This window comes from Leiobunum rupestre, chromosome 6, assembly GCF_980474605.1.
Source record: "Leiobunum rupestre chromosome 6, qqLeiRupe1.1.hap1, whole genome shotgun sequence".
NCBI classification, from domain to species: domain Eukaryota; kingdom Metazoa; phylum Arthropoda; class Arachnida; order Opiliones; family Sclerosomatidae; genus Leiobunum; species Leiobunum rupestre.
In genome coordinates this window covers 2,313,267-2,457,445 of record NC_143389.1, presented here as the reverse complement: position 1 = coordinate 2,457,445, position 144,179 = coordinate 2,313,267, and the positions used below count along the sequence as shown (strand labels likewise).

The following is a 144,179-nucleotide window of genomic DNA, read 5'->3' as shown; positions in this document are numbered from 1 at the left end:
TTGCCTTTATTACAAGCATTTAAATTTACTAGTGGAAAGTTTAACATTGGACAGCCTACCTTGAAGTCAATCACATGTCGATTGTATTCAATTTTAAACGAGGTAGGATTTAGTTTAAGGTCTTTCCTTGAAAGGAAACTTTAAAAACATGTATTCATATTCAAATTTCCCGGGAAATCAAACGGCTGACTGCGTACAGCTGTGAGGTTGGAGGTCAACGAAACACGTAGCTAGTTCCCTCTATGAGGCTGCCTCGCTTACATTGTTAGTGAAGGAGAGTTGAAAAAATATGGATGCCAATACAGGTATGTAGTGATTTATTTTCAAATGTTTTTCTTAAATAATACAGGGTGATATATTAAAAGATAGTTCTAGTAAATTATTTTTCATTATTTGTTTATATATACCAAAATTTAGAATTGCCATAGTATTATTAAGGAAAATAATTTAGGCCTTGTCACAATATTTGTTATAGAATGATACTTAATAATTTATACTGATGGATTTGATTTATCAAGCCAGGGTGATAGGGATAATGGTAAAGATGAACCTAAATTGAAAAGGCGTTATCGGAAATGGACAAAAGAAAGCTTGACTTGCAATGGGAGACGTGATTTGTTACACCCACATGACTTTGTATAAGATATTCCAAACATAACTAACTGTAGAGGGCGCCACCTAACCAGGAGTTGGGGCTACCCAACTTCCCACCAGGCCGGCCTCCGGCATTCTTGTTCCTGACTCCAACCGAACCCCTAGCATCTAAACTTTCCCTTTATCATTTTCCATGTAAATATTGTTCCAGTATTAAATAGTATCTTTCGTATAAAAGCATTATTATTAACGAACATAACAAATGGCGACGGAGATTGGATCTCAACACTAAAACGTAAATCCAGAAAACATCTGAATCTGTTTTTAGAAGAGATCCAGCGAACGAACGGCATAAGAAGGCACGGACGAGGCTTAACACGGCTACATCACCTTTGTTTGGCAACCACGCGGAACAAGAATCCGGACACACACATCCGCATCCATCGGGTAAATAAATGAACAATTATACAGAAATAACTACGTAATATTATCGAGTGAACAGTCGAGTGTGAAAACGATCCATTATGGCTTTATTTGGACACTTAAATGTTTTCGACAATAAAACTGAATCGTGGGACCAGTACGCGGAACGCCTCGACGCATATTTCACTGCGAACGATATCACAGCTGCCGCCAAAAAGAAGGCAATCTTACAAACCGCGCTCAGTCCGGGGACTTACACGTTATTGCGCAATCGCTTGCGTCCCGCGACGATGGATTCAAAAACGTACACCGAACTCGTGACGGCGTTATCCACACATTTTAATCCGGTACCTCTACGTTGCGTCGCAAGACTCCGGTTTTATCGCCGAAACCGAAACGACGGGGAATCGGTGGAGGCATACATTGCCGATCTCCAGGCTCTATCGATGAACTGCAAATTCACGAACAGGGACGAGATGATAGTGGATAAAATCATCTTTGGCATCAACGACCCGGCAAAGCAGCAGAAGTTGATAGCTGAGGAGGACGAAAAAAACGGCTGTCACGTTGGAAAGGGCTACGACAATCCTCCTAGCGATGGAAAACTCAAAGCTCTTGGCGAAATAAACAATAAAGAAGAAGGACAGGCACAAATAAATCGCATACGTCCGCAAACCAACGGCAGAAAACCTCATCGCCAAAGTAACAACAACGCCTCAAGTCGATCTGGTAATGGGTCATCACAACCTAACAACTCCAGAGGAAAAGAGGAAGGGAAAATCATTCCCGATTACAGTCGATGCCTGCGATGCAAAAGCGATCAACATAAAGCTCATGCATGTCCATTCAAGGACTCCAAATGCAATAAGTGTGACCGTAAAAGCCACATTGCGAAGGCGTGCCTCAACCCTCCTGACAGGGAAAAAGACCGAAAACAGGCACAACCAAAGCGGTATACTCAATCGAACAACATTGATGAGACAAAACAAAACCAATCATGCCACTACGACGAATACGAGGTCGACGTTTATCACATTGGTGACGCCGGACGAGACGTCAACACCGATAAGCCAAAATCGAATACGGTCCAAAACATTGATGCCAATGACGAAGAGGTTCCACCGCCCGACAAAATACAGCTCCGAGTGAACGGTAACACCGTGTCTTTTGAGATAGATAACGGCTCAGGCTACACAATGATTCGCAAAACGCGATTTTGACAGAATCGGCGAACATTCTGAGGTCTACCCTTTCTCACGTAACCTCCAATCCTACACCGGAGACCAAATAGACATCGTTGGCCAAGCCACGGTACATGTCAGATTTGGAGCTTGCGAGGCTAACCTTCCACTCATTGTCGTCAGACGAAATGGGCCAAATCTGTGTGGCCGAAAATGGCTATACTCGTCTCTCAACATCCTACCATCTGTCAACCAGCCAACAACAGCTTTACACACCATCAAGAACGGCGATCCTGAGGTAAATACGCTGTTAGAAAAACATTCCAATCTTTTCACCTCAGGCTTGGGAAAGCTAAAAGGGATACAGGCTCACTTGTACATGATGGACGATGCGCAACCCAAGTATTGCAAAGCACGGACCATACCTTACGCGCGCAAGGAGCGTGTGGAGGACGAACTCCGAAGAATGGAACGAGAAGGGATTATCGAAAAGGTGGATTATTCACACTACGCCTCACCTATTGTAACGGTACAGAAACCAAACGGCGGCATACGTACATGCGCCGACTACAAAACGACGATAAACCCTCAACTGAATATCGATCAGTACCCATTACCAAAACCGGAGGACACCTTTGCACGGTTGGCCGGATGCAAGTTTTTTTCCAAATTGGACCTTCGCGAAGCTTACAACCAAGTTGAGCTAGATAAGGAGTCACGGAAATACACAGTGATAAATACAACATTGGACCTCTTCGGTTTCAAACGCTTACCTTTTGGAGTGGCCTCCGCATCCGCCATATTTCAGAGGTTGATGGACATGGTCCTCTGCGATGTCAAAAATGTCACACCCTTCCAAGATGATACGCTCGAGGGAGGCAGCACAAAAGAGGAACATCTGAAGGTTTTGGACACAGTTTTACAAAAATTCAGTGCTTTCGGTTTAAAATTAAAACTGGAAAAGTGCAAGTTCCTCCAACCAGAAATTGAATTCCTGGGACACCGACTCGATGAGCGTGACATTCATCCGTTAGAGGACAAGATGGCAGCTATAATGAACGCACCAGCGCCTGACAACGTAGAAACACTGCGTTCTTTCCTAGGCATGCTCAATTATTATTCTCGCTTTCTCCCGAACAATTCGTCACGCCTTGCACCGCTCTATTCCCTTCTTCAACATGCTACACCCTGGGTGTGGGGTAAAGAACAAGAAGTTGCATTCTCAGAAGCCAAGAAAACACTGAAAACCTCAAATCTTTTGGTCCATTTTGACATCAACAAGGAAGTCACGGTTGCATGTGACGCCTCACCGGTGGGCATCGGCGCGGTAATATCTCATCTCATAAATGGTCAAGATCAACCGATCGCTTTCGCTTCTAGGAGCCTCACCTCCGCTGAAAAAAATTATTCACAGCTCGGCAAGGAGGGTCTCGCCCTCATATACGGCGTGATGAAGTTTAAGGACTACTTGTACGGCAAGAAGTTTACGCTCTACACAGACCAGCAACCCCTCGTATCACTTCTAGCTGCTCACAAAGCGATCCCAGCAATGGCAGCGGCCAGGATCCAGCGTTGGTCCCTTATGCTCGCTGCATACTCATATGAGATCAAGTTCCGGAAAGGGTCGCAAAATGGAAACGCCGATGCATTGAGTAGATCACCTTTACCGTGTACGACACTAAACACTCCGGTACCCGCTGAGTATGTATACCTAATAAAAAGCATAGCAGAGGCCGGTCCACTCACGCCGCGACAGCTTGACGATGCCACGCAAGCGGACCCCTTTCTACGGCAGCTGAGAAATTGTATGACGAAGGGGTGGCCAAGGAAAATTCATCCAGATTTGGCCGCATATCATCGTCGACGCGATGAACTGTCTTATTTCAACGGCATCCTACTCATGGGCAATCGAGTGATCGTTCCAGAAGCTAAACAACACGAACTTCTAATGGAACTCCACAGCTCCCACCAAGGTGTGTTTAACATGAAGGCAGTGGCCCGGTCTCGAATCAGGTGGCCCACGATTAACACGGATATTGAAGCAATGTCAAACACTTGCCAAACGTGCCGCGAACATGCAGCCTTGCCAGCAAAACAAACCAACCATGGCCAACCACAAAAACCCCTTGGGAAAGGGTGCACGCAGATTTTGCGGGTCCCATTGAAGGAAAATACCTTTTCGTGTCCACAACCACTAAACCTCGGTCTATCACCCCAACAAGTTTGGTCACGATCGGACAAGGTCGAACCGAGATATCGGCGGTAATATGTGACCCCACCAAATACTTATGTTAATTTACTTTTGGTGTCATTTTTTTTTTTCGTTTTTTAGAGGTTTAAAATGCTAATTAGTTAATTGCGAGATGGGGAAACGAATTCGCGACCTTCGCTTTATACCCTTGGCGTTTTTGGCCCCACCCAAAATACTTTAAATAATTAAACTAATATAAATAAGTTTTTCATTTTTCGCAAATATTTTATTATTTTAAAACAATGCTATTTTAAGTAATCAAAAAAACACAATTAGTTATTGTAATATTTAATAACTATGATATTTCAATATATTTTTTATACACTTAACAACATATGAAACACTAACAATAAAACTAAAATCTAACAAAATTAAATAATAAAGAATTAAAGAAGGTTGTATAAATAATTTGAAGGCTGAAAAATAAAAAAAACACAAATGTTAAAAATATTTTAAGTGTATAATTAAAAATAATTATAATTACATCAATTCGTAGAAGATATTTTGCCTCTTCGGTACAAAACGAGATGTCGGGTTGGAAATTCAGGCTAGAATTTATAAATATAAATAAATTAATCTATTAAAAATGAATATATCTAAAAAATATTTACCACAAGAATTCTTTTTGTTGCTCTATCATCGCACGAATAAAACACTGGTTTTGGTCTTAATCGCTTCGGAAGTATACAGTTCGAGAATGTCTGAATTAAAACAGATCGAATGTTGTTCAATGCCAACATGCTGAATTTGATCTAACATATGAAGTTCAGACTTTAAATTCTTGTGATTCCATCGCGAAATTTGACGAGTATTACAAAGAATAAACATTCTTACTACTCGAAGAGAAACAATTTTAAAGATCGCGGCAAAGAAAGTACAGGCTTTAGATGTAATTCACCAGACATCTTGAGTCTAGATTTCTCCTGGTAAAATCCTTTACATTGAGATTTTATAGTTTAAGCCCGACTTTTATTTAAAAATTTAAAAATATTGTCTTTGGGAATAATTATTAATTTTTAATACAACGAAGGTTAACTAATTATCACTATCCTTCTTAAACATGTTTTTATAAATTAATAAAAACAATTATATTCAATTTTTAAAAAACAACCTAGTACAAAATGTACTTATACATTTTTCAGTTAATATACTAATCAATTACAAAAACAAACATAAAACATTAAAGTTTAACAGATATTAGTATGAAAAAGAACCGAAAAAAAACCAGAAAGAATAATAAATAATCAATGGGTCGTTTGATATGAGCGGTAGGCTCAAGTGTATATAGCGAAAGAGATGAAGAAACAAAAAAGATAGCGCAAGAGATGAAGAAACAAAAAAGATTAGAATATCATTTCTTGAAAACTTATTGGATAAAAAGATGAAAGCAAAATTTAATATAGAGAAAAAAAGAACTTTACACCAATCCCAACATTAAATTAATAAAGCTAGTTAAAAAAGAAAAATTAGATTATGAAATATTAAAAACAACCTCCACCGCCTGAATTAAATTAATAAAGCTAGTTGATTTGGAAAACATATTTAAACACTTAAACTTTCTAAAATAAAAACATTTAAAATAAAAAATATAAAACATTTTAAAAATTAAAACCTTTCACCAAAATAAACAAATTAAAAAATAAAAACACAAAAAAGTCTTTAAATAAAAAAATTAAAATTTTATAAGGTTTGAGTCCTATTTCAAAAAATAAATAGTTTTAGTTTTTAAAAAAATGAATAAATTATTGTAAATACCTTGAGTCGCAGTTGGAAAAGTTGCCGACGATCGTTTAAATTCGAATTTGGTCGAGATAATTTGCAACTAAATAAAAATATTTATTTTAATTATTGTAATTATTTTTTTAAAATTAGTATTCCTTACTCTAAAGTTGTAACTATTTTAACTTCTTGTCGATCCAAATCATTAATAAAAAATAGAACGATCATGCCTAATTCTAAACGGATGTTATATCTCGTTAGGCGAAAGTCAGTGGTAATTGATAAATGTTTTTTTCGAAAAAAGGAAACTTGTTGTAATTGAAAGAGTAATAAAAGGTCACGTTGAAGGCTCCTACGATTTTTGTGTTGACGGAACCATGGGATCTTATTTAAATTTTTATATAGGCGCATATGTTTTCCAATTAGGCGTAAAATTTCGTAAGAAAACCAGCCTTCAAGAGAGGATTGAGTGTGGAACAATAAGCCGTCAAACTCAAAAGCCTCGTGGGGACAGACAAAATTAACAGAATGAACGTCAAATAGACAAGAATTGTTATTGATTCTTCTAGAAAAAACCGAAGCGAAAACAGCTGGCGATAATTTGAAAGAATTTTTTATAAAGGGACAGGCAAAAACAATTTTTTTAAAGGGCTCTATTAATGCTTTACACTCAAGAAAGACAGTTCTCATACAGTAATTTTCAACTCTAATTGAAATATCGTTAATTTTAAAAAGGTTATAATTCCTAACTTTACGTAAAGCTCAATATTTTAGTGAAAAAGGGTTAATAGCGAGATGATGAGTAATCTTACCAGAAACAGTCAAAACTTCGCGAGAGCCCATGGTTTATAAAAGGAATACGTTGAAAATCACGCTTTTATAAGAAAGATTTCAGAATATTTAATTTTTACATCCTGATTTTAACCTGTTTTAAAATCAAGTCAAAAGACAATTTTTTATCAAATACACCCTGCAGAAATATAATTTTATCCATTCGTTTAAATTTTATACCTCGCAGAAATATATTTCTTCCCATAGAATTTTAAAACATCTAACCCTGTAATTACCAAAATTCTTACATCCATAATCGATTTTTAAAGCAAAATAATATTAAAACTCTTAGGGCGTTGTCTTTTTTGTCACGAAAATTAAATATAAAGTCCTTCAAAAAAATAATTAATAATTTTATATTTTTTTACATGTCTACATATTTAAATTGTTATTCACAAACAATTTTAAATACCGTTGAAATACTGATAAATTATAACTAGGTTCTATCCTTGTAGTATTAATCACTTTAATATTCAAGGTTTTATATTTTGAAAAAAATTAATGAAAAATACATTTGGTATAAAAGGGCAACATTTTCTATTGAATCATAACAGGCTAAAATGGCTTCCACAAGTAATAGTCAAATCTCCGAGAGTCAGGTAGTTTCAGTTTTCGATAGTCCTGAACAGGAGATGTTAATAGAGTCGGACGAATCGGATGGGGACTATATTCAAGAGGTTCGTCGCATGTCAAACATCGAACAAGTTGGAATCGAACAATCAGTGAAAGTCAAGAAAGGGGGAAACTAAAACTCCGAGAAAAAAAGCGAGCGACAAGGGATTATATCTAGATATCCAGATATATTCATATAAAAACATCAAACATCTTCCCCAAGATGAACTCTGGAAGGGTGATTATAAGAGGGTGAAATTCTTAGCTAACACCCTATCCATGGATGTTATTCGAATCATAAACTCAACAAACAGGCTGAAAAAATTAATTGAGCAGACGGAAGGAAAAATTGTTGTTCCACCCACGAAGGCAAGTTAAACTCATTAATTAATTATTCGTAATAGTAATTAGAATAATATTTTAGACCTGGAAACGAAATTAGAACATGGAAGACTCCGACGAATACGATTCGGACTCTCAATTAGACTTTTCATCGTTAAACAGTTTTAATTATAAAAAGTTTTATAAAATTAAAAAATTAAGCCCTAGAAATTCAAAAAAGTGGAAATGTAAACAATTGGATATTGACCTAGAACTAATAGACTTAAACGAAATCCCCACACATTTATTTTTTACAGTATTTGAAAAGATTCTGTTTAAAATTATCAAATACGTAAGACAAGAAGCACCCGGTTTCGATTTCCTCAGATTTGCAATTCAATCGGAAAATTTAGAACATCCAATTAACATTAAATTTATTAAAATTGATCAGTTAACTGTTTCTCGAATATTTAACCATATAGCTCGCGTTGCTCAATCAAAAAAAGATTTCTTACTAGATGGAGAAATTAAATTTAGTATAATTCTTTTGAAATCCCCACAGAAAATGGGAAAAAAATTTTTAGCTTTAAAAAACAGAGATATTATCGATCTTGATGCTTTCTTGAAATCTAAAGCCAATTTTTACTATATCAACAATGTCGATAATTTATGCGTAGCAAGAGCCCTTACAGTAGGAATAAAGCTCTGTGAAATTGCCGAGTACAAAAAGAAAAAACTTCCATTAACAACCGTTCTTAAAGAATATAGAGCCTTAACATACTTTCGTAGTAAATTGCAAACTAAAGCCGCTAAGAAATTACACGATGATGTAGGAATTGCTCGAGGCGCTGTAGAAATTGGTGATATAGCCAAATATCAATCATATTTAGCCCCAAAGTATCAGATAATAATATTTAACGCCACGGAAAATTTTCAAATTTATTTCAAGGGTTTTCCCCCTGCCGAACACAAAATTCTACTTGTAAAAATTGGCACGCACGTTCATTTAGCTAAAAATCTACATTCCATTTGGGGCGGTGTAGCTTCATGTTTAGATTGCGAAAAAAATTTTTATTCAACCACACATAGAAACAAGCACCACTGTTTTGACACTAGAAATATTAAATGTAAAAGGTGTTTAGGTCGAGAATTTCACGAAATTTTAGAAATTCCTTTAATTCGATGTAAACTTTGCAATAGATATTTAAAACAAGGGGAATGTTATAGTTTTCACCTAAAAAATGAAACTTGCAAGCTTTTCCACAGATGCGAAAAATGCTGTGTTCAATTTGAAACTTCAAAAACTCACAAATGTGAAACAGCTTGCGAATCTTGTAAAATCGATCATCCTCCAAACCAACATTATGTTAAACAGTCGACATTTAAAAAGAATCCAAGATCCTATGTATATTTCGATATTGAAACCATAATTGAGAATAATGTGCATAAACCCATTCTCTTAGTGGCCCAAAGTGAAATTTTAAATCAGCCTGTGGAAACTACGGTTTTTGAAGGACAATATTGTGTAAATAACTTTCTCAATTTTTTGTTTCAACATGAAACTGTTTTACTTACGGATGGGAAACGAAAGCGAAAAACAATTAGGCCGAAATTTACCAACCTCATCGTAATGGCCCATAATCTAAGATCTTTCGACGGAATGTTTATTATTTCTAAATTAATTAATCATGTCATTCCCGAGGTTATTTACGATGGAGCCAAGATACTCACTATTTATATTAAAAGTGTAGACATTCGATTTGTAGATTCTTTGAACTATGTTAGTGCTCCGCTAAGACATTTTCCTAAAATGTTTTCTTTGCCTCAAGCTAAAGGATATTTTCCATATATTTTTTGGACGAAAGACACTTTGAACTATTCAGGTAAAATTCCGGACGAAAAATACTTTGAACCCCGTAAAATGAAAGAATTTGAATACCGAGAATTTAGAAAATAGTATTCACACAAACAGCTCGAACCGGTCTATTGTATTAAATCAGAATCCAGAGCGTATTGTCTTTTAGATTGTAATTTATTACGCTTAGCTATGCAGAAATTTCGCATCTTATATAAAGAACTAATTGAAATTGATATCAGTAATTATGGTGGTATTTCTCTTTCCGGGGCACTTTATAATGTATTTATCGACAAGTTTTTAGAACCATATACCTTATGTACTATACCGGCTATCGGTTTGGCACGTAGACAGAATCAAAGCGAGATTGCATTAAAATATTTATCTTGGTACGAGAAGGAAAATAATTTAATTTTGCAAACGGTCAGATCCGCGGCTGGGGAACAGGCTGTAGGTCCGTATTTTGTAGATGGCTACTGTGAAAATCCACCCATAGGAATTGATGTAATGGGTGATTTCTGGCACGGTTGTCCAAAACATTTTTCTGGCTCGAGCTTTAATTCAATTGTCGGAAAAACATTCAAAGAAATTAGAGAAAGAGAATTAGACCGAAAAGAATTTATTGAACAAAGTTTACCAAACCACACATATATTCAAATTTTTGAATGTGAGATATTAGAACTGTTGAGAAAGAATGTCGAGGCGAAAGCCTTTTTTAATACAATTAAAATTATTCCTAAAATTAATCCTAGAGATTCGCTAGTGGGTGGGCGTGTAGAAACAATCAAGCTGTATCATGAAGTAGAGCCCTTACTTGGAGAACAAATCAGATATTTTGACTTTTGTAGCCTGTATGCCTATTGTTTACAAAAAATGGAGTACGGTTGTAAAAATGTTAAAGTTATCACACACAATTTTGATTATGCCCCAGACGCGTATTTTGGAATAATTAGCTGTCGAATCCTCCCCCCCAGAGACCTCTACTTACCCGTTCTTCCATACCGATTTAACAAAAAACTTTATTATCCTTTATGCGGAAGTTGTGTAATAAAAAATGACAGCAAATGTACCCATAGTATTGACGAACGCGCTATAACGGTAGTCTTACCCTCGGTGGAAATCTACTACTCAATAAAAGAATGTAACTACAAACTGTTAGAAATTTTCGAAGTGTACCACTACAGTATTACAACAAATTTTTTCAAACCATATATAGACATTTTTTTTAAAGCAAAAGTTAAAAATTCAGGATTTCCACCCAATATTAAAACATATCAAGAGCAAAAAGAGTATTTAGACGCGATATACGAAGCTGATGGAGTACGGTTAGAGCCTGAGGAAATTGTTGATAACCCATCCTTAAGAACTTCCGCGAAATTGGCGCAAAATTCGTTATATGGCAGAATGGCGTTAAGAATGGACAAATCATCAACTAAAATTATACATATATACTCCCAATTAACCGAGATTATAGCAGACACATCGAATAAATTAACAGACTTTCATTTAATCAACAAAGATGTTGCCATGGTAAGCTATAAAAAAAAAGTGAGCTTGCCCCAACTTTTCGCAAAGGTAATGTTATTGTGGCTTCCTTTGTCACCAGTTACGGTCGTATTCATCTGCATAAGCTATTTAATAGGCTGGGGAAGCGTGTAATTTATTATGACACGGACGGAATAAAATTTACACATAAACCACACGAGTGGTTACCCCCCCCTCGGTGGTAATTTAGGTGAACTTACGTGCGAGACTCCGAATTCCTATATCACAAAATTCGTATCAACTGGACCAAAAAGCTACAGCTATAAACTTGAAAATAATCAGACAATTATAAAACTTAAAGGAATAACGCTTACCAGGGAAAATTCAGAAATCATACATTTCGATTCTTTTAAACAAATGATTTTTGTGCCAAATACCGAGTTTAAGGTTAAAATTCCCTTTAACGTAATAAAAGATAAGTACAAAATGCTTTTACGTGTTGGCAACTTAAGTAAAACTTTCAAAAAGACTTTTTGTAAACGTGTGCTACAAAATAATATTTCCAGTGTCCCCTATGGTTATTTAGAATGTGAAAATGGCGAATTGTAAAATAAAGTTGTCTTTTAATTATAAATCTAAAAAACATGTAACAAAAAAACTTGCAAAACAGGTGTCATTTAACCACATAGTTATCGTAAATGAAATCTCTTCCGAAAATCGAGTAAATACTTTATTTTTAAATAACCTAAGATTTAAACTTTTAACTTCCAAAATTGAATTTTTACTAAAAAACGGGAATTAATAGTTTTTTTGGTGAAGGAGATATTATGATTTTATTTTTTATTCAAAATGTTATTTTTGTATGTTATTTTGAAACTTTATATAACTGGTGAAGGGATGGTTTTGATAAGAAACATTAAACTTTAATAAAATAATTTTTTAAATTTAAAAATGTGTTTGTTTATTTTTTCATATATTCTATAAAACACTCCATGTTCTAACAAAATACGTAGTATGTTGTCTTTGTTTAAACAGTAATGTCTTATATAAAATTTCTTTCACCGTTTCAAATGATGGTGTCAGGCCCTACTATGTCGGGCAAGTCAGCATGGACGAACTCACTAATTAGATGGAGGAATGAATTAATTGATAAACCTCCTATTAAAATTATTTATTGTTATTCTGTTTGGCAATCAGGTTACCACGATTTATCTCAGTTTTTAACCGATATAGAGTTTATTCAAGGACTTCCTCCAATGGACAGCGAGTTCTGGAAATCAAATAGAAATTCTTTACTTATTATTGACGATTTAGCAGACGAACTTTACAAAAATGATCAAATTGCGAAATTAGTTACCGTAGACAGTCATCATTATGAAATTTCAGTTGTATTAATCTCACAAACCCTATTTCCTCGAGGCAAACAATCTCGTTTAATCTCTCTTAATATGTCATATCTAAATCTGTTTAAATCTCCTCGAGATCTAAGTCAAATCCAATATCTGGCCAATCAAATATCTCCAAATAACACAAAAATAATTAAATTAGCCTACGATATTGCTACTAGAGAACCTTACAATTCACTATTTATAGACACATCTGTAACCACTCCAGATAGCTTACGATTAAGATCGTACACATTTAATCAAAACGGACCACAAATGGTAGTTTTTTCCAATAATAAATAATTTACTATATTATTTTCAAGTTCATTAAAGAAAATGGCACCAAAAAAGACAGTACGTAAAAAAACGACTGCTATTGCAAATCCCTCTGACAGGTTTAAAACACACTATCCATATTTAAATTTATTGTATAAATCTAAAGGAGGGATACGTAAAAATTTATTAGCTAACAGTTCTCCAACACAATTAAAAGCCTTACAGACCGTTTGCAAAAACTTGAAAGGTGGTGGAATTATATTATCTAAAGCCAAAAAAAAACAACTTTCTAAATATAAAAAAAACAATACGCTTCTTAGCCAGTCCGAAAATTTCGCAAAAAAAGAAGCGTGCTCTAATAATTCAAAAAGGTACGGGATTCTTTATACCGGCATTATTAGGCTCTATTGTTCCTTTAATTGCCAATTTATTCAATAAAAGATAAAATGAAAAAAATTATTTTAGTTCCTGCCTCGAGTGTTGGACAAATATCTCAAGAAAATAAACAGCTTGTTTCTCCCCAGGAAACATATTATAACTTGTTAGATAATGAGTTGCAAAATATATTAACTTCTAATTTAAACAGCCGCTCTAAATTACGAGAATTTCTAAAAATACTGAGCGAGGCCCGGGAAATGAGAAAAGCGATTCCGGTACCTAAAGTTGAAATTACAAACTTTCAAGCCCCCGGACCTGTTGCTCCATTAAATTCCCCGTTCACCTCGCAAATTTATTCACCTTTCAAAACGCCCGAGGGAGTTAACACTGGCGACGCTGCGGAGGTGCGTTTAAATACTATAACAAGCAAAATGAAAGAATATCTCAGCGAGAGAGAAAACGAGCAGAGTAGAAAATTCCCGAGTCTCTTAAAAAATGTAGAATCTTGGAAGAGGAAAGCATCTACGCCGATTGTTAAGCAACAAAAGACAATTACCGATGATAGAATGCGTAAACGATTAAGTCGAGAAAATGAAATATTTGAAGAATACTTAGAAAATACCGATATTGGAAGTCAATTAAGCCAGGAAGATGATTGGGATCGAGAGCTGTCTTTGGAGGAGGGTGCTGTCGGTGGCGTTCCAATATCGCCGCAAAAAAAATTAAAATTACCATCCCCCCCAAAAAAATCGCCAAGGCCTAAAAGACAGACCCGCCCTCCTTCTCGTTGGCAAGAATAATAAAAATGTGTAAAAATAATTATGTGTGAAATAAATAAACATTTTTTTATTTTAAACAAATTGATTTATTTCGTTTCCACTCTTTCATCAAATGAATACATATATTCAACAACGCTAAACTATCGTTTCTTTTTAAATCGAAATTATACAATTCGTTAATTATTTTACTGTAAGAAATCCCCACACATCTCGAGGTTAGAAAATAAATCACATGTGGTCCGCAGTTTTGGCTTTTATTTGATTGAAATTTATGAGTATTGTGTCGAATACGCTTGCTATATCGCTCTAGCAAAAATCCATAGTCACGATGTGATCTTCCTAGAGAACAAAAAAAGTCCAGAGTGTCGCCCGATTTGTAAACAGCCGTCCAATGAGACCCTGGAAGCGTATCAGGATCGGTGTTGATTACGAAACAATATGATTTTTTTTTAATTGGAACTTTTGGTAATCTATTAGCGGGAAACACTCCGATGAATTTATCTCTCGAGCGGGGGTCACACTTAATTATAGCTTGGATTTGATTAGTATTCATCTTTCACGTCACTGTCAAAATGCATAATTTCTCATATTGATCTTTTGTTAAGTTGATTCCTCTGATAGATGGTTTTAAACTACCGTCTTCTTTTTTAAAATGTCGCACGTCAAAAGTTTCGTTACATTTTACAAGGTACGTGTCTCTTCCTAAATCGAAGGCTTTGTCGCAAATTCCAATATCTAAGCTGTATTCGGGACTTCTTTTTTTAAATTTCATCGCGGATGAAACTATTGTTGCGCTCACGCCAAATATTACAATCGCGAGACCTAGGAGAATGTGTACTTTACCCATGCTTAACAAAATGTTGAATAAAGACTGTAGCGCTCTACACTTGAATTTTAACTATTTCTTGAGCGTAAAAAGCTCCTTTAATTATATTGCCGGTCAAATCTTTCACAATATACATACAGGGATCTCTCGTAATTACTCTATGAATTTCAAATATTTCGGCTGTAAACGTTCCCTTGTATGCTTTATCAAATGTTGCTTTTGCAACGGCTAATCGAACTTTATCCCCAATTTTTAAACTTGCCTTTCCAATCATACTAAGATTGCCATAGTTTTTTCCCAAATTGCCGATTCATTGTTTTTATTGACATCTTTAGGGGCGATTCCCGTTGTTGAATGTTTTCGAGCGTTATAAGCTTTTGCAATTAATGGTAGTTTATTAAGATAGTGTAAATCGCCGGTCTTGGTAATTATTTTAAAAATTTTAGATTTTACCGTGCGAACGAGTCTCTCGACCATAGAAGCTTTTTTCTCGGAGTACGTGAGGTAATGGTGGATGTTATAACGCTTTAAGAGAGCGCGAAATGGGGCGTTTCGAAATTCTGTCCCTGCGTCGGTACATAAATTAAGGGGTACTCGTTTTTTGAAAATCTCTCTAAAGGCCTTCACAATCTCGTTCGAGGTTTTATTTTTAATTGGTAGAATAAAAGGGAATTTGCTTAATATATCCTGAACTAATAACGTGTAACGGTACTTTTTATTAAAAGTTTGTAAAATAGGGAGGTCTAATAAATCGGCCATAAATGTCTCATCAATCGTCGTTACATATAATTTGTTACGTTTAAAATTTAACCTCCTAGCTTTGTGTTGTGTGTAGGTTGGTTCTTTACTGAGAAAACTTTTAATTTCTTTTTCCGAAATTTTGGGAAATTTTTTTCTTAAAGTAACACTGTCAGAATAACTGTATGGGTTTTCAACATCGTAATAAACTTTACTTAATTGTTTGTCTGTTTTTGACAACACCATCTTTAAATGTGTGAATAGAAATAATAAAAACAGATTATAGTAAAAGTTTTTATTTTAATAAATTAAATCGCATTTTAAGTTTGAAACATTTTGTACAATATCAAAATATAATTGACTTTCTACTATTAAGGGATCAAGACCAAATTCCTTTTGGAATCTTACAACAATATGATCGTAGTTTAATTGGGGGATAGCTATTAATATCATATTTTCCACTCGGTCTTCAAAATTTGTGCTAAATCCTAGTTTACAAGAGACATCGTGAGCAATCGAAGATTTACAATGCGGATTCTCACAATTTTCGGTAATTTCAAACATTTTATCCGTGAGCTCATGTACAATTATGTCACGCATAATATTTTTTGCCGACAAAATTAAATTAATTTCCTGATCGATTGTATGTTTACAATGTTTTAATCTTTTCCACCCTGCTTGGTTGAGATTAAAACCATAATTTGTTGAATAAAAAAGATGATACAAATGGTTTTTTCCTCTGGCACAAGCGCGTACATCCACGAGTTTTTCCTTTTGTCCCTTGAAACAGTCGATTTTTATCTTTGAACCTTCAAGAGGAAGCCAGGTGTGAAAACTAGCAACTTGGTCTTCAAAAAAATCAGTTATTTCCTTTTCGAATGTGAATAGAGATTGCCAGGCTTCCAAATTCAGTTCAAATTCGGCGCAAGTGTCTAGTCGGTAAATTTTGATGGAAGGATTTACATAACCTAGCACCGTTACTTCTTGTTTGGGTGAGAGACTGTGAGTTCGAGACATCTTTACCACTACGATTTCGCGAAACAACTAACCAATCTTTGCCCTCGTTGATTGATTTTATTCCGTAATATACGTAACTTGACGCTCTTGGTTAATGACAAATCGGTTTTCGTATTCTCCAATAATAATTATGTTTTGAATATTAGTTAAGGGGGAAGAAAACTTCATTACCATACGTAAACTACCATTTCGTTGAATTGAGAGGTTGTTAGAGTTTGCCGAGGAATCGTAAGTTAAATCAAACGCGAATAATGTATTACCGTTTTTATAATTTTCGTAATCAATACAATTACCAGAGTTATTTCCAATTAAATCCATTGCCGAGAATAGTGAATAATACGACCTAGTGTAAAGGTTTTTATTAAAATCTGGAGTTAGAGCAGTTTCTGGTATATTCTGGTCGTCTAATGAAAGTTGTAAGAACGAGAGATTATTATGGTTAAATTGAAAGGGATTTTCTCTACTAGATCCATTGTAAGCTGAATTGTTTACCATTCCGATTATTACACGATTTGGAATTTTACCTAAAAAAATATTTGACTTCACGAAATCGCTCGCGCCTGCTGAAATTGTCAGAGTTTTAACAACAGTTTGTGTTAGATCGTACAAAGCCCTCTGTTTGTGCAATATCGCATTATGTGCCAGCTGGAGATCTGGATTTACGAGAATATGTTTAGCAGTAAGAACCGCTTCTTCGATAATCAATCTATATTTGATATTAACATCTTCTTGTGAAATAATTATAAATTCCTCGGAATTTTTCAAGAGTCGAATTCTTAAATTCACTTTGTTTAAAAGAAATTTGTCTATTTTACAAGAGTCTACATGAAGTCTTCCCATATATTCACAAAGTTTCGATCCAGCAATATCTTTACTTCTTTTTAAAATTCCATTGTTTTTTTATCTTTATGAACATCGTTAAACGCTAGCGTTGGGTCGCAAAACCCGTCTTCGTAATAGCCCTCGGCGGTTTTGTAAGATTGTTTGGCGCCTTTATCAAAATTTAAAACTGTTGCTAAATATGCTAAATATGGGTAGCAGTTGTTGCTAGATTGTACTAAAGTCTCATTCATAAACACGTCTATTTGGCTAAAAATAGAATGCAATGGAAGATTGCATAGTGATACTTTTTTTTCGGCTGCAGGTATATCTATTAAAACACCGTTTTGTTCTTTTTAACCCGAATTCGAATTTTAAGCATCAAGTTTGACATGTCAATATAATAATCTCCCCCGGGGATAGAAAAATCAATCTGTGTAGCATTAGACAAGGGAGCTATAGGGAAATAGTCTACAAATTTATTCCCCTCAATATTACCATTAATCAGGGGTTCGTTAAAAAGCTCCAACTCCGAACACATAGATTCAAATTGAGGCATAATGCTTTAGTCAAGAAAATCGGTTTTTGTTCTCTTGCGTTTTCTTTGATTATTGCGTAATTTTGATTTGCGCTTCTTTACTCTTCGAGCTCCAGAACCTTTCTGTGTATTTAATATGGTATCACCGAGACTATTTAAAAGATTTGTTCCAGCAATTTTACTATTTTTTTAACGACTCCTTAAAATTTTGACCTGCAACAACATCGTCCATAATTCTCTTCCCCATAACCAACCCTTGAATACCGAGTGATTTAGCTACGGGTCGAAAAAGAGGTGTTACGAATCTTGCTAAACTTTTAAAAATTGACCCAAATCCACGCCCAGTCTGATATTGGCTTCCTCGAAAGATGTTATATCCTCGTCCTGTTTGAACATAATGACGATAGTATCTTTCCATGATGAGCTTGTTTTAAGTGTACTTTAGACTAAGCATCCAGTCTTTTAAATATTAATTTAATAATAGTCTTGCCTGTTTTATATGGCAAGAGTTCACCGTAATCCGACCTTAAAGAAATTTCTATAGTTTGTATTTGATCGTAGAGAACTGGAAAATGGTCTAAAAAATGAAATCTTTCAACCTGTGCTCGATTTTTATTTTCGTTTAATTTGATAATTCTCAGCAGGGGGGTATTAGTGTGTCCTGTTATTATAGGTTGTATAATATTTGTATAGACATAAATTCCGGATATTCCGTGGTTGAGATCTGCGGGGTACATTGCTAATAAAATATCATCAATAGTGTGGTACACACCAGTTGGAATTCGACAATGGAATTTGTCTACAACATTTAGTTTATTATTTTTACCATGTTCGTAATTGTGGAAATCAATATCGCGTTTTTGTCGTCGACTATTCTCAACTCTGTTTAAATCGTTTCGAAAAATTATAAAATTAGCCGTATTATCTAATTCTAATCTAATTTGAAGAGGGTCTAATGGTTTGCTTTTATAAACTGAGGATATATAATCTACTTTGTACTCAATTTGTAAGAGGTCTGCTAGAGGACCGAATATTTTAATTTCCAACCCACTCATTAATTCAATTTGAAAATAATAATTTCCATTTTCTTTGAAAATAAAAAAAACCCGCCTTAAGTGAGATATGCGAATCAAAATATTTTTGAAGTTCATTCAAAATTTTGAAATGAAGAGATAACGGTATAAAATTCCCGCTTAAATCTTTATCAGACTCGTAATAGTTTCGTTCAAACGTATAACTGTCATTTTCCCAGTTAGGGTGTTCGATTGGAATATTTTTATTGTACCTAAAATCTATAACAGATTCTTCATCTGACATAAATTTTTCCTCATAAACTTTTAAAGGATTTTGACTGCTAATTACACCATTTTGAAATTCTGGCGCGTTTATATTAAAAATATTTGCTAATCTCCCAGTGAAGGCAATTTGTAGATCTTTAGGGAATGAAATTCTCAAGTAATGACCTCGATTTATTTCTTCTATTGCGTAACTAATTTCGTACCGATTTAAAGGGGGGAAGTTAGTCGCCTGTTGAATCTCGTTTTTTAATTGCCTATGCAAAGATAATGGGATAATATTTCCAAAATCATCTCTCTGACCTTCAAATAAAAAAGGTTGGATAATTGATACGGAATAGAAAGCCCAATCTTCCTGCTCAAATTGCGGTATTTTTGTTGTCTCAATACGTATGTCTATAAAATTGTTACGCGAATTAAAAGTAATATTATTTAAATTATTTAACGGTCCAAATTTTTGAATACCCGTAAAATAAGTGTCTGTTGGAATTTTAAAAAGATCTGCTAATGGATTTTGAAATTTTATTTCCATTCCTACCGGTATTTCTAAATTAAAATGTAAATTATCTTCATCATCGGAAGATATTGCGGTTTTTAATCCGTCAAACTGTCTTGGTTTACATCGTTCTAATAAATCACGTATAATTAAGTGTAATGTGAACGGTTGAATTTCATTATTATATTGTCTTTCTCCCTCATATCTGCCCGCTTCAAAAACAATCGCGTAATTATTCCATTGTATTTGTTTAATAACAGGCTGAGATGGTGGATTAATGGGTATTGGGAGAGAACTTGGTAGATTATTTTCTTCGGAAGGATTTAAAACTTTTGGTTGGTTGACGTCTTCATTAATATTTAGAATTAAAGGTTCTGTTGGTAAAATGTTGTTTATATTTTCTTCTAGTTTCAAATTTGGCTTTTCTTCTAAATTTGTTTTTGGTTCAAGTTTTGGTTTTTCCTCTTGTTTCACTTCTGGTTTTAGTTTCGGTTTCTTGTTAATTTTCTGTTTTTTTCTCCTGGGTTGTGATTGTATTTCTTCCACGGGAATTTGTCGTGGTAAATATTTTTGTTGATATTTATTCACAACTAACGCTTTTTTAATTCGTACTTCGATAAAATTTGTTGCGTAAGTTAAAGAAATAGTTTTAGCGTGATTCGAGAGAGGATAATTAGAAAGATAATCACTGTCGACAAAATCATTTTCTCGAAATTCCAGAACAGATGCTAGGGGCGATGCTTGAGGTATTCTTACTTGCACATCTTTTTGTAACTGTATTTTTAATTTTGAACTGTCTTCGTTTTCGTCAACTTTTACCGTATTCATATGTATTTTTCCTTTAAGTACTTGATTGGCCTCAATAGTTTTAGCAAACTCGTTGAGTATATTATTTTGAAGAGATGTTGGAATATTATTCTTATTTCGATCTAGATCACCCTCGTAACGTTTTGGTGGAATTTCAATTTTAATATAATCCCATTGATTTTCTTCGGGTGAAATAACATCTGACACGTGCCCTACTTGGAAATGCGAATACTCATTTGTTATATTCGAATAAGTTTCAGGAAGAATTATTTCTGCTAATGCGCAAGACCATTTTTCAATATTAAAATTTAAAGGTTTTGCTAATTGAACTTTAAAGCTAGAAGGTGTATTTTCCGGGTAAATATCGGGTGATGCGTTCGAAGGTAGAAATACTACGAAACTTGACATCTTTATAATGACAGTTTCAGTTGGGCGACATCTCGTTTTATACTAATAAAAGATTTAGCGTGATAGATCGAAAGGATTGTGATTTGAACTTGAGACTGTTTAAATAACGTCCTGCAACGCTACCGATCTACCACGCTAAACCTTAACATGAAAGAGTTAAAATATCTATTTTTACGTAGGAAAAATAAGTACAATATATTAGAAAAACATATTTATTTACATATTTTCAATCATTTGACAAGTTTGTTCAAGATTTTCCAAAACCTCAATGGGTGTTTCAACTTGATTAAGAGTTAAAATTTGATTATTTTTACAATATTCTTGAAAAAAAATAATAGCTTCCATCTGCTCATCAGATGGCATGACAAAGTCCGGTGGAAATACAATATTTGATTTCATTGTTGAATTTAAAGTTTCTTCGGACTTAATACCAGTTGTCTTTTTTTTACGTTGAATTTTCTTTGGAGTTCCAGTACCATTAACAAACTCGTTTAACCATTCTTGATGTTTTACGTTAAACTCGTTCAAATAATCAATAATTTGATCGTCTAATATTTCTTCTTTGGTTGTATATTTCGGTTGATTAGAATGAGGACAATCGCAAACATCAATATTAAGAAGTGTTTTATTAGAATAACTAGATGTCAAATGGTTCATCAGATGCATCTTAAAAACTCTTTGTTCCAGAATTAAAGCTTGACAAACCCAGCATTTAACACTAAATTTAAAACTATCTATAAAATCAAACGTGTGTTTGCGACATGACTCCTCGTAATAACAAGGGTTCTCGGTAGGAGATTTGCATTTAACTTCTGGTTTTCCCCTAAATAACTTCATTTTATAACCTTTAAAGAGCTCGAGTTTTGAGACGTCTTACGCTTACACATAGCCTTTGGTTTTTAAATGTCAAAAGAATTATCATTTATAGAAATAGTTTTATCGACAGTTTATACTCTTTTATTAGTTGTTTAAAGTATTTTGGGTGGGGCCAAAAGTTGCCAAGGCTATAAAACGAAGGTCGCGAATGCGTTTCCCCATCTCGCAATTAACTAATTAGCATTTTAAATGGCTAAAAAATGAAAAAAATAAAAACGCGATATCAAAAGTAAATAAGTTAAAGTATTTGGTGGGGTCAAATATTACCGCCGATATCTCGGTCCGAGCTTGTCCGATTGTGTCCAAACTTGTTGGGGTGATACACCGAGGCTTAGGGGTGGTGGACAGTGCTCGAGCATCGAGGTCAAAGATTATCTTCAGGGTGAAATTTGAGATTGAAAACAAAAATATTTTGTTGCCTTTTTCCAAGGTCAAAAATTGGTTTTGGAAAAAAATTTGGGGTTGTTTTTGGGGGGGGGTTATTTTTGGCGGCCATCTTGGAAAAAATTGTTCATATTTAGTTATCCTCTACTAAGACGGCGTTTGGGCTAGAAAGTTACAGTCGTCAGCGTGTGAGTTATATTTTTCCTGTTTATAGGCTTCCGTCCCTGGGCAATTAAGACCAGTAACATGTGGCGACTTGGAGACAGTAATAAGTAATAGCTCAGTGCGAGACAAAAAAGGTGAGGTGAGAGAGGGTATCCCTGGCGTACTCCACGGTGGACTGGAAATGAGGCGGTTATTTCGTTATTGATTAGTAGTTGACTTGTATTTTCGCAAAAACAGATTTAAGAAAGGAAATAAACTGGTCTCCGAAGCCAAAGTGTCCAAGACCTTTAAAAAGATACTCTTGGTCAATGGTGTCAAAGACCTTTTGGAAAACGATGGCGACAAGGTATATGGACTGTTGGTGGTTAGTGGTGTCTTGTTAAATGTCACGTAGCATTATAAGATTGTGGAACGGATTTATCCCCTTTACTTCACACGACAGATTGACTCCGATAATTTTGGAGACGACTTTGGATATCCGGATCTTCATTAAGAGTCGCCGGTGAAGGTTAAGTAGCGTGATTGGTCACCAGAATTGTCCTTGTTAGCGCTGTCCTTACAGAGCAGTGTGACTTGGCCTTCCCGGAAGGAACTGGGAAGCCTAGAGTCATACCTGATGGTATTAAACAAGTTGACGATGATAGGACAGATGCACTCCCATAGGAACCGGTACAGTTTGGCCCCTAAGCCATCAGGGCCAGGTGCTTTTCCAGATTTCATCTGTTTCAAGGCGATGGTAAGTTCTTGGCCGTTAACGGGCTGAGTCAGGGAATCTTGGTCTTCACTGGATATTTCAGGTAAGTTGGTTAGTATGTATGAGCCGTTTGTACTCACAGTATTTTTTCTGTACAGGTTCTGGTAGAATGTAAGGACCCCCTTCTGACCGTGGACCGGACCATCAGAGGTAAGTAGTGACGTTATCGCTACAGGTTTCTTCGGAGCGTTCGCTCGTCTGCATAAGCTTGCCGAAAAGGATTCTTCACCCTGGAGACAGTTGGATAACATGCGAGATTGGTTGTCAAAAGAACAGATACTTTTAATTATTTATTAAAAGTTTTCATTTTTAAAAATTTAAAGTTTTTCTTATATTGTTGTTCGCGTCTTTATATTAATTAATTTACCGCGAACATCGTGATATTTTATCGTTATTTTTTACATAATCAAAAATTAAAAAGTTATTAAAAGAGGAGTCTGACAGGCAGCGTCGATTACTGGTATTTGTGAGTTACACCAGTACTTTGGAAGTCGAATTTTATCGATTTGGTTTCATCGAAGGGGATTGAAACGTATTCTTCGTAATATTACGTCAGCCAAGGGCGTATTTAAGGGGGGGTTGGGGTTCAAACCCCCCCCCGAAATGCTGATGACCGGAGAAGGGGGGTGCCTAATAAAAATCAGTGAAACTTCCGTCAGCACCCCCCTCCCTTGAAATTTTATCTCAAAACCCCCCCTGAAATAAAATCCTGGATACGCCCTTGTGTCAGCGCAATCTTGGTGGTTTTCAAAAAGGAATGCGTTTCGAGACTTCCAGAGCTGGAGCTTTGTTTCTGAAAAATTATAGAGCATGTATAAAGGAGGTCGAATGGTAATGGCAGTGGTGCATGGTAAAACACCAGTCAAGGTTATAAATTTGGTTTGTAGAAACTTTCGGACGTGGTTCCACACAAGTTTACTAGTATCGCAGTTGTAGAGCCGATCCGTTTGAAAGCAACCGACAAATTTCAAACCTACGATGCGAGGACTGTTTGACGTCTGGAGAATGAAGCGGAGTTCATCAATTCTAGGGGCAAGTATTTGCTGATTATTTTTTAACGTTTTCTTTATTTTTAGGATAGAGTTACGGAATCCGGAGAAGTTTTGGTGGACTTCTGGTGCGTGCGGTCTGTTGGAATACCAGGGTAAGTGAAGAATGGTGTTACTCGTAGTAGAGAGATTATAGATGGCGGTGTGTTTGTCGTTAAGGAGAACACAATGTATTTTTTTAATTGACGCCTTGTCTAGGTTTATTTTCAAATATGGTAGGCTGATTCCTCCTGCATCGGCAGCACCATCGTTGTTCTTGCTATAGTTTCTTGTTTTTTCTGCCATAAAAACTCAAAAACTTTTCTAGACATCTCTGCTATAGATAATTTACTAAATGTTACCATTGGCACTGCGTATTAAAATTTTGGCACTGTGACTTGTTTTATGAGTTGCGACTTTCCAATAAAAGAGATTTGTCGGTCCTTCCAAGGACACAGAGAGTTGATGAATTTCTGTTTAAAATATTTTCGTTAGACTTATGGACAGCGGACTTACAGAAAAGAATTCCTAGAATCTTAATGGGTTCTTTGGTTGGACATATGGTAAATGTTTTTCCTATTTGCGAAGCTGGTCTTCCCATTCTCATGACTGTTTTTTTTTTGCTGATTAATTTTACTTCCAGAGACCGCATAGTATTCGTCAACGACCTTGACAGTTTCGTTGACTGACTATATATCCAACGTTAAGGAATTAACGTCGTCGGCGTATTTGAAACTTTCCGTCGCTGGAGATCCTGGCGGATTAATGCCCCTAATGGCGTCGTTATTTGCGATGGCGACCAGGAGCGTTTCAACGGTTAAACAAAAAAAGAAGTGGCGAGAGCGGACAGCCTTGGGAAAGGATTCGGACAGAAAGCCATTAATAAGAAGTGTGCTAGTATTATCCTGGTATATTATCTTTATAGCATTTATAAAACCAGTGCTCAATCCAAACTTTTCTAGCATCCGAAAAATGAACTTGTGGTTGAGCCGGTCAAAAGCTTTGTTGAAATCTAACGAAAGCACATAACCGCTGTCTTCCCGTTCGTAGCTTGATATTATGATGTCCCGTAGGAGAATGAGATTGCTTGAAGAATTCCTCCCTCGAACTCCACAAGTCTGCCGAGGCGCTATAAGATTTCCGGCAACGGTCGCTACTTGGATGTCATATACCTTTGCTAAAATACGACGATCGACGTCTAGTAGCGTAATAGCACGCCAGACCTCCATTTCGTCTTTCCGGCTCTCGTCTTTACACAGGAGGGTGATAACTCCCTCTGTCATTGACCTTTGTAACCTTCCTTCTTTAAGGGACTCGTTGTACACACACGTGAGAGGTGGATCAATGATTTCCCAGTACATTTTATAAAACGCAACTATAAGACCATCAAGACCCGGATCTTTATCCGATTTCATGGATTTCAGCGCTGTCTCCACTTCAGTAATTCTAATATGGTCTTTAAGTGCTGGACGTTGGTCTTCAGGGATAACCGGTAAACTGGACGGGAAGAATGATTCCGGATCTGCGACAGGTTCTTCATGGAAAAGGTCTCTATAAAAGGCTGTAAAAGCGTCAGTAATTTCCTTCGGGTCATTAGTAGTTACGTCGGGATGTCGGAAAGATATCGATTGGATTTATAGTGGCGATAAAATTCAGCAGAAAGGGTCTCTTCTCCGCTTATCTGAGCTGCCGAGATTTGGTCCTTACTGTTGGAATAGCGTTTCTGGAATTCAGCTAATTGGATCGCTCTAATTTCTTCCTCAATAGAAATGATATGTTTGTCTTTGACGACTGCTTTCGTGATTTTTTCCAGCGCCCAACTGTGAATAGCGGAGGTCAGTCTGGACTTGGTTGCTCGTCACTTACCCTCCGCTTGGAAGGCTTCTCGCACTCTATCCGTTCTAGCCGGCATTTAACGTTCGAAGATGTCCAAGTAAGATCCTTGCGTTGTGGATGTAGCTTATTGAGCTCCCTCACGAGGTTTTCCAAGTCGCTGATGGGGGCGTTGCTCATAGACACTGTCGATGCTGGGCCGTTGTTGCTCATTGTCTCAACTGGACTGACAACGTTATGAGGTGCTTCTCCATGGTAACTCGGTGATGGAGTATCCATGATTACATCGTCTTGGTTATTGGACGCTGACCGGATTTCTTTGGTCGAAGTTTCGGGCGGATGGGCGGTTTTCCTCTGTTTCCGCTCAGGGCATTAATTGAAAAAACAGCCTTTGTTCTTGCATTTAAAGCAAAGGAATTGGACTACAGGGTAGAACACTCTAACTCGATGTCCTTGTCCGACTTTCAAGATGTTTGGAACGCCATTTGGAACCAACATCTTGATTTGAATTTTACGACTTCCCGTCTTGACAACCGGAAAATAAGACCCTTCTTCTTCTTCATTTCTCAGGACTTGTCCATAGGGAGTGAATGTCGTTATGAAGGCTGCCCGGTCGATCCAAACTGGTACGTCCCAGACAACAACCATTTACTGATTTCCAAGCCAAAATGCTTTGAAAAATTGTGAGAAAAAAGCCCGGAAGTGTGAAATGCGAAATAAGACCGCTTTAGAAGCGAGCCCGCAAAGCCACCCCCCCCCCCGCTGAATAACAGTGGATTCCTCCAATAAAAACGGAAAGCTCCTTTCTCTCGGAACGCTTCCTGCAAACGGAGCGCTGCTGCCATCGGTCATCAAACCGAGGTAAATTTTACACTTTTATCCGAGCAGGCAGCGACCGGCGACGGCGAAACAGCAACAATCAAATAATGTCATAACCTATACACTCTTTTCGCGCCTTTATTTTACCCCCCTTACTTGCCTCCCGCTCGTTGGCTATTGCCTCTGCCCTTAGCGGGGAGTCTAGCATCCACTCCTTGGGTATCCATAATGGAGGATGGGACTGAAAGGGGGAAAACCAAGCATGGACACGCCCAAGAAAATACCGTGAAGAAGAGTGTATAGCCAGGTAAACGAAAAATAAAAATCTGGAGTTTAAGTTAATTATCGGATACGAAAATATTTGTCACAATATGTCTAAACGAAATCCATCCGAATCGTCAAAATTAACTATTCGCCAATAAGGATTTTACCACTTATGACGTCAGAGGGGCAATATATAATAATATAATAAATAAATATATAAAGCCAGCCGAATGACATTGCCCGGAAATACTGTGTTGCGCAGTGCGCCATTATAAGAGCGTTTGATTTTTTATTTAAAGAGATAAGTGGACCGATCCCGGATGTACTGCAATACCAGGCCGACCCGTGGCGGAGGTGGAGCAAGCTCCGGCCTCTCCGCCGCCGTCCAAAAATATGTTTAATATCTTGGGCCCCGATGGGACTCGTATCAGATATTAAGCTGATAAGAACAGATACTGAATTTGTTTATTATTTGGCAAATAAAATTACAAGCATTTTAACGAACCTTGACAGTACCCTAGTCAAATTTTTCTGCTTTTTTTAAATTAATTTAAGTTAGAGCAGATCCTTTTTTACACTAACATGGAGACGACCCGAGGTGTTACACACCGATTTTGTTCAAACTCGGGGGATTGGTAGAACTTCATGTAACTTGAAAAATCCCAAAGGGATTTTATTCAATGGGCAACGGTTTTGCCATGGCAACGAAAATTGTTTTTGACAACATAAAATGGAAATTTTCCTATTGAAAATAACATGGGATTTTGACCGATTCCTGGGGTCCCCCCTGTGAAAAATGTTAAAAAATTGAAAAAATGAAAAATACCAAAATTATAAAAGTTTTATAAAAATTGACGAAAAAAATCGAAATTGATCACATTTTGATCAATTTGCACCAAATGGGTGAAAATGAACCGATATGGCTAAATTTGGAGAAAAAATGAAAAAAATATAAATTTGAAAAAAAATTGATTAAAAACAGTAGTTTCGATCAAAATTCATAGGAATTGACGGAAATTTACAAGTTGTGTAAAATTGGATTAATGTAGAGATACATTGTGATTTTTTTTTTAAAAAGTATTTATTTTGGTCAATTTGATCAAACTTGACCAAAATTGGAAAATAATAGATCTAAATTAGCCCAATTTTAAAGTTTTGTAAAAATTATATAAAAATAAACTAAATTCGACCAGCTATCTCAAAATTGTTTGAAATATTTTTTTCAAAATTGAAAAATGTTAATAACACTAAACAAATTATCAAAATCAATAGTTTCGATCCAAAACGATCAAAATTGATAGGAATTGATCGAAATTTATTTATATACCCTAGTTACACGAAATTGCCGGGCCAACAGGTGTTGGGTTGCTGTTGGCCGCGTTTGCAGGGACGGCAACCATTTTGGAGTCTAAATGTCCTACTTGGCCAACACATGGTTTTATTGTTGGGCGGGAAGCGGCAGAAGCAATAAGCTGCGTAACGGCCACCATCAACCCATGCACCCCACCTACAGTATTTCGGTACTAATCCCGATACATGTTAGCCACATTACCAGCCCTTATCCAACATTTACCCAGCATTATATTGGCCACCTTACCGGCCCCTATCCAACATTTACCCAGCATTAAATTGGCCACCTTACCGGCCCTTATCCAACATTTACCCAGCATTATATTTGCCACCTTACCGGCCCTTATCCAACATTTACCCAGCATTATTTTTTCCACCTCACCAGCCCTTATCCGACATTTACCCAGCAATATATAAGCCACCTTACCAGGCATTATCCCACATTTACCCAGCAATGTATTACTCATCTTATGCAGATAACTACCCAGCTGTATACATGTACAGGGTGTCTCAATTTGCTCGATCAGGCCATTTTTCTCAAAATGTATATATCCTAGGGTTCTGAAATTTCCAGGGTTTATTTGTGAGGTATGGAAGACTCTGGTTATTAAATTTCAGAAAAATCGAACGACTTGGTGCCGTTTTGGAAAATTTATTTTTTCACCGGTAGGTGTCACGCAAAATGTTTCAATAGAAAAGTTGTAGGGCATAGTCGAAAGTGTAAAAATAATTTTGGTTCGGTTGAAAAAGACCAATTTTTCACTGAGTTTGGAGGTCGGGGGAAAAACAAGTTGTACTAGCAGGCAATAGCCTTTAACGTAAACAATCGTACATAATCACAACACACATGTACATTTATTTTAGGGAACTTATACTTTCAGCTATGTAGTTAATAATCAGATCTGCAAAACGTTATTGTTAAAGAAAATTATTACGTTCAACACCTAATTAGACAAAGTAGACAAAGACCGCGTCTTCCATTTCGACGTGGTTACGAGTAAGATCATCAAACAAAGATTTGTAGACCAAAACTTACGCTTATTTTTACCTCTCCGAGGGGACAAAGTCCCCTAGGAGGGGTTATACAACCAGCGTGTTCGTGGGTGGGAGTGTGTGTTTGTATGTATGTATGTATGTGTGTATGGCCTGCGAACGCGTTCGATTGATTTACGATTGGGTTTGGTTGGTCTTTTTTCGTCAACGCTCACCGGATATTTCGTTATTGTTATGTTGTAGGTCGTGAATGTTGAGTTCGTGTTGTGACTGTTGTGGGTGTTGAGGATGTTGTGGATGTTGTGTTCGTGTTATGACGGTTGTGAGTGTTGAGTCTGTTGTGTATGTATGGGCGTTTTACTCTCCAACTTCTTCTTAATGAGTTTGGGACGGACCGAGTGCTGAGTGTAATGCTACCTCTCAACGTTCAATGGCAGGGTTTCCACCAGTTGTCTTAGTATCAATTTGCAATTTATTAGCGCCGGCCGGGAATCGAACCCGGGTCTGCCTTGTGCAAGAGATTTACTCTAACCACTCAGCCACCAACGCTTGTTAAGTTACGGTGTTTTTCTAAAAAACAGCTTCGGCGAATGTCATTTACAAAGTTATAACGTTAGGTACTATAATTTATTCTACATCATTTTAAATATTTATAAATTATATTAATCTTATATTTAATTAAATATGTATAAATTATATTAATCTTATATTTAATTAAATATTTATAAATTATATTAATCTTATATTTAATTAAATATTTATAAATTATATTAATCTTATATTTAATTAAATATTTATAAATTATATTAATCTTATATTTAATTAAATATTTATAAATTATATTAATCTTATATTTAATTAAATATTTATAAATTATATTAATATTATATTTATAAATTATATTAATATTATAGTTATAAATTATATTAATATTATATTTATAGATTATATTAATATTATATTTAATTAAATATCTGAGTATTTTACTTTATTTGACCGTGTTCAGGAATTGAACTCGGGTCGCATAGTTACAATGCAGATAGTTTACCGCCAAGCCATTGGCTTCCTTTAGGCATATAAAAAGTAAAGATAAGGCGGGTTTTTTACCTTTTAATAACGCTTAGAAAAGGATAATTATTCAAAACTCCCGCGGAAACTATGTAAAAGTAATAATATAGCGCCACCGTGTGGAGAACTATCATTCAAACCGGGTAAAAAATATAATCTCTTCAAGTTTACGAACTTAAGTCAAATCTTGACGGGTCTAATAAACATGAAATGAACGTTTATAAAGCCGTTGCCGTCAATCTGGAAGATTAGTCTTTCTTAGTTCTTGGCGGTCAGACGAACTACTACAGGACGGGGTCCGGGTGTCGGTCAAAAGTTAAGAGGTAACTTTGCGGTTTTAATTAGTATGTTCGGTCTTAGAGTTAAATTGTGTTTCGCGTTTGGAACGTGAGCGAACGGACTTAAGTGTATGAACAGTGCGTGTTTAAAACTGAAAGTATTCAAGTAATTTTGAACTAAATCAAATCAGCTGTAAGATAAAATTGATTGTTTTGTTTTTTGAATTGGAATAACCTAATTATACCCTTGAAATTATCAACTCAACCTGTGAGGCTAATTAAGTAGATTGGAAGATATTAGTAGCTCTCAGCTCTCAGCCGTTAATTAAGACAAGAGTTTATAGTAAGGTAGTTTGAATTTAGTTAAAATTACTCAGTATAATTTATGATATTTACTTAAGTGTAAGTGTGTTTTGGTTTATTTTTCAATCACGATGCACTAAGACAAATCTAGTCTTGGACACTTGAGTACCAGTTCTGCACAATTACGTAGGAGGGATATATATTGTTGGGTTATTGATGAAAGTTAAATCTAGAACGTTCCATAGACTGTTCTAAATAAAAATTAACATTTATAATTTTGCATAATTCTTGTTGCCATTTTATTTCTAATCACTCTCCCACAACATTAAATTTCTGGCAATCCCGAAACAACTAAATTTGCGATATAACGGCGACGGGAAATTATTCTCGTAAATTAATCGCGCGGAATTAGGGAATATTCTTTTAACAAAATTTCGATAAACTATCGTTTAATTAAAATCGGCCCGATTCCGTTAAAATTATAAACCAAAAAGCGAACGGTCGTTATAATACCCTCTTTAGCTACTTCTTTCATTAAAATTTGCTTTGTATTATATTCAACTGACAAACTTGTACTGTAAAAAGGGTTAAATTCAATTGTGCATTGTCATCGTACATCTAACTCACTGTTGTAACTACTTAACTTATGATATTCTGAATAAATTAAAATTGGTCGTTTCGTCTCAATTATTCTAATTATAATTAAATTTTATACCGGGCGGGATAGAACTGGGATAACATTTTTAACAAATAACTCTTAATTGCGGAGATATATCTTCAAGGGTTATCTCGAGAAATTAATACCACTAGGGACAATTCTTCCGAGGAGAGGTATATTTTGGCATGCCAACTGGTCTTTTGTTGTTTTTTAACGTGAAATATCAATTGTCCGAGTAGTATTTAAAGTGTTTACATTTCAAACTTAAAACATTATCTCAGCTTGGCCGATTGTTGTCCAGTATGCCTCTTTACACTCGAGATCAGCGCGCTCATATGCTAGAATTATTTTACGGAGAAGGTCGTCGTAATGCTACTCTAGTAAGTCAGTTATTTAGACGAAGATTTCCCAATTGCAGACCAAGTCATACGACGGTTCTTAGAGTGGTCCGCGACTTCGACAACTGGGGTAATATCAATCAGAGGTTTCGTGGTCGTAGTCTCCAGGACATCGACATGGAAAACACCATACTTGCCTACTTAGTCGCCTAACCTCGAGCGAGCGTCAGGACTGCCAGCTTTGACTTAGGGTTGGATCGAAACCACGTTTGGAGAACACTCAAAAGACACCATTTTCATCCTTATCGAGCGACACTTCACCAAGGACTGCATGACGGTGATAGACAGCGCCGACTCGACTTCTGCAATTGGTTTTGCCTCATGGCTGACGCACAGCAGGATTTTCACGATCAACTACTGATATCCGACGAATGTTCATTCAGAAGAGATGGGCCTTTCAACCGTCAAAACCAACATATGTGGGACTACGATAATCCACACTGGGGATTTCTTCACCGCCACCAAGTGCAGTTTCGCTTAAATTTGTGGGTTGGTCTGTTAGGTGACAGAATTATTGGCCCGTTCTTCCTGCCAAATCGTCTGAACGGTCAAAACTACTTGGAGTTCCTTCAAAATGCAATATCCAACGTGTTGGACGACATTCCTCTGGCCGAGTACAGACGCATCTGGTTCCAGCAAGATGGGGCGCCACCTCACCAATATCGTGACGTAGTTGCATATCTAAACGACGAGTTTCCTGGAAGATGGATCGGAAGAACTGGTCCTGTTCGTCAGCCTGCAAGATCCCCTGATCTAACACCACTCGACTTTTTTCTTTGGGGATTCGTAAAGGACTACGTATACCAAACACCTGTGACGAGCGTTGAAGATTTACGGGTGACTCCAGAAATGGTTCGGGGAGCATTTCGCAATATGCAACATCGTGCATATTTGTGCATTGCATCAGAAGGTGGCATTTTTGAAAACATTTTGTAGAAGTCATTAAAAAACGTTTGTGCTAATTATTATTTGTTTATTTTTCGAAATCTTATAACTGAAATGCATGTTACCTACAATTCGTCAAAGGCTATTACGATAAGTTAAGTTAGAAGAAACCACTTATGGACAGTGAGAAGGATGATAAAATACGCGTATTTTTTCATCGTTAAAGGCTATTGCCTGCTAGTACAACTTGTTTTTCCCCCGACCTCCAAACTCAGTGAAAAATAGGCCTTTTTCAACCGAACCAAAATTATTTTTTCAATTTCAGAACCCTAGCATAAATACATTTTGAGAAAAATGGCCTTAAAGAGCAAATTGATACACCCTGTATATTAGCTATACTTAATACATATTTTCAACTAGAAAGGAATAATGAGCAACTAAAAATTTTAATCAAATACTTAAAAGATTAAAATTGGTTTATTCAGTAAGTTTGTTATAATTATTTATTAATTCAGTCAGATTCAGAGTCGGATGTTTGTTGAATGTTAAAATTTTTTCCCCGCTTTTACCTTCCGCCATTCCTATCTCCAGCGCCCCGAATCCAACTTTTCATGGTTTTTTTTTTCCAATTTCGTCTTCCGTGTTGGAAGAAAACTTCCTTTGTACTGCAGCTGGAATTATGTATTTCATATAATTAGCTACAATAGATAGTGCCATCTTAAGTAATGTAAGAAACATAAGGATGACAATTCCAATACTATTATTGCTTTTTAATGGTGATTAAGTCTGTTCCGCCAATAAAAACTTTTATCACTGCTACTGAAGACTTACTTTAAAATTGTTATTTGACAAAATTGTTTTTGGTTAGTATTTAATGCGTAATAAGTAAACCTATCACTTAATTTGTTAAGCCAAAAGGGTAAATTAAGTGATAAATGTTAGGGATCTTCAGATTACACATTCACTTCGCGACAAACCATCTTTAACAAAATCATTCAGTATTATACTTATCTCTTTTATGTTAATTAACATTTAGTTATAAAATTAATTTACAAAGTTCACCTATTATTGAGTCTTTTAATTTAAGCTTTCCAAATGCCTTTTTATCCAATTATAGTGAAGGATCAGATCATGGCTCAAGACTTTACTCAAAGTTTTTTACAGCAGCCTTTCATAGAGTTTTTAACCTGAGAAAGCAAAAATTGTTAAATTTATTATTTATGACGTTATACGTTCTCATGTACAGGTACAAAGAACTTTGATAATATTTCTATCCATGTAAAAAACAAGTAACAATTGTTATAACCTTTCCAAAGCACTTTCTAGTTGTAGGTGTCATAATTAATTTTAAAAATAAATAATACTATTATTTTCCTGATCCCTTTGCTTTGAAGTAGTTCTTCAACTATTTCCATATCCTCCATGGATGCTAATGGCAAATCGGGAAATCCCTCAACGTCCTCTATTTCCTGTGATTGAGATCCTGTTGAATTTTTCATCAACCAGTTAATTCACAAATTTAAATACCAAAAACCAGAGTATATTAAAAATGAACATTCATTATTGTATTTCAAATCGTTTTAAAATGGTCTACTCTCAGTTTGTGTTTTTAAATGGAATTTTACAAAAAGTGTCCATTCTTACCCTCACTCACCTATTTATTTTGGTCAATTTGATCAAACTTGACCAAAATTGGAAAATAATAGATCTAAATTAGCCCAATTTTAAAGTTTTGTAAAAATTATATAAAAATAAACTAAATTCGACCAATTATCTCAAAATTGTTTGTAATATTTTTTTTCAAAATTGATGTTAATAACCCTAAAAAAATTATCAAAATTAATAGTTTCGATCCAAAACGATCAAAATTGATAGGAATTGATCGAAATTTATTTATATAGATAAATCGCTTTTTTTTTAAATTATTTTCCAAATTTGGAAAATAATAGATCATAATTAGCATTATCTTAAAATTTTGTAAAAAAAATGATAAAAAATTTAAAAAATAGTTTGACTCTTTTATTTCTTAAATTTTCTTTCTTGCTTTGCTGTGCAGGGTTGCCGGCTTTAAAAAGAATATCTCGCCGAAGTCAAGCGTAAAAACCGCCGAAAATTTTGAAATTCCGCGATTTCATTTCAATAGTTTAGTCTTTTAAAAAATTAGAAAGTTATATTAACAAAATTAAGTTGAGATTATAAATTTATAAAAACACTTCGTAAAAACGACAACCCGTGAAGGAAAATTTTCACAATACAATTGTATACCGCGGAATTCCGAAATAATTGAACTAGCAAAAAGACAATGGGGCAAGACATATATCTATGACTCGATGATTTTGCAGAAAAATAATATATTTTTCTCAAATTAAAATTTTTATATTTATTTAAAAGGAATTAAGCGCACGTAAAAATATATTATTGTAAAGATTATAGTGTATTTCAAAACCTGAAAATTTTAAAGTTAAAGAAAAGTAAATAGTAAATTATAAACTGCCGGTTCATAGCAGTTATGTGACACTTTGCCGACCTACAAAAAATGTGACGCTGCCCCAGCACTAATCCAACAGTCATGTGTCGGCTTCGAGCCGGTATTCGACACTTTGCCAACTCTCGGCAGTTTGCCATATCTGCGCCTCTGACCCAGCTCCGAGCCAACAGGCCTGTGCTACTAGGGTAGATAAATTGCTTTTTTTTAATTATTTTCCAAATTTGGAAAGCAATTAGTTCGTCATTTCCGTTTTCTACCAACCAACATGATTTTTTATTAACAATTGTGAATTTAACGAAAAGTAACTTATTCGATGGTTTATTCAAGTATAATTGAAATATTTACGCGTTTACCCAATTTTATTTGAAATAATTAATAATTTTTCCCAATTTTACTTGAAATACCTAATTGGTTTTACCTAAATTTGTTCGCTTTCATCCGTATTTAATTGTAGGCATGCAAAATTACCTTTAAAAGCCCAAAATCGACAAAATCGCTGTCATTTGTCGACTTTTCTTTATTTCACCCAATTTAATGAATTTAATCCAATTTGATTTGATATAAATAATTTTTAATGAATTTCACCCAATTTTATTACAAATAACTTATTTTCAAAGGTTTAACCAATTTAATCTAAATATTTAATTTTTAAAAGGTTTTTACCCAATTTTATTTGATACAAATAATATTTAATGAATTTCATTTATTATTTATTTATTATTTATCAAGTAAATAATATTTTAGAAATTTTAGAACCAAAACAAGTACGGATATTGATTGGAAATTAATGCGGTTTTTGATCGAAACTACTGATTTTTTTAAATTTTTTATCGTTTTTTTTTACAAAATTTTAAGATAATGCTAATTTTGATCTATTATTTTCCAAATTTGGAAAATAATTTAAAAAAAAGCTATTTATCTATATAAATAAATTTCGATCAATTCCTATCAATTTTGATCGTTTTGGATCGAAACTATTAATTTTTATAATTTTTTTAGGGTTATTAACATCAATTTTGAAAAAAATATTACAAACAATTTTGAGATAGTTGGTCGAATTTAGTTTATTTTTATATAAGTTTTACAAAACTTTAAAATTGGGCTAATTTAGATCTATTATTTTCCAATTTTGATCAAGTTTGATCAAATTGACCAAAATAAATAGGTGAGTGAGGGTAAGATTGGACACTTTTTGTAAAATTCCATTTAAAAACACAAATTGAGAGTAGACCATTTTAAAACGATTTGAAATACAAATAATGAATGTTTATTTTTAATATACTCTGGTTTTTGGTATTTAAATTTGTGAATTTTTAAAACAATAATTATTTTAAGAAATGAAGTGAGTAAGTCAAACATTGGACAAAATAGTTTTGAATTAGACTGGGGGGTGCTAACTAAAGACAATAAGGTTTAAAATTAGACACCAATACGCTAACTTTGGACACTATTAGGAAAACTATGGACAAGAAGGTATATTTTTGGACAATTTCGTCTATCATTGGACATTTTAAAAAAACATATAACTTAGTGGAAAATTTTGAAGAAAGATTTTTTTAAGATAAAGCCTAATTTAACGGTAATTTTGGTTTTAAGAAGTAATTTAAGGCAAATAAATAATATGGAAACAAATATTTTATTAGGGTAGATATAATAATATTAATATATTACATATTATTCTTCTGGTGTGCAGTTATCACATAAATAGTTTGCGGTATCTTTGGAGATTTCTCCTTCGGTGTTTTTTTTCACGCCGTTATGAACATCCTAAACAGATCCAGCCGGCACAAGTCTGACAAGTCATCCAAAACATCCTTTTTCTTTCTCTTGCTCCAGAGTAAATAGCAAATTGTGCATCGTTTACCTCATTTGGGTAGAGAAACAGCTGCCTTTAAATTATTTTCTCTTTGCTTTTCCACTCTAGCTTGCTTTCTAATTTCTTTCTCCTTAGCAGCGTTTTCCTTTTGTTGTTTTTCTTCTTCAAAATATTTTAGACATTTCTCACTTGTTAAGTGTTGTGGAACTTTTTTCTTTCGTCCCTTGGACTGATCAAATTTTTTTGGTTCTGGATAAGTTAGAATGTTTTTAAAGGCCGATGTAAATAGTGAACCAATTCGATTTTCAACTCTACTTTTTTTTTGACGTTTGGCACGAATTTTGAAGTGCGGTTGACTCGCCTGGCGGTTGAAGTGCGGTTGAAGTGGGGTTAGTTTGCATGGCGGGTTATAAGCGGTTCGCTTACTTGGCTGAAAACGTGGTTCAGTGCACCAATGAGAACATCCAGGGACTTCAATATGGTCGTTTTTTTCCTTGTTACCGTCAGTACAAATATTTAGAACTATACTTTGAGGTATATTTTTCGCATTTGGTAAGGGCCTATCTGGGGAACACTGTTGAAGAGGAGTATTATTCACCAATTTATTTGGCAATTGTTCTGCAGCTGCACTGCAATGACGCTTTGAAGATGTCTCTTTAGAATTAGGTAAATGCCTTTTTGGCGGAAGGTTTAGAAATTCTGCATAATATGATTCGTCGGGCCATATACATATATTGTCTTCATAAATTTTTGTTTCCTCGTCCTCTAACTGTACTCCATCACAATCATCTTCTACGTGAACTTCATTACTTCTATCTATCAGGTGTTCGTTATTGTCTGTGCGATCTTGGTTCTTACCATTTTCATATTCCGAACCATGTTCTAAACTACGTTGTTCTTCAGCAGTAGCTTGATCTCCGCAAAGTTCTTTCAATCCTTTCCAGACTTCAAACATTGGATCGGGGAGATCATAACGTTCTTCCCGCATTACTTTAAATTCTTGAATTTTACTTTCCCCTAAAGATTTTTCTAGGTTGGTGAAAATTCTTTGAACATGTTGTAATATTGAAGTCTTACACATGTCCTTGTTTAAATTTTGACAGTCATTTGTTTCATTTTCAAGATCCACGGTTGACTGATTAAATATCAACGAAGGGAGAAGTTTTGATATGTCTATTGCGTTTCGGTTGACTGGATAGATACCACTGCTTCGAAAACCGTTAATTATTGTTTGAGGAGACATTGACATTTCCCAACAAGTTTTGAAAACTTCTGCAAAGTTTTTCTTGTCAATTGTATTGCCTGGGTTTTTGGTTAAGTACTGCTGAACTGCAATTTTCCAGTGGTTTTTAACAGCCTTAAAAAACGATACATCAAGTGGTTGCATTATGTGAGAGCTGTGAGGTGGTAAACAGTAAAGATTAATTTGATTTTCATCGCAAAGTCTATTAATTTCTAAGTCGATGTGGCTTTTGTGGCCCTCAAGCAATAAGACTACTGGCCGAGCTGGAGGAATTGATTTTAAAAAGTGGTTTGCCAGCCACCCAAAAAATATTTCAGTATTCATCCAGCCTGACTTAGATAATGCAAAACCTTGAACCATCAACACCTGCCTCCAGTGGGTTAAAGGTTAACCTTGTACCACTATATACTTGAAATGGGGGAATATGATTGCCAGATCCTGAAACAGCACATAGAACCGTGATTTGACTTTTAGAATACCCAGTTATTTGAAGAACGTTTCTTTGAGCCTTTGCGGCTAAAACTTTCCCAGTTTTCGGGCAGACAATTCCAGATTCTGCCACCGCAGTTGACAACATTCCCAGATTAGATATTAGGTTAAAATAGCGTGTAAACCAATCGTCTAGAATTTTAGGTGTGCAGGCCATAGCTCTAGCTAACTGAAGTGGTTCTGGAGTACGAAGCTTAACTTGAGGGTGTCTTTTTAGAAAACCATTCCACCAGTCTTGTCACGGAGAAGGTCGCTTTTCCGCAACTATCATTTTGTGAACCACATCGAGAACCTGCCTTTTTGTCTGACCATAGCCAATCTCTGACATCTTAGTAATCCATTTTATAAGATCGACCTCTTCCGCCTCACTCAAGACAGTTGGTTTTCCAATTCGTGGCATGAAGTCAGTTTTTCCAGTCAACTTGTTATGCAATGTTTGCCTTGGGATATTATAATATTTTGCAGCATTTCTCAAGGATCTTCTGTTTTCAATCATGTTATGTTCGTTAATAATAATGCTTTTATACGAAAGATACTATTTAATACTGGAACAATATTTACATGGAAAATGATAAGGGGAAAGTTTAGATGCTAGGGGTTCGGTTGGAGTCAGGAACAAGAATGCCGGAGGCCGGCCTGGTGGGAAGTTGGGTAGCCCCAACTCCTGGTTAGGTGGCGCCCTCTACAGTAAGTTAGGTTTGGAATATCTTATACAAAGTCATGTGGGTGTAACAATACCTCTTTTTTTTAAAAGTTAGATAAAACTATGAAGGTGTAATCATTTGAAGATTAATTTGATTTGTAACGGGCTGGTTTTCGTGTCTGACGTCTTGCCCTCGTGAGTGCCAAAGATGTGGTTTCTTGTGAATTTACGGGCGATGGTGTTGTTGCTGTTGAGCTTCTTTCAGTTTCATCCGAGTGTGGACTCTTTGTTAGTGTGTGGGTGAAGTCCAACCTTAGTTTGATTGTTGATGAAGGTTTACGACCAGGAGTCTGAACTGGAGCTCTATGTGGTGAGCGAGGAGCCGTAGCTGGGACTGTCGTCCTGACTGGTACTGTCTCTATAGTTGGTGTAATTGGAACAGTCACTAGGCATGGTGTCGCAATGGATGGAGTGGTCATAGCTGGAACTTCTCCTCTTGTGGATGCACAGGGAGTGCTTGGGAGTTGGTGTTGATTTGGTACAGGACCATCTGGTGTGACATCATATGATTTTTCAGAGGAGGTTTCCGTCCGCAAGCGTAGTTGATTTTGGTGGCGGCGTATCTCTCCTCTATTGGTTTGAATGGTATACATCATTTTGCCAAGGTGACTAGTGATCGTGCCTTTAAACCATTTGTCACGGACACCAAAATTGTAGGCGTAAACCGTGTAATTCAGTTTACATTTTTGTGTACGGTCAGTAGTGTCTACGTCTGCGATACCGATCGGGTACTGTGTATTACAGTTTTTTGGGTGACATAAGTCAAGCCGTGTTGTGATGTTACGTCCTAACATAAGTTCTGCAGGCGATTTGCTGCAGGAAGTAGGCGTCCGCCTGTGGTTGATGAGAATCCTGGCCATGCGTTCGTCTAAAGATCCAGTTTTGTGTACAGTGAGTCCGGTGTGTACTTTATCGAGGGCTTCAAAGTTGATACTGGATACTTTCTTGAGGTTGTCTTTGATGGTTCTTACATTACGCTCAGCAGCTCCGTTAGAAGCGGGGTGATGTGGTGCGGTGCGCAAGTGGTGTATGCCATTAAATTTCGTGAAGTCTTCAAAGTCATTACTTGTGAAGCATGTGCCGTTATCCGTGACAAGTGTGAGCATTATGCCGAAACGTGCAATGCATTGTCGGAGGCACTTCATGACGGCTTGTGACGATTGTGTTGTGGTTATAAATACCTCAAGCCACTTGCTGTAGCTATCGGGTGTCAGGCGTCGAGGTCAAAGATCATCTTCAAGGTGAAATTTGAGATTGAAAACAAAAATATGTTTTTCAATTTTTCCAAGGACAAAAATTTTTGTTTTTGAAAATATTTTGGGGGTGTTATGGGGGGGTTATGGCGGCCATCTTGGCGGCCATCTTGGAAATAAAAGCGCTAAGTTTTAGTCTTATACTACTACGGTAAACAAAGTACCTCCATCCGGATAACGGTGGAATGGGAATACCAAACGTAACCAACGAACTTCGAGCTTTCGAATTCACCCGATACCAATCAGGCCTTCAATCCGAACACCACGCTGTCAAAGATTCCGCCCCTTACCATCTCTCTACCAGAAGCAAAACGCTTTTCGACATTCCTTGGATACCGAACAAACATCACGCCAGTACCATCAGTATATCATACCTACCATCCCGAGCAACTGCAGTCCTCGTCAAGAAAGCCGATCCGACGTCCGTCCTCCTAGAAGAAAACAATAAATCAATAAAAACCAGACTTACCTTAACTACCGTTCCCCGAGTCGTTTCTCTACGGTCACACATCAACTGGGACATCGTCTCTCGTCGAGGCGCCAGTCGCTTCCTCAAGGGCTCACGCCAAGACTTCACCTTCAAGATCAACCAAAACGCCATTCCGACCAGAGACGCCTTATTCACCCACAAAATGTCTATCACCAGATCCTGTCGTTTCTGTACCAGCAATGAAACGCTACCTCACCTTCTTTATGACTGCCAGATTCTGAAACTCCTTCGCAACCATACAAGCAAATTATTCAGAACCCGCCATTTAACCTGGCCTTCTATCGCCTACTTCACGCCTCTTTCAGTTCCGAAACCTGCCTTTCACATTGCCATTACCGTAACAGCCTCATTTTTGAGACGTCGCCAAGTAGTCGTCAAGCGAGTCAGAATCAAACTTCTACCCCGACCAAGAGCCGACAGTCACCATCTGTCAGAAAATAAGTTTAAAGACAAATGGTGCAATGCCCACTTTCCGGTCATCGAGCGATTGAACAATAATTTTAATCTTCTATTTTAAAGAACCTTTTTTATTCACTTTTAACAAAACTCTTTTTGCACCCTTTAATTATTTTTACATCTACTAGGGGACTATGTCCTCTAGGAGGGGTTTAATAATCACCGTGTTTGTCTGTCTGTCTGTGTGTCTGTGTGCTGCGAACTTGTTACCGGGGCAAAGTCAAAAACCGTGTTTTAAGTTTAAAGGGAGGAAAAACCACCGTGTGAAGGTGAGCGTTAACGGACGATTTCGCGGTTGGGTTGGGTGCGGTTGTTTTTTTTCCGCTAACGCTCACCGTCGCGACGGTTTCAATTCAGTTTTATTGGAAAGTTTGTTCTTTTTTAATTTTTATGTGTAGCGTGGGAATGCTGAGTGTGTGTTATGGGGTTGTGGATGACGGGTTTGATGTGTATGCGTATAGTATGAATGGGTGTTTTATCTACAATTTCTTTTTATTGACTTTTGGGACGGACCGAGTGCTGAGGGTTACGATAAACGTCTCAACGTCCAAATTGCAGGGTTCCCACCAAGTGTTTACGGTATTCGTCTTAGTATCAATTTGCATTCGCATCGAGCGGGATTCGAACCCAACCCCTCCAGCATGACAGGCGAGTGTTCTACCACAAAACCACCGATACATGTTACGATTCAAAGAAAAATATAAGCTCGGCTTCAGCGGAAGAGTATATTAATAGTTTTTAAAGTCTTAATATTTTACGTATGAAAATTTAAAGGTCAAATCTTGTTTTAGCGCAGTCAGCAGATAAGATGGTTAAACGGTAGAACCTGTTAGTTTTTTGTTATTTATTTCGTTTTGTCATTAGTATATTTTTATCTATTGTGTGTTTAGCGTATTAGATTTTTAAGCGTAATAGTTCATTTATGAAGAAAATATCGAGTTGTATACATCGTGCTCTTACTCTTATGTTGGTCTGGTTTTTAACTGGGTCGTCATAACTTCGTAATTTATTTTAAACGTTTTCTCGACTGATTAAGATGTTTAATGCAGTTCATCAATTGGGTTCGTTCGTTTTTATTTACAAAGAGCCCTAACTAATCCGTCTACGGTCATTTATTGATATATGAGCTGTCGCTTAGTCAAATGGCTTTATGTGCTTTGTGAATGGTAAGTTTTTCGCTTCTTGTTAATACGTTTTTTTATTGGTGTGGATATTTGAACAGCTACGATTCCTAATGCAGTCATTGATTTCCTGGGTGTGCGAGTCATTAAATTATATTGGAAATTGGACGGTATTGGTATTTTTCACGCGGTATATGTCACAACGTCAACAGGAAGTCTACGAGTCTTCCACTACCAGATGTCGAATAAAGCTATTCTACGGTATCTTCATCAAGGGCGAGTGTTGAAATAAAATGAGCGTTAAAGATGCGGCAAGTATTTCGTAAGCGAAAAAATTACAAATACCCTCTGTAGATATTTCTTTCATTAAATTTTGTTTCGTATTTTATTTAACTAATAAACTTGTTCTGTAAATAGCGTTAAATCCAATTGTGCATTGTTGTAGTAAGTATAACTCGCGGTTGTAACTACTTAGTTTATATTATTCTGAATAAATTAAACTCGGTTGTTTCGTCTCAATTATTTTAATTAAAATTAAAATTTTATACCGGGCGAGATTGAATCGGGAATACGTTTTTAGTAAATAACTCTGAATTGCAGAGATATCTTTAACGGTCGTCTCGAGAAATTAATACCACTAGGGACAATTGTTCCGAGGAAAGGTATATTTTGGCTTGCCAACTAGTTATTTGTACATTCGGTTATATACTTTTAATCATACGTATTCACAAATTAGATCGTACCAATGTATTTCTTATTAAAAAATATTTATTTTTTAACAAATTTCTTTCAAGAAACTATAACAAAAACAATTATGTTGGAAATATACAACTAAATATCCTGCTCTAATTTAAAAATAAGCTTTAACAAGCAGGAAATGACTAGGGTAACCTTTTTTTATAATAAACAAATTCAGTACCTGTTGTTAACCTCGGTGGGAACAGACCCACAGTTTTTAAATATTTTTATATTTTTAAACGTATTTTAGCGCTTTCCGCCATATTCTTGGGGGCGTTTTTCGCTTAAGGCGTTAAGCCTAGTTTTATGTTTAGCCATTTTTAACTGAATTTTAATTTATATTCAGCCGTATTCTGCATGACCCCCTAGGCAAGAGAGGAACCGCCCTCTTCCTGAAAGGGATCCATCACTCACAACTGGGGGAGGCATAGGGATAACATAAAATCCAGACTTGCAGTGTGCTTGAAAACCAGTTTTTTGTGAACCCTATCATTTTGTTAAATTTTTTACTATGGCGCTTCCCGGGATGAACCTTTTACAACTGTCGGCCAGTACTTCAAGAGATGAAGCAGTCTTCTCCGAAGTATCAGCTACTCGAATCAAACTGTCCCCTATTTCTTGCTAAGTTTCCTTCAACTCCACAATTTCAGCTGCAAGCTTTTTTTCCTCCTATGCAAAACCGTCCAGGGCATAACCAATTCTCTCCTTGTACGGGAGAGAACGTTTCCGTGAAGACGGAACTATAAGAAGAATAGGGTTGAGCTTCAACTGAAAATATCCCTGCCTACGACTGATAACGGCCAAGCAGCTCGAAACTGATTTGAGGGAAGCGTTCTCAAATCAGTCTCGTAGTGGATATTATAAAACTATCGCCCCACAAGGTTTTGCCCTTTTTTGCAAATATTATTCATAATCATGTTATAAATTTTACCTGCAGATGTTTTTGATACCTCTACTGGCCGAGCACTCGGAACAGCTACAATTCGGGTGGTACTGGTATCATCGTAGTAGAGAATAACTAAATATGAACATGTAAATCCAAGATGGCCACCAAAACACCCCCAAAATATTTTCCAAAAACAAAAATTTTTGTACTTGGAAAAAATCAAAAAAATATTTTAATTTAAATCTCAAATTTCACCTTGAAGATGATCTTTGACCTCGACGCCTGACACCTGTCCACAACCACTAAGCCTCGGTCTATACTCCCAACAAGTTTGGTCACGATCGGACAAGGTCGAACCGAGATATCGGCGGTAATATGTAACCCCACCAAATACTTCCACTTATTTACTTTTGGTGTCATTTTTTTCGTTTTTTCGTTTTTTCGCCGTTTAAAATGCTAATTAGTTATTTGCGAGATGGGGAAACGAATTCGCGACCTTCGCTTTATATCCTTGGCGGTTTTGGCCCCACCCAAAAAACTTTAAACAGCTAATAAACGTGTCTAAACTTGCGATAATAACTATTTCTATAAATAATAATTGTTTTTACATTTAAAAGTCAAAGGATATGTGTAAGCGTAAGACGTCTCAAAAATCGAGCTCTTTAAAGGTTAAAAAAACGAAGTTATTTATGGGAAAACCAGATGTTATATGCAAATCTCCTACCGAGAATCCTTGTTATTACGAGGAAGCATGTCGCAAACACGCTTTTAATTTCTTTGATAATTTAAACTTTAGTGTTAAATGCTGGATTTGTCAAGCTTTATTTCTGGAACGAAGAGTTTTTAAGATGCATCTGATGAACCATTTGACATCTAGTTATTCTAATAAAACACTTCTTAATATTGATGTTTGCGATTGTCTTCATTCAAATCAACCGAAATACACAAGCGAAGAAGAAATATTAGACGACCAAATTATTGATTATTTGAACGAGTTTAACGTAAAAAATAAAGAATGGCTCCAAATCGTGTAATAATCGGAATGGTAAACAATTCAGCTTACAATGGATCTAGTCGAGAAAATCCCTTTCAATTTAACCATAATAATCTCTCGTTCTTACAACTTTCATTAGACGACCAGAATATACCAGAAACTGCTCTAACTCAAGATTTTAATAAAAATCTCTACACTAGGTCATATTATTCACTATTCTCGGCAATGGATTTAATCGGAAATAACTCTGGTAATTGTATTGATTACGAAAATTATAAAAACGGTAATACATTATTCGCGTTTGATTTAACTTACGATTCCTCGGCAAACTCTAACAATCTCTCAATTCAACGAAATGGTAGTTTACGGATGGTAATGAAGTTTTCTTCCCCCTTAACTAATATTCAAAACATAATTATTATTGGAGAATACGAAAACCGATTTGTCATTAACCAAGAGCGTCAAGTTACGTATATTACGGAATAAAATGAATCAACGAGGGCAAAGATTGTTTAGTTGCTTCGTGAAATCGTAGTTGTAAAGATGTCTCGAACTCACAGTCTCTCACCTAAACAAGAAGTAACGGTGCTAGGTTATGTAAATCCATCCATCAAAATTTACCGACTAGACACTTGCGCCGAATTCGAAAAGGAAATAACTGATTTTTTTGAAGACCAAGTTGCTAGTTTTCACACCTGGCTGCCTCTTGAAGGTTCAAAGATAAAAATCGACTGTTTCAAGGGACAAAAGGAAAAACTCGTGGATGTACGCGCTTGTGCCAGAGGAAAAAACCATTTGTATCATCTTTTTTATTCAACAAATTATGGTTTTAATCTCAACCAACATTAGAACGATGTAAACCAAGACAGTTTGATGGATTAAAAACCGCGATATCTTCCGATGATGAAGATAATTTATATTTTAATTTAGAAATACCGGTAGGGATGTAAATTAAATTTCAAAATCCATTAGCAGATCTTTTTAAAATTCCAACAGACACTTATTTTACGGGTATTCAAAAATTTGGCCCGTTAAATAATTTAAATAATATTACTTTTAATTCGCGCAACAATTTTATCGACATACGTATTGAAACTACAAAAATACCGCAATTTGAGCAGGAAGATTGGGCTTTCTATTCCGTATCAATTATCCAGCCTTTTTTATTTGAAGGTCAGAGAGATGATTTTCGAAATATTATTCCATTATCTTTGCATAGGCAATTAAAAAACGAGATTCAACAGGCGACTAACTTCCCCCTTTGAATCGGTACGAAATTAGTTACGCAATAGAAGAAATAAATCGAGGACATTACTTGAGAATTTCATTTCCTAAAGATCTAAAGATGGCCTTCACGGGGAGATTAGCAAATATTTTTAATATAAACGCGCCAGAATTTCAAAATGGTGTAATTAGCAGTCAAAATCCTTTAAAAGTGTATGAGGAAAAATTTATGTCAGATGAAGAATCTGTTATAGATTTTAGGTACAATAAAATTTTTCCAATTGAACCACCTAACTGGGAAAATGACAGTTATACGTTTGAACGCAACTATTACGAGTCTGATAAAGATTTAAGCGGGAATTTTATACCGTTATCTCTTCATTTCAAAATTTTAAATGAACTTCAAAAATGTTTTGATTCGCATATCTCACTTAAGGCGGGTTTTTTTATTTTCAAAGAAAATGGAAATTATTATTTTCAAATTGAGTTAATGAGTGGGTTGGAAATTAAAATATTCGGTCCTCTAGCAGACCTCTTACAAATTGAGTACAAAGTAGATTATATATCCTCAGTTTATAAAAGCAAAGCATTAGACCCACTTCAAATTAGATTAGAATTAGATAATACGGCTAATTATATAATTTTTCGAAACGATTTAAACAGAGTTGAGAATAGTCGACGACAAAAACGTGATATTGATTTCCACAATTACGAACATGGTAAAAATAATAAACTAAATGTTGTAGACAAATTCCATTGTCGAATTCCAACTGGTGTGTACCACACTATTGATGATATTTTATTAGCAATGAAACAAGCATTGCCACATAAGAGTCGGGCTAAATTCGAGTTTAATTTTAATTCAGATTCGACAGTTTCAGTTAAAGGTTTGGGTGGAAACAGTTTTTTAACCTTTCCAATAGATAACCCCAAACTAGGTCGAATGTTAGGTTTTTCAAACAATCAAATTGAAAGACCTCTTTTTAACGAAATAGGTATGTACCCCGCAGATCTCAACCACGGAATATCCGGAATTTATGTCTATACAAATATTATACAACCTATAATCACAGGACACACTAATACACCCCTGCTGAGAATTATCAAATTAAACGAAAATAAAAATCGAGCACAGGTTGAAAGATTTCATTTTTTAGACTATTTTCCAGTTCTCTACGATCAAATACAGACTATAGAAATTTCTTTAAGGTCGGATTACGGTGAACTCCTGCCATATAAAACAGGCAAGACTATTATTAAATTAATATTTAAAAGATTGGATGCTTAGTCTAAAGTACACTTAAAACAAGCTCATCATGGAAAGATATTATCATCATTATGTTCAAACAGGACGCGGATATAACATCTTTCGAGGAAGTCAATATCAGACTGGGCGTGGATTTGGGTCAATTTTTAAAAGTTTAGCAAGATTCGTAACACCTCTTTTTCGACCCGTAGCTAAATCACTCGGTATTCAAGGGTTGGTTATGGGGAAAAGGATAATAAACGATGTTGTTGCTGGTCAAAATTTTAAGGAGTCGTTAAAAAAAAATAGTAAAATTGCTGGAACAAATCTTTTAAATAGTCTCGGTGATACCATATTAAATACACAGAAAGGCTCTGGAGCTCGAAGAGTAAAGAAGCGCAAATCAAAATTACGCAATAAGCAAAGAAAACGCAAGAGAACAAAAACCGATTTTCTTGACTAAAGCATTATGCCTCAATTTGAATCTATGTGTTCGGAGTTGGAGCTTTTTAACGAACCCCTGATTAATGGTAATATTGAGGGAAATAAATTTGTAGACTATTTCCCTATAGCTCCCTTGTCTAATGCTACACAGATTGATTTTTCTATCCCCGGGGGAGATTATTATATTGACATGTCAAACTTGATGCTTAAAATTCGAATTCGGGTTAAAAAAGAACAAAACGGTGTTTTAATAGATATACCTGCAGCCGAAAAAAAAGTATCATTATGCAATCTTCCATTGCATTCTATTTTTAGCCAAATAGACGTGTTTATGAATGAGACTTTAGTACAATCTAGCAACAACTGCTACCCATATTTAGCATATTTAGCAACAGTTTTAAATTTTGATAAAGGCGCCAAACAATCTTACAAAACCGCCGAGGGCTATTACGAAGACGGGTTTTGCGACCCAACGCTAGCGTTTAACGATGTTCATAAAGATAAAAAAAATAATGGAATTTTAAAAAGAAGTAAAGATATTGCGGGATCGAAACTTTGTGAATATATGGGAAGACTTCATGTAGACTCTTGTAAAATAGACAAATTTCTTTTAAACAAAGTTAATTTAAGAATTCGACTCTTGAAAAATTCCGATGAATTTATAATTATATCACAAGAAGATGTTAATATCAAATATAGATTAATTATCGAAGAAGCTGTTCTTACTGCTAAACATATTATCGTAAATCCAGATCTACAGCTGGCACATAATGCTATATTGCACAAACAGAGGGCTTTGTACGATCTAACACAAACTGTTGTTAAAACTCTGACAATTTCAGCAGGCGCGAGCGATTTCGTGAAGTCAAATATTTTTTTAGGTAAAATTCCAAATCGGGTAATAATCGGAATGGTAAACAATTCTGCTTACAACGGGTCTAGTCGAGAAAATCCCTTTCAATTTAACCATAATAATCTCTCGTTCTTACAACTTTCATTAGACGACCAGAATATACCAGAAACTGCTCTAACTCCAGATTTTAATAAAAACCTCTATACTCGGTCGTATTATTCACTATTCTCGGCAATGGATTTAATTGGAAATAACTCTGGTAATTGTATTGATTACGAAAATTATAAAAACGGTAATACATTATTCGCGTTTGATTTAACTTACGATTCCTCGGCACACTCTAACAACCTCTCAATTCAACGAAATGGTAGTTTACGTATGGTAATGAAGTTTGCTTCCCCCTTAACTAATATTCAAAACATAATTATTATTGGAGAATACGAAAACCGATTTGTCATTAACCAAGAGCGTCAAGTTACGTATATTACGGAATAAAACCAATCAACGACGGCAAAGATTGATTAGTTGTTTCGCGAAATCGTAGTGGTAAAGATGTCTCGAACTCACAGTCTCTCACCCAAACAAGAAGTAACGGTGCTAGGATATGTAAATCCATCCATCAAAATTTACCGACTAGACACTTGCGCCGAATTTGAACTGAATTTAGAAGCCTGGCCATCTCTATTCACATTCGAAAAGGAAATAACTGATTTTTTTGAAGACCAAGTTGCTAGTTTTCACACCTGGCTTCCGCTTGAAGGTTCAAAGATAAAAATCGACTGTTTCAAGGGACAAAAGGAAAAACTCGTGGATGTACGCGCTTGTGCCAGAGGAAAAAACCATTTGTATCATCTTTTCTATTCTACAAATTATGGTTTTAATCTCAACCAAGCAGGGTGGAAAAGATTAAAACATTGTAAACATACAATTGATCAGGAGATTAATTTAATTTTGTCGGCAAAAAATATTATGCGTGACATAATTGTACATGAGCTCACGGATAAAATGTTTGAAATTACCGAAAATTGTGAGAATCCGCATTGTAAATCTTCGATTGCTCACGATGTCTCTTGTAAACTAGGATTTAGCACAAATTTTGAAGACCGAGTGGAAAATATGATATTAATAGCTATCCCCCAATTAAACTACGATCATATTGTTGTAAGATTCCAAAAGGAATTTGGTCTTGACCCCTTAATAGTAGAAAGTCAATTATATTTTGATATTGTACAAAATGTTTCAAACTTAAAATGCGATTTAATTTATTAAAATAAAAAACTTTTACTATAATCTGTTTTTATTATTTCTATTCACACATTTAAAGATGTTGTTGTCAAAAACAGACAAACAATTAAGTAAAGTTTATTACGATGTTGAAAACCCATACAGTTATTCTGACAGTGTTACTTTAAGAAAAAAATTTCCTAAAATTTCGGAAAAAGAAATTAAAAATTTTCTCAGTAAACAACCAACCTACACACAACACAGAGCTAGGAGATTAAATTTTAAACGTAACAAATTATATGTAACGACGATTGATGAGACATTTATGGCCGATTTATTAGACCTCCCTATTTTACAAACTTTTAATAAAAAGTACCGCTATACGTTATTAGTTCAGGACATTCTAAGCAAATTCGCGTTTATTCTGCCAATTAAAAATAAAACCTCGAGCGAGATTGTGAAGGCCTTTAGAGAGATTTTGAAAAAACGAGTACCCCTTAATTTATGTACCGACGCAGGGACAGAATTTCGAAACGCCCCATTTCGCGCTCTCTTAAAACGTTATAACATCCACCATTACCTCACGTACTCCGAGAAAAAAGCTTCTATGATCGAGAGACTCGTTCGCACGGTAAAATCTAAAATTTTTAAAATAATTACCAAGACCGGCGATTTACACTATCTTAATAAACTACCATTAATTGCAAAAGCTTATAACGCTCGAAAACATTCAACAACGGGAATCGCCCCTAAAGATGTCAATAAAAACAATGAATCGGCAATTTGGGAAAAAAACTATGGCAATCTTAGTATGATTGGAAAGGCAAATTTAAAAATTGGGGATAAAGTTCGATTAGCCGTTGCAAAAACAACATTTGATAAATCATACAAGGGAACGTTTACAGCCGAAATATTTGAAATTCATAGAGTAATTACGAGAGATCCCTGTTTGTATATTGTGAAAGATTTGACCGGCAATATAATTAAAGGAGCTTTTTACGCTCAAGAAATAGTTAAAATTCAAGTGTAGAGCGCTACAGTCTTTATTCAACATTTTGTTATCCATGGGTAAAGTACACATTCTCCTGGGTCTCGCGATTGTAATATTTGGAGTGAGCGCAACAATAGTTTCATCCGCGATGAAATTTAAAAAAAGAAGTCCCGAATACAGCTTAGATATTGGAATTTGCGACAAAGCCTTCGATTTAGGAAGAGACACGTACCTTGTAAAATGTAACGAAACTTTTGACGTGCGACATTTTAAAAAAGAAGACGGTAGTTTAAAACCATCTATCAGAGGAATCAACTTAACAAAAGATCAATATGAGAAATTATGCATTTTGACAGTGACGTGAAAGATGAATACTAATCAAATCCAAGCTATACTTAAGTGTGACCCCCGTTCGAGAGATAAATTTATCGGAGTGTTTCCCGCTAATAGATTACCAAAAGTTCCAATTAAAAAAAAATCATATTGTTTCGTAATCAACACCGATCCCGATACGCTTCCAGGGTCTCATTGGACGGCTGTTTACAAATCGGGCGACACTCTGGACTTTTTTTGTTCTCTAGGAAGATCACATCGTGACTATGGATTTTTGCTAGAGCGATATAGCAAGCGTATTCGACACAATACTCATAAATTTCAATCAAATAAAAGCCAAAACTGCGGACCACATGTGATTTATTTTCTAACCTCGAGATGTATGGGGATTTCTTACAGTAAAATAATTAACGAATTGTATAATTTCGATTTAAAAAGAAATGATAGTTTAGCGTTGTTGAATATATGTATTCATTTGATGAAAGAGTGGAAACGAAATAAATCAATTTGTTTAAAATAAAAAAAAATGTTTATTTATTTCACACATAATTATTTTTACACATTTTTTATTATTCTTGCCAACGAGAAGGAGGGCGGGTCTGTCTTTTAGGTCTCGGCGATTTTTTTGGGGGGGCTGTTAATTTTAATTTTTTTTGCGGCGATATTGGAACGCCACCGACAGCACCCTCCTCCTCCAAAGACAGCTCTCGATCCCAATCCTCTTCCTGGCTTAATTGACTTCCAATATCGGTATTTTCTAAGTATTCTTCAAATATTTCATTTTCTCGACTTAATCGTTTACGCATTCTATCATCGGTAATTGTCTTTTGTTGCTTAACAATCGGCGTAGATGCTTTCCTCTTCCAAGATTCTACATTTTTTAAGAGACTCGGGAATTTTCTACTCTGATCGTTTTCTCTCTCACTGAGATATTCTTTCATTTTGCGTGTCATAGTATTTAAACGAACCTCCGCAGCGTCGCCAGCGTTAACTCCCTCGGGCGTTTTGAAGGGTGAATAAATTTGCGAGGTGAACGGGGAATTTAATGGAGCAACAGGTCCGGGGGCTTGAAAGTTTGTAATTTCAACTTTAGGTACCGGTATCGCTTTTCTCATTTCCCGGGCCTCGCTCAGTATTTTTAGAAATTCTCGCAATTTAGAGCGGCTGTTTAAATTAGAAGTTAATATATTTGGCAACTCATTATCTAATAAGTTATAATACGTTTCCTGGGGAGAAACAAGCTGTTTATTTTCTTGAGATATTTGTCCGACACTCGAGGCGGGAACTAAAATCATTTTTTTCATTTTATCTTTTATTGAATAAATTGGCAATTAAAGGAACAATAGAGCCTAATAAAGCCGGTATGAAGAATCCCGTACCTTTCTGAATTATTAGAGCACGCTTCTTTTTTTGCGAAATTTTCGGACTGGCTAAGAAGCGTATTGTTTTTTTATATTTAGAAAGTTGTTTTTTTTGGCTTTAGATAATATAATTCCACCACCTTTCAAGTTTTTGCAAACGCTTTGTAAGGCTTTTAATTGCTTTGGAGAACTGTTAGCTAATAAATTTTTACGTACCCCTCCTTTAGATTTATACAATAAATTTAAATATGGATAGTGTGTTTTAAACCTGTCAGAGGGATTTGCAATAGGAGTAGTTTTTTTACGTACTGTCTTTTTTGGTGTCATTTTCTTTAATGAACTTGATAATAATATAGTAAATTATTTATTATTGGAAAAAACTACCATTTGTGGTCCGTTTTGATTAAATGTGTACGATCTTAATCGTAAGCTATCTGGAGTGGTTACAGATGTGTCTATAAATAGTGAATTGTAAGGTTCTCCAGTAGCCATATCGTAGGCTAATTTAATTATTTTTGTATTATTTGGAGATATTTGATTGGCCAGATATTGGATTTGACTTAGATCTCGAGGAGATTTAAACAGATTTAGATATGACATATTAAGAGAGATTAAACGAGATTGTTTGCCTCGAGGAAATAGGGTTTGTGAGATTAATACAACTGAAATTTCATAATGATGACTGTCTACGGTAACTAATTTCGCAATTTGATCATTTTTGTAAAGTTCGTCTGCAAAATCGTCAATAATAAGTAAAGAATTTCTATTTGATTCCCAGAACTCGCTGTCCATTGGCGGAAGTCCTTGAATAAACTCTATATCGGTTAAAAACTGAGATAAATCGTGGTAACCTGATTGCCAAACCGAATAACAATAAATAATTTTAATAGGAGGTTTATCAATTAATTCATTCCTCCATCTAATTAGTGAGTTCGCCCATGCTGACTTGCCCGACATTGTAGGGCCTGATACCATCATTCGAAACGGTGAAAGAAATTTTATATAAGACATTACTGTTTAAACAAAAACAACATACTACGTATTTTGTTAGTACATTGTCTGTTTTATAGAATATATGAAAAAATAAACACATTTTAAATTTAAAAAATTATTTTATTAAAGTTTAATGTTTCTTATCAAAACCATCCCTTCACCAGTTATATAAAGTTTCAAAATAACATACAAAAATAACATTTTGAATAAAAAATAAAATCATAATATCTCCTTCACCAAAAAATAATTAATTCCCGTTTTTTAGTAAAAATTCAATTTTGGAAGTTAAAAGTTTAAATCTTAGGTTATTTAAAAATAAAGTATTTACTCGATTTTCGGAAGAGATTTCATTTACTATAACTATGTGGTTAAATGACACCTGTTTTGCAAGTTTTTTTGTTACATTTTTTTTAGATTTATAATTAAAAGACAACTTTATTTTACAATTCGCCATTTTCACATTCTAAATATCCATAGGGAACACTGGAAATATTATCTTGTAGCACACGTTTACAAAAAGTCTTTTTGAAAGTTTTACTTAAGTTGCCAACACGTAAAAGCATTTTGTACTTATCTTTTATTACGTTAAAGGGAATTTTCACCTTAAACTCGGTATTTGGCACAAAAATCATTTGTTTGAAGGCGTCGAAATGTATGATGTCTGAGTTTTCCCTGGTAAGAGTTATTCCTTTAAGTTTTATAATTGTCCGATTATTTTCAAGTTTATAGCTGTAGCTTTTTGGTCCAGTTGATACGAATTTTGTGATATATGAATTCGGAGTCTCGCACGTAAGTTCACCTAAATTACCACCAAGGGGGGGTAGCCACTCGTGTGGTTTATGTGTAAATTTTATTCCGTCCGTGTCATAATAAATTACACGCTTCCCCAGACTATTAATTAGCTTATGCAGATGAATACGACCGTAACTGGTGACAAAGGAAGCCACTATAACGTTACCTTTGCGAAAAGTTGGTGCAAGCTCACTTTTTTTTTATAGCTTACCATGGCAACATCGTTGTTGATTAAATGAAAGTCTGTTAATTTATTCGATGTGTCTGCTATAATCTCGGTGAATTGGGAGTATCTATGAATAATTTTAGTTGATGATTTGTCCATTCTTAACGCCATTCTGCCATATAACGAATTTTGCGCCAATTTCGCGGAAGTTCTTAAGGATGGGTTATCAACAATTTCCTCAGGCTCTAACCTTACTCCATCAGCTTCGTATATCGCGTCTAAATACTCTTTTTGCTCTTGATATGTTTTAATATTGGGTGGAAATCCTGAATTTTTAACTTTTGCTCTAAAAAAAATGTCTATATATGGTTTGAAAAAATTTGTTGTAATACTATAGTGATATACTTCGAAAATTTCTAATAGTTTGTAGTTACATTCTTTTATTGAATAGTAGATTTCCACCGAGGGTAAGACTACCGTTATAGCTCGTTCGTCAATACTATGTGTACATTTGCTGTCATTTTTTATTACACAACTTCCGCATAAAGGATAATAAAGTTTTTTATTAAATCGGTATGGAAGCACGGGTAAGTAGAGGTCTCTGGGGGGGAGGATTCGACAACTAATTATTCCAAAATACGCGTCTGGGGCATAATCAAAATTGTGTGTGATAACTTTAACATTTTTACAACCGTATTCCATTTTTTGTAAACAATAGGCATACAGGCTACAAAAGTCAAAATATCTGATTTGTTCTCCAAGTAAGGGCTCTACTTCATGATACAGCTTGATTGTTTCTACACGGCCACCTACTAGCGAATCTCTAGGGTTAATTTTAGGAATGATTTTAATTGTATTAAAAAAGGCTTTCGCCTCGACATTTTTTCTCAACAGTTCTAATATCTCACATTCAAAAATTTGAATATATGTATGGTTTGGTAAACTTTGTTCAATAAATTCTTTTCGGTCTAATTCCCTTTCTCTAATTTCTTTGAATGTTTTTCCGACAATTGAATTAAAGCTCGAGCCAGAAAAATGTTTTGGACAACCGTGCCAGAAATCACCCATTACATCAATTACTATGGGTGGATTTTCACAGTAGCCATCTACAAAATACGGACCTACAGCCTGTTCCCCAGCCGCGGATCTTACCGTTTGCAAAATTAAATTATTTTCCTTTTCATACCAAGATAAATATTTTAATGCAATCTCGCTTTGATTCTGTCTACTTGCCAAACCGATAGCCGGTATAGTACATAGTGTATATGGTTCTAAAAACTTGTCGATAAATACATTATTAAGTGCCCCAGAAAGAGAGATACCCCCATAATTACTGATATCAATTTCAATTAGTTCTTTATATAAGATGCGAAATTTCTGCATAGCTAAGCGTAATAAATTACAATCTAAAAGACAATACGCTCTGGATTCTGATTTAATACAATAGACCGGTTCGAGCTGTTTGTGTGAATACCATTTTCTAAATTCTCGGTATTCAAATTCTTTCATTTTATGGGGTTCAAAGTATTTTTCGTCCGGAATTTTACCTGAATAGTTCAAAGTGTCTTTCGTCCAAAAAATATATGGAAAATATCCTTTAGATTGAGGCAAAGAAAACATTTTAGGAAAATGTCTTAAAGGAGCACTAACATAGTTCAAAGAATCTACAAAACGAATGTCTACCCCTTTAATATAAATAGTGAGTATCTTGGCTCCATCGTAAATAACCTCGGGAATGACATGATTAATTAATTTAGAAATAATAAACATTCCGTCGAAAGATCTTAGATTATGGGCCATTACGATGAGGTTGGTAAATTTTGGTCTAATAGTTTTTCGCTTTCGTTTCCCATCCATAAGTAAAACAGTTTCATGTTGAAACAAAAAATTGAGAAAGTTATTTACACAATATTGTCCTTCAAAAACCGTGGTTTCCACAGGCTGATTTAAAATTTCACTTTGGGCCACTAAGAGCATGGGTTTATGCACATTATTCTCAATTATGGTTTCAATATCGAAATATACATAGGATCTTGGATTCTTTTTAAATGTCGACTGTTTAACATAATGTTGGTTTGGAGGATGATCGATTTTACAAGATTCGCAAGCTGTTTCACATTTGTGAGTTTTTGAAGTTTCAAATTGAACACAGCATTTTTCGCATCTGTGGAAAAGCTTGCAAGTTTCATTTTTTAGGTGAAAACTATAACATTCCCCTTGTTTTAAATATCTATTGCAAAGTTTACAACGAATTAACGGAATTTCTAAAATTTCGTGAAATTCTCGACCTAAACATCTTTTACATTTAATATTTCTAGTGTCAAAACAGTGGTGCTTGTTTCTATGTGTGGTGGAATAAAAAAATTTTTCGCAATTTAAACATGAAGCTACACCGCCCCAAATGGAATGAAGATTTTTAGCTAAATGAACGTGCGTGCCAATTTTTACAAGTAGAATTTTGTGTTCGGCAGGAGGAAAACCCTTGAAATAAATTTGAAAATTTTCCGTTGCGTTAAATATTATTATCTGATACTTTGGGGCTAAATATGATTGAAATTTAGCTATATCACCAATTTCTACAGCGCCTCGAGCAATTCCTACATCATCGTGTAATTTCTTAGCGGCTTTAGTTTGTAATTTACTACGAAAGAATGTTAAGGTTCGATATTCTTTAAGAACGGTTGTTAATGGAAGTTTATTCTTTTTGTACTCGGCAATTTCACAGAGCTTTATTCCGACTGTAAGGGCTCTTGCTACGCACAAATTATCGATATTATTGATATAGTAAAAATTGGTTTTAGTTTTTAAAAAAGCATCAAGATCGATAATATCTCTATTTTTTAGAGATAAAAATTTTTTTCCCATTTTCTGTGGGGATTTCAAAAGAATTATACTAAATTTAATTTCTCCATCTAGTAAGAAATCTTTTTTTGATTGAGCAACGCGAGCTATATGGTTAAATATTCGCGAAACAGTTAACTGATCAATTTTAATAAATTTAATGTTAATTGGATGTTCTAAATTTTCCGATTGAATTGCAAATCTGAGGAAATCGAAACCGGGTGCTTCTTGTCTTACGTATTTGATAATTTTGGACAGAATCTTTTCAAATACTGTAAAAAATAAATGTGTGGGGATTTCGTTTAAGTATATTAGTTCTAGGTCAATGTCCAGTTGTTTACATTTCCACTTTTTTGAATTTCTAGGGCTTAATTTTTTAATTTTATAAAACTTTTTATAATTAAAACTGTTTAACGATGAAAAGTCTAATTGAGAGTCCGAATCGTATTCGTCGGAGTCTTCCATGTTCTAATTTCGTTTCCAGGTCTAAAATATTATTCTAATTACTATTACGAATAATTAATTAATGAGTTTAACTTGCCTTCGTGGGTGGAACAACAATTTTTCCTTCCGTCTGCTCAATTAATTTTTTCAGCCTGTTTGTTGAGTTTATTATTCGAATAACATCCATGGATAGGGTGTTAGCTAAGAATTTCACCCTCTTATAATCACCCTTCCAGAGTTCATCTTGGGGAAGATGTTTGATGTTTTTATATGAATATATCTGGATATCTAGATATAATCCCTTGTCGCTCGCTTTTTTTCTCGGAGTTTTAGTTTCGTAAGACACTCCCCCTTTCTTGACTTTCACTGATTGTTCGATTCCAACTTGTTCGATGTTTGACATGCGACGAACCTCTTGAATATAGTCCCCATCCGATTCGTCCGACTCTATTAACATCTCCTGTTCAGGACTATCGAAAACTGAAACTACCTGACTCTCGGAGATTTGACTATTACTTGTGGAAGCCATTTTAGCCTGTTATGATTCAATAGAAAATTTTGCCCTTTTATACCAAATGTATTTTTCATTAATTTTTTTCAAAATATAAAACCTTGAATATTAAAGTGATTAACACTACAAGGATAGAACCTAGTTATAATTTATCAGTATTTCAACGGTATTTAAAATTGTTTGTGAATAACAATTTAAATATGTAGACATGTATAAAAATATAAAATTATTAATTATTTTTTTTGAAGGACTTTATATTTAATTTTCGTGACAAAAAAGACAACGCCCTAAGAGTTTTAATATTATTTTGCTTTAAAAATCGATTATGGATGTAAGAATTTTGGTAATTACAGGGTTAGATGTTTTAAAATTCTATGGGAAGAAATATATTTCTGCGAGGTATAAAATTTAAACGAATGGATAAAATTATATTTCTGCAGGGTGTATTTGATAAAAAATTGTCTTTTGACTTGATTTTAAAACAGGTTAAAATCAGGATGTAAAAATTAAATATTCTGAAATCTTTCTTATAAAAGCATGATTTTCAACGTATTCCTTTTATAAACCATGGGCTCTCGCGAAGTTTTGACTGTTTCTGGTAAGATTACTCATCCTCTCGCTATTAACCCTTTTTCACTAAAATATTTAGCTTTACGTAAAGTTAGGAATTATAACCTTTTTAAAATTAACGATATTTCAATTAGAGTTGAAAATTACTGTATGAGAACTGTCTTTCTTGAGTGTAAAACATTAATAGAACCCTTTAAAAAAATTGTTTTTGCCTGTCCCTTTATAAAAAATTCTTTCAAATTATCGCCAGCTGTTTTCGCTTCGGTTTTTTCTAGAAGAATCAATAACAATTCTTGTCTATTTGACGTTCATTCTGTTAATTTTGTCTGTCCCCACGAGGCTTTTGAGTTTGACGGCTTATTGTTCCACACTCAATCCTCTCTTGAAGGCTGGTTTTCTTACGAAATTTTACGCCTAATTGGAAAACATATGCGCCTATATAAAAATTTAAATAAGATCCCATGGTTCCGTCAACATAAAAATCGTAGGAGCCTTCAACGTGACCTTTTAATACTCTTTCAATTACAACAAGTTTCCTTTTTCCGAAAAAAACATTTATCTATTACCACTGACTTTCGCCTAACACGGTATAACATCCGTTTGGAATTAGGCATGATCGTTCTATTTTTTATTAATGATTTGGATCGACAAGAAGTTAAAATAGTTACAACTTTAGAGTAAGGAATACTAATTTTAAAAAAATAATTACAATAATTAAAATAAATATTTTTATTTAGTTGCAAATTATCTCGACCGAATCAAAATTTAAACGATCGTCGGCAACTTTTCCAACTGCGACTCAAGGTAATTACAAAAATTTATTTATTTTTTAAAAAAACTAAAACTATTTATTTTTTTAAAATAGGACTCAAACCTTATAAAATTTTAATTTTTTTATTTAAAGACTTTTTTGTGTTTTTATTTTTTAATTTGTTTATTTTGGTGAAAGGTTTTAATTTTTAAAATGTTTTATATTTTTTATTTTAAATGTTTTTATTTTAAAAGATTAAGTGTTTAAATATGTTTTCCAAATCAACTAGCTTTATTAATTTAATTCAGGCGGTGGAGGTTGTTTTTAATATTTCATAATCTACTTTTTCTTTTTTAACTAGCTTTATTAATTTAATGTTGGGATTGGTGTAAAGTTCTTTTTTCTCTATATTAAAAAATCCTTTGTTTTCATCTTTTTTATCCAACGCATTTTCAAGCAATTTTATTAGTACATTTTGTACTAGATTTAATGTTTTTCTATTATTATTATTATCTTTTTTGTTTCTTCATCTCTTGCGCTATCTTTTTTGTTTCTTCATCTCTTTCGCTATATAACCTTGATCCTACCGCTCATAACAAACGACCCATTGATTATTTATTATTCTTTCTGGTTTTTTTCATGTGCTCTATGTACTTTTTTATACTAATATCGGTTAAACTTTAATGTTTTATGTTTTTTTTTTTGGTAATTGAATAGTTTATTAACTGAAAATTGTATAAGTACATTTTGTACTAGGTTGTTTTTAAAAATTGAATATAATTGTTTTTATTAATTTTTATAAAAACTTGTTTAAGAAGGATAGGGATAATTAGTTAACCTTAGTTGTATTAAAAAATTAATAATTATTCCCAAAGGCAATATTTTTAAATTTTAAAAATATATGTCAGGCTTAAACTATAAAATCTCAATGTAAAGGATTTTACCAGGAGAAATCTAGACTCAAGATGTCTGGTGAATTTCATCTAAAGCCTGTACTTTCTTTGCCGCGATCTTTAAAATTGTTTCTCTTCGAGTAGTAAGAATGTTTATTCTTTGTAATACTCGTCAAATTTCGCGATGGAATCACAAGAATTTAAAGTCTGAACTTCGTATGTTAGATCAAATTCAACATGTTGGCATTGAACAACATTCGATCTGTTTTAATTCAGACATTCTCGAACTGTATACTTCCGAAGCGATTAAGACCAAAACCAGTGTTTTATTCGTGCGATGATAGAGCAACAAAAAGAATTCTTGTGGTAAATATTTTTTAGATATATTCATTTTTAATAGGTTAATTTATTTATATTTATAAATTCTAGCCTGAATTTCCAACCCGACATCTCGTTTTGTACCGAAGAGGAAAAATACCTTCTACGAATTGATGTAATTATAATTATTTTTAATTATACACTTAAAATATTTTTTAACATTTGTGTTTTTATATTTTTCAGCCTTCAAATTATTTATACAACCTTCTTTAATTCTTTATTATTAATTTAATTTGTTAGCTTTTAGTTTTATTGTTAGTGTTTCATATGTTGTTAAGTGTTTAAAAAATATATTGAAAATATTAGTTATTAAATATTACAATAACTAATTGTGTTTTTTTGATTACTTAAACTAGCATTGATTTTAAAATAATAAAATATTTGCGAAAAATGAAAACTTATTTATATTAGTTTAATTATTTAAAGTGTTTTTTGGGTGGGGCCAAAACCGCCAAGGTTATAAAGCGAAGGTCTCGAATTCGTTTCCCCATCTCGTAAATAACTAATTAGCATTTTAAACGGTGAAAAAACGAAAAAAACGAAAAAACGATATCAAAAGTAAATAAGTGGAAGTATTTGGTGGGGTTACATATTACCGCCGATATCTCGGTTCGACCTTGTCCGATCGTGACCAAACTTGTTGGGGTGATAGACCGAGGCTTAGTGGTTGTGGACAGGTGTCAGGCGTCGAGGTCAAAGATCATCTTCAAGGTGAAATTTGAGATTGAAAACAAAAATATGTTTTTCGATTTTCCAAGGACAAAAATTTTTTAATTTTGAAAATATTTTTGGGGGGTGGGGGGGTTGTTTTGTCGGCCATCTTGGCGGCCATCTTGGATTTACATGTTCATATTTAGTTATTCTCTACTCATCGTGCTCTGGGAAGCTATGTGTAGAGCTTTGAACGCTTCCACCCTATTGACCATCATCGAAACCTATAACAACATTTGTATTACTATGAACAACAAGTAGAAATTGATAGCAATCTTACTGAAATGGAAATTCCACTTGTGATGTCGTGCCTTATCATAAAATAGCCTCTGAAAAGGATTGCTATCGTTGCCAGTTTCTTTAGTTGATTGGCCATCGCTAGAAATGTATAATAGCCAAGGTTAATACGAATAATTGAATTTATTGGTAATTATTTATCAATAACAGGGCTATTTCATCCACAAACTGGAAGCCCTCTGGAGCATTCATTTAAAAACATTTAAATTTGTAATTATTAGTGCTTTACCCATATTCGCATGTTGTGCCTGTATTTAAAAATTTTGGCTTTGCTTGTTTTTGCATGTTCATGTTTGGGCTGTATTTAATTTGTATGTTCGTGCAATGGTTTTTTATCTTTTCCTCATTTTCAATTATTCTGTTAACTATTTTATTCAGATTTTACCAATGAATTTAAATTGAACTATAGTTGCTTTAATATTTGGAATGTAATACGCGGTATTATTGTTGAGAAAGTACGTTACAAATATGAGTGTTTACTCTGTACTTCCAGAACCTGCATCACCTGGTATTCCGGTATATGACGTATTATTTAAAAAAGTCAATAATCGTATAGAAACTTCAGTTTACCGTAAACCTTTTTCTGTCACCACTATTCCCCATAATCGATCAGCACACCCTTTGTCCCAAAAAATGTCATCTTTTTACACTCTAATTTATCGCGCACTACACATATGCTCTAATGATGCTAATTTAAACTCTGAACTTGATTTTCTTAATTTGAGAGCATTAGATAGGGGGTTTAACCCCATTGTTGTTGATAAAGCCAATCAAAAATTTAATAGTTCAAATGATGTAGCTAAGAGAACTACACTTAAAGCTTTCGACAAAAACAATCCTATTGTCTGCATCCCTTTCTACCCAACTCTGTCCTCTAAAATCGCCAACAATCTAAAAAGTATTTATAACTGTAACATTGCATTTAGACCCATTAGTAAAATTGTCAATTATTTAAAATCCCTAAAACACCTGAAGACAAACCAGGTATTTATTCATTCAGATGTGTGTGTAATAAAGAATATATAGGACAGACTGAACGTAGTCTAAACAAACGAGGTAAAGAACATATTGCTGACATTAAACATAAAAAATCAGCACTTGTTAACCATATTTTCGAAACTAATCATAAAATTAACTTAGACTCCGGCACTCTTAAAAAACATTGCAAAAACCAATAGAACTCGATATTTTCGAGGCATATTATATCAAAAAATCCAGAGATAAAAAAAATTGCTTAAACCGAGATTACGGTCCGGGGGTAGAAAAACTTAATAATTGGCGAAAGTTGTTATTCTTAATACGCGGTTGACTGAGACTATAAATACAGGTTCTGTTTTTGTAATCGGGTTTATACCCCTGATGACGGACCAATAGTGTGTCCGAAACTAGTCGAGTTGTAAATATTTTTATTTCTTTTAAATAAAATTCCTTGTGCACCTGAAATATCGTTGTATATTAATATTTTAAATAGTATATGACACCTCTGCAATTAGAGCTTTAACCCTCTCTTCCAATGGAGTCAGTTCTGGCAAATCAAATGCTGAACCTCCGCCAGTTTGTCTAATCTTCGCATTTATTGAAGCGGCTTTAGCCCGGACACTAGATTTTAAAGTATTCCACTTCTTGCGGATGTCAGAGGGATTCCTATCTTGAGAGCCAATGCCGTTGACTACGTCGGTTATTTCGATCCATAATTTGTGCTGCTGGGTGTTCAGACCACTTGATAAAATATATAAAATAATTTTTATAGAGGTAACGCGATAAGTTTCTAAATTCTTCCCAGCATGCTTTTATTAACCAGATGTTTTTTAATTAAGATATGTAATACACCTTTATGTTGTCGAAGTTCTGAAAAGTTTCGTTCCTCCATCTTTGATACCAGAATATTGGTTTCTTCATCAGAAAAAGCTCAACCTTTAACCTTCTTAGGTAAATTTTCTCAAAAATCAAACCAACAAAAGAGGATTTTTTTTATTTTAACATGTCTTTATATAGAGAAAATTATACCGTTAATTGTTACAACATACTACAGATTGATTTTGTGTATTGTAATGGTTTTGTTTGGTTAATTATTGTATTACAACGTTTTAATTGGATTAAATAAATGGCAAATTGAAAATAGTAGGATCATTATTGCATGTTAATTCTTAATTATTAAAAGCGGTTAAGTAATACTTTAACGTGAAGAGGTTATGTTTTACGAACAAAATTTGTGTAAATAATTTATATGTAATAAAAAAACTTAAATGTTCAATTTATGTTATAAATATTTCTAACAAAAAACATTTTTTTTTTATAATTATTTAACTTTTTAAATATTTTTTAAACTAACAAATAGATGGCGAATAAAATATTTATTTTTAAGGATTACAAATAGATGGCGAACTAAATGTAGATAATTTGTGAGGGTCACAAATAGAGGGCAGACCACTAAGCTGGGAACTGAAAATAAACAGGCTATTAAGTTATTGCTTAGTCAAGGCCATATTAAATAGTCTACGAGGGAACTGCCTTAAGCGGAACTGAACTATCTATATCATCTTTGCGTCATAGTAATGACGTGTGATAAGCCAATAGAAGTGTCAAAGGAAGAAGGCTTGAATGGGGGAGGGAGAACGGTTTTCTGTGTATTTCAGTCAACCGGAGCTTCTTAAGCAAGAGGGCGTTTCCCCTCTTGACTAGTGGGTCATGCAGAATACGGCTGATTGTTTCGTTTTAAGACTAAGCTGCTTTTTTGAGCAGTTATCCTTTATTTATTTATTTATTGAGACAAAGCCATAATGGCGTCAAATCTCTGGAGATCGTCCTGCCGAATCACGCTACATGACGGCGTTCAGTATTTAGACCTTGCGACGGCCCTCTACAGCCAAATTTCCCGAATTCTGCCTACGCCATTCAACCTCTGAGTAAGAATATGTTTCAAATAACTTTTAAAACCGACGAATTTTTCAAAAAAGCAATGGACAATGGTCTGGTCCACATCAGTGTCTCGAATTTCGAGTTTATCCCAGTCGACGGGCTAACGAGATGGATCGTGATCCGAGACGTTCCCATCTGGGTAGACAGGGCCTCTTTCTCACAGGATGGACAAGTGCTGAAGTTTTAAGAAGAGGAATGGCCTCTTCTGAAAGGCGTTAAATCCGGAACTCGACGTGTGCACGTCAAGATGAACGCCCAGAACGGGGTCCCTAACATCCTTAAGGTTGGGCAAAATCATCGAACCAGAGTTTTTATCCGGGCGCAGAGTTTCTATGCTTCCGCTGTAAACAAAAAGGGCACAAATTTAGCGAATGTCCAGAACGCGCCGTAAAAAGAAACGACTTGCCTGTCAAAAAATCGCTGCCAGAGGAAAAGACCTTTCCAGAAAACTATCCACATGTAGAAGACCCAGCCGGGTCAGCGACAACAAATAACCACAAAGTAACGTCAAATCAACACGAAACCGTCGAAGACACCCAAAGCTCGAGCAACGACGCCGCACGTATTGTAGAAACTAACGACTTGGGCCAAAAGGCTGTACTCACCCTGGAAGATCCCGCCACCAAGACAAACGACTCAATGGATTTGTCTCTCGGAAACTCTCAAAAGTTCTCGGAAGTCTTAAAATCCTCGACACCATCATCCGGAAATGGTCAACTTGCCAGCCCCCACAAACGACTACGCAGCCGCTCAAGATCTATGGAAATCAAAAAGGACGAAATCAGGCCAAGGCCAAGTATTAAACGGAACTGTTATTAACTTCTGATAATACGAACTGTATCTGTGTACTTTTTTTTACAAATTTCATGACTTATACAATTCTAAAAATAGGTTCTTTTAATGCTAATGATCTAAGAGATAGTGCCAAACAAATAGACGTAGTTTCTATAGCCTATTCTAATAATTTTGACTTTTAACTAGTATAAGAAACACATTTATTACAGTCCGACCCCTAGGGGTCGGAACGGTTGAGAGGCACAGCAATTCTAATAAACAAACGTCACGAAACCAACCTCAAGAGCGTTCTTTTAGACGCTAATGGGCGATTAGTCTCTGTCGACATCTTAATCCAAGGGGGAAGACTTCGGTTGATTTCCATTTACGCTCCCAATATCGCCACAGAACGCAAACTTTCCTTTACGAATCTTTACCAGTATTTTGAAGGTCCCTATGACCATCTTATCTTGGCGGATGACTTCAACTGCATCATGGATCCCGACTTGGACAAGGAGGGCGGTATTGTCATCAAAGACAATATTGTGGGTGAGCTACGGAAATAATTAAATGACTAAGATCTAATTGATACTTACCGAGAATTATATCCTCAACGTCGTGAATAAACTTGGGCGCCGTCATCTGTCAAGAGTCGATTGGACCGAATTTATATATCAGCATAGACGTTCAGCTCCAGTCTTTCGACGTCGCGTCGTTCGGCGGCAGCAACTACAAAATCTCCGACCATAAATTCCTTTACCCAAAAATCGGTAGCCCAAATATTGACATCAAAGTCTTTTACGTGAGATCAATTGATGTCTAATGAAAGCCAGATAACTGCTTTACGGATTTAGAAAAAGTTTCTTATTATTCAAGCTATAAGAGACCGACGACAGACTAACAAATAATCGACAAACAGATGATCAGAAGACTTAAAGTTGCCTAACTCAATAGTCGAAAGAGCGACCAAATGGGTGAGCTTCGATTGAGCGAGCTTTGAATGAGCGACCAAATGGGCGAGCTTATAGTTACCTATCAAATAGGCGAGCTTATAATGAACTACCAAATTGGCGACCTTTGAATGAGCGACAAAATGGGCGCGATTCGAGTAAGCGACTAAATGGGCGAGCTTCGAGTAATTAACAACATGGGCGAGCTTATAGTGATCTACCAAATGGGCGAGCGTCGAAAGAGTGTCACATAGCGCGAATGTCACCATAGCGGCAATATGGCCAAAATTACGACCCACGACCAAAAAGGTCAATCGTCCAACAAGTGATATATCGCCAACATAGCGACGAAATGGCCTAGAGTTACCAGATCCACAAATTGGTGCCGCGTTGACTCTCGATAGTGAGACCAAACGGTCGAAACAATGATGAAGGGGACGAATATAAAAGAAACGGAACAATAACTGAAGTACGCTATAAATGAGAAAAGCACATGCTATTTTAAAACTACTGCGAGATATTTTTTATATTCTTTGAACGAATATTTGATTGTTTGAACCACAGGTATGAGGTTTGGGTTAGATCAAGGAAAAATTATATTACATTAAGAAATTTCAAAAAGAGATAGCTCAACTGGGTAATACCAACTGAAAGTAGACAATATGTTGTCAGATTGCACATGTCATTAATAAATCTTTTAGATGAGTTTAATAATCTTCGTCTGGAATAACAAAGCAAATAGCATTTGGTAATAATTTGAAAAAATGCTTCATAGTAAACCGCTTGCTTTTTTAAACATTGATATCTAATAGAATATTTTTACTACAATAGTTGCTATAAGATAATAATTAATAATAATAATTAAGGCTTCTTCTAAGAATGGATATCTTCTTCATCTCGTTGCTGATTTCCAAAAGGGTCCGTTTAAACTGCGTGGAACCTCGGCAAGTCTTATCATGCATTTAAAATAACTTTTGAAAAGCTAACAACGGTTCTGATAAAACCGTGCGAGTATGTGATACCGGGGAAACAATTGTTATTCCACTGATTTTTGGAGAAGTCCAATACGAATAGATACTACACTTTGATCTTAGCCCAATGACAAAGAAGCTGATAATTTCTACGATCACCCGAAAAATATTTTCTACACTTTATTCAAAAATTGTTTATAAAAGTAAGATAATTTTAAAATTTTAAGCGTCTGGTGAGTTAGTAATTGGCGCCAGTTATTGCGCAAACTACTAACTAACTAGGGTCAGTAGCGTAGATAAGGCCTCCGCAAACACCGCAATGCGGGAGGGCCCCAGAGCTTCAGGGGTTCTGTAATTTCTTATCAAACTATATGCTAAATAACGGATAAAATCCCGAACATTGCTTTGAGGGGGCCTCGGAGTTCTTAGCTACGCCACTGGTGAGTCATAACAACTTTTTGAAGTAAGTATATGGTTTCCTTGTTCTCAGCTCCTGTAAAAAACCTGAAAATTGTCAACTGGCTGATATATATAACAATAATATATCAATGGTTTTAGGGGTAGAGTGTCATAGCAACTTAATGAAGTTGAAAAATTGTATATTTGTTGTTCTCAATCTTCAAGGAACTTATAAATTGTCAACTTGCTGATAACAATATTGTATCAACTAGGTTATAGTTTATATATCTAAACGTTTTTTTTGGTAGAGTGTCATAGCAACTCAGAGAAGATAGTAAATTGTCTATTTGCTGTTCTCAACCTATAAATTGTCAACTAGCTGATAACAATATTGTATCAACTAGGCTATAGTTTATATGTCAAAATGGTTTTTGGGGTAGAGTGTCATAGCAACTTTATGAAGTTGAAAAATTGTCTATTTTTTTCTCAATTTAAAAGGAACCTAAAAATTGTCAACTGGCTGATTACAATATTATATCAACTAGATTAGCATTTAAATGTCAAAATGTTTTTTTGGGTATGGTGTCATAGCAACTCAGAGAAGAAAGTAAATTGTCCATTTGCTGTTCTCAACTTATAAACAACCAATAAATTGTCAACTGGCATTATATCAACTATATTAGAGTTTAAATGTCAAAATCGTTTTTTGGGTAGAGTGTCATAGCAACTAAAAGAAGCTAGTAAATTGTCTATTTGTTTTATCAACCTGCAAACAACCAGTAAGTCGGGTAAATGTTGTTTCGCCTCGATCGATTTTCTTTAGACAATTTTCTCGGTTGTCTATAGTTGAGAATAAGTTGTAGATTTTAAGAAAAGTCAATTAACGGAAGCTCAACGATAGTCTTTTAGTTGTTTACATTTTTGTAAGGGTGATTAACCTTCAATCTCATTTTAACAACGAACATTCAGCGAGGGCGAGGCTTTTGGAGTCTGAATGACGCCCTTCTACAGCCTGAGAAACCTGATGATAATTCCATGCAGCGGACGATCTAAAGACTGGCCGGTGAAGTAAAATACGTGACGTCTTCCAAGCGGAAGGCAAATGACGGGCATCTCTCTCCAGGAAAGAGTCGTCTATTCATCGCTGAGCACTAGAAAAAATCAAAAGATTAGATAAAAGAGACCAACTTACCATCGCTATCGAAGAAGAAATCTGGTCGCTCCAGCTGGCAGAGTATCAGAAGAGATACTTGTCCGCCAGGACGAGAATTTCCGCTGGCCAGATCACGGGCGAAGAAACCTTCTCCAGCGACTCTTTCCGCCAATTTAAAGCGAATTGGTCTCGGTCGGACTTCACAGCCGTCAAGAACATTGACGTCACTGTCAACGACCAAGATCGAATAACGACGAATTACCTCAACTTCTATAAAGAACTGTACAAGCACGAACCTGCCGATGATACAGAACCATTTCTTTCACTGAACCTCGCAACACTTACAGACGACCAGCGAACGAGTATCGACGGGGAAATCACTGTGACCGAAGCCCTGAAATCTTTAAATTCCGGGAAGGCACCTGGTCTTGACCGCCTTACAGCGCCTTTTTATGAAAAATATTGGTAAACACTCGGTCTAATACTAACGTCCGTCTTCAGCGAATCCCTAGCGAAAGAAAAGCTACTGAAAACACTGACGCAAGGAGTAGTCACACTACACTGTAAAGACGAGACTCGAAAATAGGAAATTGACGTTTGGCATCCAATTACATTACTGGACAACGGCGGAGAATCTTGGCCAAAATCCTTGAGAGACGGGCCGCAACAGTCGCAGCCAGCCTTATTGGACCGCAACGAACGTGTGGAGTCCAGGGTAGAAACCCGATGCACAATCTCCTTCTCATAACGTGACGTTATAACAGACATAAATGACAGACATGACAGCACCTACCTGCTCTCCTTAGACTTTAATAAGGCTTTTGACCGCCTAAGTCACAGCTTTATTTTTAAGACTCTGGAGAGGTTTGGCTTCGGACACGGATTTAACTAGGCGGTTAAGGTACTCTACAAAGCCAATACACAGTACTTTATTGGTAGCCCTTACTGTCAATGATTCCATCAACGGGTTAGCACCACCAGGAGCAGCAAACAAAGACAAGATAAAATACATAGCCCACGCTGACGACCTTAACTTGACGGTTGCTGACGCAGGGTCGATTCTCGAGACGCTGACGGAAGTTGACAAATACTGTGCGGTGTCCGGCAGTAAAGTCATCCAACAAAAAACTAAAAGCATGCCACTCGGAATAAGAATACCATACTTGGGACAACCTCTACCGATTACGATATCACCGGAGACCTCTTTCTCTCTTTTCCCCAATATTTTTATTGTCCGTCCGAATTGAGGGTTGCCAATTACCAAGTTCGGAGAATTTTACCTATTGTTAACCATTGCTTAAAGTGACTTATTTCTAGTTTTATATATGGCTGGCGTCTTGTTGGCGCCAGTTTTGACATAACTTGAACCAGTGATTTATTGGTCAAGTAGCGACTGACCCTTTGAGGTGTCCAGCCTGTGGGACCCTTATTAAAAAGTGAACGTCACGACACGTTAGATTTTCATTGGTTGGGACCCAGCAAAAATTATCCGGGCCCAAATGACGGTTGGAGAAAATACTTTTCCCGCCAAGAACCGGATCACGTTCACGTGACACGCGAGAGAACAAAACCGCGGACTTGTGGCAAAAAGAGTCACTCTTTTCTGGACGCACTTCCTCGACTGGTCGCACTTGACCCGAGAGACCAATGCCACGATAATGGCCAAGTTACGAGATAACTAAGAGTCGGTAACGATATAACCACCGCCGTTCATCTAGCAAACCCAGGTAATCGCGAAAAGTGCGGTTTGTGCCAACCATGGATCGTGGCGTGAAAGATGTGCGTGTGCCCCCGTAAAGCGAGCAGCCTGGGAGAAAACAGGTGAACTCCCGAACTCATGGACAAATAAAAGGTACTATCTTATATATAAATATACAGGGTGTCCACTAAAAAAGGAACCAGGGCGAATATCTCAAAATCTGTTATAGGTACGATTTTGATATTTTCAAGTCGTATACAGGATGTAAGGGAAAACCTACTGCGAAAATGTCGATGACCTTGAACAGTGTCTTCAAGGTCATCCAAAAACTAACTCGATAACCATAAGTGTAAGAAAGTTGGTTCCAATTAGAAAATTGTTCCACGTGACTTTTTAAGTACAATTAGCTTTGATCTGATCGGATTTGACCAATAGGAATCCGAGAAATGCTAGATGAAAAACCAGAAGATCGTTAAGCTGATAGTGTCGAAAGCGAGGTTCGGGAGCTGATAACTCTAAAGGTACTCGTGTTAGAGTAGTGAAATTTGCTATACATTCTCATCAGGATGGAGGGTCTTTAGATGAAAAATTTCAATGACCTTGAAGACTCATCCAAAAACTAACGCGAGAATTGTAAGTGTTAAAAAAGTTGGTTCCAATTAGAAAAGTGTTCCACGTCACATTGTAGGTCAAATTAGCTTTGATTCGATCGAATTTGACCAATAGGAAGTCGAGGAACTGTTTTTCAAAATCGCAAAGGTCGTTAAAATAAAAATTGAAAGAAAACGCACATAACTCGAAACCAATTCGTGTTACATCGAAATTTGCTAGACAAAATCATTATGGTGGGGGTTTTTAAAGTTTGTAAAATTGGATGACCTTGAAGAAATGTTTTGATAAGTGTAAAATTAATCGGAAAAACGACGTTTTTTTCGATAAAAAGCTCAAATTTTACGAATAATACATGTTTTTTAATCATTTTCCGAAATATTAACCAGTGAATTTCTTTGTTTAATTTATTTCCCGAAAAAATCAATTTACACATGGATAATGATTAACTGTCCCCGACCTCTACAACTTTCTATTACTTACGGTTCTCAAGTTAGTTTTTGGATGACCTTGAAGACATGGTTCAAGGTCATTGCAATTTTTAAACTAAAGACCCTCAATCCTGATGAGGATGTGTAGCAAATTTTAGTACTGTAACACGAGTATCTTTAGAGTTATCAGCTCCCGAACCTCGCTTTCAACACGTTATCAACTTAACGAACTTCTTGTTTTTCATCCAGCATTTATCGGCTTCCTATTGGTCAAATACGATCAGGCCAAAACTATTTGTACTTAAAAAGTCACATGGAACACTTTTCTAATTTGAACCAATTTTTTAACACTTACGGTTTTCGAGTTAGTTTTTGGATGACCTTGAAGACATGGTTCAAGGTCATCGAAATTTCGCAGTAGGTTTCCCCGTTCATCTTCTATACGACTTGAAAATTTCAAAATCGTACCTAAAATAGATTTTGAGATATTCTCCCTGGTTCAATTTAAGTGGACACCCTGTATATATGACCATTTAGTCATTGGCATTCTGCCGTTAGGAGCCATAGTACTCGGGCCCTCGTAATGACCAGAGTAAGGGCCGAGAGTGGTCTCGTTGTAAATTGAAAATCACGTGTTATGTTCTTAGTATGTCGTCACCAGTCAATTTGTAGTGTAATTATTTATCAATGTGTAGTGTATTAATTATTTTTTCAATGTATAGTGTAGTGTGTTAATTATTTCTCAATGTGTAGTGTATTAATTATTTTTCCAATGCGCAGTGTATTTAACTTTAATCTTATTTCTTTAACTTGGCAATCATAAATTCAGGAACTTAAGCAATTTACCCCTAGGCACCCTAAATAATCTCGCTAACCCCAAATGACAAAGTTACGCGAGAAGGGAGGACCAATGAAACTAATGTAGGAAAAGTCGCGAAGGTTCCTTTAGGCTAGGAATAGAGACTTTGAAAAAGGTTAAGAAAAACCCTTACAGGCTTTCGCAAGGTCGAGGTATAAAACATCAACAGACAAACCAGAGTCCAACCAGTAAGTCCAATCGGAGGTCGCGTGAAGAAGATTAAAGCTGAAAGACCTTTCCGTGCAGAAACCCATGTTAGGACGGGTGAAAGAACTCCACTTCATTGAAAAATCGGTCCAATAATGTCTTCACTATGCGCTCACAAACTTTGCACACTTGGCTAGTTAGGCTATTGGCCGTATTGGTACGCTTCCCTTTCTGATAAATTGGAGTAACATTAGCTATTTTCCAAGACTGAGGTACACCGCCAGAAGAGAAACTCTGATTAATTAATAAATTCAGAGGGATACAAAGAAAGATGGCAAGTGTTTTTAAGAGATACCGGTGAATGTCATCGGGACCCATAGATTTGGAACAATCCAAATTGATTAGCTGCTTAAAAACATCATCAGGCGTGCAAGCAAAAGCGGAAAGACGTGGGCTCCCAAAACTAACAACAGGGGGAACTCCTTGGGCAGACGCAACCCTTGCAAAATGATCATTTAGTAGATTTGATATGTCTTCCCTGATAACCTTCCCAGAGACGTCTTCAAGATGGGAGACTTTAAAAAGACTTATTCTTTTGCTATTGATATGCGCAACAAAAGCTTTCTGATTTGTTGAAATCAAGTTGGCCAGCTGTTTTTCATGTTTGCGTTTGCACTTCCAAGCGGCATTCGTTAGAGCATTCCGAGCCTTTTTGTAGTTATCGTAAGCTTGCTATTGAAATCAAGTTGGCCAGCTGATTTTCATGTTTGCGTTTGCACTTCCGAGCGGCATTCGTTAGTGCATTCCGAGACTTTTTGTAGTTATCGTAAGCTTGCTGTAGTAAATTATGAGACGCTTTCCGAAGTTTAAGCTGAACATACCGCTTCCAAGTAGAATCGGTCATTTTCTTAGACATATCAGAGCGCACAAAGGAAGTCGTACGCTGACTAGGCTGTAGTTTAAACGGTACGTATTGTGAAGGGCCATCAAGAATTACGTCGCAGAAACTCTTACAGTTGGAGTCAACGGAACCAGAAGAAAGCAAAGCCTCCCAGTCAATATTTAAATAAGCTCTGAAGTTGTTATAATCCCCTTTGAAGAAAATACGAGAGCTTCTGTTCCAATTATCTTGGGGCGTAGACGAGAAATCAATAAGGAATTCAACGACAGCATGTTCACTAATGGGGAGCGCAGTTCGGACATCAAAAACCAGGTTCGGGTCCGATGTAATAACCAGATCTAGAACATTCGCACGTTCGTGTGCTGAACCGTCACGAGTAGGGAGAGTAAAGGTTTGATAGAGACCTACATTAAAGACAACCACAAGGAACGTTTTTGCTCCCTTAGTAGCATCAGGAGCAGCTTCTAACGCGATCCAGTCCAGTTTGTTGAAGCGTACAATAGTCATTAGCAGTTTTTAAAATTTGCTTGACTTCTTCGTGACTTGAGAAACTAGGGGAACGGTAGAGAACACAGACGAGGAGCGAAGATAATCCGTTAGAACACAAGACACTTAAAACTCTAGACCCAAGTTCCGAGACAACACAGTATCATCAAATAAGTCCACCGAAGAGACCGAAAAAAGTATTGAGACGTAGAGGGCAACACCTCCTCTGTCTTTAAGAGGGTGCCGATCCTTGCGAAAAAGGTTATAATGCAATAGGGAACGTTCACAGTCCAAGGCGTCTTGCGTAAGCCACGTTTCCGTTAAGGTGACAAATTAAGCCCTTTGACTAAGAGTAAAGTTTTGAAGTTCCAAAAATTTATAGGGACTTCGATAGCCTAGAATGTTGGTAAGTAAAGCGAGGGTGGCACTAGAACTGGTCGAAGAGTTGAAGTGTTTGGAGACATAACAATGGTTATCATTGAAGATACGAGATCCCGATTATGAGTGAAGACAGTAGGTATAGTCGACGCAGTTAGGATGTTAGGCGTGGGTGTTGTAGCTTAAGAGGTTAACACAGTAGACGTTAGAGCGCGATAAGCAAGAGATGTAGGAGGCAATGTTATTATAGTCGACAATGCTGGAAAGTTAGACGCTGATGATGTAGATAATGCAGATGTTATAGTTGACGCAGATGACAAAAATGGCGCAGCTGTTAAAGTTGCTGCAGATAATATAGTTGGCACAGAGGTTATAGTTAACGCAGAGGTTAATAATTGACGCATAGTTAATATTTGACGCAGAGGATATAGTTGACGCAGATGCCATAGTTGAGGCAGAAGCTATAGTTGGTCTAGGTGCGAAAGTTGACGCAGATGTTATAGTTGGTGCGGAGAAAAAAGTTGACGCAGGTGTTATAGTTGGCGCAGAGGTGATAGTTGTAGTTGACGTGAAGATTGTAGTTCTCGTTGGCGCGGAGGTTATGAAAGATATAATTGACGCGTAGTTTATAATTGTCGTAGAGGTAATGGTGGACGCGGAGGATATAGAAGACTTTGATATTGTAGCTTTTGATGTAGACTGAGGAATTAAATGAGAACGGGTGGTTGGAGGTGGCGGGGTTAAAGTTAATGGCGGGGTTAAAGTTAGTGGCGGGGTTAAAGTTAGTGGCGGGGTTAAAGTTAGTGGCGGGGTTAAAGTTGGCGGGGGGGGGTTAAAGTTGGCGGGGGGTTAAAGTTGGCGGGGGGTTAAAGTTGACGGGGGGGGGTTAAAGTTGACGGGGGGGTTAAAGTTGGCGGGATATGTTAAAGATGGCGGCGAGTTTGAGGTAGGCAACGGGTTTGAAATTGAAGTTACAGGTAATTTCCACGCATCAGCGAAGTGGGGCCAAAGCGCGGCGCAGAGAAGTTTTTTGGGAAAGTTGACGTGGTTGGTAAAAATTACCAGCAAGAGAAGGGATTCTATAGGGACCATTTAAGTTCATAATGAATCGGGTTTCCTACGCTGGAACTAAATATCGATACGATGATACATCAGTTAAACGTTTGGGCTTGGTAGAATCCGCCAAAGTAGCAGATGCACCAGAATAATCACCATTAGACCACTTTATTTTGTCAAAGAGTAAGGTCACTTTCTCCATCATGCAAACGACTTGTGAGTTCATCACGCGCACTTCGGTAGTCATCAAGTTGTTTCGGTGTTTGGTCAATTCTCGCAGAGAGCAGAAAATGAGGATCCCGACGTTTTGCTTTGATAGTGGATAGAAATGCTTTTTTTTATGCGCAATCGTCGTGAACATGATCTTAACAGGCCTTGGTCTAGAGTTTGTTGGCAGTGGTCCTCCAACACGAAACAATTGAGTCGAATCCGGAGCATTGATTTCATAAAAGAGCTTACCTAATACACCCAGTTCTTGATCTCGAGATAAATTTTCCGAGAGGCCAAAAAGGATAACGTTGAAGCGGCGGCTATACTGTAAGAGGTCATAAGTTGTAACAAAATCATTGCGTTCAGGAACAGATTGGGGCTACAATTGGTCCAATTTCGAAGATAAAGTGAGGACTCCAGCACTGCAACATGTTCAGTGATTTGCGCAGGAATAGCAGTTAGTCGTTCCGAAACACTGTCAATAGTCTGTTTGTTCGACGCAGCGTGTTCTTTAAAAGCATTGAAGAGGTTATCTTGGGCTTTAGATAAGGTAGAGAAGGCGTCACCAACGTTTCGTTTGAGCTCCGAACATTTAGATTGAAGAGAGGGTAAGTGTTTGTGATCTTCTTAATAGGCGAGACTTAAGGAATCCAACCTCTTATCAATGTCAGCAATATGTTTCGTGTTAGATGAACTATTATCAACAAAAACCGATTGGAATTTATCAATGTCATTTATTTTTGCCACTTAATCACGAATCTCAATGAGCTCACGAATTCTACTTTCCACGAAGGGATTGCATGACGAGCAAAACCAATGAAAATTTCCATTTTGGCATATGAGGTCGTAGACATCAGTGGTAATATTAAGGCAAGAAATATGGAAAGTAAGGCCACAGTCCCCACAGGAAAGTTGATCCTCTTCACTTGACACAGACAAAACACAAGTAGGGCAAACGCAAATATTATGAGTACCGGAAACACAATCAGCAGAAACAGTGGGAGATTCGTCCACCTCTGAAGTATCACGAATGTCAGAAGGAACCACAATAGTAGGTTCATAGTTCTTCGTAGAAGGTACAGTTCCAGTATTAGTATTCGATTTCAAGACTGTTCTTTTTTGTAGCTGAAGAGGCGAAGCACGAGAATCCAATCAAGACCAGATAATGGCGACCTTTTCCGAATTCTATAGAGACCTTTTCCGAAGAGAAACTGTCCACGATCCAGAGCACTAATTTAACGCAGACACTAACCAATGATCAACGACTGCAGCTCGAGGATATAATTTCCTTGACTGAAACCACGGAAGCGCTACATTCCATGAAATCCGTGAAAGCGCCGGGCTTGGATGGCCTAACAGTGGCCTTCTATGTATAAAAAGAACTGGACAACTATTGGACCGGTACTGACCACTGTTTTCAACGAATCACTCACCAACGGTAGTCTGCCAACCTCAATGACAGAAGGGGTGGTCACACTCATTTATAAAGATGAATAACGTAAAGACGAAAAGGACGCTTGGCGTCCTATCACACTACTGGATTACGATCGACAAATCTTGGCGAAAAGTTTGGAACGCAGAGCATCGTCGGTTGCGGCAAGCATCATTGGTCCACAACAAACCTGCGGGGTACGAGGTCAAAACCTGACGCGTAATCTTCTGCTTCTAGGAGATATCATAACAGACATCAACCATAGAACCGACAGCGCTTAACTATTGTCGCTGGACTTCAGAGAAGCATTTGACCGCCTAAATGACCAGTTCCTATTCCAGTCTCTGGCGAGGTTCGGCTTCGGGCCGAAATTCATTGCAGCCGTTCAAACAATGTACCAAGATAATTCTTTGTCCGACAAAATATCCGAGGACAAAGGTATGCGACCGGGATGCCCGCTTTCGCCCCGTCTGTTGTGTCTAGCCTTGGAGACGCTCTTGGTCGCCATCAAGGCAATCACGCCACCTGGAAACTCGATAAAAATTAAATATTTAGCCCACGTAGATGATGTCAACGCCACTTTAGCCGACATGGTCTCTATCTAAGAAACCCTGTCGAAGGTAGATGCCTACTGCTCCGTCTAGGGAAGTAGAATTAACCTGCAAAAATCCAAGGTCGCTCAATTAGGAAGACCTACCTCTTACCGATAATACTTACCACGGACCCCATCAAGACACTTGAGGTTTTCTTATTCAAAACAGGTATCCACGCTTCAAACGAAAACTTTTTTAAACAAAAACGCAGCTTTCGGTCCCTGGAAAAACCGCCAGATATCCTTTAACGCACGTGCCCAACTAGTCAGACAAATGGCCATGCCAAAATTAGACTACTAAGTCCCCATGGTAAAATTCAGACCAAGGACTGTAGACGAGATGAACAAGTTCGTCTTTGACTTCGTGTGGCAGGGGAAGCCCGAAGCTATCAAGCGAACGACGATGACCCTTCCGGTAGACTCTGGAGGAATTGGCCTTCCAGAATTCCGCATCAACCTAGAGACGGTAGCGACTAGGAAGATCATTAATTTCATCTCTTACGACGAGCATTCGTTATTTTAATTTGTATGCCCCGTACCGTAAATTGAATACATACCGGGGGTGTAGAATAGAAGGTAGATTTGCCAAAGAAAATTAAGAATAGGAAGAGTAAGCGAAAACAGAGCCAACGAACAGGCCGGCAGAAACATCGAGGAAGGAGAATTGGATGCAAAGAGATGCGAAGGTCTAGAAGGCATAAACGAAGATGAGATGAAGTGGCATGGAGTCCCTTAATTGTTTTTCCCCCATTTTATTAGAAGAATTATGCACAGAACCATTCGGCCAGTGTGAAGGATAGAAATCGATGTGTAGATTTTTCTGAAGATCTTTGCGTGGCAGGAAAAAATTTCGAAGCGAAGATCTAATAGAATGACATCTTGACAAGACGACGATCCGAAGATTTGCTATATATATATATATATATATATATTTCCGCACTTACCTTCGAGTCGTCCTTGTCTTCATAGTCGCCTTCTTCTCCGTCACTTTTGTACTTCTTCGAGTCGTCCTCGTCTACAACATCATCTTAATCCTCGTCATAGGTCTGCGAAAAAAGAAAAGAAAACATCTCCTATTTGGTTGATATCCTCCAAAGCTACTCGCCGATGATAGAAACCCTTCAAGAAACTTAGTAAACTGGGTAACATACAAACTTAAAAACATACCCTGTCTTCTGTACAGATAAAACGACCTCCAGAGGTGGCCGTGTCGAACTAAGGATATCCAGATTCTTGAAAGCAACCGAACTCCAACTTCCATGCATTCCCCATCTGGGGGCAATTCATCCTTCAAGTAATATCAGCCTAAGGGCAATATATCACAGGCCGAGTTGAATAGTCTGTCATCACATCTAAAAGATCCTTTCCTCAGTTTTTCTGATTTTAATGGCCGGCACTATCAATGGGGTGATACAATTATTAATAGCCAAGGGCAAGATATATCAGATTGGTTGTTGGCCAACAATACTATGGTTCTCCTCAATGACGGATCTCCAACGCAAACTCCTGACAACAATACATCCACAATGATTGACCTATCCATAGCAACCTCCGATATTGCTTCAACTTTAATCTGGCGGACTCCGACAGCCAGCACAGGTGACTATCTTAAAATTATGATAGAGCTACCCACCCTAATGTTGACATTATCACCACAAGTCTCACGTCAAAAATGGTTTTACACCAAGGAAAATAGAGAGTACTTCACCATGAAAGCCAACCACATTGCGACAACTACTCTCAACCGTCTACGACATGGAAATAATTCCAGAAGTTATAACACTTTAAACGACTTCTCACAAACCGTCTAACAAATCATCGACTATTCTGAACCACCACGTTAAACCAGCGTGGTGGTCACAATCAATTGCCACAAGTCAGAGACGTGTAAATAGGCTTAGAAGAATGATTATCACGCACCCTTTTCCAGAAAGCATGATAATATACAAACTAGAAAGGGCGCGGCTTCGACGGCTAGTCAAGCGATCACAAACCCAAAGTTGGCAGAAATACTGCGATAGTATCGGTTCATCCACTAAACGGCCGACATCTGGAGGAAAAATTAAGTGGTATGCAAAAGACTCCCATCCCATCTCCACTACACCAAAGATTAATAACCCCAATGGTCAACTGACGACTACAGCCCAGTAGACTTCTGAGACTCTAGTATCATACTTTAAACGAAGCTAGACGCTTCAAAATCAAACAGCCAGATCTCCAACTATTTAACAGCAACAACGATTTAATGAAGTCTTATATGGTGAGAATTCAAACCTGCCTGGGTGTTCTTGAAAGACAACGCACCTGGAAAAGATTACACCACCAAGCTTTTTTAAAAATATTAACGGACTCATTTTGGCAGCTGTTACTTAGGCTTCGCAATGATTGTTGGCCTTCCGATGCATATCCTCATACCTGGAACGACGCAATTATACTCCCGTTTGCTAAACCGGGGAAAAATCCACAGTAGGCAAGCTCGTTCGGACCAATTGTTCAACAATTTGCTTTAAAGAAGCTCTTTGATTAAATGGTGGAAGTTCGCTTCTGATATTTACCGGAATCTAATTTTCGGCTTTCCTGCAACCAAACAGGCTTCCGAAAAAATAGAACGCATTCGGAACACCCGATTCACATCAAGGCAGCTTAGTCAAAAAATCCATGGCCATAGTCTTCATAGATCTCAAAGATGCTTTTGGCAGTATCTCTACTGAAAAGTTGTGTCATCTGCTCGAAAGTCATACAGTACACTTATTTATCTGGATAAAAACTTACCCTCCGTCCGAACAGCTCAAGTTTTTTCTCAATGGCACGCTTTCCCACGCAGAAGCTTTCAACATGGGACTCCCGCAAGGAAACCCTCTAAGTCCACTGCTCTTTAACTATGCTATTGATGGCACATGTAGCACTCTTCCGCAGAACACCTCTTAAGGGTTACATGCAGATAATATCGAGATATGGTAGACTTGTTCTGTCTGACCAATCTTCAACAAGACATCCAGATGGCGTTAAATATGGTAGCACTTTATATGGATACCTGGTACCTCAAATTTTAATACTCAAAATACACTAACCTCATAAATATCAGGAAAAGACGAAAGGGCAATGACATTCAGTTGCATATTGACGGCAATTTTATTCACGAGGTATCTTATTATAGGTACCTTGGTATTATCTTTGACAATAGATTTTCTTGGCACAAACGGTCATACGGAAAGAGGTGGAGAGCATCCCACAAATCTCTGATGTAAGGGATGGTTCTCTTTTATATTCATACACAAGCAAAAAAAAACTACAGCATATGCAACTAGCTCAAAATGCGGCTTTGCAGATTATTTTACTATTCTATCTCGGTTTCTCCTTATGCAGATGCAACCCTTCCCCAACATGTTACTCCACCTTCAACATGTAGTAATTTAAATCTTGCCACAAATAGCACATGCGCAAGGGATGTAAATAATGACAGTGGCCTTATTTTGTTAAATTGGACTCTCTCTAACATGCAATTATATCAGGAATATAATTCCAAGATCGAACAGATGGGATCACTTTTTATACTGATGTCTCCCTTTCCATACTATACAATTATTTGGGCCACTCAATTGAAACCAACTAATTGTAAGCAAGAAAATTGAATAGTGTGAACAGAAAAATTGTAACCATTGTTCCATTTTTTGCTGTTCACACTGTACAATTTTCTTGCTTACAATTAGTTGGTTTCAATTTAGTGGCCCAATTAATTGTATTGTTTGAACTGGGCTTTACACTAAATCATATCCGGCACGCTATCTACTCGGGGAATGCTCTTTTTCTTAAGGGGCTTCTCACAAATTACGTATCGCAGAAAAACCACTTTTTAGACTCCCCCCTCCCCCTCGTAACAAAAAGTAACAAATGGAAAGACCCCTCTTCTCAAATTACGTAACAAATATCGACCCCCCCCCTTATATTATTATAGTACGTAACAACTAATATGCTGGTAATAAAGTACAATAAGATCAGGTACTAAATTTTATTGTTTGTAATTTAAACTTGAAATGACAACTGTATTTTTATGCAACACTTTATACCCACCCATGGGTTTTATTGTGGGAACGCTTTTCCGTAAGCATATTTGAGGGACGTAAATAGAGCGCTTTTGTCCATTTTTAACAATGAAAAATCAATCTAAACTGAGGAAAAAATTTAAAACTGGTAGATCCAGACTAATCGTTCTCGCACTTTTGTCCATCCTGAGCGGGGGGAAATAGGCGAAACTGTAGATCAAGGTCATATGAAATTCTTTTAAACGTGAGTAAACCAATGAAAATGCTTCTGTTTTTAATAATTTCTGAAAGTTATGAAAATTTTATTCTACGATATTAAAAATAATATGAGTTAAGTAACATTTTAGTGAACCCTCCCCGCCCCACGTAACAATTAGTTACGCTTGCACAAACCCCCTCTCCCCCCTACCGCGTAACGTAATTTGTGAACAGCCCCTAACTCGCTTCTCGATGTTTTGAAACTAAATAAGAGATATCCATTCCATGAATGATTGAATCTCAATTCTTCTTATACATTTGCAGTACTGCCATGTCGCAGATCCCAGCGGTCGACAGGACTGTATCTTTTTAGCCCAATATCAGCTGATGTACCTTCACAATCCAAGATCCTTATACCGATTGATATCTCGTTTACATACCCTTAGCACACAAATGGTAGAATTTCGGGCAAACAAGCTCTCATGGAAAAAGGAATACAGAATGCAGCCGGGTGATAGATCCGTACTTCCGGGGTAATGCAGCTGTCATTTTCCTCAATATTTCGTTGGAAACAAATCATATTGCGCAAAATCAAGCTATTGCCCAACTAATCTGCACAGTATTGCCAGAAGACTCCTCATTTTCGGAAGTTCACTCCCTCAACTGCCCAGAACGCAATGAAAAAGGTTTAGTTTCATCGTGTACATGAACTTAATTTCATAATAGAAGGAAAATAATGTTTAACTATCACAACAAATAATTATATTATGCATTTCTTATAAGTTCGGCACCGTATTATCCCCCTCACCAAAAAATATAAAGTTCTGTTATTATTTTATATAAGTTTGCTTAGAAAATTTTTCTGACATTGTGGGTGAGAAGAATACTTGTCCCATGCACCGTCATTGAATAAAAAAACACGTTTAGATTCCTAAATGGTTAAATTATGTTAAAATATTCAAAATTAAAAAAAATTGAAGAAATAGAGTAAGAGGGGAAGGGGGGCGGGGGCAGAAGTTGCCAAAGCGGGCTATAGCGTACGTTTTATTTTACGAAACTATTTTTAGAGTCTACGAAAGATCTTCTCCGTGTTAATTTGTAGGGCGCAAAGCAAGGTCCACGACATCCTGCACTAGTGGCAAAACCTTCAAGGACCTATTTTTAGATAATTATTAGCCTAAAACTTAATCATGGCGCTGCTACTGTTCAGTTTAGTTTAATGTGAATAAGTTCTATTGGTAAAATTTGAGACCACCGTGTATTAAATAAGAACGATTGAAGACGTAAGTTACTGTTTAAGTGCTTTTTACATTGTTTATTTGCAGAATGAGAACCAAGAATAGTAAAACGTTTGTTTTTGTTCTCGCTTGAAAATAATACACTTTAGAAACTGATATGAATTATACACTTTTTATTATCGTAATCATTACTGTTTCACGTAACCAATGACCGAAAGGCAGCTAAGATTGAGGCATCATTATCTTCTCAAACAGAGCCAAAAATGAGTTATCATATTTGTTTTTTTTTGTAAATCCAAGTCGTCTGTTTAAAATCTAGGTTTAAAGCTGTGATACAGGCACTGTAAGTTAAGGTTTATATAGTGCTTGTTGATATAATGGAAACTTTTCATCTTTTAATTCAACGCCCGGTTTGCGTAGCGTACAGGTGAGAAGGTTTCATTATTATCAACAAGCACTGTACAAACAGTAACATACAGGTGCTGGCTCTCTTCAATTTCCTTGAAGATGATTAATTGAAGGGTCTAAACAGTTTGAACTTATTTTTACTGCTCAACTTAAACGCAAATTCATAATAATTTTTTATTACAAACCAATAGTTGATTATATCCATATGTTCATTTTAGCTGGTTTTGTTACTTATTTTGTTCCCGATTAGTGTAGAATAAAATATGATTTTAATTTCTAATTGACACCTTATTTATGTAATTTTCTGGCATTAAAATACGATAACAAATATTTTCGTAGCTTCACGCTTTGTGGTTCAATATCAAAAACTTTTCAAAACATTAAAAATAAGAATTTTTCTTTGGTAAATATTTTTCCATAATAATGGATACACATAAGCATTTATTTTATATAATTATTGCGGTCTTTTTTAAAGGAGTTGTTTTTCCAAGACCATGTCGTTGGGATTCTTTGGTTTCATCTGCAGCAATGAGAAAAGCTTCTAAAGTTAAAAAGCAAATAAATATATTAATATAATAAATTAAGAAATGTAAGAAAAATGTTTGAATAAAAGCATTTTGTTAGATTTTAGTTTTTGTGGTTGTGCAGGGCAAAATTGTGTGGACAATATTTATAAGTATGCCTATAGTTATATTTATTTTGGGTTAACAAACAATATACGAGCAAACAAACAAAATACGATCTTCAGCGTTTTTGGCTTTGAACAACACATGTATTTTCTACAGCGCTTCAAGTTATGACTCCCCACACAAAAATTTAATGGCCTTGAACTTTAAGTAAAGTTTATATTTACTTAATGAGTTTAAATAAAAAATATTTGATTATTTTACTATATTCAAATTAAAATTTTCTTGAAAATCCCAAACGAATTAAAATTAAATTTTTTTATGCTGGCGCGTAAAAAATTATAAAACAGCATTACCCATCTAAAACTTATTTATACAAAGTCAATTTTTGCCGTTGCTTTCAATGTTTTTCAGGCTGGAAAGATAAATTTAAAAAAATCAAAACATAAACAATGCGAGATTCAAATTCGTTTCTCAAATGAACTTGTAATATTGAGCTCTGATTTATTATTGTCTGATTTATAAATTATATGCCGAAAAATTCCCATAAATAAAACGTTTACTTTATTTCTTTCGCGTTATTCAGTCTTCAGATAATTCGTTAGGTAGCACGCTTCGGTGCTCCGACCATCAAATGGCGAAAATTGCGTGCTCAGATATTCTCGATATAAAGGCTGTATTGTTAAAAACATTCGTAGCAAATGTTTTACTAGATTTACTGAAAACGTACGTTCTATCTTATCATTTAATTTGAACGTTTTACTACGACGAAATCAATAATATTTTTGCCAAGCATAAATTTAGGAAACTACGTTGACAAGTAACTATATAATATACTCAGATTTGTATATCTATTAAAACATAATTGTTTTAATAAATAAGTAGGAAAATAATAAACTGATTTCCTTACAATGCTGTTGGAATCTCCAGCTAAATTAACACGGTGGAACTTAAGATTTTTGACAAATGCGTTAAACTGAAGATCGTTATACGACAAAATAATGTAGATTAATTTACGAAGTTATCATATCAGAACATTTTTCTGTCAACATAGTAAAGCTCTTGACGTTAATAAAATTGTGTTTTTTGCGTTACTTTATTTATTTTTTTAGCTTAGACTGAGAATGTATTTAAGAAAAAATGGAAGCTACTGCATTAACTGTGATTGGTTGAGATTTTCAACGCTTTTTTCCTGAGACAAAACTATTTCCATTTATTTGCGAGTAAAATCCAACTCACTAGTATTTAACACGTTCGCCAAAGCATAGTTATATATTTAACTTAATCCAAATAATTAATAACCAATAATATTCAGTCATTGAAAAACATTGTGTGATAAGAAATATTACTTTACCGTAATACTAAAGGGGGTCTGTAACTCGTGATGGTAATAGCATGAACACATTCGAAGACGTTCAGAATTGTAGAAATGCATATTCCTATTAAAAGAACGTATCCAGTCAGCGCCAAACCTTTAAGTTGCAGTGGTGTTTTTTTGCGAGAGGAAAGCATTGTAAAACACTTTCCTCCTTTCCACGTTTCTAACTGCAAATCGAACCAAATCAATCCTCCTTCGAAAAGTTGAGAGCACCTTTCAATAATAACAATTTTTTTATGAAAACTACAAGCTCATGATCAGATACTTGCGGTGAGCAAATCAAATTTGTAAAATTATAAAGTGGAAAGTTTTGGTTTTTAAAGACAAGAATATATGAAACTTAGTTGTTGAATTTTTTAAAGATTTAGTCTCCGTAGCCATAATTATTTTTTGAAACTAAAAATTTAGGCTGGTCAAAACAGTAAATTGTTTTATTTTACTAATTTTTATGAAATTCTTAATATATCTTTAAGTGTGTTAATTTAAAGTTTCTAATTTAAACTGCTAAGTTGGTCTGTGAACCAAAGGGACTTCTCTCCTTTATTTTTTTATGCAAATAACTATATTTTAAAGAAGGTCTTGTTTTTTTAAATCCGATAGCATCAATGGATTTTACTTTACATTTTTAATAGTTATCTACTTTTTATCTATTGGTAGCATAATTAATTGCGAAATATAAATTTTTGAACCTTAAACGTAAGGAGTTTACAAAATAGGTGTCTACTAACATTTTAAACTAACAAATTAATAATTGTTTACAAGGTTAAATATTATATTAATAAACATTACGTTGATTTAAATATTTTCTTTTGACGTGTGTTTAATTCCTTCTTCATTGGAAAAGCTAATCTTGTGGAATAACAAGGCTGTTTAGAAATATGAAATTTGCTATTGAAATTGTTGCAATTAGTTAATTGATGTGCTCCTTCTCTCAGCAAAGATTCAGGGAACATAACAAACTGCACGTGGTTTTCTACGTCATCCAATAATCTGGTAACGCTGGCATCTTTGGTACTCTGAACACCATTTGTTCGTAGAACTTGCTTCCAAACTTTTTGGACAGTCTCGACTTGAGAATTCTGTTTAAAACAAAAGATTTAAGTTTTTCTTATTTTAACAAGAGCTCTCATAAAATTTTCAAATGTTAAAATCGATCTGAAAGTGCGACGGAAATATTATCCATAACATTTCATTATGATCTCATTTTGTTCTTCAAATAAATGTTTGTTAATGTTTCAATAAGGCTATTAAATTTAAATAAAACTATTTTATAATTGATGTAATAAGTTATGCCACAGTCTTCTCAGCAATGCCCCTAATTAACTTGGAAAGAAAATTTAACTGCATAATTTAAGCTAAAGATAAAAATAATTTTGCAAAGGGTGCAAAATTTACTCGTAAAACGACATTTTCGTTAGATCGTTACTCTAACTATAAACAAATATTACTCTGAGAAAAGTTTCAAAAGAAGTTCCTTTAGGAATAAATATTCTCATATGTTTAAATTTCAAGACATCCTGCATCTCATCCACACGCAGCCCGGTTTCTGGAAGAGTGACCTTCGAGAGGAGTAATCCGGTAAATGAGGACGAAATCCAGAACGAAAGCAGCAGCCAACTCATCAACAGAATCCGGTCACTGTCCCACGATGGATTCGACGATATTCCTATAGTTTAACAAGCTGTTTAATTACATAAATTAATGGCAATGATTAGGCGGGGCTCATAACTAGAAAATGAATAACGCCTGCAATTATCTATTTATTATTTAAACGACTTTTGCTGAATTCAAATAGACCAAGTTGTGTTTTGAAGCACAGTGACGGAGCACATTCCAATTTAGATTTAAGTTTCAAAAGCAAGTGAAATCTGATAAAAATTACGTTAAAATTATAAATACAAAAATATATGGTAATTTTTAAATGCTTATTTTTAATTTAAGAATTTCTTTTCATTTCTAGTGCATTTAATAATACGCTTAAAATAGTCTTAATTATCACCTTTGTAAAGGAGCATTCCTAAAGTGTTGAAAATGTATTTCGTCAAAATATAAAAATATCTCTTTTTGTTAATATTATTAATTCTTTCGAAAGCTACGCAAGCCGTTACGTATCCCACGAAGCTAACAACTATAGAAATCCAAATCTAAATAATATATTAAAAGAAAATCACATTTTCTAAAAAAGGACAAAGAAAGTGCCTTAATTGTAGTGTGCTGCATACGTGGGCAAAACTCCGGAGGGAAACTCCAATTTCGGAGTGAACAGGAGGGAACGTGGAGGAACACATTTTTCCATCTACACTCCATTCTCACCCCTCCGGAGTGAAAAAATTAACTCCGTTAGCCCTCCACGGCATAAATCTCCCACTCCACTACTTTCCCTCCAATCTCCGAAACATAAATCCCTCCTCCACACTTTATCCCTCCACACTCCGGAGTGAAAATATCTTCCGGCGTACGTCCCTCCAGAGGTATGCAAAACTCCGGAGAAAAACTTCAATATCGGAGTGAGCCGGAGGGAACGTGGAGGTACACATTTTTCCCACTACCCTCCTTCGTCAGCCCTCCAGAGTGAAAAAATTAACTCCGTTAGCCCTCCACGGCATAAATGTCCCACTCCGCTGTTTTCCCTCCAATCTCCGAAACATAACTGCCTCCTTCACGCTTTATCCCTCCACACTCCGGAGTGAAAATATCTTTCGGCTTTCGTCCCGCCAGAGGTATGCAAGACTCCGGACAGAAACGTCAAGATCCGGAGAGAATGGGATAGGGTGTTTGTGAAAATGTTTTCCCTCCACCCTCCACCTTCCACCCTCTGTATGAAACAATTTACTTCGTCGGCCCTCCGAGGCAAGAATGTATCCCTCCGCTCTATGCACTTCCATCTTCGAAACAAGTTGTACTAGGAGGCAGAGCCATTAACGTAAACAATCGTTACTAATCACAACGTACATGTTCATTTATTGTAGGGAACTTACGCTTTCAGCTATGTACTGAATATTCAGATCTGCCAAAAGTAATTGTTAAAGAAAATGATTACGTCCAACACCTAGTTAGACAAAGTAGACAAAAAATGCGTCTTCCATTTCAACGTGGTTACGAGTAAGATCCTAAAACGAAAATTTGTTGCCCAAATATGCGCATATTTTTTTTTTCTACAACTGGGGTAATATCAATCCGAGGTTTCGTGGTCGTGCTCTCCAGGACATCGCCATTGAAAACACCATCCTTGCCTACTACGTCGCCTCTTCTCGAGAGAGCGTCAGGACTGCCAGCTTCGACTTAGGGTTGGATCGAATTGTTCTTTGTTTATTTTCGAAAACCTATAACCGAAATGCACCTGTTTCCTATAATTTCTTAAAGGCCTTCTAGAACAACTTGTTTTTTTCACGGCCTCTAAACTCAGTGAAAAATAGGTCTTTTTCGACCGAACGAAATTTATTTTTAAATTTTCATTTATATTCTACAACTTTTCCATTGGAACATTTTGCGTGACACCAACCGGTGGAAAACTAATTTTTCCAAAACCGCGAAAAATCTGAAATTAAGAAAATATACCCTTAAAATTTCAGAACCCTAGGATAAACACCTTTAGAGAAAAATGGCCTGATCTATCAAATTGAGACACCCTGTATAGTATTCTTACTACCATATATATATATATAGTACATTATTATTATATTATATTTATAATATAAGTAATATTTTATTCACAGTGTTCTAAGGTACATGTATCAAGCAGTGGCATAGCTACAAATCTCGGGCCTCCACGCAATCCGTGGCAAAAGTCCCCTCCCTTCGCTGTGGTTCTTTAGAAATTGAAAAACATGCATAGAAACTACGGATCGGGGGGGGGGGCACGAAATTGCCGCGATACCTCTGGGAAACCCGAATCTCCATCGCTGAGTCGGATTTTCACTAAATGTATTATTAAATGCATTGATACTGCTTCTAAAACTATCCACTTTTTCCACACTGCTGGCTCGGCCATCCTTTTTTATGTTTGAGCCCTGTTAACGGTAACGCTTGATCAAGTCTCATACTAGGTTCAGGGGTTAGTTCGTAGATTAGGTCTAAAATACTCAACAGCATTTACAAGGCGGAAATTTTTAACTTACATCGGGACAAAACGTTTACACTTTTTACACCTTTGTAAATTAATCGCTTCCCAGTTTTAGTTTAATTTTATTACACCGTAATGTATTGGTAAGCCTTGGTTTAAATAGAAACTGATCAAAACCTACTTTGAAAGACGGTGAAAGGTGTAGTTATGTCAAAATGTTTTGCGCGCTTTGACAAGCGAATTTAGTGTTCAAATAATTGTAGCCGAAAGATAAGTGTAAGCCACGGTCACACGATCGCTCGAATCCTGGTTTCAAGGCGAGATATTCTCAATTTCATTGGTCAAAACTGGCAACGAAACCGACTTAAACGGACTTCTACGGCCTGGTGTGACAGTGGCTTTAGATTTGTTCTGTATACCCTAAACCTAGCATTAGTGAGAAGTTAGAAGAACCACGTTCTGGGCGTAACTTCCATCGTCACGGATAACGACTGTTACAATTGATATTATTTATTTGCGGACTACGAAGTTTGAGTTTAAAAAAGAAAACTAAATCATTATAAAACCACTGAAAACGTAGATAGGAAATTTATAGCTCCGTAGAAGTAGCTTTGTTTTAACGAAAAAAAACAAATCTGATAAAAAAAAAACATTACACAAAATTTCATTTGAGACTTTCCACCAAACTTGTCAAATCTGAAACGGTTTCTTATTATGTTAATTTTTTTTTGACTATTTTAAAGTTTATATTGCACCGAAACAATACCAAAAAAATGTAAAAGACTTAGAAAAATTATCACTTTAATATTCGATTTCGTAAGTAAAATAACTATGTCTCGAGTATAAACCATATTTTTGATATACGGAAATCAGAGCCAAGGATTATCGAAGGGTGATGTTGATCACCTTTCCCCCAAAGGAGATATTTCACAATTGTTATTGTAGCCAATGGGTTCTAACACATACAATATTCTACTTATGCCTACCAAAAACCATGCAGATACTCCTATCTATTAACATACATACATACATACATACATACCTACCTACCTACCTACATACATAAACACATACATTTACGCAAATACCTGCAAAAAATACAAATTACACAACCGTACCTTCTCGTTACACTCTACACACCTATCTTCATCCGTCCACACCCGTACCTACCCACCTACGTATAGACATATTTACACACAAAAAACACAAATTCATTGAATATTCTGAAACGTGATAGCGTGTTACACAACCTTCCCCATACATTTAGTACTTAACACTACCTCATTTATAACCCAATCTTAACGTGAGATAATTGAGTCTAGAACAAGCACGCGTTTTCAGAATTGGGAGTTAAACCTATAAAAGATAGCTACAGTCTAAATTTTCAAATTAATAACTACTGCTATACGTAACAGGGCGAGCTAAACGCCCGTTGTGAAAAAACTCCAACACTGAACTAAACCACAAATCATTATAATATTTTATTAAAATTTGAAATAATAATTGTACAATATTTCTATATAACCCCGATCTTTGTGTTACTTGTGCAAGTTTATGAATTCGGTTGATTGGCTAAAAAATTATAACATTTCCATAATTACATAAAATAAAATGTCATGTTTTATAGGAAGGCGTTATTTCATTAAACACATTATTTTTTAGACGTTGAGAGTCCTGAAAAAAACTCCGGAGTTCTGGAGGGAATCGCAAAAACCTCCAGCACTTCTCCCACCACTCCTCTACCCTCCAGTCATAGTGGCACTCTTTTTCCCTCCGCCTGAAGAGTATCGCACTAGCATTTTCACTCCGTCCCTCTACCCTCTAGTCAGAGTGGCACTCTTTTTCCCTCCGTCCCTCCGCCTGAAGACTATCACTCCAGCATTTTCCCCTCCATCCCTCTACCCTCCAATCGTAGTGGTATTGTTTTTCCCTCCGTCATTCCGTCTGAAGACTATCGCTGAAACACTTTTCCCTCCGTCCCTCCGGCTGAAGACTATCGCTCCAACACTTTTCCCTCCGTCCCTCCACCCTCCAATCGTAGTGGTATGGTTTTTCCCTCCATCCCTCCGGAGTAATCGTTCACTCCTCTAATAAATCCCTTGTCACTCTGCAAAATTGGAGTTATTTATCAGGCTCTCCGAACTTATGGAAGTTCTCTCCGGAGTTGTGGAGTTTTTGGCGTTCCCTCCAGAACTCCGGAGTTTTGCCCATCTACGGTGTACTGCACTTAAGCCTCGAGATTTTGATCTACCAAACATATAATTAATCATTTCGGAATAGCACCGGTTGTTACGAAATAAAAGAAAAACGGGTTTTAAATATTTATAAGAAAAGTCTCTTGATTAGTCTGCTTAATGTTGACTGTTTAGGATTTAAGTGGTTCATATATGAAGTCTTTGACAATACATAGAGCGAGGAAATAAAATCTTTCATCTTCTTACATATTAAACGTTTAAAAGCTATGAGCGTAACTTATATTGAAACCACGAAATAATGCCACAAAGTTTTATCTAAAGAAACAAAGAAATGATACCACTTTCTTTGAAAGGCTAAAGTTGACATAAGTTTTAACACTAAGAAGTATGAAAATAGAAAATTAGGTATGACAACTATATAGTCAAAAATCAAACCAATTTACATGAAGTGTTCGTTTTTTAAATATTGTGCGTTGGTTCTAAAAAACAAGTAACGATTCACAATTGAACTTACGTTTCTTTGAAATATGGATAAAGATGCCAAGATATTAGAATGTGAAAACAAATTTTTTCCAGAACTAAGAATCACCCAACGATCTTCTCCGACAACGTTCGTAAAATCGAAGAATTTAAAAAACTCGGGCGTTATTGGTTGCAAATTGAAAGCTATGTCAGCTTCCTACGATACGAAAACACAATTTAGATTGATTTTTTATTAATGCCAATTTTTCAAATAATTTTTAATATCAGGTCGTGTGTAAATATCAATGTGTTCAGAGTTTAATTTTACTAAAACACATTTTATAGGAATTATTGGTACTAGAAATCGTTTGCAATATTAGTGAACTAAATGTTTAAGTAATATTAAAAACCAGTCTAATTTTGTAGTAAAATGAACATTGTATATTACTATACATTATTTTTTTATTTTAAAGGGAGCAGTCTTTATTGCTAATTTGTCGAAAGCGTACATTTTGAAACACTTCGAAAAATCTGACCAAATATTGGTTTTCTAAAAACGCACGATATTAAAAAGAAACTCACATTTCTTAATAGAAATCCAAACATTCCGGTTCCGTTCCCTGGGCCATATACTTTTCCAAAATCCAGCTCATTTTCAGTTAGTAAACCGATGTACCTGAATAAAAAAATCAAAATTGATTAATTTGTTACAGATATCTTATCGTGGTTCTGTTAAAAATTATCATTCAATCAGCAATCTGAAATCAGTGAAAATATGCAATAAGAGTGAAATAATTTGATAACATTTTTGAAATACATTCTTTACTTGGGGATTTGGAAACTTATATTACCTAGAGTTCATTTTCTTCAAAGTTTCTTCCACCACAATTCGGTAATGTCCATCGATTTTAACGGGATTCGTTTTGTCATACAAACCCCAAAAAGGAATCTACAAATAAACGTTTAAAAAGTAACTGAACTTGATACCACTTGAATTAAGTTAATTAATAGGATTTGCCTTAAACATATTTACATTACCTCTGTTGCGCAATATCTTATTGGTGGAAACTCCATCACGGTATCTGAAAAAATAACGGGCACAACCAATTTACCATTTAAATTTTCGATTTATTAAAAGTGAAACGAGGAAATGGCAAACAAACGATACGCTGTTTATCCCTAACAACTTAGCGTGTGTATGAAGAGTTCACAAATGTATTTCGAATGATGTTTTGATTTTCTTTTTATCAAAGTACTTTCCTCTTCGTGATAAGCTGTACGAATTCAATCAAAAAAAGTATAGTATTTTGATTTAAAAAATACATAGTCTTTCTATAGCTAATCATTAGTTGTTTTCAATTCAAGAAGTTGATCTAAATTATATGCATATCTATTAGAATATGTCAACAAAATGCATATGGAGACTGGCACCATGATCGATTCATTTCAGAAATCATGCTTAATATGAAAAGTAGTATTCGTTAAATAATATAAATATTCAATAATTGTTTTTTTTAAATAATGGCATTTTTGTGCTTCTGAAAAGTAACAACTTGAGTCGGGTAAGATTGAAACAAGTTGGCAAGCCAAAATATACCTATCCTCGGAAGAATTGTCGCTAGCGGTATTAATTTCTCGAGATGACCCTTAAAGATAGATCTCCGCAATTCAGAGTTATTTACTAAAAACGTAATCCAGGTTCAATCCCGCCCGGTATAAAATTTTAATTATAATTAAAATTATTGAGACGAAACAACTGAGTATAATTTATTCAGAATATTATAAATTAAGTAGTTACAACAGTGAGTTAGACGTACTAAAACAATGCACAATTGAATTTAACCCTAATTACGGTACAAGTTTATCAGTTAAATATAAAACGAAGCCAATTTTAATGAAAGAAATATCTGAAGAGGGTATTTGTATTTTTCTCGCTTACGAAATACTTGCCGCATCTTTAACTTTCATTTTATTTCAAATTACACATCTTAATCAGTCGAGAAAACATTAAAAATAAATTACGAAGTAATGACGACCCCGTTAAAAACCAGACCAACATAAGTGTAAGTGCACGATGTATACAACTCGATAAAAATATACGACTGAAAAAACGAAAAAAATACAAATAAAACGAAAGATATTAAAATTTAAAAAACTGATCTTAATAAAACGTGAAAATACCCTCCACGTCACGAACATTCGAAATACGCAGAAGTAACGTTATACTATATCCAGTTTAAAATATTAGAGTATCAAAAAATAAAAATAACGAATAGAAAAATACACAATAACAACCCAATCAATCAGACTTCAGAAACAAAACTCATAGAAAAATATTATAACGCAGTCAAGCAATCAGACTTCATAATCAAAATAATTCATAGAAAAATATTATAACGCAGTCAAGCATTAATTAGTTTAAATACTTAGAAATCAAGCAATAGAAAATAGAATATCAAGAAGCGCAACACCTTACCATCCACAAATACGATTTTTCACGTTATTATAATGAAACCGGATAAGCTTTTGGGCATGACTTACGCTCTTAAAGGTTCCTCTAAGACTGGACGATTTTGCGGGGAAAAGGAAATAAATTAAAAAAATTGTAGATACAAATATAAGACAGAAAAAACCAACAATACCAAAGATTAGACAAACAAGATTAAATCAACATAATTTCATTCGTAAAAAAACCAGATTACGCCTTCATAAATTCGTTCATAAACAAATTCAAGACTTTATTACCTATTATGCTTACGATGAGTGTCTTATTTTTAGTGGAGCTAAGCAGCTATCGGTGTTTCTGTGATAGAGAGCTCGACTGCCAAGCCGAATGGCCTGGGTTCGAAACCTGGGTGGCGCATTTGTTTTTAATCATTAGAGAAAACGCTAAATTAGAATTTATTCGATGCAATAATTTCAATTTCATTTAAATTAAACAAAAATTTCGTACTCTATAAAATACGTTTCCGATAAAGCTGAAGGTCTCATTTTCAATGAAGCGTAACATGTGTCGGTGCTTCTGTGGTAGAACGTCCCCCTGTCAAGCAGACTAAGACTAATACCGTGAACAATTGGTGGAAACCCTGCCATTGGAAGTTGAGAGGTTGCCATAACACTCAGCACTCGGTCCGTCCCAAAAGTCAATTAGAAGGAGTTGGAGAATACGCACCCATAACAAACGTAGCAACGGTGGGCGTTAACGAAAAACAAATAAAAGATTAATATAATTTATAAATATTTAATTAAATATAAGATTAATATAATTTATAAATATTTAATTAAATATAAGATTAATATAATTTATAAATATTTAATTAAATATAAGATTAATATTATTTATAAATATTTAATTAAATATAAGATTAATATTATTTATAAATATTTAAAATGATGTAGAATAAATTATAGTACCTAACGTTATAACTTTGTAAAGGACATTCGCCAAAGCTGTTTTTTACAAAAACACCGTAATTTAACAAGCGTTGGTGGCTGAGTGGTTAGAGTACATCTCTTGCACGAGACAGAACTGGGTTCGATTCCCGGCCAGCGCTAATAAATCGCAAATTGACACCAAGACGAATACCGTGTACAATTGGTGGAAACCCTGCCATTGGACGTTGAGAGGTTGCATAACACTCTGCACTCGGTCCGTCCCAAAGTCATTCAGAAGAAGTTGGAGAGAAAACATCCACAGCCATCATAACACAAGCACAACAAACTCAACACCCACAACCGTCATAACACGAACTCAACATCCACAACCATCACAACACGAACTCAACATTCACAACCTACACATAAACATTACAATATCGAAATGTACAATCAAACTGAATTAAAACTGTCGCGACGTTGACGAAAAGAGACCATTGAAACCCAACCGCAAAGCAATCCGTTAACGCTCGCCGTCACACGGTGGTTTTGCCAACCCTTCGAGAAACTGCGTACGCAGCGATTACCCTTTGCCCCGAAAATGCGAACGCGTTCGCAGGCCTGACAGACAGACAGACACGGTGATTGTATAACCCCTCCTAGAGGACTTTGTTAATGTTAATTTGGCCTAACAGCTTCTTTTCGACTTGTACAAGCAAATTGATGGCGATATTTAGCCCACCCTCAAATCATAAAAACGACAAACTGCGCTAGCGCTATTTTGAAAAACAAATGTTAGATAAGTGAAAGTTCGTAAGGTTAAAAGGTTTTGTACCATATTTTTATCGATACAAATTGAGACGTTTTGGTAAAACTTCTTTGTTATCTACCATTTCGCGTTTCTATTTTACGAGTGTTTTTACAAAAAGTAGGTTGGCGGCTCTTTTTTAATTTGATGCTAATATTTTAATCTTTTTACTGAGCCACTATTTCGAGATAGATTTTAAATTTTCAATCCAATTTTTATAATTCTTCATATTTGAGTCCAATCGATTTCATTCAAATTAGTACCTTTTTTTGGTTTTTTCTCAGTACGAATTTTACTCAAAAAGATTCGACACTACAAAAACTGTGTTTTTTTGCGTGGGGCAAGTATTTAAGAGATAATTTTATTGAATTCTGATTCAATAGAATATTTTCATTAATATGCGAATGTTTCCTACTCATTTTCAATCTAAGCTGACCTAACTACGAAATGACGTCCTGATGCCCTAACTTTATCTGTTTATCTGTTCTTTGCGAGGTGCTCTGTATTATATGGCTCTCATGAAAACAAAATGAATGATTAGTGGGATTACAACAAATCTTTGATTGGAGTTTACTTCGGTCTTCGTAATATGTTAATTTTATACATGAGTAAATATAAGAAAGAAGGTTTTCTATAAATGGAAGTGAAAGACTGAATTTTGTTTGAAATAAATGTTGTTTTCATTAAGTTTCAAATGCGAATTAGTTTTATTAAAAATCTAAAATAACTCTGGCTCTAGTTCAGGTACGAGCTCATCGTTCAAACGATTCTCGAATTCTTTCAAAATTCCATCTCTGTGGTTAATAGTCTGACAGCCATAAAATATGCGTTGTCACAGGTTATTAACGTCCCGAACTAAACTATGTCTTTAAGATAGCCCCAGAGGAAGAAGTCGCATGTGTAATTTCAATCGGGATATTGTGCTGACCACACAACTGGACAACCACGACCTTTCGGCCTTGAAAGAAATGTCTCGTCAAGATTAGCTCTTACGTCACGGCAAAAATAGGGTGGAACTCCATAGGGCAAAAACCGGATGCGTCTTCTTGTATGAGTAGCTCAGTTAAATCATCTTATTGGAACATTAAGGCTAAACTCCACTTGATGAGATATAATACTTGTCCCGTGGGGGCTATTTTTACTCCACTGATCAGCTGTTAACAGAATATTTGAGAACTGATGGTCACCACCCTCTTTGTTAGGAACCACTGAGAAAAGTCAACTTGCCTACTACAGAGCTTGAAAACTTCGAAGTTGATACTAGTTAATTTGATAACCATGCAGAATTTGTCAAACCACAACGTGATATTTTTCCAATTGTCTCACAACTCACCAGGTTCTCATTAATCCAGAATGATTTTGGACAATAGTAAGAACCTTAACCCCAACAGCACAAAATCGTCGCGCCCGGCTATAGACGGTTTGAATGTAACCGTCATTCGGCATTATAAGTCAGTCAGACAGCACCTTACATGTTAGTTTTCAGGTCAATCTTTTCTCGACTGTTGCCTAAGACGATGGGCAAAGAAATAATATCGCTCTTGGCAACAACGTAGGCCTAAGTCCTCAAGCGACTTTGAAAGAGATTAATTCAGGTGCTCGGGTTACAATGCGTAGGAGGGTGGTCGAAAGCCTTTCGTGCGACGTGAGCCAACAGCTCCCTACACTAACTATTACCGTTAACCACAATAGATTTTTATGGAAGGGGAAACCAAACAGCTCGGGGAAAATCACTTTAACCAGTGGGGAGAGAACTTGCAAACTCAACGCGGAAGAAGTTGTTCCGGGTTTTAACACAGTGCCACAAGCTGGGATCGAACTCATCTCCTCTTGCTGCGAGGCAAAAGAGCTAACCACTCCTCCACTGGTTGAACAGTAACCGCCAGCCTAGATTATAAAATAGTTATCACAGGCCTTATTCAGTAAAAGCTACTTTCATTCAGTTAATTTAAGTTAAAATATAATTTATAATATATATAATTCCTACTTAGGTATGTGACACCTATTGGCATGAAAATAATGTTAAATTCAATGGAAATTACATTAGTAGAGTCTGTGTTATTTTTTGATTTCGTCACCAAAGTTTCATAAAAATATTTATTCCGTTTGGGTAAGAGTAAAAAACAATTGAGCGAGATGAGTAAATTCAATTGTTTGTTGTAGCAAAAGTACACAACAATATCTGACAGAGAAGTATAAATCTTTGTTGTATTCGCTTGAATCATGAACCTTTGCAGGCACCCGCTAATTTTTTATAACACTTTTTGGGAATAAATTACTGCGGGGTAAAAACAAACTATATAGATATTTCTAGATAAAATAACTCTGGAAAGGAAGTAATAAAAACATTGTAGTTAGTAATATAATTATTATATTTAATTAATGAAATAAAAGTGGTTTTTTTAATCAAGAATGCTTCCGAAGTCTGAAAATTGGCTCGCTGTTGTAAAGCTACGTATTCAATTTTTACGTAAAATATAAAACCTTTCTAGAATACGATCTATTTTATACTTCTGGTGGCAGCTATTTCATGTTGTTATCGCTATCGATTCAAAAAAGAGCCTTATTGATTATTCTTCTGTAGAATATTCCGACGCAAAAAATACGTAAGTTACTTGTGTCAATTTAAAATATAATATCATACTACATATAAGTATACTTTTAGGAAAATGTTTTCAAATTAACACTCAACTCTTGTTTGCTTGTTTGCCTGATGAAGATTAAATGCAATTGTTTTGCAATATTAAAAGAATGCAATTGTTTTGAAATAATAGTAAAATGCAATTGAAATATTATTAGAATGCAATTGTTTTCAAATATTTTTACAATGTTATTGTTTTGAATATTATCAGAAGGCAATTGTTTTGATTTATTAGTAAGATTCAAATGAAATATTATTAAAATGAAGTTATTTGTAATATTTTTAAAACGCAATTGTTTTGAATATTATAAGAATGTAATAGTTATGAAATATTAATAAAATGCAATTGAAATATTAGTAAAATGTATTTCAAATACTTTTAAAATTTAGTTTTTCTGAAATATAAATAAATGCATTCGAAATATCATTAGAAAGCAATTGATTTGATTTTTAAGTAAAATGCAATTGAAATATTATTAAAATGCAATTGTTTTGAAATATCACTAAAATACAATGTTATGAAATATTAGTAAAATGCATTTCAAATATTATTAAAATATTATTGTTCTGAAATATAAGTAAAATGCATTCGAAATATTATTAGAATGCAATTGAAATATTATTATGGAATTTGTGATCTTTAATTTTTTGATGGCTATACAGATGTCTGCTTCCTTGATTTTGATAACAGACATGACATCAGCTAATGGCGGGGACGAGGGCAAAGTATACGCGTCGGTGCTAGTGAGAACATCAGTGGCTATGTTTTTGAAATTGTTACAGAATGCCTGTCCCAGGGCCTCTGGCTCAGAGGTAATAGTAAAGTTGATAAGAAGAGATAATGCTGGAGATTTGTTTTTAATACGATCGTTAACAAAGTTCCAAAGGTGTTTCGGATTAGTCAGAGATTTGTGGTAAGTATCAGATGCGTGAGCAGACTTGTCTGTCGCCATTAGCCGTTTGACTTCGCTGCTTACACTCTTAAAAACGTTGGGTTAAATGATTTTGGTTAATTCATTTTTAACTACTTTTTGAGTCAAAAATAACCTAAATGTAGTTGAAAATCTTGAAACGCAAAATTTGGGTTAATCAAAATTAGGTTGTTTTTAAGATAATAGAATAGCAACCCAAAATTGGGTCATACTATCAAATTTAAAGTTCCCACGCGCCAAAGACGATATGAGCATCGCCAATGTGTCCATCGAACTTGTTGTCTTTGGAAGACTGGAAATTAAAAATTTTGCGCCATTCTTGCATCGTTTCCATGAGTGCTTGAAAGGATTCTTAATTTTAGATTCTAAAGGTATAGAATATTTTTAATTTAATTTTATATTTTAAATTTATTTTTTATGTTGTGTTGATATTTCAGCGGAAGAACGTAATGAACTCCCTTGTTTAAATTTATTGCAAATTGCCAAGGCCCTACGATATTCTTTCCAGTGTGATCAAATTAATCATCCAAATTAATTGTTAATTTATAAGCCAAAATTGAGTCATATATTAACCATATTATGGGTAACTTATAAATTTAACCAAAAAGATCGTTATAAAAATAACCCATTTTGGAAGAAAACGAAAACCACCCAATATTTTGTTTGGTTAAATACTGACCCAGCAATGGGTAAAACAAACAACCCAATTAATTGTTAAATTATAACCCAAAATTAAGTCATATATTAACCATATTTTGGGCTAATGTTCAAACCATATTTGGGTAGATTATAAATTTAACCCAAAATAGCGTTATGAAAATAACCCTTTTTGGGTGAAAACTAAAGCAACCCAATATTTTGTTTGGTTAAATACTAACCCAACAATGGGTAAGAAAACAACCCAATTTGGGTCAAAAACAACCCAATATTTTTAAGAGTGTAGGGAATCGTAGTTTAGCTTATTGATGGCATTAGGGTGCCGTTTTAACTTACGGTGAAAGTGTTTTTTCCGCCTTAGTGCTAACGCTAGTTTAGGTGAGTACCAGTAATGATTCTGGAGCCTCTTTATAGGTGTAGTTTTTGGTATGTGTTGGATCATTGCGTTCTGAACACGCTGAGTAAGGATTTCAACGCACCCATCGACATCCTTCGAATTGTAAAGTTGCGACCAATCAGTAGACTGAATTGCTGTGTAAAGGCTGCAGTAATCACCTAGTTCATAATTGAAAACTGGTTCTTTATGGGTAGCAGGAGAGGTAAGTTCATCGTGGTAGCCTACCAGCAGTGGTGGGTGAGCCTGGTCGATAGGTACCAACGGAGATTCGGCATCGGTATACGTAACTTGAGCATTGTTTACTAGAATTAGGTCAAGAATGTTTCCTTTCGCGTTTCGAGTAGTGTTAATTTGGGTGAGATTACAAACCGCACAGAGGTCCAGGATCGCCAGATTAATTAAGATTGAAATATTATGAAAATGTATTTATTTTGAAATATTATTAGAATGTAATGGTTTTTAGATATCATTCAAAAAATTGATTTGAAATATTATTAGAATGTAATGGTTTGTAGATATCATTCAAAAAATTGATTTGAAATATAATTAAAATGAATTTATATAAAAATTTTATTAGAATGCAATTTTTGAAAATATTATTAGAATGCAATTTTTGAAAATATTATTAGAATGCAATTTTTAAAAATATTAATAAAATGTAATTGTTTTGAATATTATAAGAATGTAAATGTTATGAAATATAAGTAAAATGCAATTGAAATATTATTAAAATGCAATTGAAATTTTATTAAAATGCAATTGTTTTCATTTATTAGTAATATGCAATTAAAATACTATAAAAATGCAATTATTTTTATATATTATTAAAGTGCAATTGTTTTAAAATATTTTCAAAATCCAATTAATTGTTTTGAAATAATAGGAAAATGCAATTGAAATATTATTTAAAAGCAATTATTTTGAAAAATCATTAAAATATATTTGTTTTGAAATATTAGTAAAACACATTTCAAATGTGATTAAAATGTAATTGTTTTGAAATATTAGTAAAATTAAATTGAAGTATTAGTAACATACAATTGAAATATTAAAATGCTATTATTTTGAAATATTGTTAAATACAATTGTGTTAAAATATTAGTAAAAAGCATTTCAAATATGATTAAAATGCAATTATTTTGAAATATTATTAAATACAATTGTGTTAAAATATTAGTAAAATGCATTTCAAATATTATCAAAATGAAATTATTTTGAAATATTAGTAAAATGCAATTGAAATATTAGTAAAATGGAATTGAATTATTAGTAAAATGCAATTGAAATATTAGTAAATGCAAATGAAATTATAAAATGCAATTATTTTTAAATATTATTAGAGTGTTATTGTTATGAAATATAAATAAATGCATTCGAAATATTATGAAAATGGAATTGTTTTGAAATATTATTAAAATGCAATTGTTTTGTAATATTATGAAAATGCAATTGTTTTGAAATATTATCGAAAGTGCTTTACTAAAATAAAAGAAGTATGCTATGTGTCAAAATACGTTTTAACAATACCAAGGTGTTTCTAAGTGACTACACCTATTAAAAAAGAACTATTGTAGGTCGTTTTTCATTCATCTAATACCATAAGTAAGTACAAATTAAACACCTTTTGAGGCGTTTTGGAAAGTTTCTAGCTCATCTCCGTGTGTTTCCCCTGAATGCTAGTACACTGAAGGTAGTTGGCCTCATTAAATAGTAACTAAAAAAAGGTTTTTAGCCTACAGGTTAAGGCTACAACACATGTTCTAATAATTTTTTGTACAGCAACGAGGCTCAAATTTGCAATAAATTAAGGGACCTCAATAATTTACTTCATATTTCGTATCTTTAATCTGCTATGCTATGGCTTACGTCATAATGCAGAATATACCGATATTCATCTTTTGTATGGACTCACCTTTCCCAAAGACAGCTTCCAAATTGACAAACTTTCACAGCGGTTGACAGACGCTTAAGAGAAACTGGAATAATAAAACCCACAGGACCTGCTACTGCAGAAAGAGGCGTTCCAGAAGACGTGGAAGAACCAGTACTTATTATATTCAAAGATGATCCTACGACAGGTACGAGATAAGTTTGACGTCCATTGCGAGTTGACCATGTACTTGTCCGGTTTAGCCTTCGAGCACACCATTACCCCCCAATCCATTAACAAAAGGTTTAATCTTTAAATGAATTTCAACAATGGTTTCAGAAGCAGACTAACGACGTCAATTGGTTAGGTACGCTCCTAGTTTCTGAAGAGGCTAATTTTTCGAGTGACGGAATCTTCAACTTTCATAATCGTCATGAGTGGCAGCCAGAAAACCCGCACGTGACTACCGTTAGGTCACATCAAGTGCAGTTAAGTCTCAAAGTCTGGTGCGGAATTGATGGCGAGCAATTAATTGGACCTTATTTTTTACTTTGAAGACTAGCTGGTGAGTCTTAGCTAACCATTCTACAAGACACTTTACCAGGCCTACTTGAAGTCGTACCGCTAGCATTAAGACAACGGAAGTGGTTTATGCACGACGGAGTACCCCCTCATTTTAGCCTTCGGGTAAGAGCTCAGCTTGATGGCCAGTTTCCTCAAAGGTGGATAGGTCGATGCGGAACTGTTGCCTTATATCCTGATGTGAACCCATGTGATTTCTATATTTGGGAAAATATCAAGGATTTGGTATACAAGACTGAAGTTCGAGACGTCAAGGCATAATTGACGCTGTGACACAATCTGAAACACGTCAGAAATCTTTCATTGTGTTCGAGAATCTTTCCGAAGACGCGGTCAAGCTTGCCTACACTCCAATAGGGGCCATTTCAAACAGCTTTTGTACATACAATGATCTATGTCATATTGTTAGTGAACAGTTTATGTTACTTTTAATAAACTTTAAAACAAAGAAATGAAATTTATTTAAATCACATTGTCATTATTTTAAATCGTTACGATAGCATATTTCTAGATGCAAACGCTTAATAAGCTTTTGCTAGTAGAAATTTTTACTCACCAATCTAATAAAATGTTTTTAGTCCTTATTCAAATAACACGAATTTCTACACATACACAACTTTTAGTTCTGGGGACATCTTGAAAAATTGGTACACAAAACTGAATTCCGCAACATTGACGACCTACGACAACGCATAATTGATCGCCGTTAAACTATTCGTCACAGAAACGTGTCTAGATGACGCAAGGGTGCCTAAACTTATACGGGGTCTTATTATGTCAAGCGTCTGCATAAGTTTCTAACTGGCTCCATGTACATGTAGCTTCCACCGTAAATTAAATTTGACATCCGACGAGTAGTTCCCACCCGTAGCTGTTAAGGAGCGCAACCAAAGTTTTCGGTCGCGAATTCGTAACACGCCTCGAATCTTCGAAATGGTTCAATAATGATTTGCATGTGCCCAAGGTGCTCAGTTTTTACATATTTTTTAATTCAGTTAAATTTATAATTATGGCATTTTGAGAATTAAAACGAAATTCAATTATTAGTTACTTTCTGTAAATAGATTTTTTCGACCGTATTATGATGGTAAAAGTTGAAACGAACTGATTCTGCGCTGACCGATGTTTGTATCAAATTTCGCCATTTCAAACTTTCCGTAACGTTATTTATCGTAGAAACTACGGTAACGGTTTTAATCATTATTTTATAATGGTTGTGTATTGCGTTGTGCTTTGTGTAAATAAAATTACAACTCCTGCTATTAAGTTTCATTGATTTCCCAAAAAAAAGAAGTATCTGTGGCAGCAAATTGTTAATATAAAGTATTTTAAAGCCAACGACGGTACGCGAATATGTAGCTCTCACTTTGTATTAGGCTACCGTGGATGGGAAACAAGCGATCCAGATTGGGTGCCAATTTTAAATTTGCCAAAAAACCGAACACCCATATCGAAATCGGAAGTAATTGCCAATGAAAAAAGAAAACGTTTAATTGAACCTTTAATTTAACATTAAGCCTTGGTTTTCTTTACCGACAAAGCAAAATTTTTAACTGTTTTTAATCATAGAGCTTTATAGTATCTTTGATAATTTCTTAGGAACTATAGTATTTGTTTCTTAAACGAACTAGTTGAAGCCAAAAGACTAAAAACCGCTCTGGAATTTCACGATTATTCGTCAAGTACTATTAGTATGGAAGAAACGTTGCCACTTGTTTCAGTTCCATTTATTTACCATTTTCCTGTGACCATACAAGTTGATGATATTTACAATGCTGTGGAAACTATACCAAATGGCAATGTTGATACCATTCTTAAATGAAAAATTTATATTAAAATTACTAATTTATTTACAAGATGAAAGTATGAATCGGTTGTCTTACGTTGGTATTCAAACAGACTACACTGACTTAGAATTGGAAAATAGGAATTTGAAGTGTGAAATTGAAAGTTTGAAGACTACTATTAAGCTAATGACCTTAGTTGCAGTTAAAATGTCTGGCAATATTGAAAAAACCCGATTTTATACAATCTTACAAACATTTGCTATTTTCATGGGGCTTTTTAAGTATATATATTTAAAGTGAGAAATAATTCAGAATAATAATTTTGTCAATTATTACTTTTAAGTTTTCTAAAACCCTTAACTAAAAGAATGACGTATTGCAGGGGGTGTGAGGAGGCCAACAATCAAGGGCCACCATCAAGAAAGATAAATTTCAAAGTTTCGTTGATTGACCAATTTTTTGCAGTAATGGTTAGACTTAAAGTCGGGCTTTTTTCATAAGACATTGCAGATAGATTAAATATTTCAATCTCTACATTATCTGTTATGTTTCTACGTGGTATGTGTTAATTGAGGTAAATTTAGCAGCATTATTTCCAATTCCTACGAAGAGTCTTGTGTATAAGTACATGCCCGAATGCTTTAAAAAGTATCCTAATACAAAAATTATATTCGATTGCATTGAAATATTAGTGTAAAAGTCATCATCTTTCACTACACAAAGCCTAACATTTTCAAATTATAAAAACCACAACACGACCAAATTTCTAGTAGGAATAACTCCGAGACGGGTCCTCTCTTTTGTGTCACAAGCTTGGGGTGGAAGAGGTTCTGATAAAGTTATCTAGTATTGTTGCTCGAGCCAGGTGATAACGTGATGGCTGATAAAGGTTTTTTATATAAGATTTGTTGAAGGACGTATGATGTGGCCTGAATCTACCCATTTTTTTACGAACCGTGCTCAGTTTACTGAGAAAGAAATCTTAGATACAAGAAGGATTGCCGAAGTGCGAATAAATGTTGAAAGGGCCGTAGGAAAAGTGAAAAAAAATTAACATGTTTGCAGTGTGTTGCTACATAACTTATATATATATATGTGCCGTTGAAGTGATAATTGGTGTTCAAAAGTGATGCAAATTTTTCATAATTAATGATCAATATTTCTAGTAGGAAATAACACCAGGATTAATTTCAATTTCAATAAAATCATTTTATTTGGCCAATATCAGTTTTATCACAAATTCTAATAGTCATAGTCTAGTCAAGATTTCAGAAAATCGAACTTTTAGAAGCATTTTAGGTAACTTTTGGGCAAAAGGTCATTTCCCCCTATTTCGACCGTGCTGAATCAGAATCTGCCAGTTGCCCAAGTGAAATCTCGACCAGAAGTGAGATATTCAAGATAGCGCCCAAAATGGCGCCGAAATTCTAAATCGGTACTGTAGAGTCCCCTTTGACACAGGAATGCGTCCAAAATGTGCAATTATATGTTTTTGAACCCGATGAATACTAAAATTAACCTAAAAAAATTATTGGTAAGGTTTTTTCAAGATGGCGGCCAAAATCCGAAATCGGCCCTGTAAAGTCTCCCTTTGACACAAGAACGCGTCCAAAATGTGTAATTATATGTTTTTGAGCATGAGGAATTCAAAAATACACTGTAAAAACATTGGTCAGGTTCATTCAAGATGTTGGAGAAGATGGCGGCCAAAATGATGCCAGCACACTCACCACATTTTTCAAGTAAAAACGAGGGCGCCGTTCTCGACATATGTTTTTAGACATTAGGATTTCAAAAATTAATTTTAAAACAACGTTTATACTAGACTTTAATGAAAACCTTTCGAAATATACAGCAATGGGGTAACTAAAACTTACCGAAACCAAAAAATATTACTGCGTTTCTCCAAAATTAAGACAGGTACTTCTACAGAGTATTAAGCAAGGGACGTTTGCTTTCCTACAAGTACAGTTCTTTGAGTTACAAAGTCCTTTACAGTGACAAACAACAACTTCTGGACACGTCTTAGGAATCGGATCTAGCGTCATGTAACGTGGAACAACTTTATCGCCGTCTTTGGTCCAGCCGCAGTCTTCAAGTAATGGAAGAGATGGCTTAGGAATGTGGGCATTCTCCCATATACATACCCGCTAATTTAAAAATTGGTTAAAGAACGTTTTTAGTCTTTTATGTTTTTATTCTAATGTGTTTCAAGCCAACTTACTTGGTAGTGGCACCTTTTGATGTGAAGCCAGAGTGCATCTGTTGTTGGTGGGAGGGATTCTTGTTTTCTCATAGCTCCAGATAAAATACTGCGGGAATCATCAGCACATGCAACGCCAGGATCAACCTGTATGGAAACGTGAGTTGTTCTAATAATTTTTTCATTAGATAGCGCGAATTCAATTTGAAAACGAATTTCTATGTACTTTATACAATTTGACGACGAACGCCTCTACGTTCTTGAGAACGTCCTCACTAACGAGGAGACTACCCGAGGTGATAATCACCGATTTTGTTGAAACTAGGTGGGTATGTAGACCTTATGGTAACATGAAATTTCACCAAGGGAAAAATTGCAATGGGCATTAGTTTTGCCATGGCAACCGAAAATGTTTTTGAAAACACAGTATGTATATTTTCTCATTGAAAATAACATGGGAATCTGAGCACTTCTAAGGGTACCCCCCTGTGAAAAATTTAAAAAAATTTTCAAAATTTCAAAACCAAAAAAAAATAGATCAAAATTGACAAATGAAATGAATTTTATGATACTTTGATGAATTTGGTCAATTTGATCAAAATATGTAAAAATTGATCAATTGTTATTTTCAATGGGACCATATACAGACTGTGTTGCCAAAAACATTTTCGGTTGCCATGGCAAAACTATGCCCATTGCAACTTTTCCCTTTGTGAAATTTCATGTTACCATAAGGTACCATAAGGTCTACATACTAAACCTAGTTTCAACAAAATCGGTGATTATCATCTCGGGTAGTCTCCTCGTAAGTGTCCAGCATCCAAGTCCACACAGAAGTTCACAGTTTTTGCCATAGAATACCTTCCAGGCGCCTATCTTCGTTATGGATGCAAGTTTGGACGTCGAGTCACAACCAGCAGATGAGGGACTTGCTCCGGTGAAAGCGTCTTGCAAATGTCATGTACTGGAATATATTTAATGTCTCGTGCAGTGCCACTCATAACCCACAGATGCGAGCATTTCATCTTGGAAAAGTGGTGAGCAAGAAGAAGCTGGACATCAGTGTATCTGATCATCACAACAACATTTCTAACTGTACTGTGAACAGCATGAAGAATCATACGGGTATCAGCTTCCTCGTGTGACGCTCTGAGGCAATCTACTTTTCGAGTTGGATTGGTAGACTGAGCGTGTGACTCGTCTTTGAATCCTCCTGAGATAAGTCGTACTCTAGGATTCTATGGGACAAAAACCTGCATAGGTCAGCATAGAAAGGCATAAAAAGTTACTCCAGTTCTTTGGCAACGGCACGTTAGAGTCAGGGATGTTCCTGCGTCCTGGAACGAAACCCTTCGCTCTTTTCTTCCTTGTTCCAGCTTTTACAGATTGACACAGGTACCGGTCAAACACAATGTGAACTTCCTGGTACTTAAGTCCATGACTCAATATTCTTTTAATGAAGCAGTCAGCGTAATTACCAAATGTCTTAGCCTGATGCGGGCGGGCGGCCCAAAGACAAGACAAAAGCCACCCCATCATGAGAATTGATTCAGATTTTTGGTCTACAGGTAGATGTTTCGGGCACTCTTTTCCCTTCAATAGTGAAGCCTTTTCTGCTGCTCTTAGCTTGACGTTCACCGAAGCTCACGATATTGGAAAATTGCAAAGCTCATGCTTGAGAAATTCTTTCAAATCAATAGTCCTTCCCCTTCATATGCGGCGATCAATACGCGCAGGAAATATCTGTCAGTTTTTATAACATGCTTTCTATTATATTATTGAGACGTCTTCTCCTTGTAGAGATTGCATCACATCGCTTGGCTAAAATTGGATTCTAATCATCTTTGTTTTCGTCTGTAATAGGTTAGTAATAACTTCTTATTTTTATTTTTTATTTTTGATCTACCTGCGAGTGGTGTGTTTTCTACGACAATTATGCCAGTTACTCTTGAAAATATTTGACTTGGAATTCGTGATTTAAAAACTACCCAAGACACCCAACTTAATAATATTAATTCAAAACTCGATGATCAAAATAAGACCCTAAATGCGACTAATGAAAAGGTTACGAACATCGAATCCAAACTAATTAATCTAGACTCTAGACTTACAAATATGAAACTATAGTTGAAGTTATACCAGAACTTGAAAATAGAGTAACTGAGGTTGAAAATAAAGTAGACATTCAGGTGAAAACTATTGCGGATGAAGTCGAAAAAAGCCGTATGAGACTACATAACTTAGATGTAACCGTGCGACGAAATAATCTAATTATCAAAGGTATAGTCGATAGCGAACTTGAAGAGAGAAGAACCCTAGCGGACAAGATCATGAATTTATTTTACGAACAATTGGGTATTGAACAAGGGGTATCTTGGAGTCAGGTGTATAGAAAAGGGCCATACCAAGAAGGCCGATGTCGCCCGGTGATTTTTAATGCTGATTCTTATGATATCAAAATGAATATACTTAAGCAAATTGTTAAGCTTAAAGGCTTGCGAATCTTTATGGATCAAGATTATACGCCTAGTCAGTCATTAGCTCGATACTCACTCGGGATGTTCGCCAAACCTAAACTACTGGCTAGATATAAATTCTTGTCTACAAATACTATATCAATCGATAATCAAACGTATAAATTCAATTTTGAGAATGGTCAAGTTTCTGAAATATAAATGGTCGTTAATATTTATCTCTTTTTTCCTTATTTTTTTAATGATTAAAATAATTGGTCATAATATTAAAAGTGCATCATGTAATCTACCATCGTTGGCTACTCATATATCCGCAGTTTTTGGGAATGAAATAGAAATAATTGCGCTGGGAGAAACTTGGCTACACGACAATCAAAATATTGTACTAAATGATTATAGATTTTATGGCCAGGGTCGCACCTCTCGTAGGGGTGGCGGAGTAGGATTTTTGGCTAAACAAAACCTCGAAGTGCAAATACTAGAGGACAATACATGTATCTCGGAATATTTTGAAGGTTTTGCTACCTCAATCAACGACCTATATTTATGTGTTATTTATCGCCCTCCTGGTTCGATAGGAATTTGTTTTGAATGTTTAGAGAACTCTCTGTAAAAACTGGGAAATCCACAGTCTAAAAAAATGGTTTTAGTAGATTTAAACATAGACCTATTATCCTCTACCTCGGTAAAAAAATTCCTATGCGATTAAATGAATTGTTATAATCTAAATAATACGGTTAAAACCCCGACTCGTATTTCTCATAAACTTATTGATGTTTGCTTTACCAATATAAATTCGTCCTACTAGGAGAGTAGGATACAACAGATCATAAACCAATATTTGTTTCGTTTAGTTCTATTAAAAATATTAATAAAACCATTAAAATTAGAAATAAATCAGAAGCGAACATTAGAAAGTTTAAATGTTTCTTGCAATCTTGTAATTGGAATGTATTATACGAATTTAGTGAAGTCAACGGGGCTTTTAATCATTTTCTGCAAACATTTTTAGAACTTTATAATATTTGCTTTCCATATATAAATGTTATCGATAAAAAATCACATAGTTGGATCACGGAAGATCTTAAAAATTACGTTAAAGTAAAAAATAAACTTCTGAGGCTATCGAAAAGAAATCCTACAAATGAAAATATTAAAAAACATAAACGCTTCCGAAATAACCTAAATAATAAAATTAGAAATATTAGGAATAATTATTATAAAAAAAGTTGTCGGGAAGTACTTATATTAAAAAAACGTGGGAAACTATAAATAACAGTCAAGGACGCAGTAAGGGCGACAGGATTAGCACAACTGTACATCCAAATGAATTTAATAATTTCTTTAATTCCTGTGGTCAGTCTTAGAGCAATTGTAACGCTTCAAACCTACAAAATTCATTTAGCTTTGTTAAACGAGTACTGAATTCTATGGGTCTGCTAGATACATGTGAAAGTGAAGTCAAGGCAATAATTGAGGGCCTATCGGATTTTATGGTATATCGCCCCAGATATTAAAAAAAATTGCATCTACTATATTAACTCCGCTAGTTTTTATCATCAATCTTTCTTTTCTGACAGGGGTGTACCCTGATGCCTTAAAAAACGCGGTGATAATACCAATTTTAAAGAAGGGGGATAACAATGACCCTAACAATTATTATTTACGTTTAAATGGTTTTTGTAAAAAATATGAAATTATTTCGAATAAGCAATTTGGTTTTAGAGAACAGAAGGGAGTGGATAATGCGATAGCCAGGGTAAATAAAAAAATATTGGAATTCCTTGATAGCGGGTGTTATGTAATTGCCATTTTCTTAGACCTTAAAAAGGCTTTTGACTTTGTTTCACACGAAAGGTTACTTTTTAAACTATCGCTGATGGGAATCAGGGGGGAAATCCTAATGTGGTTAACCTCTTATCTAACAGGTAGACATACGCGAACTAAAATTAATAACTAAATGCCCGAGCGTGCACTAGTTACCTCCGGTGTACCCCAGGGCTCTATCCTGTCACCCTTATTACTCAGCCTATACTTTAATGAAATCACATTCCTAGATGTCGATGATTTACTTACCTTATACGCTGATGACACCATCCTGCTTGAAGGAAATATGAACTTAAACGCACTATCGCTAATCTTAAACACAAAACTCCCCCAAATTAATAAATGGCTTGAGTATAATGACCTTCAATTGAACATAGATAATTACGTCTCATAATAAATATAATGGCAATGACATTCAATTGGCTATTGATGGTGTTCATCTGAAACAAGTCTCAGAATATAAATACTTAGATTTATGGTTAGATAAAAATCTTAAATTTCATAAACATGTTGACGTTATAGCGAAAAAAATATCGTACTATATTTTCCTACTCTCAAGAAATAGACAAATTTTTAATTCAGAATTGTTACTAAAGCTGTACTATTGTTTTATATACCCGGAAATTTCGTTTTGTATAATTTTCTGGGGTAATACGTCACAATATAATAGAAACAGGATCCAAACTCTACAAAAACGTGCTATAAGGATTATTGCCTATAAATCATTATATGAACATACAGCGCCTCTATTTCAAAGTTTAAACGAACTTAATGTTAACCGAGTTTATAATTACTGTTGCCTTAATTTTATATACAAATCCACTCAAAGCCCCATTCATAATTTTTTATAGAAAAACGAGCCCAGGTACAATCTTCGTAAGAAAATATTTTAGCCCTTGAAAAACCACGTTTAAATATTCGTCTTAACTCAATTTTCTACAGTGGTGTTAACCTTTATAATTCGATGTATTCTAGCCAAGTAAAAACCTTTATTGCATTTAAAAAAATTAGTAAAAATTATGTTAAAAACTTATATAAAATTCATATGTACGCGCTTATTAATAATTTTGGTGGTTGCAAATAACCTTTTTATCAAATTTTTTGTTAATGATATAAGACAGGATTAACTTCTAATGGCATGGGCTAAAAGTCAAATGTTGACTTAGCCCGCACAATTTCTGTGCTATAAGGCCATGTAATTCTAAATAAATAAATAAATTATTATTATTATTATTATAGATCAACTAAAGTGAGTTCCTTGTTCTTATGTTATGTTGCATGGTAGCTAACTGTAAACGTTCCAGTTTCTTGACTTTTGATAAGATTTTGCTAAACCGAGACTCGTACTAATTCCACCCTGCGTTGTTTTGCTGTTAGAAGAGCGTCAGAAATCTTTGGCGTGGCTATATCCTTAGTAGCTACATGGCTCACTACGGTACAAGATCTATCCACAGCTCCAAAGCTATAGGTTTCCATCACCTGTAAAATTGCCTCTTCATCTTGAACATCCTTGGCCTGTCTAGCGCGTGTTTCTTCTTTAGGACAAGTTGTATTTGATATATGGTACGTTTGCTCAGATATCTCACTTATCCAATGAAGGGAGAATGCCCAACGGTGAAGCGTTCTGACGTCCTGCGTTATGCCAAGATTGCCACCAGACGAACTTTTACAGGTACCAACAACCCATTCCTGAGCATGATCGGGATCTACTTGAGAAAACTTCTTTTTAGTCCTTAACACAGCAAAGTCACCAGACAGAAATCCAGCTTCGACTTCGGGTGGCAACTGATTCATGTCTGCAATGTAAACAAAGATGGACTACACGTAGATTCTATGATCATTCAAAGCTATGTAAGGGAGCATGTTTGAAAGAGCACCACGGTAGCTTTACCAATCCCCACCCCAGATTCTTCTAGTGGACATGAGAAGAGTCAAGATCATGTCAATATATGTCTACCAAAGACTGAAGTTTTTGTCCTCTTCGGATCTTTCTTGCAAGAAAGTTGACAAATATTTCAGGAAAATTGGACAACGGAGGTATTCTCTAAGTTCGTCAACATTGGCTGCTTTTGTGGACAAATTTTCTGCTTCCGGGACATCTTGCTCATCAAGAAAATTCGAGGACTTTAGTCACTGAGCCTTACACCATCAAACCACTAGCCACCCACAAGTCTCCAAGGCCACTGCCTGACATATGCTTCCCTATCACCTGCAAAGAATTGAGAGCTATGTGAAGCCCGCCCATTTGGAGGACAATACGATTTTTGAAGATCTGTGACGCCTAACGGAACTCAACAAGTTTGCAATACACTGCTTGATCAGCTGTAAGAACTAAATGTTTTTCCCAAGTTTGTCTGCCAATGAAATGCATCTTAAAAGAATACAGTGTAAAGTTGAAAACTCGTGTGCAGGGTTCAAAATTAAGGGTAGGAAGCCGATGGCAGAAACATCAAGATTGGAATTAGTTTATTTCCTGTTAAATTCTGTCCATTCGATTTTTTCCTCACTCTCAGATCTGGCAATAACAAATGTTAGGTCCTCTACCCTAGAATCCAGCACTGCTTTTGACATTCCCTCAAAATTTAATGGATAAGAAGCAGTATGCCACAATTGATCCACTGGTTCATCAAAGTGCGGCTCTTGCTTGTCGAAAAATGGAACCAATGGCAGTTCGTTTATTTCTTTGGGAATTTGTAAAGTGGTGTGCTTTGCAAGACTGACTTCGGTCAGAAATTGTGAAGTAACAGCACCTTTTCTCTGGAATGCTACCATTTTGGTTGCATGAAAAGTGTTTTCCCATCAAGAGTGTCAGTTAAAATGTCGATGTTGTAAGCAGTTACGTGAAGAATGGGATCAGCATCGTCTAACTCCGAGAAAGGTTTGAAGTTTATAGAAACAAACGCCCCAGTTTTTTTTATCAAAACTTTTTAAGGACAGAGAAGCCAAGCTGCAATCAGACTGCAAGACATTGTTATAGGTCATGAAATAAATTGACCAGTTTCTTGCTTCTTGCAGCCTGACGAACTGTCAGAGCAAGATCAATATGTTTTGGAGTAAATTTTTCCCTTTGCTGACAGCATATATTAGTCCAGCGGCATAGCTCCGGAAAATAAAGGAATTGTGCACTTTCGTATAAAAGCATGAAATTTTTCATGATGGCTAGGAATGCCATAAAAAATATAAGAAATCGAGCCACTTCAAATTTTACCCATGAGCCCCTATAATCCAAGATGGCGGCCAAAACTAACTATTTTCTCTTTTTGTTGTCCCATTTGATTGATTTTCATGTTAGACGTGTATTTTTGGGTGCTGAGTACGAATTTGCAGTGGAAAATAACATTAATGGACATTTAAACTAATTAAATGAGCCCCTGTAATCCAAGATGGCGGCCAAAATATTGTTTTTTATTATTGTTGTCCGTTTTGATTGATTGTCATTTAAGACATATTTTTGGGTGTTGAGTACGAATTTGAAGTTTAAAATAACATTAATGTACATTTAAACTAATTCAAAATTCAAAATGGCGGCCAAAATGAACATTTTTCTATTATTGTTGTCGGATTTCATTCATTTTCACTTTAGTTAAGAATATTTGGGTGCTGAGGACGAATTTGAAGTTAAAGATTACTAATTTCATTTTTAAACTAATAAAATAGCGGTAAAAAATTAACTTGTTTTATAAATAATTGGTTTCCCGTAAAAACAATTTGGGAAATAAAAGAATATATATCTCCATTTCACCGTGGTAGTCTAGATAGTCCTTTCGATTTACGGGTCCGCTAACATAATACGATATATCGTGTTTACGAGGTCAAAGGCTTCTTTTTTTAGATTCCCAAATACACAAAAAACAACGCGTTGAAAACGGGTAGAGTTGTCCGAGTAATACTGTGCTAGAGTTATTGTACCGCGTTAGCGTAGTAATTGTTTTTATAAGTCTATATGTACTACGCACTTTAGCGAATATGTCCAAAAGTTTTCAATTAGTAGACCCGAGTCAGCCATCAACTTCAGGCTTTTCGGCCCAAAAACAAATAAAGACAAACTGGAGCTTGTGTATGCTATGCCAAGAAAACACCAAGGAACAGTTAACATGTCCAGCAAAAAGGAAGAGCAAAGTTGTAGAACAAACCGTTTACGCATTATTTGCTGAAAACCTTAAACCATTTAACGAGCTTGGAGAACTTTCAGATGAAACACTCGCGAGACTAGATGATGGGATAGGTATAGAAGCGTCCATGGTGGCCAATAGTGCTAAATACCACTTATCTTGAAAGTTGAAGTAGTATAAAACCAAGTTAAAAAGAGCACAAAAACGAACCTTTAAAAATAACCCCACTCAAGACAGAGATTCACCTTTGAAGAGAAAACGATCCAGTCAAAAATCAGATTAAAAATAAAAGAACCATGTTTTTTCTGTGGAAAAGAAGATGACAAAGAAAGACTGCACGCAGCAAGTACTTTCCGAATTGATAGCCGAGTTCGAGAATGTGCACTTCTGCAAGGGGACACTAAACTTCTGGGTCGTCTTAGTTCGGGATACATGGTGGCGATTGACGCAATGTATCATAATATTTGCCTAAATTCACAGTACTATCGTGCAAGGAAAGCTTCTGCCGAGAAAACACCAAGCTCTGAAGCCCAAAACTTGATATCAGGAAGAGTCTTTGCAGAGCTTGTTATGTTTATTAAAGAAACTCGAAGAGAAAAAAACGTAGCAAATGTTTTCAAACTTTCCGATCTTTCAAGCCTATACAATACAAGGATGGAACAACTCGGCGGATGTAGTGGTTCAAGAATTCATTCTACACGTTTAAAAGAACGCCTGTTGCTTCAATTTCCAGACATGCGCCCACAAAAAACCGGGAGGGATGTGTACTTGGCCTTCGATGAGGATGTCGGAGCTGCTTTGACAAAAGCTTGTGAATTAGTCTCTGAGAATGATGCTCTTCAACTAGTACATGCAGCCCAGATTGTTCGCCGCCACATATTTGAAGAACACAACTGTTTCTTAAATGGTTTCTCTGAGGAATCGCAGATAAAATCCATACACCAATTGTTGCTTCAACTTGTCAGCATGATTTGGAGGGTCCGAACATTCAAAACCAGGTAGAAGATTCTTTGTCTCAAGTAGCACTAACGATCGCTCAACTTTTAAAGTTTAATAGTGTCAAGCATGAAAGATCAATTAAGACGACACATATGAAGCAAATTGTTGATCGACTTTCAAGTCTGGTAGTGAGCATATCATGTGATAGAGTTTTTCGTATTTCTACAGAAATGGGAAATGCAGTGTGTCAACAATATAATAAAGAACAAGTCATTTGCCCCCCTAAAATGCGGGGTGGTGTGTTTACAACTGCAGCAGTGGATAATATAGACCATAACCCAAGCTCAACAATATCAAAAGAGTCATTTCATGGCACTTCTATCTCTCTCTTTCAGCACCCCAATTTTAATGGCGAGGGCCTTGACCGAAACATTCCCACAATTACGGGTACTAATGTATCTAAGACTATGGACTCTCTAACAAAATACTTCACAGAAGTGCATCCAGTTGCTTGTAGTGTTAAAGGATCAGCAGTTCCACCAACGAGTATTGCATCGTTAAACCATGAAAATTTTCCGGAACACGAAATAGCAGAATACAAGTGGCTAGATTATGCAAAGGAATCTATCGCTAATAATACTGTGTATAACAAATCCTGGTTTGCATACCACGCTAGCCTACTTCCTACAACGAAATAATTTGTTACAGGTCCCAGTGTGTTGCTTCATCTTTTAATTTAAAGTGCTCATACTATAGCAATGATCAAACAACACCGTTCAGCATCTGAATGCTGGCCAAACACCGGTTATCGCTTTTGATCAGCCGTTATTTACATTGTCGAAACAAATTCAATGGATGTGGCCTGATACGTACGGAGAGGACAAGATTGTGGTAATGATGGGTGGTTTACATTTTGAAATAGCTTTCTTTAAAACTATCGGCGATTGGCTTAAAGACAGTGGCTGGGTTGAGGCTCTGGTACAAGCTGGTGTTGGAACAGCTGGAGTATGTGATTCGTTTTTGAGAGCGGCACATATTAAACGTACAAGGAGGGCGCACGAAGTAACAGTATCGGCACTGTATATCCTTCAGAATCGTGCATACCAACATTACCAAAGTCAAGAGCTGAGTGAAGAAAATGAGCTTCTGGAGTTTTCAGAATGGCGTAATCAAAAAAATAAATCCATTCCTCAATTTCAATACTGGGACACTGTGATCAGATAAGAAACCCTTTTGTTTGTTCTTTGCGAAAAGCGGACTTTAAACAGTATGTAGCTGCGTTGACCGAGCTGACACCCTGGTTCTTTGCATTGGACCACACCAACTACGCTCGTTGGACACCTGTCCATCTCAGAGACATGGCAGAGCTGGAAATCAATCATCCTACCATTCACAGAGAGTTCAACGCTGGAAACTTCCGTATGATTGCCGCACTAAACTGGCTGTCAAATGCCTCTTTTCGTTCTTTCACATATTCCAACTATTGTGTTCTACCATTCCCTCCTATCTTTGACAGAGCTTGTTTCGTACTCTGCTTCTGACATATTAAACACAAAATGTTATTAACTGAGTCACTGCCAAACGTGTTGCCTCCCATATTAATATAAAGCCTAAGGAAGTAGAAAAGTGATACGAAGAGAAATAGCAATACCACCACCACAAAACACAAGTAAAACACACTCCATATAATTCAGATTTCAATGAAGTTAAATGTATTAACACTTAAGAAGGAAAAAAAATTCAACCATAACCTCATTTGATTTCACCATGTACGTAAATGAAACGCACAAAATTCACCCCGAAGTTGCAAAAAAATACTTCCGACAAAGAAACACGATATATGTAACAATAAATTTATGCCACTTACCTCTCACAAGTACGGAAATTGAATTTCACCATTGATATCAAAATTCATTATAAACTACATACCTCAAGTTAAATGGTTTGGTTGTCAGATACCATTACTCACTTTTTAAAAACGGCACAATGTACTTTTGAAAGAAACAACTAATTTATTTATTAATTTTTCAATATTCAACGACACTGCTATTTTTATTCCTTTCAAAGGTACCAGTAACTTTTCTTTGACAGAAGTTTATTTTTTTAGTTTTCATTTTTCGCGAGCGCTACTATATCCCAATTGTATATTTAATTTTATCTTTACAAATATTTGTATCTTAAACTTACTTTACTTAGTGTACCTACGTACGTTCATTTTCGAAAATTTTAAGTTATGATGTAAGGGATGTACACGCGAAGTACCGTAGGAATGAATGTAAATAGATAGATTGGAATTCAGTCGTAGAAATAAGTAAATAACCACTTATTTGTTAAGTGTTATCGGTACACCAAAAAGGATCAACACACACTCTGTTTTTAGTAATGTTTAAATTCATAATGAGTTCTAATTCTTTCGTCGCGTACCGAATTTACCCAAAAATTGCACCACTTGCTTAAAAACAATTAAATAATCCACGTGGACGGATTTGAAAAAATTGTGGTTAGGGGCCTCCAAAATTTGGGGGGGGGCTTTAAATAGTTGGCCTACCTCCCCAAAAATCCTGGCGCCGCTACTGCCAAAGGGTCAGTAAATAGACCACCGCCACAAGCTCCAATAAACGAATACTCTTCGAGATCGTAGGTATTTGTGTATTTCAAAATAATCGTGAAATTTTTCATGGTTTTAGAATTTGTAGTTTTTGAACGCTAGGTGGTTGATGAAAAGTTTCAATGTTAAACATACTCTAAAACCTTAAATGGAGTTGGTATAATCAAAATCTTACATTTTGTCACTGAAATAATAGGTCATGAAAAATAACAAGTTGGTACTACCCCAAATGTTTTTACGCCTCATTTTATTGTAATGATTGTCTGTGAAAAATAACATGTTTTGAGCCGAATCATTGTTTTACTTTTACAAATTAAGTGTTAGAACAAGTGAAATTTTTATAATAATGAATTACAGAAAGTTTTTTACAAATACGGTTCAATAATGCCACCGTCCGCGATGAAGCATATTCTGGAACGAACCACGGACCAGATCTGGAGTAACGAGTTGGAACGCTGCAATGATTTTCTAGCGCAAGTCGTCTTCGCTAGTGACTGGCTTCTTATATACTTCCTCCTTGACGAATCCCTACAGGTAAAAGTCCAGCGGTGTCAAATCTGGGGACCTAGGAAGCCATTGCCGTGAGGTGCACTGTCATGCCACAGATGTGGCAGATAGACTAAAGGGACATCTTCCAATGCTTCTGTTACTTCATTTCGTAGAAAAGCCAGGTAGCTCACCCCATTAACCCGATTCGGAAGAAAAAAATGGCCCAATGACGTGATCTCCTAGTAGACCTGCCCAGACGTTTAAACCGAATTGTACTTGATTGTGATGTGGAAATCCCCAGTGCGAATTTACATCGCTCCAAATATGGTTATTCTAGCAGTGAAATGGGCCGTCCCTTCCACTCGTCGGACGCCAGGATCAAACGGAGGAAATCTTCGTTGGCATCCGAAATGGTACTGAACCTGTTACCGAAATCCAACCTAAGGCGCTGAATACCATCGTGAAGTGCTTGGTGGAACGTGGCACGAAATTGGTGAAATTTATGGCGGTTAAGGACATTCCAGACATAATATTTTGACAAGTCAAAATCGGAGCATGCCATTCTTATACTTGCTTGAGCAACAAAGTAGGCGATGACTGTGTCTTCCATATTAGTGTTATGACGTCCAGGTCCGCGGCATGTGGGATTCACATTGCCGTCTCCTTCGAAGTCAGCAACAGTTCGGAGGATAGTGTGGTGATTTGGTTGACTGTCAGGATATAACATTTGAAACAACCGAATTGTTAAACGGGCGTTTCGATGACCACTATAATAATCAGCTAGGCTTATACCCAAGGCACCACCTTAGGCCTAAGTCATCAAGCGACTTTTGAAGCCCTTAATTCAGGTGGCCGGGTTACAATGCGTAGGAGGGTGGTGGCAAGCCCTGCATACCACGAGATCGAGCCAACAGCTCCCTACACTAACTATTACCGTTAACCTAGACAAGTTTTTATGGAAGGGGAAACCGAAGAACTACCGTAGTATAACTAAGCCAACCTGGACCGCTGTTCGCGAGTATAACGATTCATACTTATTTTCTTCAAACAAAGCGGTGGTACTTTAAATACTAAAACGGACGCACATTTTAAACTTTCGGAAATTCAGTTGGCATAAATTAGACATTTTGTAGACCCTAAAACCTACTTTTCTTGATTAACAAAAAACACCAACTTTTTTTCTCTAGAAAACGTGTGCGAAGTCCTACTGTAATTCCTTATAAAATTTAAATTGTTCTAACTTTTAATTTGTCAAGGTAAAAGAATAATTTGGCTCAAAACATCTTCATTTTTCACAGACAATCTTTACAATAACTAGAGACGTAAAAACATTTGGGTAGTACCAAAAATGTACGATTTTGACCATACCGACTCCATTAAAGGTTTTCGAGTATGCTCTACAACTTACTTATTGAAACTTTTCGTTACCACCTAGCGTTCAAAAACTACAAATTCTAAAACCGTGAAAAATTTCAGGATTTTTCAGAAATTCACACTTAACAACGTTCTCCAACAAGAGAGTACATACTGAAAATTTCACATTTCTAGAAGGTACAGTGTGTGAGAAAAAAGCCTGGGACGATCAACTGAAGACAACCTGTTTATATCGTATATATACGTAGGAAACACGTATAGTCAAACACATGACTGAATAAGTGTCTTATACAGGGTGTTTTTTTGCTCGAAAAAGTGATTTTTTTTAAAAACTATGTTTACTAGAAAATTGAAATTTGTACTGTACATTATATGTGCCGGTGGACACTTTCTACAAAAATTGCATCTTAATCGAAAAATATTTTCACGTTTTTTGAAAATTTAAATTTTAACCGCTTGGTGCTCTAAGAAAATTGTCAATTAGAAAATTGTAGAGCGTCACCAAAAACGTACAAATAGCGTTAAGGCGAAAAAATACGACTTTAAAAACTGACAAGTTGGGCAAGCTAAAATAACTTTTTTTGAATTCCATTGGGAGAGTAGTGTAACTTGATGAAAGTCAGAAATTTGTTAATCTGGTGTTAAATGCAATAAACACTGCTGAAAAATCGAGGAGACAATGGCGAAGAAATTAAATTAATTAATTAATATATTAATTGCGATTTAAATTACGTAAGATCTGTCGACCTTGCTGGCCAATGTGCCGAACCGTTTAACCCTATTCATCGTTTTGAAATAAAGTATTACATTGTGGCACTCTTTTTGAAAACACAATCTGGCTCATTTAGCGATTGACTTTTCCTATTATTTTTTTAATCTAATAGGCCTGTGTTTGCAACTAGTCGTATTCGAAACCTATTTTAACCGTGATTGGCGAAAAGATAAATAAACCACAGGTTTAAAGGTCAGTAAAATCCTTAAATTTATTTAGTATTTAAATAACTGTAATTTGTCGTAATCAATCTTAACAATCATGCCTCAATATTCCAGAGCTGATCGTGCGGAACTTGTGGCCAATTACTACACGGAAGGTAAAAGAAATCTACGACGAGTGAGTGAGATTTTTGAGAAACGATATCCAGATAGAAGACCATCCATAACTACTGTAAAGCTAGCTGTAAATGACTTTCACCAATATGGTAACGTACCACCTCAATTCGTGGGCCTGGCCACCGGGATTTGAACTTTGAAAACACCGTTTAAGCCTATTTTGCCACCTACCCACGTAGTAGTTGTGCCGCATCGAATAAGGATTTGGTTAACAGTAAAACTCGCATTTGCGAAGTTTTACATAGGCATAAGTACCATCCTTACATAGCGACGCTTCACCACGGTTTACGAGATGGAGACGCTCAACAACGGCTGGCTTTTGCAACTGGCTGCTAAATTTCGTCCACGACGACCCACAATTCCTCCGCAACATGCTATTCTCGGATGAATCCTCATTTGCCAGAGACGGCCCTTACAATCACCAAAATAATCATGTTTGGGAAGACAAATCCACACTGGGGATATGAGCACCGTCACCAATTTCCCTTTGGGCGCTTGAATGTTTGGATTGGTCTTGTTGGAAACCGTTTAGTTGGTTGACGTCTTGAGAAATGAGCTAGAACAACAACTTGACGAACTGCCGTGGTTTCAGCAAGACGGTGCCCCGCCTCATTACCAAAGAGCCGTGAGAGATTACCTAAACAACGATTTGCCAGAACGATGGATAGGGAGAAACGATCCCGTACACTGGCCAGCAAGGTCGCCTGATCTGACTCTGTTGGATTTATTTCTTTGGGGTTCGTCAAGGACAAGGTGTACAGTGTACTTCACTTCACTTGAGACCCTTGAAGAGCCGCGTCAACGAATTGTAAGCGCTTGCCGGGAAGTAACCCCGGAAATGATTCAATCCACCTTCGACAATATGATTGTTCGCGCCCAAGCCTGCATCGCAGCCGAAGGTGGTATCTTTGAAACGTTCTTATTAATTTTGTTTGTAGGTAGATTAATAAAATGTAGGGTTGTTAATTTTCCGGAAAAATAAAATGCGGAAAATTTTCCAAAAAATTTCCGGAAAATTTTCCGCAATTCGGAAAAATAAAAGTTTGAAACAAAAATTACCTTTTAAGGGTTTTTAATGTTTTTAACTTTTTATCGATATAAAATGTCTAATATCAGTAAACATACTACAAAATATTAATAGCGTTACATTGTTAATCAATTTAAACTAGTCTAGAGGTTTAGTTTTACTTTCAGATTCGAAAAAATTAGGCGAAAATACCGCTTTATTTCAATTTGCAAACAATATATTAGACTAATCATGGAATGAAAACTTTTTTATTTTTTTTTCGAAAAAATACGGAAAATTTTCCGACTTACAACACTAATAAAATGTCTCGGCACATTGGCCAGCAAGGTCGCCAGATCTTACGTAATTTAAATCGCAATTAATATATTAATTAATTAATTTAATTTCATCGCCATTGTCTCCTCGATTTTTCAGCCGTGTTTATTGCATTAAATACCAGATTAACAAATTTCTGACTTTCATAAAGTTACACTACTCTCCCAATGGAATTCAAAAAAAGGAATTTTAGCTTGCCCAACTTTTCACTTTTTCAAGTCGTATTTTTCAGTGAAAAAGACGTCTTATTTTCACGCCGTTGCTATTTGTACGTTTTCGGGGACGCTCTACAATTTTCTCATTGACAATTTTCAAAAAACGTGAATTTTTTTGATTTAGATGCAATTTTGGTAGAACGTTTCCCCGGGCACGTTTAATGTACAGTAGAAATTGCAACTTTTTAGAAAACTTAGTTTTTGAAAAAAATCACTTTTTCGTGAACAAAAAACACTGTATACTAACTTTACACGTTGAAAAGACGTTTAAATTTTACTCAACACGGTATATAAACGATGAATACTAAATAACAACCTAATACAACACCTGCTCGTGCTACCTGGGCTGGCTTTTGATGAAAGGTTCCGCTACTGACAGATCCGAGTGTATTTCATATGTTAATGCTATTTAAACGGAAAAACAATGAACATAAAATTTGCTTTTATTTTCTTACATGGGAAAAAATTAACTTCTTAATTCTATTTCGAAGTATTGTATACATTCACCTTCAGCATTTTCCATCGTAATTGAACTTCCAATTAATACTTCGAAACTTGGTTTTTTGGTATGAACGTGATCTTCTGATTCACTATTTATGTCCCAAAAATGAGCAGGTCCAGATTTTGGATAAATATTTAGTAGTTTTCTAATAGCCGCTATGCATTTCGTCTTATCCACTTGCCTGTCATCCGGATGTCGAGGGTCAAACTTCTCAGAACGAAGTTCATTAGATTCCAGTTCATCTTTAGATTGTTCAAGTAATTTCTTTCCCGAATGTAGTTTGGCCTGGCGGAAGCTCATTTCTTTAAATCGCTTTGCTGTAACAACTTTGGTTCTTGGGCCCTTCCACGAACGCAGTTTTGACGTACAAGAAATGTGAAGCTCATCATCGTTTGAAGTAGAATATTTGACTAGAAATAAGGGAAGTGCTACCACATGGCTACACCCACTAGATAATCTACAGTAAACATTTGTTTTAGTGAGATAGGTTTAAGAACATGTTTAAAAAATTCACATACCCAACAACTCATTCACAAGCTCCTCGAAAATATTATTATCTGTCAGGTCCACATACACACCGCTACTGTGTAACTCTCGAGTCGCATTGATGGTTAGCATCTTGCTTTGACAAATCCAAATTAACTCTCCACTTGAAATATATAAACAATGTTTCAATTTCAAACAACATTAGTTTTACGGTAAAACTAATGTTGTTTGAAATTGAAACACTTTATATATTTCAGGTGGAGAGTTAATTTGGATTTGTCAAAGCAAGATGCTAACCATCAATGCGACTCATCGAAATTTTATTTTCCCAACTTCCGTAGCTGGCAACTAAGGAAATAAGGTAGTAGGTTAGAAGGTTATTGCAACATGTTAAGAAATTCTTTCTTACACTTTCTCTTGTTCAGTGTGCCTCGTGCTGTCGTTATTTCAGGGTTTCTTAATTTAAGACTTCAGAGTGTAGATTTAAAATGAAGGACATCGCACATCTTCTATGGGATTTGGCTTTCGACAGATTTTTTTCAAATTGAAACATGTTGTTAAGCTTGATCATAGGAGCAAAATTGTCCATTGCCATTTTTCCCTAGCTCCTATAGTTGGTCCAGTATCAGCGGTCAAAAGTGGACAAAACTTAGTATAGTCTATTTCTTAAAAGAAGTCACGGGCCATCGGTTAGCGCTCTACGTTTCAGCGTCGCTAGTCCGGACTTACTGTGAATAGAGTTTTCTTTCCAAGATTCGGGGTGCTACCTAAAACAGAGCGTCGGATTTGGTTTCGTTCTGATCGCAAGATGAACGAACACAGTAAATAAATAGTTAAATATTGAGTTTTAACTGTCGTGTGACCGTGACTATGACTGACTATGTGACTGTATCGATAATAAGTGTTTGATCTGTTGTGGAGTGACTGTTTCTATCCTATCAGCGAGTGTTGAATGTGGGATTCAACGAAACGGTTAATCATATATATTCTGATTTCCGAAGTATTTCTTTTATGTTATGTTTTATTTTATTTTATTATTGCTCATAAAATATTGAATATCAAATAATTCCACGTACGAAAATTCATCGAATAATAAGTTGCGAGAAAAGAAATAATAATGAAGTAGAGGTGTAAAAATCTTGGCAAGAAAACTCTTTTGATAGTGAGCCTGGACTAGCGACGGGCGAACGTAGAGGGCTAACCTATGGGCCGAGAATTCTTTTTACAAATAGACTATGCTAAGTTTTGTCCACTTTTGACCGCTGATACAGGACCAACTATCGGAGCTAGGGAGAAATGGCAAAGGACAATTTTGCTCCTTTGATCAAGCTTAACAACATGTTTCAATTTGAAAAAATCTGTCTAAAGCCAAATCCCATATAAGAAGTGCGATGTCCTTTAGTCGTTATTTTCAATAAACATTGAACCTAGAATTGGACTTGGACCTCGCCAGATGATAAAGTAGGTTGTTTATATTTGTGTTTTTTCCTTATACTCATACATTCTTAGTTTTCTTTGAACCGTAATAGGCAAACAATTTAGACTAAGGCCTAGTAGGCCTAATAGTGGGAGCGCATGGTAAATTGTGATAAATTATTATGACACTCGCTTACAGTGAAACATGATTGATAGTCATGTATTTTCAACCATACTCTTAGGTACTTAATACAAATATTTCTAAAAATGATATGAATTCCTCTTTTTAAAGAATATTAACCAATTGGTGTCGACATGGTACAAGTATTTGAATTTTAGTTATATGAAACAACCTTTATAATATACATTGCACTACAGCAACCTTTGCGTAAAAATATGGATATAATAATGTATTTCAGGTGGTATTATTCTTGCGGAAAACCACAATTTCAAGGTTCTCTAGTCTTAACATAACTTTCAATTTTATCACAAGTATACCGATATCTTATATACAGGGTGAGTAGGATGTACCACAATCATCAGGGTTTTTCAATGTACAGGTAGAAAGGGGGTCGGCACCGGAAGTCCCCGCTTCCTTCCCCCTTCCGGCAGGTGGCGTGGGGGGTCATTGACCTCCGCAGAGTGGCGCGCGCTGATTGGCTGGCGCGGTAACTACGCGGCGCCGGGAGCACGTGGTTACTACGCGTGTATCGCGCTGATTGGCTTGCGCGAAATTATTCAAAATGGCGCTGATTGGTTGGTGTTTTGGCGCGAAAAGGGGTCAGTACTCCTTTAAAGGAATTCCCAGGTTCGCTATACTCGGTCCCCGTTTTCCATTGTTAAAGTGGTGACAGGTTTGATTGATTGAGCAGGTGTTTATCGAGGAATGCGCCGTTGCTAGGTTACCCAGTACGCTGTAAGAGGAAACTCTAGATTTTTATTCGGGACGATTTCGTTGTATACGTAAATTTCGAAAGAAAAATGGCTGCGTTAAATAGCCGCGATATTCCTTTAAAATTTCTTTCGAAAAAAAAAAAACGATTAATGAGTTTCGTTAATTGGAAGGTACCAGGTGTACATAAATCAGACTTGGCCGCGCAAGGATTTTATTCGTTACCAGACAGTGTATCGGTCAAGTGCGCCTTCTGTCCGCTAGTCATAACCGATTGGAAAAGCGAAGCCCTCATTCGACACTTGGAAAAGATACCGCTTTGCCCTTTCATGAAAGGAGAATCTGTAGGAAACGAAACGAATCTCGAGTAGGGATGACGGTAGCTTACTTGGTAGGACGAACAACTTTGTAAATAGCAAATTAAAATAGTCACGAGTTCGAATCCCCTCCAAATAAGAGACCGTCATTCTTTTTATAAAAATGGACGACTTTTACGTAACTCTACCGAGTAACGCCTCTAGCGACCTCTATCCGGCGAATACTCAGTCAAACTTTAAAGTAAACTTGGGTCGTTCTATAACACTACCGGACAAATTTGTTGTTGGCGTGTCGGAAGTAATTTTGCCTCCCAACTGGGAAAATATCACGGATAAAACTAATAATTTTCAATTAAAAACGGTGGCGCCTGACTATTATAAAAAACGACCTTACATTTATAAAATCTCATTAAAAGTCGCTAAATTGGAAGCCGAAAAAGACACTGCCGGATTTGTCATCAAATATAGTCTGGTTAAAAAAGTTGTACGCGCTATTAAAGAAGGAATAAGGGAAAATGGACTGGACGCCTACATTTCGTTCAAAATCTGGGAAAAACCCGATGGACTTTATTGGATTTACGATCCGACAATACATAATCCGGCTGACCCGACCAAGAAAAAGAAGACCAATTTCGAGTTATTTATTCCTGACGGACCTTTGAAAGAACTGTTATGTTTCGAGAGCAAGGATGACACGGGATATCAATCGGGGGTATATCAACCGTCAAAACCGGTAACCCCCTCAACGAGGAGCATAATTTTAAATCATCTAAATTATATTGAAATCAAAGAAAATCATCTACGCGATATGACTTTTACACGCAACGTAGAAGTTGACTGTAATATTCCGATTGGAACTTATTTAAGTATTCAAGCAATATTAGACGCCATGTCAAACACTATCCCTGATCACGTGAGAAACCTTGTTCATTTCGGTATAAACCCCAATGGCACAATCCATGTAGGAGCTGATCACGGGGCTGTGACTATTTTCTTCAAATCGAGTAAGAAAGGATTAGGCGAATTATTAGGATTTACGGATTTCGATTTTGACCTGGATGGTCACGACAGTACTTATCTGGCCGATTTATCTAGAGGCGCGAGTACGCTTTATCTATAATCGAATTTAATATACCCCAGTATACCGGAGATACTTTCGCTCCTCTCATGAAAATTATACCGTTAGCGAGCAATGATCAGCCTAGTAATAAGTCTATTATATACGACAAAATAGACTATTACCCGGTTAAAGCAAGAGAGCTAGAGTTGATCGAGATAGACTTAAAAACTGATTTTGGAGAAAATTTGATATTTAACGCGGGGAAGACGGTCGTTCGACTTCATTTCAAGAAAGATGTCAGAGAGTGACAGTTATTTCCGTTACTTTAAGTCTCAATATGGGGGACGAGTGTTTGCCGGCCCCGTTTACCAGATAGGGCGTGGTTTGGGTGGAATATTTAAGAAATTAATGAGATATATTACACCGATGGTAATACCTTTACGCAGCGAAGCGCTAGGTCTCGGAAAGCGTATGTTCGGTGATTTGGAATCCGGTGTAGATCCGCAATTGGCTATCCGCAACAATTTACGATTAGCCGGAAGCAATTTGTTACGTAAAGCCGCCGACAGAATGAGTAAGCCCCAGTCAGGCAGTGGAACTCGTAAGAGACGCGCGCCTCCTAGACAACGGAAAAAGAAAACGAAAAAATCAAGGACGAAAGACGATTTTTTGGGATAAGAAACAATGGCGCTTCGAGAAGGCATGCTAAGTTCGTTAGACTTGTTCGAACGACCCGTGTTAAATACCAACATATTAGCTACAACCGAAATACGATATCTACCCACGAATAACTTAACCGACAATGGCCCTCTCGAATTTTTTATTCCGGCATCTGATGACTTAAACATTGATTTATCCAAAACTATGCTCAAACTAAAAATGAAACTCGTGCATTTCGATGGTACAGACGTACCAGCCACTGAAGTGAAAGTCGGGGTCACGAATAATCTTATTGGAACTCTTTTTTCGCAAATCGACGCGTATTTGGGCGACGCGTCTGTACAATCTACAAATAATCTTTCGGCGTATAACGCGTACTTGGCGAAATTGCTGAATTTTGGTGAAGGCGCTAAGAAAACGCAACTGGAGAATGGAATGTATTATATGTACTTAACCTGTAACCCGCAAGACATGTGGGAACCTGCTTTTAACAATGATCGTAACGGAATGCTGAAGAGATGCGCGCGAACGAAAGAATCGACCACGATTGAGTTAATGGGCCATTTACCCCTCGATATTTGTCACATTAATAAGTTTATTGTCAATCAACTACCCATAAGATTCCGCTTAGTACGAAGCCCTCGTTTAACTTGTATAATAGCTTTAAATCTTGTACCCGCCTTGAAGGCATATATTGCCGAAGTACCGCGGTTTTCTATTATTAAAAAACGGTTATTTCTACCAAGTTTATGTGTATTTTGTAATAGCTTTAGAGCAGGGAAAAGATTATAAGCTAATTTTAGAACAGGCGTATTTATACGTTACTAAAGTCAAGGTGGCTCCGCAGATAAGTTTAGCCCACGCTAGGATGCTAGAAAGCGGAATACCAGCGATTTATCCCATTACGCAAACAATTATGAAAAGTTTTTCTATCGCTCAGGGTCTGAAAAACATAAATCGCGATAACGTAATACTCGGGAGAATACCAAAAAGGGCAGTTGTAGTTTTTGTCAAAGAAGAAGCTTTCAACGGGTCATTGACCACAAATAGCTTGAAATTTGAGCATTTAAATATCACCGACTTATCTTTGTCAGTCGGACCGGATAGATACCCTCCTGACGACTTTCAAATGGATAATGCAAATTCAAATTACTGTTTACCTTTTCAGTCTTTATTCGAGTCAATGGGCATAGCTTCCGAAGATAGGGGTAATTATCTAAATTTTGCGAATTTTAAGAAGGGGTACACGATCTTTACTTTCGATATGTCGCCGGACCAGAATGCTTCGGCTGATCATACGAGTATTCCTCGACAGGGGTCTCTACGTTTAGATGTTCAATTGAAAGACCCCCTACCAACTAATATCGTGTGTATAATGTACTTTGAATTTGATAACGAGATTTTAATTACCCGGGACAGAAAGGTGATATATAGTATCGAATAAAATGAGCCACCCTGTTTTCTATTCGAATAGTTCGACGCGAGCTTTTGTTTGAGAATGATACGCCCCCCTTTTCTCTCCAACCAACTCGACATTTTTTTATCGGCGAATCTCGCGGAGCCTGAAATTTTAATTAACCGTCAAGGACATAGAAAATATGTGTGGAAGAATCTCTGGAACTATGAACAAGAAATTGAAAGATTTTTCAAAACCACTACAGAAGCTATACGTTTTCATAGCTGGTTGTCGGACAATGTCAAGTTGGAAGGATTCTTCTGTCAGCGTGGAAGAATTATTGATATTCGCGGCTATATTCGCGGGTCTAATTCAAATTACGACGTTGTGTATTCCTCCGCCAACGGGGTTGCCCTCGATAAAGAAGCCTGGGACCGTTTGAAGATTATCCGTACGAGTCTCGATAAAGAAATAACTGACCGAAAAGACGCTTTTGAAGGAATGAAAATGTCTATTTTAGACGAATTAAAAAGTGTATTATTTACGTTAACCGAGGCGTTCCCAAACCTGCCCTGCCATAATCAATTGGCCCATCACATTAGTTGCAAACCGATCGCGTCACATTTCTGCGAAAGACTCGAAAAAAGTGTCAAGATGGCGATACCCCTTATAAACTATGACAAAGTAATTAAGGCATTTTGCGTCAACTTTCCCGACTATAAACTGGGGGTAGAAAATGTATATCATAATATCATGCAAAATTAATCTGAAATTTATCAGAGCTGATGTATTAAAAATTTCCATTAAAATGTATAAAAATGTAAACTTTGCTGGTCTTTCATTTAATAATGTAGCACACTTTGAACTGTCAAGACATGAATATAGAATCTATTTATTTTGACCCAGAAAATCCCGGAAGTCTGGGAGGACTAAAACGTTTATCCCAACAATTACCCTCTATTTCCAAGAAAAAAATTAAAGATTGGGCGCTGACCCAAGACGCCTATACGTTGCACAAAGATAGAAAATTTAATTTTCCTAGAAATAGGACTTATGTCACGAGCTTGAACGAAGAACACCAGGCTGATTTAATGGAGTTAAACGAATTAAAAAATATTAATAAATTTAATTATATTCTTACTAATATCGATATTCTGTCCCGATATTTATTCGCTATTCCCGTGAAAAACAAGAGAGCGAGCGATATATTAGCGGCTTTCAAAAAAATCCACAAACAACGTAAGCCTTTGAAAATTAATACTGGTCAAGGCTCTGAATTTTTAAATCGTACCGTGCAACGCTATTTCAAGGACCAGGGGATTAAGCATTTCGTTTGTTACGGCGATAAAAAAAGCAGCGTATGCGAGAGAAAGAATAGGACGCTTAAAAATAAAATTTACAGATTTCTTACCAAAAGTAAAGGGAAAAAATTTATAAATGAACTACCAAAAATTGTAAAGTCCTATAACGACAGCGTTCATCGCACGACGGGATTTAGACCTAGCGAAGTAACCTTAGCCAATGAGCATCTTGTTTGGCAAAAACTATTTGGAAAGAAAGCGAAACGAGGGGAACCGAAATTCAAGATTGGCGATCACGTGCCCATATCAAAAACCAGCAAAGTATTTCGTAAGGGATTTTCACCATATCGAAGGTGATAAATAAACCCCGCCCACTCTACCATATCAAAGACAAGAGTAACGAGAAAATATTGGGGTCATTTTACCCCGAAGAAATTCAAAGGGTTTTGCCATGAATACTTTTCAATTGGACGCCTTTTTAAAATGCGACCCGAGAACCAAACCTTTTTTCTGGGCACATTTTCCAAAGATACTTTACCTCTAGATTGTCCGAAAAAAAAGCCCTTTTGTTTGGTGGCCAAGGTACAAGACTCATTCATGCCGGGAAGCCATTGGATAGGAATCTTCGTCAGTGCTAAAAATAAGAAAGGACAACGCGTGGGAGATTTTTTTTGTTCTTTCGGTCAACATTTTGATGTCTACGGTTTTAAATTGGATCATTTAGCTCAGAAATGGTTTTATAATAAAAATATAATTCAAGATATGAACCAAGAAACTTGCGGTTTGCACGTTGCTTCGTTTCTGTTAAATAGGTCTGCTGGATTAAGATTTAAGAAAATTTTAAAAATGTATAATAATGAAATATATATGAACGAAGCAATTTCGCTATTGACATTGTGTGTACATTTATTTAATCACGAAATCAGATTTTGTAATCAATAGTGTTTAATAAACATTAATTTTCCCATTCATTAATTTCCCAATCATTAATTTCACGATCTTTTGAATACGCCCGGCTTCTTTCTTTGCGACCTTGGCGGGTTGGCAATTCCTTTCTTGTCAAGAGCGGTCCTACGAAATGCAAGGAAACAGGTTCGGTCGTATTACGAAGGGTGGATTCTGAAGGCTTATAGCTGCTGTCTTTGAAAGTTGGCGTGCTATATTCATCGAGACTCGTTTCGCTTCGAGATTTACGTAGCTCAGCTCGAGCGGGCGAAGTGAAAACGTTCCTAGCGCCGTTCCTCCATTTCCCCTTTTGGTAGCCTGGAGTACTCGCAAAGTCAGGCTTGAATGGAATATTTCGTGACGTCACGAGATGCGGTGGGGCTGCAATTAAAGTTTTATGGGCGTAATCGGGCGATTGACTTTCGTCCAACCCCGAAATGCCGGAGACACTCTGCCATGGTGTAGAAATTCCAGGATTTATCGGTGATGCTGGGAGGGGCCGGTTAATAGCCATTTACAGTTGGCGGAGAGGATGCTGTGCGGCTCTTAGCACCTATTGTACGGGCGGCGTGGCGAATAGTTGATGGAGCTGATTTAGCGTTTGGGGAGGCGAAAAACACTTGGCGAGGCGAGCGGCGGGTTACCGAATGAAACGTTAGGTACAGCGGGAGGCTGGTAGATCGCACCGTGTGCTAACTGTATCGGCGCTAACGTACTCGAAGAAGGAGGTAAAGGGGGCGGTTTTATTTGAACGGCTGGAGCGCCGTCGTAGTCTTTAATTCTGAGATACCGCGCCAACATTGCCAGATATTCTCGTAGTTTTTCTTCTTCACTACCGTCTCGAACGGATTTGTTACGAATACTATTCATGTGTTCTTGTATTAAATTTAGCAATTTTTCGGTATCGGATAAATAGCTATCCGTGGGTAGCAAGACAAATTTCTTCATCGCGCCGGATTAATTATACGACCCAAGATTGGCGGGATGAGCGAATCGAGAATCGCCCCCCAAAAACCGCCCTTTGCGAGACTAGAATTCTTCGTCGATAACGATCACTGAGATCTCTTTGGCCTAGTTTTCTAATAGATTTTTTATATCGTTGTAATTGCCGTCGTTTATTCTCGCCAACGGGTAAAGATCCGCGGCAAATATTATGACAGATATTTGCGATAGAGCCAACCTGATCTCGTCTTTGATTTGGGGAAGCCTTTTTCAATAAAGTTAGATACGGGCAGCTTTCTATAATTGACCTGGGCAAAGGCATTTTACAGAATGACGTATAATTCGAATAAACACTTTGTTATATATTCTGATTATTACAATAATATACATTTTCCTCTACCAAAAATGATAAATACATAAAATAAAAAAAATTAATTTTCGGTAAATACTAGCATTGGTGCTTCTTCCATGAGGCATTGCGTTCTAACTTTTAGAAATTCGGGAGTTTTTTGTTGCAGGTCAACAACCACGTTAGAATAGGGCTTATCCGACGTTACGTAATTATAAACGTTGCTCAGAAAATTAGGGTTATGCGGAAAAATCTGATGACTTAAATGTTTTATTTGTGATGGATCACGGGGGCTTGGGAACAGGACTATAAATGAGGCGTTAAGCGAAATGTCGCGCGAAAATCTGCCCTGACCAAAGACGTTCTGGCATAAGAATACAATACTCAGATTCAGATGATGCGAACACACGCGAAAAAGTTCAGATACCAGCGCGTTGTCTAAGCACTCGCTCGAAAGGTCGTCTAGCACCAAGAGGTTGTTTTGTCTTTTGTCAAACAAATCTTCGGGTTTTTCACTAAAGAGCCCTTTATGGAATTCAATTTCGGGGGCGAGGGTTTTTAATTCGTCAAATTGATCGTTCCAAAGATTGTAGCAATATAAAATTTTTTGGGGTGGATTGTCGAACATTAAATTTTTATTTTTCAAGAGATTAAACGTCCAGTGACTTTTTCCCGACTTACTGGGGCCAGCCAAAAGAAAGGTATAGGGGGTTTGAAATTTTAGGCGAGTGAGAGACATGAATATCCGTAGGGAATAGAAGTACCGTCTTTGAAAAATATACGTTTCGTCGACGTAAATCCCACTAGTTTTTCGGCTTGTCTGAGATACAAGTGCCCGGTTTTTTGTCTTTTCACGTTAAAGGGAATCTCGACTCGGTATTTTAATTCGCGGTTCTCGAGCGCCAACTGCTTTATCGTGTCAAAGTTTAAGATGGTCTGATTTTTTTTAGTAAGAGTGACGCCTTTTATCTTGGTTAAAACTTTGCCCGATTCGAACAAGATAGAGTAACCCTTGGGGGCTATCGTGGTAAAAGCTTTAATGGGGTCATTAGGATATTCATCCGTAAGTCCGCCCAAGCTGCTTGATAAAGTTAAATCTAATTTCTTATCGTGTATCAGAATACAACTGTCCGTATCGCCATAGGCCAAATTAGGCCCTATTTTAGCCATAAGATTATATAATTTAATACGCCCATAAGAGGCGACGAAAATGCCCACAGTTGGGGAACCTTTACGATAAGCCGGGACGTGGTCTTCGTGATCTTTGGTCGTCACGAGAGCCATTCCGTCTTCTAGGAGTTTTAAATCGGTCAGCTCTTTCGTTTTATCAGTTAAAATTTTAACCAAGTCGGCGTAGGAATTTATAAAAGAACTATTATTTTGACGTAATTGAATTAGGTGACGCCCCCAAAAGCTGGTTAAGGGAAAGCTTGCCAGGCGCTTTGAGAGCCGGGTTAGAGCTAACCTCTTCTAGGCCTATTTTTATCCCGTTGTGTTCCCAAAAGTCGTTTAAATTTATTTTTGTTTTTCTTCTAAGGGGTCAACGTTTTTAGGAAAACTAGCGTATTGGGTTTTCATTTTGTAAAAATCTCTGACGTAATCGTCAAATAGGGGTGAATCGGAGTCGAAAGTTTCGCGATAATGCTGCACTTCGTGAATTTGTAAAACTTTATAATTATATTGAAGGGATAAATAAAACTCGGGGGTAGTGTACGTATCCGTAATCGCGCGTTCCGCCTCGGTATGACGACAGTCGGCTAGATTATAAAAGGCGCACGTTCTGCATAGCGTAAACATTAATTTATCGCCAATCAGGGGGCCCAAGACGGGGAGATATATATCTTGGGGTGGGAGAAGGTCGCTTTGATTAGCCCGAAACAGAAATCGGGTTCGTAATTAAAGTTGCTAGTTAAGATTTCGGGGAGCCCTTTGGGGTAGCGGTAATTTTTGGACATGGAGACAGAGGGATACATACTGTTAAAATCGTAAAATTTAATCGGCCTCTCGGGGGTGGATTCTATATACAGTAAAAAGTTTTCATCGCGCCCGCCCCTCAGAGCGCTTCGCGAATTGATCGGATCGGAGAAAGCCAGCTCGTCGCAAAAAGAACTTTTTCGGGGTTTTCTTTTAAAAAAGTGTCCCATTCACATTCCCATATGGTAATTAAACGCGCGTTGGGGTAATTTTGACGATAAAACTCGATTTTGTCGAGTTTTTAAGTAATTATTGATATTAGATTCTTTAAGTTCGTAATTGTACCCATTATGGTCAGTGTGATTGGGAGACCCGTGCCAGAAACACCCGAAAAATTCCCCAATTATTAAAGGGTCAGCGCTGTAAATGTCGGGGTGGTAAGGAGCTAAAAACCTTTATCCCTCCAACGATCGCGCCGTTTGAAACTTTACGTGCAATTTTTGCTCCAAGTAAGCCGCCCATCTGAGAGCTTTAACGGAATGCTTGCCCCTGTACCCTGCTGGCGGGATAATAGCTTTGGTATTTGGTTTCAGATACCGGCTCAAAAATAAATCCGTTAAAGCTCCCGGTAGAGTCGCGCTTTTTCCCGCCAAAATGTCGAAATTGACCTTTTCTCTAAAAAGATTTCTGAACCGGTCAAAACCCCTCAGTAATAGCTTGATGTCATCAATGGCGTACTTTGTCAACACTTCTTTTAAATCAAAAACGGTACATTTTTGGGCGTCGTACCAAGTTTCGAAATTTGCCAATTGGTCGGGGGTGAATTTATCTACTACGAAAAAGGATTTTTCCGGTACGACGCCGATATAGTCTAAGGTGTCTTTTTTTAGGAATGAATACGGGAAAAATCCCTTGCTTTCGCTTAAATTAAAGGTTTTGGAGAAGCTTCTGCGAGGGGCTGGAAAATAAGAAAAGCTATCTATAAATCTTATATTGTATTTGGAAAGAAACATCGCGAGAAGTTTGCAGCCTTTAAAGATAACTTCGGGGATTATTGGCCGGGTCAGAATTCCTTTTAATACGAGTAAACTGTCAAATCCAGACCCAAAATGCGAAATGCACGTAATGTTTTTAAAAACTGGTTCGACCTTTGAATATTTGGTCTTACCCTTTTTTGCAACGACCTGACTCTCCAATAAGTAATCTAAAAATGTCTCGACGCAATTAAAGCCGGTAAAGGTACGGTAATCGTACGTTTCAGAGTACGTACTGTCTTGAATAGCGGTAATGAGCAGCACGGGTTTAATCTCGTCATTGTCGACTAAAGTTTCAAAATCAAAGTAAAGGATTCTGGTGGAATTTTCTGGTAACGTGAAAGGTTGAACAAAACACGCATTTTTCGGGTGCTCAATTTTACAATAATGACATGTCAAATCGCATACGTGGTCCCCTTCAAACTCTTTCCCGCAAGTTAGGCAACGTTTAAGTTTGTCGCACGTGCCTAATTCTATATGCTTTTGGAAGCACGTATTCCCCGAAAAATATCTAAAGCAGTTGGCGCAACGTTGACTAGCTTCGGTATGGGAAACATTCGTGTCGAGACACCGCTTACAGCTGACGGGGCCCTCGCAATTGTGCTGTTTTTTACTTTGCTACTCACAAAAACTTTCAAACAAAATGGACAGTACCCTATTCCCCCGAACATGGCGGCGTAAGACCTCACTACGTGGACGTGGTTTCCTAATTTAAGGAGAAAGATTTGTTTGGGTTGAAAGTGGCCTAAATAAATTGGGTCAAAATTGGAATCGGAATCGAGTAAGATAATTTGATAATCGGGCAAGACATTTTGGAATTGAGGAATGTCTTTTATTTCAACAGGACCTGGTGGAACTTTTGATAATCTGTGTAACGCTAAGGCCGCTTTTTTGTTTTGGATGGTTGACATTACGAATGTAATCTAGATCATTCATATTAAAATTATTGGATTGGCCTTTATTTTTTAATTCTTGGTAGTCAGCGAGGCATTGTCCTACCGCTACCGCCCTAGCAAAACACAGATTATCTGAATTGCGAATTGGGATAAAGGTATTGCCCTGTTCAATGTAATTATCTAAGCACTCAATAGTCCTGTTACGAATATTTTTTCGACTACCACTCATATTGGTGTCTTGCAGAAGAATTATGTCGAATTTTAGGGGGGCCTCGAAGTATAAATTCTTATGGGACTGGGCTACCTGCTCGATACCGCTTAAAATTCTATCGGCCGTTAACTCGTTTAGGTTCATAAATCGGAAATTAATGGGCTCTTCGAGTTCGTCCGAACTGACCGCTATTCTGATACGACTATAACCCTGATTTTCATCGGTAATTTCGTTTAATAGGGTTGGAAAATTTCGTTTAATTGGGTTTCTATTCGCGCGTGGTTGAGATCGTCCAAGTTTTTGAACTCGCACTTGAATTCTAAAGTTTTACATTTGTATTTTTTGGAAGTCCGAGAGATAATTTTAGTAACCGAATAATAGTTCTCAGGTCGAAACCTGGTGCTTAAATCGAGAGGGGCTTCTTGAGTCATTGTAATTTACGAATTTCGTCGTAGCGTTGAGTCACTTCCCTCAATAACCGCAGGACGTCGTGAATGTCTCTTCTTCCGTATAGGGTCAGCGATTTTGCAAATGAGGAACCAGAATTTTTGGTCAAGCAAGTGTGACCGGTGGCCTGGCTATGGCGAATTTCTAATTTATCACCCTCAATTAGGTAAACGGCGTCTTGGTCCTTGACGTTTTCTAAGGCTGCTTTAAGCTGGGGTCCTGATTCTAGTTTAACGCATACACCCTGTTTAGTCGGTTGCGGAAGACTGGATGCTACGCGCGTGGCGTAACGCCTTATATCTATATATATTTTTTGGTCAAAGGTCGTTATTTTAACGCCCAAATCTCCGAGCTCGGAGAATTCTAATACAATATCGTGGCAAGTGGTATTCTTTGTTAATTTTTCTTGGTCTTGGTTAGCCCCTTTCCCCGCGAATAATTGTCGAGGTTTATTTTTTTTAATTACTTCGCCGACTTTTGATTTTCTAGCGTATACTTCGGGCCACTTCACTGGTGCTGTTGGGGGAGTGTCATAATCGAGCTTAATGTCGTCTCGGGCTGCCTAAGACATATAGAGATTAAAAACTAATCTCGCTTAAAAAATTTCAAAAACATAATTACCATCTTGCTGATTGGTCGTCGGGGAGAGTGAGGGCGGTGTTCGTCGCTTCTGCGAAATTGACCGTTGCGCGGTTTCTTTTATACTCGCTAGGTAAGGGGGGGGAAAGAACGAAATAATCGCGTGACAGTCCTATTAACAGGCGTATTCAATTTGTCAAAATGATTAATTACTTAACGAAAGCGGAATGAACCGGTTCTACCATGACTATGCGAAAGGATTGTTCACTAACGCATTTCCAGCGAATGCGCGACTCAATTTAATTCGATGACATAATTAATAGGTGATTCTCTCGGTATTGTCACTAAAGGTATTTGCGCCGCTAAGTTATTTCTACGCCGAATAACACCTGCTCAATCAATCAAACCTGTCACCACTTTAACAATGGAAAACGGGGACCGAGTATAACCAACCTGGGAATTCCTTTAAAGGAGTACTAACCCCTTTTCGCGCCAAAACACCAACCAATCAGCGCCATTTTGAATAATTTCGCGCCAGCCAATCAGCGCGCAGTACACGCGTAGTAACCACGCGAATATCTCAAAATCTGTTTTAGGTACGATTTTGAAATTGTCAAGCCGTATACAAGATGTAGGGAAAAACCTACTGCGAGAATGTCGATGACCTTGAACCATGTCTTCAAGGTCATCCAAAAACTAACTCGAGAACCGTAAGTGTTACAAAGTTCGTTCCAATTAGAAAAGTGTTCCACGTGTTTTTCGAAGTACCAATAGATTGGACCTGATCGGATTTGACCAATAGAAAGCCGAGAAATGCTAGATGAAAAACAAGAAGTTCGTTAAGTTGATAACGTGTCGAAAGTGAGATTTGGGAGCTGATAACTCTAAAGATATTCGTGTTAGAGTACTGAAATTTGCTACACATCCTCATCAGGATTGAGGGTCTTTAGTTTAAAAATTTCAATGACCTTGAATCATGTCTTTAAGGTCATCCAAAAACTAACGCGAGAACCGTAAGTGTTAGAAAGTTGATTTCAATTAGAAAAGTGTTCCACGTCACATTGTAGGGCTAATTTGCTTTGATTCGATCGAATTTGACCCATAGGAAGTTGAGGAACTGTATTTGAAAATTGAAAGAAGACGCACATAACTCGAAACCAATTCGTGTTACATCGAAATTTGCTAGACAAACTCATTGTGGTGGGAGTTTTTCAAGTTTGTAAAATTGGATGACCTTGAAGACGTGGTTTAAGGTGTGAAAACATTATCTCGCGATCCATTGGGTTTAGAAACTAGGTTTCAATAGGAAATTTGCTAATCACCACTTTCTCGTCAAAGCAGTTTTGAACCATTAGAACGAAAGCACCGACGACAGCGTGTCCGCTAAAAAAAGCGATGTTGGAAACCTATAAAGTCATGACCGAAGCCGGAAACGAGAGAGGATGAATCACAGCCAACGCGGAAAGAGATCGCATTTAAGAAGAGTCAGCATAAACCGCGCTGGCGACAACGGAAATACCTGGCAAGCACCACTCGTGTATAAAAGACGGATCATTCCAGTAAATGAGACCAAAAATCGTCCGCCAACACCAAGTCAATGTAAATTTTAGGACCGTTGCTAACCCCCATCACAGAGCGAGTATCCGGGCATTAAAGTCAGTTGTATCTAAAAATATTATGGAATAGTTTATTCGCTACAGTCTGGCAAAGTTTTTCGCTGGGACTGACTTGTCTCGCTAAGACTGGTCACGCCTACCTCTGGTCCGGCAAAGCCGAATGGGTTTCTCGCCATACGGTGTGTCTTCCGGTATTATTATCTCTGGTTGCACTTCTCTAGGAGAGTAAGAAAACATATCATATCACCTCAACTTAATCTTTGTAAAACTCCTGCTGGTCCTTTTAAGTTTCGTGTGCCTCAATTTATCTCAAACAATTTGATTAATAAATAAGAAAAATTTGCCAATCACTGGGCATCAAATAACTTGAAATGTTGACATGCCAATTGTTTGAAATATCAGTAATGGGTTGACGATTTCAGCACTTTTCAACAAAGTCTGGAATTTAGTGTTTAATTTTCTAGCTACATGTATCTAATTTCCAATCTAGAGAGCGATTGTAATATTGAAAGCAATGAGAATGGTCTTAGTTTGCGAGCAAGAAAACAATTGAGAGAACTTGAACAAACGATAATATTCGAATAATGAATAAAAGGGCCGATAATGAATAAATGTTTAGTTTGGAAATAGGTTTTTATGGGAATTCACCAAAAGATTGATACACAAGTGTTCGAAAAAAAAAAACGAGATTGCTATTACTATGAAATATGGATACATTTTATAAGAGATCTGTCGATGGCTTTCACGAATACGAGCCAAAAGAAGGATTTCCAAATTAATAAATATTTTTGGTCAAAGAGCACGAGTAAAGCGAGCAGAGACCACTACTAGACTTAAAATATTTTCGTGTTTGTGTGGTTGTCTTTACGCAATTGCAAACGTCCATAAAAAAATTTCGTTTAAAAATACATCAGTTGTGAAATCTATAATTCATGTATAGCTTAAAGAAGTTAAATATCAAATATGAATATATGATATATTACGTAATACGTAATACATATTACATATCACATAATATAATATTTTTTTCCTTATTTTTCTTTATATTATATTATTTTTTTTATTAAGCCAACCCATCAAGGAGCTGGCGTTTATTTTATCCTTCAAAAAAGTACAATACAATTTATAAAGAGGACATTTGCTATTATTATTGATGGCCTCAAATGAGAAATTTCAAATTACTAAAAATTTAAAATAAAACAACTTAAAAAGAATGTTTTAGTGATAAATAATTTGAAATTTGTTCAACAATCTCGCTTGCCAAAAACTCGTTCAAAAATTGGGTTTTGTATTTTTTATACCTATGGTCTTCCATATCCATAAAAGTGCACAGTCTTGTTACAAAGTGGGTTTCTATTAATTTTGAACTATTATCTATGCAGTAGTTCATTTTCTTATTGTAAGAGAAGTATAAAGCGAGCTTACTAATAGCGAGGATAACATTAGTCACGTTTCAAAATGGTTGGCTATTTACAGCCAGTATACCATATTGGTCAAATCAAAGTTTTTATCACAGCTTCAACTTTCCTCAAGAACAATTGGGTTATTTCGCAACCAAAAAACATATGTTTCAGCGTTCCATCCTCGTTAGCACAGAAGGGACACGCGGGACTAAGATAACACAGTTTGAAAGCCAATTTCGGAGCTATAACGAAACTATACATTAAGTGCCACAATATATTGTTTTTGTGTCGGTTTAACGAGCGAAGCCAACACACTTTACAATTTATCGCGATATCGTTGATTTCATCTATCGTGTCACAAAAGATTTTTAATGGCCTTAATTCGTTATTAGAAGACACTGGATATAAGTACTTTTCAATTTCGAGTTTAACAGTATCAATTAATAGCTCCTGTTTCTTATTATTAAGATTAAGCTCTAACTGAAAATCGACGATTAAAACGTCTCCAGCGGTAGCTTCGTTAAGGAATTCGGCTGAGAATTATCGATATAAAGAGGACTGGATCATTGTTAACTGGCGAGATATCGCTCTAGTTGTTGCTGCGCTGAGTTTTTTACCCAACTGCTGGATCTAGGAACGTTTGGCCTCCCGGGTTAAAAATATCCCGAAAGTATCTAAAGCCTTTCGCTTTCCACTTTGGATGA

General features: G+C 36.0%; 1 non-coding gene across 1 annotated transcript; it reads right to left on the bottom strand.

Moving 5' to 3' along the window:
- Nucleotides 1–27,457: 27,457 nt before the first annotated feature.
- Nucleotides 27,458–27,646, bottom strand: LOC149937901 (U2 spliceosomal RNA). Its single transcript, XR_016481746.1, has one exon. It is a non-coding gene; the product is annotated as a U2 spliceosomal RNA (small nuclear RNA).
- Nucleotides 27,647–144,179: the final 116,533 nt, after the last annotated feature.